Source organism: Salvelinus sp. IW2-2015, linkage group LG20 (assembly GCF_002910315.2).
Source record: "Salvelinus sp. IW2-2015 linkage group LG20, ASM291031v2, whole genome shotgun sequence".
Classification (NCBI taxonomy): Eukaryota; Metazoa; Chordata; class Actinopteri; order Salmoniformes; family Salmonidae; genus Salvelinus; species Salvelinus sp. IW2-2015.
In genome coordinates this window covers 37,959,953-38,104,131 of record NC_036860.1, presented here as the reverse complement: position 1 = coordinate 38,104,131, position 144,179 = coordinate 37,959,953, and the positions used below count along the sequence as shown (strand labels likewise).

General features: G+C 42.8%; 3 protein-coding genes and 1 pseudogene across 4 annotated transcripts; 2 read left to right on the top strand and 2 right to left on the bottom strand.

The window, feature by feature from the left end:
* Window positions 1–11,604: 11,604 nt before the first annotated feature.
* LOC111981395 (malate dehydrogenase, mitochondrial) lies at window positions 11,605–18,724 on the top strand. Its single transcript, XM_024012630.2, has 9 exons — window positions 11,605–11,757; window positions 13,055–13,223; window positions 13,344–13,427; window positions 13,536–13,645; window positions 14,019–14,144; window positions 14,387–14,464; window positions 16,537–16,636; window positions 17,487–17,638; window positions 18,224–18,724. The coding sequence occupies exons 1-9, from the start codon at window positions 11,692–11,694 to the stop codon at window positions 18,353–18,355; spliced, it is 1,017 nt and encodes a 338-aa protein (XP_023868398.1). The 5' UTR covers window positions 11,605–11,691; the 3' UTR covers window positions 18,356–18,724.
* Window positions 18,725–37,776: 19,052 nt separating this feature from the next.
* LOC139029533 (GAS2-like protein 2A) lies at window positions 37,777–39,277 on the top strand (annotated as a pseudogene).
* Window positions 39,278–43,428: 4,151 nt separating this feature from the next.
* LOC111981663 (ras-like protein family member 10B) lies at window positions 43,429–63,483 on the bottom strand. Its single transcript, XM_024013045.2, has 3 exons — window positions 63,100–63,483; window positions 57,389–57,513; window positions 43,429–49,099 (listed from the first exon to the last, which is right to left on the bottom strand). The coding sequence occupies exons 1-3, from the start codon at window positions 63,319–63,321 to the stop codon at window positions 48,829–48,831; spliced, it is 618 nt and encodes a 205-aa protein (XP_023868813.1). The 5' UTR covers window positions 63,322–63,483; the 3' UTR covers window positions 43,429–48,828.
* Window positions 63,484–75,573: 12,090 nt separating this feature from the next.
* On the bottom strand, window positions 75,574–142,742 carry LOC111980305 (AP-2 complex subunit beta). Of its 2 annotated transcripts, XM_024011026.2 has the most exons (22): window positions 142,587–142,742; window positions 141,970–142,021; window positions 141,583–141,688; window positions 140,936–141,071; window positions 140,407–140,652; window positions 138,393–138,583; window positions 129,290–129,511; window positions 126,425–126,545; window positions 125,214–125,309; window positions 124,909–125,024; window positions 124,567–124,732; window positions 123,887–123,985; window positions 123,438–123,697; window positions 122,566–122,761; window positions 111,735–111,776; window positions 111,048–111,194; window positions 110,125–110,270; window positions 107,227–107,356; window positions 98,254–98,338; window positions 97,990–98,076; window positions 90,211–90,365; window positions 75,574–77,576 (listed from the first exon to the last, which is right to left on the bottom strand). In XM_024011026.2, the coding sequence occupies exons 2-22, from the start codon at window positions 142,004–142,006 to the stop codon at window positions 77,502–77,504; spliced, it is 2,859 nt and encodes a 952-aa protein (XP_023866794.1). In that variant the 5' UTR covers window positions 142,007–142,021; window positions 142,587–142,742; the 3' UTR covers window positions 75,574–77,501. The 2 variants fall into 2 exon arrangements, with proteins under 2 accessions (XP_023866794.1, XP_023866795.1); XM_024011027.2 differs by lacking the exon at window positions 111,735–111,776.
* Between the last annotated feature and the right edge of the window lie 1,437 nt (window positions 142,743–144,179).

The window sequence follows — 144,179 nt, the reverse complement described above, 5'->3', positions numbered from 1 at the left end:
CGTTTGGTAAACTATAGCAAAAATATCCATTGTAGGAAAAACCGACATCATACAAAATAAAAACCAGACACATAAAACATCCCACTCCTTCAGTCATATTCCAATTCAAGTAACATCCCTACAGGCTCAGCGGCCTGTGAGGGCGAAACATCTTTTGACAGGATTTCTGGCAATGGCACGGCTGTAAACTCAGAATCCCAAAAAGCGTTCTGCTGCACTCACAATAATTTAATTGTTCTCTTATTTCTTCTTTCTTTGTGCTGTGCAGTTTATGACCATTGCAATAAATTCTACAACTGTAATATATCAGGATCACACATTTCTACAGGCCAAAAGGACCAACCGCACAGACAACCAGTAAAGTACGTTAAAATATAATTGTATCCAACGTTCTGGCTTGTAGAGGTCCTGAAAGGAAAATGTCCTGATTCAAACACTAATTTCTGCCTGACATAGAATTCAATGCAATTAAATGTTGGGTTTCCAAGCAAATCAGGATCCCTTGATTGCCGAGAAACATTCACTGGTGCAGTCTCAATTACCATTGCGTCTTCAACGCCACTTACTCCTTCCACTCTTCTCACCGCCTCCAGATAGGAGACATGTTGGACAGCCCTTATTCTCTCCACCTCTGTCTCCTTCAACCTAACAGGGAAATCCGGGGACTCAGGCGTATGTTCGCCACCACAGTTGCTGCATATAACCTCAGCTGGCATAGGATATTCTTCCTGTCTGCATACACTTGAGACATGCACAAATCTTTAGCATTTATAACACTGGAGTAGCTTGTCCACAAAAGCTCTTAGGGATGGATAGAAATTTCCAGATTGGGTACCTGGAGGAAAATGGTGGAGGGTCATGCTTTTTCAAATTCAGTCAAGGGGAGGGTTTGGTGGGTAGGTTTGGATGAGAGTAAGGGAAAGGGGGATACCTAGTCAGTTGTACAACTGAATGCATTCAACTGAAATGTGTCTTCTGGATTCAACCCAACCCCTCTGAATCAGAGAGGTGCAGGGGGCTGCCATAATCGACATCCACGTATTCGGCACCCGGGGAACAGTGCCTTATTTAGGGGCAGAATGACAGATTTTTACCTTGTCAGCTCAGGCATTCGTTTCAGCAACCTTTTTTGGATCAGGGATTCGTTCAAAGTCACGAGGAGTATCATGAAGGCGTCGGGTCAGGTGATGTTGGTCTTATTCTGCTTTTTTGTGTGTCCACCGAAAAGCGTGCACCTTGTGCTGGGGACAATAAAAGACCACTCTAAAATGTGCGGTTTTGTCACACAACACAATGCTTCAGATGTCTCAAGTTTTGAATGTTCATTTCTCTATCATAAGCCGCCTCCAACATAATTTTGAGAATACAGACAATGAACACAATTACATTTTATCGATGGCAATTTGAATCCACAGAGATATCATGAAATGATCCTGAGGCCTATTGTCATACCATTTCATCCGCCGCCATCACCTCATGTTTCAGCATGATAATGTCACAAGGATCTGTACATAATTCCTGGAAGCTGAACATGTCCCAGTTTTTCCATGGTCTGCATACTCACCAGACATGTCACACACGTCAGCATTATTGGGATGCTCTTGGTCGACGTGTTCCAGTTTCCAACAATCTCTAGCTAACCCCATCGCAGTTGCTGTCTCTGGCTCTGAATGCTCGGCTATGAAAAGCCAACTGACATTTACTCCTGAGGTGCTGACCGGTTGCACTCTCTACAATTACTGTGATTATTATTATTATTTGACCCTGTTGGTCATCTATGAACGTTTGAACATCTTGACCATGCACTGTTAAAATATAAACGCGGCACAGTCAGAAGAGGACTGGCCAGCCCTCAGAGCCTGGTTCCTCTCTAGGTTTCTTCCTAGGTTCCTGCCTTTCTAGGGAGTTTTTTCTAGCCACTGTGCATACACATCTGCATTGATTTCTGTTTGGGGTTTTAGGCTGGGTTTCTGTATAGCACTTTGTGACATCGGCTGATGTAAAAAGGGCTTTATAAATACATTTGATTGATTGATTGAAGAGGAGTGGGACAACATTCCACAATAAACAACCTGATCAACTCTATGCGAAGGAGATGTGTCACACTGCATGAGGCAAAGTCTTTGCTGATGACAAGCATACCCATAACATGATGCAGCCACTACCATGCTTGAAAAGAATGAAGAGTGGTACTTAGTGATGGATTTGCCCCAAACGTAACACTTTGTATTCAGGACACAGTTAATTTCTTTTCCACATTTTTTTGCAGTTTTACTTTAGTGCCTTATTGCAAACAGGATGCATGTTTTTGGAATAGTGTATTTTGCATGCTGTGGTATCTAGCAAAATACACTCAGGGGCCAGTTTATTAAGTACACCACCCCGTTCACGAAAATGGTTTGCTCCTACAGACAGTGAGTCACGTGGCCGTGGCTTGCTATATAAAGCAGGCATACAGGCATCAAAGCATTCAGTTACTGTTTGATTGAATGTTAAAATGGGCAGAACTTGTGACCTAAGTGACTTTGAGCGTGGTATCATTGTCAGTGACAGGTGCGCCGGTTCCAGTATCTTAGAAGCGGCTGGTCTCCTAGGCTTTTCAAGCACGACAGTGTCTAGGGTTTTCTGAAAATGGTGCAACAACCAAAGAACATCCAGTCAGCGGCAGTCCTGTGGGCGAAAACAGCTCGTTAATGAGAGGTCGAAAGAGAATGGCAAGAATCGTGCACGCTAACAGGCGGGCCACAAGCAGGCAAATAACAGCGCAGTACAACAGTGGTGTGCAGAATGGCATCTTGGAACGACGGTCCTTGTCACAGATGCACTATTGCAGCAGACGACCACACTGGGTTCCTCTCCTATCAGCTAAAAACAAGAAGAAGTGGCTCCAGTGGGCACACGATCACCAACATTGGACAATTTAGTAGTGGAAAAGCATTGCCTGGTCCAACGAATCCCAGTTTTTGAGTCAGAATTTGGTGTAAACAGCATGAGTCCATGGCCCCTTCCTGTCTGGTGTCAACGGTACAGGCTGGTGGCGGTGGTGTAATGCTGTGGGGAATGTTTTTATGGCACACGATAGGTCCCTTGATACCAACTGAGCAATGGCTCTTCTGGAGGCAAAGGGGGTTCCGACCCGGTACAAGATGGGTGTGCCTAATAAACTGGCTACTGAGTGTATATTCCAATATATATTTCATAAATACGTGTTGACATTTATTTTAATGAATGGAAGATTTAGCTATTTACCTAACATACAGTAGCTAGGCTACATTCACATGCAATGTATAAAACATCAAAGTGAAGCACTATTACACAATAGCATGCTGTAGTATACTTTGAAAAGTTATGAATTTGACAATTAAAGGAGTGCTTTAAATAATATTTAACTCTGCTCAAATAACTTGGTCCATTGTTGAATTGTGGCATAGGTTGCATCTGAAAACAAAACAGTGCACAAATTAACTCTGTGCACTTACATTTGAAGTCGCAAGTTTACATACACTTAGGTTGGAGTCATTAACTCGTTTTTCAACCACTCCACAAATTTATTGTTAACAAACTATACTTTTGGCAAGTCGGTTAGGACATCTACTTTGTGCATGACAGAAATAATTTTACCAACCCTTGTTTACAGACAGATTATTTATCCAGTGGGTCAGAAGTTTACATACACTAAGTTGACTGTGCCTTTAAACAGCTTGGAAAATTCCAGAAAATGATGTCATGGCTTTAGAAGCTTCTGATAGCATAATTGACATCATTTGAGTCAATTGGAGGTGTACCTGTGGATGTATTTCAAGGCCTACCTTCAAACTCAGTGCCTCTTTGCTTGACATCATGGGAAAATCAAAAGAAATCAGCCAAGACCTCAGAAAAACAAGTGTAGACCTCCACAAGTCTGCTTCATCATTGGGAGCAATTTCCAAATGCCTGAAGGTACCACGTTCATCTGTACAAACAATAGTATGCAAGTATTAACATCATGGGACCACGCAGCCATCATACTGCTCAGGAAGAAGACACGTTCTGTCTCCTAGAGATGAACGTACTTTGGTGTGAAAGTGCAAATCAATCCCAGAACAACAGCAAAGGATTTTGTGAAGATGCTGGAGGAAACAGGTACAAAAGTATCTATATCCACAGTAAAATGAGTCTTATATCGACAACCTGAAAGGCTGCTCAGCAAGGAAGAAGCCACTGCTCCAAAACCTTCATAAAAAAGCCAAACTATGGTTTGCAACTGCACATGGGGACAAAGATCATACCTTTTGGAGAAATGTCCTCTGGTCTGATGAAACAAAAATAGAATTGTTTGGCCATAATGACCATCATTATGTTTGGAGGAAAAAGGGGGAGGCTTGCAAGCCAAAGAACACCCTCCCAACCGTGAAGCACGGGGGTGGTAGCATCATGTTGTGGGGGTGCTTTGCTGCAGGAGGGACTGGTGCACTTCACAAAATAGATGGCATCATGAGGTAGGAAAATTATTTGGATATATTGAAGCAACATCTCAAGACATCAGTCAGGAAGTTAAAGCTTGGTCGCAAATGGGTCTTCCAAATGGACAATGACTCCAAACATACTTCCAAAATTGTGGCAAAATGGCATAAGGACAACAAAGTCAAGGTATTGGAGTGGCCATCACAAAGCCCTGACCTCAATCCTAAAGAAAATTTGTGGGCAGAACTGAAAAAGCATGTGCGAGCAAGGAGGCCTACAAAGCTGACTCAGTTACACCAGCTCTGTCAGGAGAAATGGGCCAAAATTCACCCAATTTATTGTGGGAAGCTTGTGGAAGGTGACCTGAAATGTTTGAAACAAGTTAAACAATTTAAAGGCAATGCTACCAAATACTAATTGAGTGTATGTAAACTTCTGACCCACTGGGAATGTGATGAAAGAAATAAAAGCTGAAAGAAATCATTCTCTCTACTATTATTCTGACATTTCACATTCTTAAAATAAAGTGGTGATCCTAACTGACATAAGAATGGGCATTTTTACTAGGATTAAATGTCAGGAATTGTGAAAAACGGAGTTTAAATGTATTTTGCTGAGGTGTATGTAAACTTTCAACTGTATCTGTATTTGAAAATAAGGTCTTTAAACATCAAATGGATACTTGCAATGCAGATTTGTTCACCTTGTCCAATTTCAGACTAAGTTGACAGTGGATAATGCAGAGACAGAGAGTCTGGGAACAAATTCCACACAAGATGAAGAATTAGGGATTGATGTTCATGAACACATTTTAATTTAATTGGGAACTAGATAGCTAAATGATACAAAATACAAACTTACATTGGCTGGGGTCTATCCATAGGAAGTTGAGGCTCCAAACTATAAGGATCCACTGCAGGGAAAAATAAAATAATTTTTTTGCTAGAAATAATCTAGCTAGCTATCTAGGCAGTTCTTGTTAGCTATATTGCTGTCAGAGAAACCACAGAACATGGACCTAGGGTAAGTGTTATTAATAATTTAACATATACAGTGCATTCGGAAAGTATTCAGACCCCTTGACTTTACACATTTTGTTATGTTACAGCTTTATTCTAAAATGTATTATAGTTTTTTCCCCCTCATCAATCTACACACAATATCCCATAATGACACTTAAAAAAAAACAGAAATATCACATTTACAAAAGTATTCAGACCCTTTACTCAGTACTTTCTTGAAGCACATTTGGCAGCCTCAAATCTTCTTGGGTATTGCGCGACAAGCTTTGCACACCTGTATTTGGGGAGTTTCTACCATTTTTCTCTGCAGATCCTCTCAAGCTCTGTCAGGTTGGATTCGGAGTGTCGCTGCACAGCTATTTTCAGGTCTCTCCATAGATGTTCGACCGGGTTCAAATCCGGGCTCTGGCTGGGCCACTCAAGGACATTCAGAGACTTGTTCCAAAGCCACTCCTGGATTGTCTTGGCTGTGTGCTTAGGGTCGTTGTCCTGTTGGAAGGTGAACCTTGGCCCCAGTCTGAGGTCCTGAGCGCTCTGGAGCAGGTTTTCATCAAGTCTCTCTGTACTTCACTCCGTTCATCTCTCCCTCGGTCCTGACTAGTCACAGAGGAAATCTGGAGCTCTGTCAGAGTGACAGGGAGTCACCTCCCTGACCAAGGCCCTTCTCCCTCGATTGCTCAGTTTGCCAGCTCTTGGAAGGGTCTTGGTGGTTCCAAACTTCTTCCATTTAAGAATGATGGAGGCCACTTTGTTCTAGGGAACCTTCAATGCTGCAGACATTTTTTGGTACCCTCCCTAAAGCTGTTCCTCTACATAATCCTGTCTCTGAGTTCTACGGGCAATTGCTTCAACCTCATCAAATCAAATTTTGTTTGTCGCATACACATGGTTAGCAAATGTTAATGCGAGTGTAGCGAAATGCTTGTGCTTCTAGTTCTGACAGTGCAATAATATCTAACAATTCCCCAACAACTACCTAATACACACAAATCTAAAGGGGTGAATGAGAATATGTACATGTAAGTATATGGATGAGCGATGTCCGAGCGGCATAGGCAAGGTGCAATAGATGGTATAAAATACAGTATATACATGTGATATGAGTAATGTAAGATATGTAAACATGATTAAAGTGGCATTATTTAGAGTCCATTGTATAAAGTGACTAGTGATCAATTTTTTAAAGTGGCCAGTGATTGGTTCTCAATGTAGGCAGCAGCCTCTCTGAGTTAGTGATTGCTGTTTAGCAGTCTGATGGCCTTGAGATAGAAGCTGTTTTTCTGTCTCTCTGTCCCAGCTCTGATGCACCTGTACTGACCTCGCCTTCTAGATGGTAGCGATGTGAACAGTCAGTGTCTCGGGTGGTTGATGTCCTTGATGATATTTTTGGCCTTCCTGTGACATCGGGTGCTGTAGGTGTCCTGGTGGGCAGGTAGTTTGCCCCCGGTGATGCGCTGTGCAGACCTCACTACCCTCTGGAGAGCCATACGGTTGTGGGCGGAGCAGTTGCCGTACCAGGCGGTGATACAGCCCGACAGGATGCTCTCGATTGTGCATCTGTAAAATTTTGTCAGGGTTTTGGGTGACAAGCCACATTTCTTCAGCCTCCTGAGGTTGAAGAGGCGCTGTTGCGCCTTCTTCACCACACTGGCTGTGTGAGTGGACCCTTTCAGTTTGTTTGTGATGTGTACGCCGTGGAGCTTGAAGCGTTTCACCTTCTGCACTGCTGTCCCTTCGATGTGGATAGGGGGGTGCTCCCTCTGCTGTTTCCTGAAGTCCCCGATCATCTCCTGTTTTGTTGAGGTTGAGTGAGGGTGTTTTCCTGACACCACACTCCAAGTGCCCTCACCTCCTCCCTGTAGGCTGTCTCGTTGTTGTTGGTAATCAAGCCCGCTACTGTTGTGTTGTCTGCAAACTTGATTGAGTTGGAGGCGTGCATGGCCATGCAGTCGTGGGTGAACAGGGAGTGCAGGAGGGGGCTGAGCACGCACCTTTGTGGGGCACCAGTGTTGAGGGTCAGCGAAGTGGAAATGTTGTTTCCTACCTTCACCACCTGGTCGAGGTTGAGACCCAGGGTCTCCAGCTTGATGATGAGCTTGGAGGGTATTATGGTGTTGAATGCTGAGCTGTAGTCAATGAACAGCATTCTTACATAGGGTATTCCTTCTGTCCAGATGGGAAAGGGCAGTGTGCAGTGGGATGGCGATTGCGTCGTCTGTGGACCTGGTGGGGCGGTATGCAAACTGAAGTGGGTCTAGAGTGGCCGGTAAGGGGGAGGTGATATGATCCTTGACTAGTCTCTCAAAGCACTTCATCATGACAGAAGTGAGTGCTACAGGGTGGTAGTCACTAAGTTCAGTTATCTTTGCCTTCTTGGGTACAGGAACAATGGTAGCCATCTTGAAGCATGTGGGGACAACATACTGGGACAGGGAGAGACTGAGTATGTCCGTAAACACCAGCTAGCTGGTCTGCGCATGCTTTGAGGATGCGGCTAGGGATGCCGTCTGGGCCAGCAGCCTTGTGAGGGTTAGCACGTTTAAAAGTTTTACTCACATCAGCCACGGAGAAGGAGAGGGGGAGTGCAGTCCTTGTTAGCGGGCTGCGATGGTGTCACTGTATTATCGTCTAAGCGTGCAAAGAAGGTGTTTAGTTTGTCTGGAAGCGTGACGTCGGTGTCCGTGACGTGGCTGGATTTATTTTTGTAGTCCGTGATTTCCTGTAGACCCTGCCACATACGTCTCGTGTCTGAGCCGTTGAATTGCGACTCCACCGTGTCCCTGTACTGGCATTGCACTTGTTTGATTGCCTTGCGGAAGGAATAGCTACACTGTTTATATTCAGACATATTCCCAGACCTTAAATGCGGTGGGTCGTACTTTCAGTTTTGCGCGAATTCCGCCATCCATCCATGGTTTCTGGTTAGGGGTAGGTTAATTGTCACAGTGGGTACAGCATCTCCAATGCACTTCTTTATAAACGCACTCATCAAGTCAGCGTATAGGTCGATGTTGTTCTCTGAGGCTGACCGGAACATATTCCAGTCCGCGTGATCAAAACAATCTTGAAGCGTGGCTTCCGGTTGGTCGGATCAGCATTGAATGGTTCTCGTCACTGGTACATCCTGTTTGAGTTTCTGCCTATCAGACGGAAGGAGCAAGATGGCGTTGTGGTTGGATTTGACTAAGGGAGGGTGTGGGAGGGCTTTGTATGCATCGCGGAAGTTAGAGTAGCAGTGGTCGAGGGTATTGCGCATGAACATAGCGCAATCAATATGCCGGTAGAATTTAGGTAGGCTTGTTCTCAAATTTGCTTTGTTAAAATCCCCAGCTACAATAAATGCAGCCTCAGGATGTATGGTTTCCAGTTTGCATAGAGTCCAGTGAAATTCCTTGATGGCCGTCTTGGTGTCTGCTTGAGGGGGAATGTACACAGCTGTGATTATAACTGACGAGAATTGTCTTGGTAGGTAAAATGGCCGGAACTTGATTGTAAGGATTTCTAGATCGGGTGAGCAGAAGGACTTGAGTTCCTGTATGTTGTTATGATTACACTATGAGTCGTTAATCATAAAGCATACACCCACGCCCTTCCTTTTCCCAGAGAGGTCAAATCTTCTCAAATCAAGTTGTATTGGTCACATACACATATTTATCAGAAGTTTTTTCAGGTGTAGCGAAATGCTTGTGTTTCTAGCTCCAACAGTGCAGTAGTATCTAACAATTCACAACAATACACACAAATCTAAAAGTAAAAGTAGGGAATTAACAAATATATAAATATTAGGACGAGCAATGTTGGAGTGGAATTGTCTAAAATACAGTAGAATACAATGCAGTATATACATACGAAATGAGTAAAGCAGTATGTAAACATTATTAGAGTGACTAGTGTACCATTACTAAAGTGACCAGTGAGGGATGCCGTCTGGGCCGGTAGCCTTGCGAGGGTTAACATGCTTAAATGTCTTACTCCCGTTGGCCACGGAGTACGAGAGCCCACAGTACTTGAGAGCGCGCTGCGTCGTTGGCACTGTGTTATCCTCAAAGCGGGTGAAGAAGGTGTTTAGCTTGTCCGGGAGCAAGATATCGGTGTCCGCGAGATGGCTGGTTTTCCCTTTGTAATCCATGATTGTCTGTGGACCCTGCCACATATGTCTTGTTTCTGAGTCGTTGAATTGCGACTCCACTTTGTCTCTGTACTGACGTTTTGCTTGTTTGGGAATAACCTTACGTGGGAATAACTACACTGTTTGTTTTCAACCATATTCCCAGTCACCTTGCCTGATCCAGTGTCATGGGATTACGCCCAGCCACCACCCACATCAACAAAACCCAAGCCTACTTGATGGAAATAGTGCTCACTGTTGCCCCCTAATGGCCTGTTTTGAAGGAATTTCCCGACGTCCTCCAGAAATGGATAGACATCCAATTTCAACATCAATCTTGAACGACATGGCTGTGGTAGGCATCCCCAGTTACTACTATCCTCCTGGCAGATCTAAACTTTGTGAGGCATGTCACTTTACCCATCTCTTTGCATAGCCCACCACATGCCCTGTTTTCTTAACCACAACTGGATGGATCCATAAAGAATTACAGTGTGAATAAATATCACTGAATTATGAAAATATTGGAACAAAGTAGGCTAATGAAATTGAAGGCATCACATTTTCATACTGAAAGTCATCCAATTGTTATAAATCATTTGAAGCAATAGCTTACGTGCTTGTGGTCAACTATTTCAGCGCCATTTCGTGCTGCTTTGAGACAAGTGTGGGGACTCGTCTTGATAAATCAATCAATTTCAGATTTTTCACTGAATCTCCATTTGGATATTGGTTAGGCTACAATTAGGGTATGGAAATGTTAGCTAAGCTCAGGTGAGGGCTGCTAATGATCATCTTGTCTAGTTGGCTCATTTATTAGCACTGATCAGAACATTTGACAGCATGTTATGTAGCTTAACATGTGGTTTATTTTGCTCTTCACTCGCAGTTGATTAGTAGCCTAGGCCTACTCCTGACCAAAAGCCTGTGACTGGTCTTAATCAATCAATGTGATTTTGTTTCACTGAATCTCCATCTGTATATTTGGTTAATTCTCTGGCTGGACAAATAAGTGGAGGTGGTATAGCTCATATATTCATTTGCAATCATCTATAACTGATCAGAAAATGTAGCATACAATAATGTAGCCTAAATCAAGTGTAGGCCTATTATTTTGCTCGATCGCGTACAGGCAACTCCAAAAGCCTGTGGAAGTTGTGAAAAATGAACATGATACTTACATGCTTTTGAAAATATAGATTGCTTTTATTTTCTATCTGTATCATGATGAAGATCTGAGACTCTACGCCTGCTCCCTAACAATGCGGAGTAAGGGTAGGAAAGAGATGAAACGTGGCTCAAAAAAGCATGGGTTTGCTTTGGGCTCTGTTTCAAAATTTAACTTTTTTATGACTGCGAATCCACAAGTTGCTGTGACGCAAGTTGTGTGGGTTATATTTCATTATATTCATAGCCTACTATAAAATATGTGTTTTGACTGTGATCAGGGTAGCCTACGTGTTTTTTCCGTTTTAATGAACAACCTAACTGTTGATTTCATGTGCATGGCAGCCATCCAGCCTATAGCCAGCACAGACCAGTAACATAATTAAACTCAAAATATGCCATTATATTCTTTTGAAAATAAATGTTATTAGTCTTATAATGTTTAGGACATGCCTAAAACAAATTAATAATGGATTTCTTTGTGATAAAAAAAAAATGACATCGGTTCACATCTACCACTCCTAACCTTTCTGGCATGTGCATGGGAGATATAAAACACTTATCTCGACAAGAATGTGGTAAAGATGGGACCGTATGAATTGGGTTCTAAAAAACATTGGCAGATTTTTTTTTTTACAGGCAACATACTCTGAAGTCTGTTTGCAAAGGGTTGAATATACACTCCAATAAATACAGCACTAAAGTGAAAGGACCACTTTTGACCTTCACGTTATGATGCATGATTGATATTGTTTTCGCCCAATCACAAATTGACATTTACATATCTTAACCAATCAAACTGCATATGGAGCAGGAAGTAGGCTGTCCCCGATAGTTACGGTAGGTAGCTCGCTTTTGAAAGCTTTCTGTCTCAACCCGGCACCGAGGTAGAGGACGTTGGAGTCACTGAGAGGATCAGCAAATTTTATTTTTGGTATAAAATTAGACAACATGTTTTCCCGCATTGCAAGACCCACACTTTGCATTGTTAACAGAAGCTTAACCACCTCCTCACAGGTAAATAATAAGATTAATATATATTTTAAAAATAAATATTTTTGTCAGCCAGAGAGATAGTAAACGTAACGTGACTAACGTTATCATTAGTTAGCATGGTTGCCATCTAGCTTGTCAGAATAGTTAGACAGCCAGCTAACTAGCTATGACTTGCAATGTCATAGATACACTTTGTACGAGTTGAGTCACCGCAGAATGGTTTATATTGTTTAAAACGAGTGATAGTTGCCGACCATATCGTATACGTTAGCTATAGCTTGCTGGCAAGGGTGTGTGTACACGGTTGAAAGCTGGTGCACTGTATAAGGTCAACAAAAGTTTCCTTCACTTTTAAGGTCCGCAAGGCATGTGCTTTGTCAGTTATCATCTCTAGTTGGTCCTTCATGTCATGATGGTAGTGAACCACCTCTGGTGGCCCATTTCAAGTTTTTATGAATGATATTAGGATTAGTTTGTTGGGCCTTTTTTTCATATCCAGGTTTCAGCTAATGTATCCATATTTAACACACATGAGGCACAACAGTAGCCTGGTATTTAAGTCATGGTTAGCCCAGGTGATTATAAACTAAAACTACTGATAATATGCAATACAATCGCATTAAAAATATTTCCATGTTTCCTTTCTACACACGTTTGAGCAAAACTGTGCAAGGTGTTTCATCAATCGTGTGTTTATTTTATCCTTGACACAATCTCAGTGTTAAATATGTTCCTTAAGGTTGGCATTGAAAAGGACACAATGGTATAATTCCAGAACCTTTTACATTGATCAAGAAGTAACCTTTTGAATATAATTCGTTACCATTATCTGTGAGCTTAAGTGTAAGGGTGGCTTACATTCTTTCTACAGCTTAATGAGCCTTGAATCGCCCACTCTGAAATACTGGCTTCTCAGGAAGTGGGTCTGAGTGGTTTATGGCCTACAAAATACAGATGTCATTTTCTGGTGAATGGTTCGTCTGTCCCCTCTTTGATATCAGCAAATGACAAGGATTTATTGTGCAAAGATACGTTGCAAAGTTCTACATGGAATTTGGACTATAACCCTTGATCTAATGGAACCCATCATACAAAACCAAGAATGAGTGTCTCTCATTTAATCTTATTGCTGGTAATAGATGCACATCTGTATTCTAAAATACAGTTTGTGCTGGAAATCTTCAAAAACACAGAAGATATGTTGGTTCTGTGTGATTTTATGTCAGAAATACAGTTAGTAGCCAGGATTTCTAAAATGTGCAGAACAGTATCATTAACATAGATAGACAGTCATTGAAATTGTCTCCTCTCCCCTCAGAACAATGCAAAGGTGGCAGTGCTGGGTGCGTCTGGCGGTATTGGCCAGCCTCTCTCACTGCTCCTAAAGAACAGTCCTCTGGTGGGCGAACTGTCTCTCTTTGACATTGCCCACACACCTGGAGTGGCAGCTGACCTCAGCCACATCGAGACCAGGGCCCACGTCACTGGTAAGACACCTTCCTGCTGGACATCAGCTAAGCTACTACAGTCTTGATGCTGTATAGTGAAATGAGTGTGAAAATGTCTGTTTGGTTGATGTCATTTAACTATCATGATTCCTTCACTAGGTTATATGGGTCCAGACCAGTTGAACGCTGCACTGAAAGGCTGTGATGTCGTTGTCATCCCCGCTGGTGTCCCAAGAAAACCTGGTGAGTTCACCCAAGTTGACAATGTGATTCATATTGAAGAACATCATGTAATGCTTTTCTTTCAATTGAGAAGTGCACACATTACATTTTAAAGTGAACTTCTTCCAGGCATGACCCGTGATGATCTGTTCAACACCAACGCCACCATCGTGGCCACACTGGCCGACGCCGTCGCCCGCAACTGCCCCGAGGCCATGATCTGCATCATCGCCAACCCTGTAAATACACCACTACCTCCTCTTCAGACACCTCACAGATTAACTCACCCTCCTGACGACTCACATTACTCTAGAGCAGCTCAGATGTCTAGAGTTAGAGGCCTTAGTGTTGGAGAAAAGCCATTTTGTGTTGTTGCCAAAGAGAATGTACTACTGACTTTCAGGAATAGAGGTCAAGGCTTTAATTTGGAAGGTAATTTATTTTCCATGCCAGCTATGTTTAGTTCAATGAATGTGTTTCGATGCTTCAGTCAATATGCCCTTTAATGATACAATATCTTGTTTGAATGCATTTTAAATGGTAAATTCTTAAGTATACCAGTGATTGTATAATGGTTGTGTACATAGGAACAGTTTTGTTTCCAATCCATAGGTCAACTCTACTATTCCCATCACATCAGAGGTCATGAAGAAGTATGGCGTCTACAACCCCAATAGAGTGTTTGGAGTCACAACATTGGACATCGTCAGAGCCAACGCTTTCGTTGCAGAGCTGAAAGTAATCCATCTTCAAGCTGCAGAGGATTGAGGACCTCACTCCTCATGCTCCCTATACACACACTCTATACCGTTGACACATCAGGAGTGATTTCAAAGTTCATAGGGATATCACCCTGAACGGAACAACGCTTGTTTTGTTTGTATCTTACAGATGTTTTTTGTTCAGAAGCAAATGCTTGTCACTCACTGTGGATGATTGGCAATGCTAGATGGCTGACTATTTGGTGTTTTGTGTTGTAGGGCCTTGACCCAGCACGTGTCAATGTACCAGTGATTGGAGGTCATGCAGGAAAGACTATTATTCCTCTCATCTCACAGGTAAGAATTAATGGCCTTTTCACAGAAATAAAAATCCAATACCTGAATGATTGTCTTGCAATGCCATCAGTAGGCCTACATCTTAATCTAATTACAAAGATGACACACTTTTGCAATTCTCTACTGTTTCATGTCATTTCATTCTGTTGGTATTTGAGCTATCAGATATGCCACCCCCCTTTTGGAGACAAATGTGTTTATGGCTCCCTCTAGTGTGTAACATTTTATAGTGTGGATCAAAGCGAATGAGGGTTGTTCTACAGTAGGAGGCCTTGATTAGGTATTAGTCAGTGGCTTTAAGAAATTCCTCATTCATGGTCATTTAAAAATTCAGTTGGAAAAGTAAAAGTGTAAGGTTCTCACTGAACAATGCTTTCCCTGTGAATAACTATACACATCACATTTTTTATTTATTTCACCTTTATTTAACCAGGTAGGCCAGTTGAGAACAAGTTCTCATTTACAACTGCGACCTGGCCAAGATAAAGCAAAGCAGTGCNTTTTATTTATTTCACCTTTATTTAACCAGGTAGGCCAGTTGAGAACAAGTTCTCATTTACAACTGCGACCTGGCCAAGATAAAGCAAAGCAGTGCAACACAAACAACAACAGAGTTACACATGGAATAAACAAACATACAGTCAATAATACAATAGAGAAAGTCTATATACAGTGTGTGCAAATGAGGTAGGATAAGGGGGGTGAGGCAATAAATAGGCCATAGTGGTGAAATTATTACAGTATGGCAAATTAAACACTGGGGTGATAGATGTGCAGAAGATGAGTGTGCAAGTAGCGATACTGGGGTGCAAAAGAGCAAAATAAATAACAATATGGTGATGAGGTAGTTGGATGGGCTATTTACAGATGAGCTATGTACAGGTGCAGTGATCTGTGAGCTGCCCTGACAGCTGGTGCTTAAGCTAGTGAGGGAGATATGAGTCTCCAGCTTCAGTGATTTTTGCAGTTCGTTCCAGTCATTGGCAGCAGAGAACTGGAAGGAAAGGTGGCCGAAGGAGGAATTGGCTTTGAGGGTGACCAGTGAAATATACCTGCTGGAGCACGTGCTGCGGGTGGGTGCTGCTATGGTGACCAGTGAGCTGAGATAAGGCGATGGCTTTACCTAGCAACGACGTATAGATGACCTGGAGCCAGTGGGTTTGGCGACGGATATGAAGTGAGGCCAGCCAATGAGAGCATACAGGTCGCAGTGGTATGGGGCTTTGGTGACAAAATGGATGGCACTGTGATAGATTGCATCCAATTTGCTGAGTTGAGTGTTGGAGGCTATTTTGTAAATGACATCGCCGAAGTCAAGGATCGGTAGGATAGTCAGTTTTACTAGGGTATGTTTGGCAGCATGAGTGAAGGATGCTTTTGTTGCAAAATAGGAAGCCGATTCTAGATTTAATTTTGGATTGGAGATGCTTAATGTGAGTCTGGAAGGAGAGTTTACAGTCTAACCAGACACCTAGGTATTTGTAGTTGTTCACATATTCTAAGTCAGAAACGTCCAGAGTAGTGATGCTGGATGTGTGGGCAGCGATCGGTTGAAGAGCATGCATTTAGTTTTGCTTGCATTTTTGCATTGAAGCTCGTCTGGAGGTTAGTTAACACAGTGTCCAAAGAAGGGACCGAAGTATACAGAATGGTGTCGTCTGCGTAGAGGTGGATCAGAGAATCACCAGCAGCAAGAGCTACATCATTGATGTATACAGAATTGAACCCTGTGGCACCCCCATAGAGACTGCCAGAGGTCCGGACAACAGGCCCTCCAATTTGACACACTGAACTCTGTATTGATTTGATTTGTCACATGTGCCGAATACAACAGGTGTAGACCTTACAGTGAAATGCTTACTTACAAGCCCTTAACCAACAATGCAGTTAAGAAAAATACCCCCAAAAATATGAAATATAAGTAACAATTAAAGAGCAGCAGCAAAATAACTAGCGAGGCTATATACAGGGGGTACCGGTACAGAGTCAATGTGCGGGGCCACCGGTAAGGTTATTGAGGTAATATGTACATGTAGGTAGAGTTATTATAACATCCACACGTCTCTCTGTAGGCAACACCCAAAGTGGAGTTCCCAGCCGACCAGCTGTCTGCTCTGACTGCTAGGATCCAGGATGCTGGCACTGAGGTTGTGAAGGCCAAGGCTGGAGCAGGTAGGCAGTGTTTATTACCCTGAGGACTGACCAATGACTGTCTATATAATATATATATAGAATGAATGAATCAACAAAGCCATCGATCATGTGACACCATTCATTCCTATTTGAAGACTCCATAGCGCATTGAAGTCGGTTAAGATGGCATCTCATGGAAACAACATGCGCAGTTTGAGCTACTCCAGGAAGTGACGTTGCAGGCTAGCTCAGAGCTGCCCCCTCATTGATTAAATGCCAATTTATTCTTGCTCCGGAAATGTGATCCAGAGGCTCCGTACGGAGGGTTTGACACCATTGCGGAGCTTCCGGAGGGCAAAATAAGCAATGTACCACATCGCCGTGCGCCTCCCAAATTTTGTAACAATGCGGAGGGCTCCGTATAGCTCTGCATTGACATGATTGGTTGGCGGTAGGTGGGGGCGGGAGGTCCTGTATAAACATACTCACTTCCTTGACAACTATCTTCACAACAGATCTGCTCTGCGAAGCGCAGGAAGTATGAATTCCCTGACTTCTGCAGAGGCATATCACAGTAAATGCTGTACAGCCACTGCAGATAATGGATTGACCATGCAGAGCCTTTAACTCAAGTTGAAGGTTGACCGGGCTACTTGTTGGCAACTAAATTATCTAAATTAACTTGTGTGATTCATAAAAATAAAATAAAAAAATCAGTTCAGGGACATATTAGAAGCAGTTATTGGTACCATAATTTGTTTAAAAAATAATAATTGCGAAGATTGAGCATACTTCATTTTTTAAATTCACTATAATGGGGGGGGGGGGGGGGATCCTGTGTTTGAACCACTCTGATTGAGCTCTAACTGGCTAACCTATTTGTGTTCAGGCTCTGCTACGTTGTCCATGGCCTACGCTGGGGCTAGGTTCACCTTCTCTGTCCTGGACGCCATGAACGGAAAGGAGGGAGTCGTAGAGTGCGCGTATGTAAGGTCAGAAGAGACCGAATGCAAATACTTCTCCACACCTCTCCTCCTTGGGGTAAGTCCTGCACCACCTTATTAACAGGTTTATAACTTGGAGACAGAAATTTAATATTTTGCTTATTAATGTATTAATGTTGTACTTAAAGCCCCATACTGTGTAATTTTATTTTAAATCAATGCCTAATCACTTTTATTTTGTGAAAATCATTTTTAAATATATTTTTAATGGTTTATATCCCTGAACCTCTTTTGGCCCTTAATGCTCAGTCTGATCGTGTGGGCGTTAGGAAACAAATTTGAAGATATTTACATACACTGCCCTGATTGGCTGTTAGATGGTCTAGACCCCACCCGCTTACCCAGATGAACAGACATTAGTCTATTATAATCAAATCACATTATGGCATCATGATGTGGGTCAAAAGTTCCATCCTACCTGAACCAGCAGAAATTCCTGGCATTTTCACAATTTCTGTGTTATTTTGACATCGTAGTGTGGAAATAAATATATTTGTTATCGGAACATCACGTTTAACTGCACTGCCCCTTTCAAGTTCCTATTTGAATGACGGACACTTCTTTCTTGAATACAGTTCATAATCTGAAGTTGTAACCAGTAGGAATATTTTTGTTCTTTTAGAAACACGGAATTGAGAAGAACCTTGGGCTGGGCAAGCTGTCAGCCTTTGAGGAGAATCTGGTGGCTGATGCCATTGGTGAGCTGAAGGGCTCCATCAAGAAGGGCGAGGATTTTGTTGCTAATATGAAGTGAACAGGGTTTGAAACTCTCAACCTGTGGTTATTTATATTGTCCAGTCACATAAATGGTGCCAGGCCTGTCCAAAATCAAAGTTTCATCATGCCTGACAAAGCAATAGTTTGTTACTGATCAGAAATATTTACTCAAACAAACAGTTGACCTCACCATCTTGAGCTGGATCAATGTAGGTTTGAGAGGGATCTCTGAGAGAATCATGACCGACAGTATATTTTGTATGGCACTTATGTTTGCAATTTGGAATGTCAAAGTAGGCTCCACGTAACTATGCATGGAATTATTTGTGTATTATTGTATTTTGTCTTAGCCCATCAACTCAACTATTGTGGCTTCTTTTAAATGTATAAAGAAATCTCAACCCCATTTGCGTTTTGTATTTTAATATTTTAGGGGAAGGGGTCCATGGAAATGTCAATCAGTATTCCAAATGTATTACCTTGAGTCTGTCAATGATATTCAGTTATACATTTTAATTTGGACATCAAATTGTGTAACAAGTGGCATCCAGCTGCAAAAAAAAATTCAAACGCCAAAGGACATTGAACATGTTTTAGAATTCATTTGCATCTTTTGAGCTATGGGGAAAGTGTGGTCGTGAAATGGAATATTTGGAATGAGCTCATTATTACCTTGTAACCAAGGAGTACCACAGCAAAATCACACTACAAAACAGACTCTTGCTAGCTAGAGCTAAAATATGCAGATATATTTCAGGTTAATTTTGACTAACCTTTGCATATCTATGGTTGGTTGCGGTAGCTGATTACCATCTGAGATCAATACCTTTTCAAGCATTTTACACAAAATTAAACTAGCTAACTACAGTTGAAGTCGGAAGTTTACATACACCTTAGCCAAATACATGTAAACCGTTTTTTACAATTCCTGACATTTTAATCCTAGTAAAAATTCCCTGTCTTAGGTCAGTTAGGATCACCACTTTATTTTAAGAATGTGAAATGTCAGAATAACAGTAGTGATTTATTTCAGCTTCTATTTCTTTCATCACATTCCAAGTGGGTCAGAAGTTTACATACTAATTGAGTGTATTTGGTAGCATTGCCTTTAAATAGTTTAACATGGGTCAAACGTTTTGTGTAGCTTCCCACAATAAGTTGGGTGAATTTTGGCACATTCCTCCTGACAGAGCTGGTGTAACTGAGTCAGGTTTGTAGGCCTTGCTCGCACACGCTTTTTCAGTTCTGCCCACAGATTTCTATAGGATTGAGGTCGGCTTTGTGATGGCCACTCCATTACCTTGACTTTGTTGTCCTTAAGCCATTTTGGCACAACTTTGGAAGTATGCTTTGGAACACCCATTTGCAACCAAGCTTTAACTTCCTGACTGATGTCTTGAGATGTTGCTTCAATATATCCACATAATTTTCCTGCCTCATGATGCCATCTATTTTGTGAAGTGCACCAGTCCCTACTGCAGCAAAGCACTCCCACAACATGACGCTGCCACCACGTGCTTCATAGTTGGGATGGTGTTCTTTGGCTTGCAAGCATCCCCCTTTTTCCTCCAAACATATTGATGGTCATTATAGCCAAACAGTTCTATTTTTGTTTCATCAGACCAGAGGACATTTCTCCAAGAAGTATGATCTTTGTCCTCATGTGCAGTTGCAAACCGTAGTCCGTGGCTTTTTTATGGCGGTTTTGGAGCAGTGGCTTCTTCCTTGCTGAGCGGCCTTTCAGGTTATGTCGATATAGGACTTGTTTTACTGTGGATATAGATACTTTTGTACCTGTTTCATCCAGCATCTTCACAAGGTCCTTTGCTGTTCTGGGATTGATTTGCACTTTTAGCACAAACGTTTGTTCATCTCTAGGAGACAGAATGCGTCTCCTTCCTGAGCAGTATGCCGGCTGCGTGGTCCCATGGTGTTTATACTTGCGTACTATTGTTTGTACAGATGATCGTGGTACCTTCAGGCGTTTGGAAATTGCTCCCAAGGATGAACCAGACTTGTCTACAATTTATTTGATTTTTTCTGAGGTCTTGGCTGATTTCTTTTGGATTTTCCCATGATGTCAGGCAAAGAGGCACTGAGTTAAAGGTAGGCCTTGAAATACATCCACAGGTACACCTCCAATTGACTCAAATGATGTAAATTAGCCTATCAGAAGTTTCTAAAGCCATGACATCATTCTCTGGAATTTTCCAAGCTGTTTAAAGGCACTGTCAACTTAGTGTATGTAAACTTCTGACCCACTAGAGTTGTGATACAGTGAATTATAAGTGAAATAATCTGTAAACAATTGTTGGAAAAATGACTTGTCATGCACAAAGTAGATGTCCTAACCGACTTCCCAAAACTATAGTTTGTTAACAAGAAATTTGTGGAGTGGTTGAAAAACAAGTTCTTATGACTCCAACCCAAGTGTATGTAAACTTCCAACTTCAACTGTATGTGTTCATTGCAGGTTCATTGTCATGATGTTACTTAAACAACATGAAATAAGTGGAACCAGGTGCAGGCTGAGGCAAAATATGGTATTTACTATAATACTTTCAAATGAATCTTTTACCTCATCATGACTACTCTGCTTGAAGTGTCCATTGTTATTGCTCAAAATAATGTCTACCTGGATTCATCATGCCAAGAATCAAAGCATCAAGCCCTTCAAGTCTAGCGAAGACGAGTACCTGTCAATAATTTATAAACTCAGCAAAAAAAGAAACGTCCTCGTACTGTCAACTGCCTTTATTTTCAGCAAACTTAACGTGTAAGTATTTGTATGAACATAAGATTCAACAACTGAGACATAAATTGAACAAGTTCCACAGACATGTGACTAACAGAAATGGAATAATGTGTGCCTGAACAAAGGGGAAGCTACAGAAATGCACTTATTAATGTCTACATTAGTTTTTGCCACGTTTATTATACACCTTAATGCATACTTTATATTATGTGAGCTAAACAAAGAAAACATATATACAAACATTTTCCTTCAAGTATAATTTTTTAGATTACTAATGTTACTGTCCTCACTCCTATGAAAAAATACTTAATGTAATTTTGAAACATTTAATGTAAATACTGGAGAATTCCATTCATTCCTATGGAGGACTGCTCCTACTAGGGAGTGCCAATAATGAAGACCTGCGGCTTCAAAGCCTTTCTATGGCCAATACATAGCATCAGCAATCCAGGGTTTATGTACAGCTTTGGTTTCTACCTGTGTGCGATGGAGGATTTAGCAGAATGGTTGAGAGACAATTTAGATTAGAAGGAATCCAAGAGAGTACATACATATTTAATGTATGTGTTATTTTATTTCGGTAGGATGGAGAAGAAATGGAATACCTGGAATATTACTCAAAGCTATTCTCAATATTGCTATACAGCATAGGGCATGCTGCACACTAGGCAGCAGTGCACACTTGTTATGTTTGGACAAATGAGCTGCTCATTGTGTATTACAGTGCATTGACAAAGTAGATGCATTAAAGTTGTCAAGAAAAAGAAGCATGGATAGATCATGCTGGTCCCCGTTGCTCTGCTGAGTCAGACTCTGTGACACAGCTTCTGTCACCTACGTCACTGCTCCATACTAGGTGCTGGTGTAATAAATGACTTATGCAACTGAATCATTGCTGGCCTGTCCTCTCCAAGGATGGCTTTTAACCAAAGGCATGTAACATCTCACTCTCCTGGCTCACCAGGTTTATACAATAAAGTCCCAAAGGGACAGAGTGGAAGTACAGGAAGAACGGTGGACTGTGGTTGTCGTTTTGTCATAGAATAGAGACACATATTTATATTGGGAGCAACCCCTAGCGTAACCTCTATGCTTTCTGCTGATGAGAGATGATCATTCATTCCCCAATGTTTTTATTTTTTTAAGTTGACTAAGAATATGAATTGTGACAGGCAATAACATGGCAAGCATAAACCTAATTGGTTTTTATTCATAAGATCTATCATAGATGTTAAATACTTCAGCTAAAAATGAAACACAGAAACCTTTTTTAAAAAGTATGGGGAGTGGTGTATCAGAAAACCAGTCAGTATCTGGTGTGACCACGATTTGCCTCATGCTGCACGACACATAGAGTTGATCAGGCTGTTGATTGTGGCCTGTGGAATGTTGTCCCAATCTTTTCAATGGTTGTGTGAAGTTGCTGGATATTGGCAAGAACTGGAACATGCAGTTGTACACGTTGATCTAGAGCATCCCAAACATCCTCAATGGGTGACATGTCTGGTGAGTATGCAGGCCATGGTAGAACTGGGACATTTTCAGCTTCCAGGAATTGTGCATAGATCCTTGCAACATGGGGCCATGCAACATGAAACATGAGGATCTCGTCACGGTATCTCTCTGCATTCAAATTGCCATCGATAAAATGCAATTGTGTTCGTTGTCTGTAGTTTATGCCTGCCAATAACATAACCCGACCGCCACCATGGGGCACTCTGTTCAGAGCGTTAACATCAGCAAACCGCTTGCTCATACAACACTATACATGCTGTCTGCCATCTACCCAGTACAGTTGAAACTGGGATTCATCTGTGAAGAGCACACTTCTCAGCATGCCAGTGGCCATCGAAGGTGAGCATTTTCCCACAAGTCGGTTACGACGCCGAATTGCAGCCAGGTCAAGACGCTGGTGAGTACGACGAGCATGCAGATGAGCTTTCCTGAGACAGTTTCTGACAGTGTGCAGAAATGATTTGGTTGTGCTAACCCACAGTTTCATCAGGTGTTTACACCTGGTCAGCGGTTGTGATGCTGATTGGACGTACTGCCAATGACAATGGGTGCAGCTTATGGTAGAGAAATTAACATACAATTCTCTGGCAACAGCTCTGGTGGACATTCCTGCAGTCAGCATGCCAATTGCATGCTCCCTCAAAACATCTATGGCATTGTGTTGTGTGACAAAACTGCACATTTTAGTGGCCTTTTATTTTGAAATATTTTTTTAACCTTTATTTAACTAGGCAAGTCAGTTAAGAACAAATTCTTATTTTCAATGACAGCCTAGGAACAGTGGGTTAACTGCCTTGTTCAGGGTCAGAACGGCAGATTTTTACCTTGTCAGCTCGGGGATTCGATCTTGCAACCTTTCAGTTACTAGTCCAACGCTCTAACCACTAGGTTACCTGCCGCCCCAGGACAAGGTGCACCTGTGTAATGATCATGCTGTTTAATCAGCTTCTTGATATGCCATACCTGGATGGATTATCTTGGCAAAGGAGAAATGCACACTAACAGGGATGTAAACAAATTTGTGCACAAAATTTGAGAGAAATAAACTTTCTGTGCATATGGAAGTTTTCTGGGATCTTTTATTTCAGCTCATGAAACATGCGACCAAAACTTTACATGTTGAGTTTTATATTTTTGTTCAGTTTATATAAATTGTGCTTCATTCCTATAGTTGAAACCAGGAGTAATCCGTGAAGGGCAGATTTCTCCAGCATGCCAGAGCCGTCGAAGGTGAGCATTTGCCCACTGAAGTCAGTTACGACGCCGAATTTCAGCCAGGTCAAGACCCTGGTGAGGACAACGAGCATGCAGATGAGCTTCCATGAGACGGTTTCTGACAGTTTGTGCAGAAATTCTTTGGTTGTGCAAACCCACAGTTTCATCAGCTGTCCAGGTGGCTGGTCTCAGACAATCACGCAGGTGAAGAACTGCACATTTTAGAGTGACCTATTTTTGTCCCCAGCACAAGGTGCACCTGTGTAATGATCATGCTGTTTAATCAGCTTCCTGATATGCCACACCTTTTAGGGGGATCAATTATTTTGGCAAAGGAGAAATGCTCACTAACAGCGATGTAAACAAATGTGTGCACAAAATTTGAGAGAAATTCGTTTTTTTGTGCATATGGGAGATTTCTGGGATTTTTTATTTCAGCTCATGAAACATGGGAGTAAAACTTTACATGTTGCATTTATGTTTTTGTTCAGTACATATAAATTGTGCTTAATTCCTATAAAGATCACCATAATGGAATTAAGTGCTTTATGTAACGATTAACATTTAAATGAGTGCTGCTGAATCCTGTCAATTGTACCTTACATTTTATTTTCACCTCGGTCAGATACTGGGATATTAACAGCTTTGCTGTAGCACTGGTGCCAGATGATGACCTTGTTTTCTTCTCGCGTTTTTAATCCCTCTCCCATCCATCCATCCATCCATTCTCAGCCCATAAGCTGGCCCAGTGCCTGGGCACGCCAGTCCACGAGATCAAAGACAGGTTGCCGGGGCGCCCAGGTGGCCAGGGTACAACCATGACCACCATGCTGCTCCTGAGTCGTCACGCCCAGACCCCCCTCCAGCCCGTCCTCTGGACCCTGTCCGCGGCCACCTCCACTTGCTCCCCCAGGGGCCTAAAGTCAGCCAGGACCAGGGTTTCCCTATCACTAGACCCAGGACTCAGAGCTTTTTTCTCCCCCAACCGCAGTATCAGATCCTCCCTCTCTCCTGATCCAGGCCCCCCGGGTCCTGAAGACTCCTTCTCCCAACAGGTAAGAGAATGATGGTGACGGTGTGATGAAGATTTTAGTAATATTGATGATGATGCTATTAAAGATGATGATACTATAAAAGACAAGATGTAAACAATAATCTTGAACGCTCTGCACAACACGTAACTTCCTGTTAAAAGCGGAACAAGGGAGAACTCGGTTTGTTGTTTTGGAACGTTTATTGTTTTGGAAAGTTTTGAAAGTCTATTGAAAAAGTTTGGTTACTAGCTAGATACCTTTTGAGTTTGGATCCCGCAACGCGGTTGGCATCAGTTGCTGGGACCGCTACTATCTGTCTAGTGATCCTGCCAACCAAGACCGGGTCTGAGGAGCTGCTTGGCATAGCAGCTAGCCTAGCTGCTAGCTAGCTGCCTATCAAGCTAGCAGGGTTTTCTTGAGGGCTTGAACACAGATGCAACGCAGTTAGCCATTGTGGCTGGGACCGGGGATTGTCCTGGGCTTGTGGCTGTCTAGATCCCTGCTGTTTGTTGTTGTTCTTTTCCAATCTTCCCTGTGACCTGCTCTGTCTGGAACTGTGAGGAGCAACAGCATAACCTGCGTTGCAACCATGACAAAGACCAAAGCTGGTGGGAGTACCGTTGAGGACAGTGCTGTCTCTCTATCACAGGTGAAGGGTCTTTTAAACTAACAAAAATAGTTCTACAAGCACTTGTTACAATAACCAGAAAATAGCTTCAAGTGTTGTGTCCAAATACTGGTGTAGTCAACTAATAAAAAAATGGACGACCTGACCAGAGAGATCCAAGACCTGAAGAACAGTTAGCAGTTCTCCCAGGGTCAGCTCGATGTGTTTAAACAGGAGAACGGCAAGCTGACAGCAATCTGTAAATCATTGAAAGAGGACATCAGTTGTGTATGTGAATCCATGATAACAATGACAGAGAAATCAGATTATCTCAAGGGACAATCAAGGCGGAACAACATGGTTGTGGACAGAATTGCAGAATCTCCACATGAGACCTGGACAGAGTCTGAGGACAAAGTGAGGGAAATGATCTTGGAGAAACTGAAAATGGACCACAGGAAGATTGAGGTGGAGCGCGCCCACAGGACTGGACATTGCTTACATCCGCTATGACAGGCTCTTTGTCCATCCTCCCTCCCAAAAGCCTGGAAGAGAAGAGAGAGTCAAGCCTATGGGTTTGTAACTTCAACCCCGCATCACACACACACACTTCCACAAACCAACTGATTAATGGACTGCTGAATGTATATATATATTTTTTTATATATATTTTTCTTGCTTTGTTTGCTCTTTTCCATATTATGTCTATCTCTGATAAACAACCCAGGAAAGGGCAGAAAATAGCCCATATTAATATATGTAGCCTTAGAAATAAGGTTAATGAAATCAAAAAATTGCTAACATCAGGTAACATTCATATATTAGCCATTTCTAATTAATTTGATGATACAGCAGTAGCAATATAAGGATATTACATCTATCAAAGGTACAGGAATGCTTATGGGGGAGGTGTTGCTGTATATATTCAGAGCCATATCCCTGTAATGCTTAGAGAATATCGTATGTCAAGTGTTATTGAAGTGTTGTGGTTGCATGTTCACCTAAAGCCTATTCTTTTGGTGTGTTGCTATAGGCCAACAAGTGCTAACAGTCAGTATCTAAATAATATGTGTGAAATGCTCGATAGTGTATGTGATATAAACAGCGAGGTCTACTTTTTTGGGGGCCTGAAAATTGACTGTTTTTTATCGGAAAAAAGATAGTGCAGACGTGCTTCTAGCTCCTAGGCAAATTTGCAGTATTTGTTTTGTGTGCTATTGTTTTTAACATTATTAGCCCAGTACATTTTTTTGTGTTAATACATAGTGCCGGGAAGAACTTTTGGATATCAGAGCGGCAGTAACTCACCAGCATTACGACCAGGAATACGACTTTCCTGAAGCGGATCCTTTGTTTGTTCATACCCCCCAGGGCAATTGAACTGATTCCAGAGACTGATCCAAAACACCGCTGGCGGAGAAGAGGTATTCGGAGTGGACTTCAAGTCCGACTCACACCCACCGCTTCTGAGTCTCTGGATAATGAAGTTGACGAGCTTAGGGCAAGGATTTCCTTCCAGAGACACATTAGGGAATGTAACATACTCTGTTTCACAGAAACATGGCTCTCTCTGGATATACTGTCTGAGTCCGTACAGCCAGTTGGGTTCTCAGTTCATCGTGCAGACAGGAATAAATATCTCTCCGGGAAGAAGAAGGGCAGGGGTGTATGTTTCATGATTAACTACTCATGGTGTGATTGTGATAACATACAGGAACTCAAGTCATTTTGTTCACCCAACCTAGAACACCTCACAATCAAATGCCGACTGTATTACCTCCCAAGATAGTTTTCTTTGGTTACAGTCACAGCCGTGTATATTCCCCCTCAAGCCAATACCACAATGGCCCTCAAAGAACTTCACTGGACTTTATGCAAACTGGAAACCACATATCCTGAGGCCGCATTTATTGTAGCTCGGGATTTTAACAAATTTGAGGAAAACGCCACCGAAGTTCTATCAACACATTGACTGTATTACTCCCTTCGCCAAATCTGATCATGACTCCATTTTGCTCCTCCCTTCCTATAGGCAGAAACTCAAACAGGAAGTACCCGTGCTAAGGACTATTCAACGCTGGTCTGACCAATCGGAATCCACGCTTCAAGATTGTTTTGATCACTCGGATTGGGAAATATGTTCTGGGTAGTCTCCGAGAATAACATTGATGAATACACTGATACGGTAACTGAGTTTATCCGGAAGTGTATAGGAGATGTTGTACCCACTGTAACTATTAATACCTACATTAAGCAGAAACTGTGAATAGATGGCAGCATTCGCGCAAAACTGAAAGCACGAACCACCGCATTTCACCATGGCAAGGTCACTGGGAATATGGCCAAATACAACCAGTGTAGTTATTCCCTCCGTAAGGCAATCAAACATGCAAAACGTTGATATAGAGACAAAGTGGAGTCACAATTCAACGGCTCAGACACAAGACGTATGTGGCAGGGTCTACAGACAATCACGGATTATAAAGGGAAAACCAGCCACGTCACAGACACCGGCGTCTTGCTTCCATCCTCAGAGCATGAGCAGACCAGCTGGCTGTAGTGTTTACAGACATATTCAATCTCTCCATATCCCAGTCTGCTGTCCCCACATGCTTCAAGATGTCCACCATTGTTCCTGTACCCAAGAAATCAAAGGTAACTGAACTAAATGAATATTGCCCCGTAGCACTCACTTCTGTCATCATAAAGTGCTTTGAGAGACTAGTCAAGGATCATATCACCTCTACCTTACCTGACACCCTAGACTCACTTCAGTGTGCTTACCACCCCAATAGATCCACAGACGATGGAAATGCCATCGCACTGCAGACTGCCCTATCCCATCTGGCCAAGAGGAATACCTATGTAAGAATGCTGTTCATAGCTCAGCATTAAACACCATAGTACCCTCTAAGCTCATCATTAAGCTCGAGGCCTTGGGTCTGAACCCCGACCCTGTGTAACTGGGTCCTGGATTTCCCGACGGGCCACCCACTGGTGGTGAAGGTAGGAAACAAAACCTCCACTTCGCTGATCCTCAACACTATGGCCCCACTAGGGTGTGTGCTTAGCCCCCTCCTGTACACCCTGTTGACGACACAACAGTAGTAGGCCGGATTACCAACAATGACGAGACAGCCTACAGGGAGGAGGAGAGGGCCCTGGGAGTGTGGTGCCAGGAAAATAATCTCTCTCAACACCAAAAAAACAAAGGAGTTGATCGCTTGGCACCTAAAACCCTCAAACTTTTACAGATGCACAATTGAGAGCATCCTGTCGGGCTGTATCACCGCCTGGTACGGCAACTGCACCGCCCGCAACCGCAAGGCTCTGCAGAGGGTGGTGCGGTCTGCCCAACACATCACTGGGGGCAAACTACTTGCCCTCCAGGACACCTACGGCACCCGATATCACAGGAAGGCCAAAAAGATAATCAAGGACAACCAACGCTGGGACTGAGAGACTGAAAAACAGCTTCTATCTCAAGGCCATCAGACTGTTAAATAGCCATCACTAGCACATTAGAGGCTGCTGCCCTATATACATAGACTTGAAATCACTGGCCACTTTAATAATGGAACATTAGTCACTTTAATGTTTACATATTTTGCAATACTCATCTCATATGTATATACTGTATTCTATTCTACTGTATCTTAGTCTATGCCGCTCTGACATTGCTCGTCTAAATATTTTAATATTCTTAATTCCATTCCTTTACTTTAGATTTGTGTGTATTGTTGTGAAATTGTTAGATATTACTTGTTAGATATTACTGCACTGTTGGCGCTAGAAACACAAGCATTTCGCTACACCCACAATAATATCTGCTAAACACGTCTATGTGACCAATACAATTTGATTCGATCAAGCTGTCCGCTCAAGAGAAAGCTTCTTACTGCATCCAGACACTGCACTTGATGAATTTATGAAATTGCTTATTGTAACGGCGTTCCTCCTCCTCTTCATCCGAAGAGGATTGAACCAAACTGCAGCGTTGTATTTAGACATAATGAATTTATTTAAGTGTAAACGAAAAACACGAACTTCACTTGAATACTTACAAAATAACAAAACGAATGTAGACAAACCTGAACCTACGAACTTACATATAACACGAAGAACGCACGAACAGGAAAAATGACTACATAAAACAATGAACGAACGAAACAGTCCCGTATGGTGCAAACAAACACAGACACGGAAGACAATCACCCACCAACAAACAATGTGACACCACCTACCTTAATATGATTCTCAATCAGAGGAGATGAAAACCACCTGCCTCTAATTGAGAACCATATTAGGTACCCATTAACCAACATAGAAACAGAAAACATAGACTGCCCACCCAAACTCACGTCCTGACCAACTAACACATACAAAAACTAACAGAAAACAGGTCAGGAACGTGACACTTATTCCAATTATTGATAAATATACGCCTGTTATGAAACTGACTGTTAGAACTGTTAAGGCGCCATGGATTGATGAGGAACTGAAAAAACGTATGGTTAAAAGAGATGGGGCAGAAGGAGTGGCTAATAAGTCTGGCTGCACATCTGACTTACTGCAAATTGAGAAATTATGTCACTAAACTCAACAAAACGAAGAAGAAACTGTATTATGAAGCCAAGATCAATGATATAAAGAATAATGGAAAAAAACTTTGGAGTACTTTAAATGAAATTATGGGCAGAAAGACAAATTCAGCTCCATCCTTCATTGAATCAGATGCCTTATTTTAATGATTACTTAATTGGCAAAGTGGGCAAACTTAGGCAGGAAATGCGAACAACGAACGGTGAGCCATCGTACTTATGCATAAAAAAACTAATAATGAAAGAACAGCATTGTAAGTTTTTAATTTTGTAAAGTTAGTGTGGGAGAGGTAGAATTGGTTTTGTTTTTTATAAATCAATAATGACAAACCTGGCATTGACAACTTAGATGGAAAGCTACTGAGGATGGAAGCTTACTCTATAGCCACTCCTATTTGTCAAATCTTTAATATGAGTCTAGTGGAAAGTCTTTGTCCTCAGGCCTGGAGGGAAGCCAGTCATTCCGCTACCCAAGTGGTAAAGCGGTCTTTACTGGTTCTAACAGCAGACTTATCAGCTTGCTGCCAGCTCTTAGAAAACTGTTGGAAAAAATTGTGTTTGATCAAATACAATGCTATTGCTCTGTAAACAAATTAACAACAGACTTTCAGCAGGCTTATAGAGAAGAGCATTGACACAAATGACCGATGCTTGGTTGAAAGAAATTGATAATAAAAAGATTGTGGGAGCTGTACTGTTAGATTTCAGTGGAGTTTTTGAAATTGTTATTATTTTTAAATGTAACCTTTATTTAACTATGCAAGTCAATTAATAACAAATTCTTATTTACAATTACGGCCTACAATGACGGCCTACATTATTGACCATAACTTGATGAGAAAACGTGTGTTATGGCTTTTCAACCTGTGCCATATCATGGATTCAGCTATCTAAGAGAACTCAGAGGGTTTTCTTTAGTGGAAGCTTCTCTAATGTCCAACATGTAGGGTGTGCTGTACTGCAGGGCAGCTCTCTAGGCCCTCTACTCTTTTCTATTTTTACCAATGACCTGCCACTGGCATTAAACAAAGCATGTGTGTCTATGTATGCTGATGATTCAACCATATACACATCAGCAACCACAGCTAATTAAGTCACTGAAACCCTTAACAAAGAGTTGCAGTCTGTTTTGGAATGGGTGGCCAGTAATAAACTGGTCCTGAACATCTCTAAAACTAAGAGCATTGTATTTGGTACAAATCATTCTCTATGTTCTAGACCTCAGCTGAATCTGGTAATGAATGGTGTGGCTTTGAACAAGTTGAGGAGACTAAATTACTTGGATTGGATTACTTGGATTACTTGGATCTAATTACCTTAGATTGTAAACTGTCATGGTCAAAACATATAGATTCAATGGTTGTAAAGATGGGGAGAGGTCTGTCCGTAATAAAGAAATGCTCCACAAAGCAAGTCCTGCAGGCTCTAGTTTTATCTAATCTTGATTATTGTCTAGTCATATAGTAAAGTGCTGCAAAGAAAGACCTAGTTAAGCTCTAGCTGGCCCAGAACAGAGCCGCGCATCTTGCTCATTGTAATCAGAGGGCTGATATTAATACTATGCATGCCACTCCTTCAGCCAAGAGTTGAGGAAAGACTGACTGCGTCACTACTTTAAAAAAATGTATTATGTATTTTACTCCCTTTTTCACACCAATTTCGTGATTGCGATCTTCTCTCATTGCTGCAACTCCCCAACGGGCTCGGGAGAGGCGAAGGTCGAGTCATGCGTCCTCCGAAACATGAACCGCCAAACCGCACTTCTTAACACCCGAATGCTTAACCCGGAAGCCAGCTGCACCAATGTATCAGAGGAAACACCATTCAACTGACGACCGAAGTCAGTCTGCAGGCGCCTGGCCTGCCACAAGGAGTCGCTAGAGCGCGATGAGCCAAGTAAAGCCCTCCTGGCCAAACCCTCCCCTAACGCGCACGACGCTGGGCCAATGTGCGCCGCCCTATGGAACTCCCGGTCACGGCCGGTTGTGAGACAGCCTGGGATCGAACCCGGCTCTGTAGTGACGCCTCAAGCCCACTCTGGAAATTTGACGTGTTTGAAGACTATATTGTTCCAAACAAAATGTTGAAAAAATAAGCTAAATCAAAAAGAGTAGTTTTGAGATGTTCATATAATTTTTTTTAATGTTGAGTACATTTATGTAGTAATGTGTATTTCAGAATCTAGACATACTCCAAATTTGAGAGCACACTATAACGAGTATAATGATACCAAGATGTTGTCTGTATCATGTACTGTTCACAGATCATAGGGTCTTACAGGAGGCATGTATAGGTATAAAAAGGGCCTAAAATGGCCACTTTCATCATGATTTTCTCAAAAATGTTTAGTGATTCAAATTTAAAAAGCTTGTTAGACATCCTTCCTGTCAATGAAGTTACTATGTGAGAATTGCCAGAAAAATCTGACATACCTCCCAAAAATTCTGCGATCCATATAGTATATTATCTACATTAACTATAACCACTATAGTATAATAAAGTTAGTAGATGTAGATTAATTCACTCTGATTTATTTTTAATTTAACCAGGCAAGTCAGTTAAGAACAAATTCTTATTTACAATGACGGCCTACACCGGCCAAACCTGGACGACGCTGTGCACCGTCCTATGGGACTCCCAATCACGGCCAGTTGTGATACAGCCTGGAATCAAACCAGAGTGTCTGTAGTGACGCCTCAAGCACTGAGATGCAGTGCCTTAGACCGCTGCGCCACTCAGGAACTCACTTGGGAGCCAACTCGGAAGCCCCGATGATCACTGCTATTGGCAGCATTGCCTTGGCTGGGTTGCTGGGTGAGCTTCTTCCTTTTGTTCCTCTTGGGAATCTAAAATATTGGAAAAAATGAACCATGATTTAAATCAAAGGTCCCCGGTGAGAAATCCTCCAAATTAAGCAACCATCGCAATTAAGAGAAAGTCCATGTACTGTATTTAGCTACTGACGATTGGCAAACCCATTAGTAATAACGTTATACTGCAAAATATCTAGTCTGTATTTGAAAGTCTTCTATACCATAATGCAGATCTTCAGGAAACTGATTTTTGGCTTAGGTGTGTCTCCAGTAGCTTTGCTGTTAGTTGGTGAAGTGGTGGGGGGCACTGTCAACTGGCCAATGCTAGAAACATCCTGCTTCTGAACCAGCTGAGTGACCATAACCAGAACAGGTTCACTGCATCACCTTTGTTGACAGGGGAGGAGCTCAGAGAGGGAAAATCAGTGACTGTATTTTGGTACTGGTCTGTCATCTGGTCCTTCAGAAAGCACTTCACTGCCTCTTACATATAGAAATACACCAGATCAGAGGCAAATTCACCAGACCTTTCTACACTATGTATTTTGCCTGCATCCAAACATTTGTAGAACTGAGTCAGAGGCAGCTCTGTCGGCTGGAGCTTTAAACTGGGAGTTGATGTCCATTCCCCGGTGGACGTTGTCTGTGAGCTCATATGCCAATGCTGTACGCTCCCTCCAGAGATGAGGTTCTATAATCTTATTTCAGCAGAGGTAACCTTGCCTCCCTCCTGCTGTGCTATTCCTCTTCTCACAATGGTGTCGTGTATGACAGAGATTACTTTTTTGACTTTGTTACCAGATTATTCCACAGCTACAGCATCACTCATATCTATCATGGAACATCTTACAATGGGGAGATGTTCAACAGGCAACTCTGTAGGAACAGTAGTGCCAGGCAGAGGTAGAGCTTCAGACAAATCTACATGACTGGCTTTTAATTATGTGGATTGAGTTCACACCAAGCCTGCAGATAGTGAGCAGGTTGTGGTGAGGCTAGAACATCTTGAAATGGGGAGCTGTTCAATGGGCAGCTCTGTAGAACCAGAAGTGCAGAGGTAGATGTCCAGCCAAATCTACATGACTGTCTTTTGATTTTGTGGATAGAGGGCGTACAGAGCTGCATGTGGGTTTGGTGAGCCTACTATAGGAACAGTATCCACTGATTCAACTGTCTTTATTTCAGCTGTGGATGTTGGTCTCATCATGACATGTGACTTCCGGTCACAACCTGTGGACTTGTTTACGTGATGCTGTGTGGTTTGTTGCTACTTTGCTACCTGCAAACTTTACGGTTTTTACTTTCTAAATTTTTAATAACCGTTTTTATATTTCTATTTTTCCCTCAAACAACTTTTTTCATTCAACTTTTTCACCTCGGACTCTTTATCTGGACATGGTTCTCAGTTCTCAGACCCAGTAGGTCCTATGATTGAGTGCAGTTTGGCCCAGGGGTGTGAAGGTGAACGGAAAGGCACTGGAGCAACAAAGCGCCCTTGCTGTCTCTGCCTGGCCGGTTCCCCTCTCTCCACCGGGATTCTCTGCCTCTAAACCTATTACGGGAGCTGAGTCACTAGCTTACTTGTACTCTTCCATCCCATCCCTAGGAGGGCTGCGTCACTTGAGTGGGTTGAGTCACTGACGTAGTCTTCCTGTCCAGGTTTGGCACGAACCCCCCCTCGGGTTCGTGCCATGGGGGAGATCTTCGTGGGCTTTACTCAGCCTTGTCTCAGGATAGTAAGTTGGTGGTTGAAGATATCCCTCTAGTGGTGTGGGGACCGTGCTTTGGCAAAGTGGGTGGGGTTATATCCTGCCTGGTTGGCCCTGTGGGGTTATATCCTGCCTGTATCGTCGGACGGGGCCACAGTGTCTCCTGACCCCTCCTGTCTCAGCCTCCAATATTTATGCTGCAATAGTTTGTGTCGGGAAGCTAGGGTCAGTCAGTTATGTCTGGAGTATTTCTACTGTCTTATCAGGTGTCCTGTGTGAATTTAAGTATGCTCCATCTAATTCTCTCTCTCCCTCTCCATCCCTTCCCGGAGGACCTGAGCTCTGGGACCATGCATTAGGACTACCTGGCCTGATGACTCCTTGCTGTCCCCAGTCCACCTGGGCGTGCTGCTGTTCCAGTTTCAAGTGTTCTGCCTGCGGCTATAGAACCCTGACCTGTTCACCGGACGTGCTACCTTGTCCTGGATCTGCTGTTTTCGACTCTCTCTCTACCGCACCTGCTGTCTCTAACTCTGAATGCTTGGCTATGAAAAGCCAACTGACATTTACTCCTGAGGTGCTGACCTGTTGCACCCTCTACAACAACTGTGATTATTATTATTTTCTGACCCTGCTGGTCATCTATGAACATTTGAACATCTTGGCCATGTACTCTTATAATCTCAACCCGGCACAGCCAGAAGAGGACTGGCCACCCCTCAGAGCCTGGTTCCTCTCTAGGTTTCTTCCTAGGTTCCTGCTTCCTAGGTTCCTGCCTTTCTAGGGAGTTTTTCTTAGCCATCGTGCTTCTACATCTGCATTGCTTGCTGTTTGTGGTTTTACGCTGGGTTTCTGTACAGCACTTTGTGACATTGGCTGATGTAAAAAGGGCTTTATAAATAACATTTGATTGACGTGTCAACAAGTTGCTAATTCCTAATGAAAAAATCCCAAACGTTTCCTCTCACCATTAGTCAGTCTCCTCAAGAGCAGATCAGGCCCAACCTGGGGATATCGCATGTGGCGGATGAATCAGAATTAGTTGGGTAACATAGATAAATAAGATGTTTTATTTATATAATATGCTTATGTGAGATACTTGTCATTAGAATGTATCCCTTTGCACTTTTCCCTTCTCAGCTAGGGCTCAGTCACTTGGGGCCCAGAGAGGGGAGAGGTCAGAATGGAACATTGTCTTCGTATGTGAATGTATCTGTTAAACCATGTGAAGGGATGGTGTAATTAAGGGGGAACCAATTATCTCTTGGCTCCACAATGTCTGTGCGCAAGTCACTCCCCTCAGAGAGCTTGTCCAGGAGTGTGGAGAAGAGGGGGTTTACTTGAGATAGGAGTATATAAGAGTTGACAATTGAGTTATGCCTTGGATGAGGTAATGTTTTGGCACTATGAAGTACCAGGAACGAGATTAGAACCTCGTTTTAGAGACCAAACTGAGCGATAATTTATAGCTAATGCTATCTGGCTATGGGATACTCCTTTCTCAAGTAAAAGGCCCTTTGTGAAGAGTTCCTAAAGATCTGTGGTTCGTCATGTAAGTTGGGAGGGGTGTATCTTTGCTATAAAAGATCTCAGTTGCCATTATGTTGGGACTCTCAACAATTCATTATAGATAGTGAATTGTTGAAAGTCACAGGGCTATGGTGAAGCTCATATTATTATTAAAGATGACATTTAAGTATAACTCTGACTGGTGTGTGGTTTGAAACTCTCCTCATTTGGTAATACAGGAAATTGCCACGACACGCATCATATTCAAAAACAAATCTCTTCACAATACACCCAGCTGCACACTCAGCGTACTGAGAGGACCTCCCCCCTGACTTTGCTGATAAATACATTTTTATACTTTTTTTACCCCTTTTTCCTGATATCCAATTTTTAGTTACAGTCTTGTCCCATCGCAACAACTTCCCTACGGACTCGGGAGAGGCGATGGTCGAGAGCCATGCGTCCTCCGAAACACGACCCTGCTAAGCCAAGCTTCTTGACACTCTGCTCGCTTAACCCGGAAGCCAACCGTCCAGCTGGCGACCGAAGTCAGCTTGTAGGCACCCGGCATGCCACAAGGAGTTGCTATAGCGCGATGGGACAAGGAAATCCCAGCCAGCCAAAACCTCCCCTAACCCAGACAACGCTGGGCTAATTGTGCGCCGCTTCATGGGTCTCCCGGTCACTATGATAGATATCACAATCATACAAGGGGCCCATAACTAAGATCTGTGATATTTTTTCTGTTGAGCGTTCATGTCCAATCTATTTCCTCTATATCTGTGCTGTATAGCTAGCAATGTATGATATCATGCATGACCTGTGTTCAATCTTCCATTGCCTGAAAAACACAATAACACCCAGTGAGCACCGTCCAACTCCAACGTCCATGGATCTTGAAATCTGGTCCGTCTGCCCTGACCTTAATTTCAATGTCCACAAAATCGTTTTCTGGTCCCCTCCGGACCACCTTATAGATGTCTGTTTGGTTCAAATGTGGTTTGGTTCGGACCAGCCTTGATATCAACATCCACAGACGTCTGTACCTGCCTCGATTTGGCCCAAAAATAGATGTTTATGATTGATTCAGATTTGATCCGGTCCGGACTGTCTGTCTATTCTCATATTTTCAGTGATATCATAGACATCTTATTTTCACTACTCCTATTTTTGTATTGCATGACATCACATCAACATGCAGACCCAAGGCATACATACATGAGTCCAAATGTCCACTTCACATTTCCATATCATAAAACTCATGTCATATACCAGGGTTCCCCGACTGGCGGTCCGCGGATGATTTTGTATATATTTTTTTGATTTAGTCCTATTCTTTAACTTTGATTATTTGTCCATATCACCATATGTTGACAAATTACATTGAAACAACATTGATTTAACCAGTTGGTGCATAGTGGGATGACTCCTTTCTATGCGCGCTCAAATTATGATCTGTTTCTCTGAATTGCCTAACACTAAGGTTGTTTTTTGTATCTTAACTACTAGTCATGTTGGCAATAGAACAAGCTTTCAAATTATGCCCACCCGACCCAGATTGCGATTTATAATGCTAGGAGAGCTCAAAAATGCACCTTAGAGATGAAGACTATTTGAGTCATAAAAGTGCATTGAATGAGGTGTGGCCACTTGGAGACACCAGTAAGTCCTTTCACTCAAATCCTTGTCATTTTTGTCTTATGTTTCACCTTCTTACTCCAACCTGGACCTAGTCTCAGTTTGCCTCTAAGCTCAGGTAGAGCTCCATATTGGGCGGCAACAGCACAGAACCCCTAACCAGTTCTGCCCCACAGATGCATGGAGAACCCAACACGGCAAGGTTCGCTACACCAGTCAGAGGCTACAGCCCGCCAGATGTACCCCTGTCGGCCCCAAACAACCCACCATCACTATCCAGCAGCCTGAAGAAAGTGATACTCCTCAAAAGAGCTCAGATATAAATTGCACGTTCTGTCCAGTCAAAACATGCTGTGAACAATCTTATGGGGAACCCAGTCAGGCCCTTCACACCCATTGGGGGAAACTTGAGGAGGGATCAAAATAAGAAACCCACCCCTTATGACATCACAACCAACCCTTCACAACAGCTCTATAAACAGCAACTCCAACCACAAGAGAATACAGAACCTGATGAGACCGAATGCATTTGGCTTTCCGGTCAAGGCTTCTCACAAAAGCACTGAGGCAAAACTTGAAGAGCCTGAGTATCCATAACTATGTGGCAAAATCTTTAGGGCAGGAGATGGAGCGATAGACAGTGTTTACCTCTTCACCCCTCCCCCATCAGCCCGGGAAGCCAGTCTGTACCAGTGTCTGGAGCACGAGATCCTGTCCAACCTCTAGCAGCTCAGCGTCGACTCAGAATACAGGCACAACCTCCCAGACGACAGCAAGGAAAACGGTCAATACGAACCTACTCAGAATGTCCCTGAGAGTGACCATGGTAGATTCGCTACTGTTCCAGCTGGGTCCAAACCATCTCCACATACCTCAGCCTCTAATGTCACACATCCAAGTGAGGCCAGCTTCGATGTAGTCATCGCTGAACTCTCCAAAGGGAAGAGGCTGCTGGAGAAGGTGTGTGTGGAGAGCTGGGTGAACACACTGTGGCAGCCCTAGAGCCAGTAGAGAGACATGCAGCAGCGCAGAGGTGGTGGACTCAAACTTAAACCTCAATGTGGCAAAAGCTTGTGTGACCAGCTCCTGGTCCTCTCTGGACTCCCGTGTAGAGTCCAAAGAGCTGCCCACTGATTCTACAACATCTCCTGACTCTGGGAATGGAGTTAGCATTAGCAGCAGGCGAAGGGTGACAGAAGCCACTTCACCTGCAAGGAACTCCAGAGCCACTATCGCAACAGGCTCAAATACCCTTTCTTGGTTTCAACAGGCTATTTCAGGCAGAAGAGGACCTTGAAGAAACCAGAGAGGGAGCCCTCCATCTACAAGCTGAAGCTTCGGCCCAGAGTCCATCCCAGGCACAACTACAGATTAGGCAGGAAGCCCACGTGGATCCCCACCCCAATCTCCTACAGAGGGTCCAGAAGGGACACACACATAGACAAGCAACACACACAACTCACCACTACAGGCAGACAGACAGGGCTCCACAGAAAGGTATCAGAGCTACAGGCGGCATGGCTACGAGGCCACGGTGAGGCTAAGGCAGTGCCAAACGCCTAAACAGGAGACAGCAGTGGACCCGGAGCAGGAGCCCTGGGTCTAACCCCTTACATTTCACTTCCATAGCCAATTGCAATACTCAAGGAAAATTACTCGTTTTGGATGGTAATGTACAGTCGTGGCCAAAAGTTTTGAGAATGGCACAAATATGAATTTTCACAAAGTCTGCTGCCTCTGTTTGTATGATGGCAGTTTGCATATACTCCAGAATGTTAATAAGAGTGATCAGATGAACTGCAATTAATTGCAAAGTCCCTCTTTGCCATGCAAATTAACTGAATCCCCAAAAAACATTTCCACTGCATTTCAGCCCTGCCACAAAAGGACCAGCTGACATCATGTCAGTGATTCTCTCGTTAACACAGGTGTGAGTGTTGACGAGGACAAGGCTGGAGATCACTCTGTCATGCTGATTGAGTTCGAATAACAGACTGGAAGCTTCAAAAGGAGGGTGGTGCTTGGAATCATTGTTCTTCCTCTGTCAGCCATGGTTCCCTGCAAGGAAACACGTGCCGTCATCATTGCTTCGCACAAAAAGGGCTTCACAGGCAAGGATATTGCTGCCAGTAAGATTGCACCTAAATCAACCATTTATCGGGTCATCAAGAACTTCAAGGAGAGCGGTTCAATTGTTGTGAAGAAGGCTTCAGGGCGCCCAAGAAAGTCCAGCAAGCGCCAGGACCGTCTCCTAAAGTTGATTCAGCTGCGGGATCGGGGCACCACTGCTCAGGAATGGCAGCAGGCAGGTGTGAGTGCATCTGCACGCACAGTGAGGCGAAGACGTTTGGAGGATGGCCTGGTGTCAAGAAGGGCAGCAAAGAAGCCACTTCTCTCCAGGAAAAACATCAGGGACAGACTGATATTCTGCAAAAGGTACAGGGATTGGACTGCTGAGGACTGGGGTAAAGTCATTTTCTCTGATGAATCCCCTTTCCGATTGTTTGGGGCATTCGGAAAAAAGCTTGTCCGGAGAAGACAAGGTGAGCGCTACCATCAGTCCTGTGTCATGCCAACAGTAAAGCATCCTGAGATCATTCATGTGTGGGGTTGCTTCTCAGCCAAGGGAGTGGGCGCACTCACAATTTTGCCTAAGAACACAGACATGAATAAAGAATGGTACCAACACATCCTCCGAGAGCAACTTCTCCCAACCATCCATGAACAGTTTGGTGACGAACAATGCCTTTTCCAGCATGATGAAGGCAAAAGTGATAACTAAGTTGCTCGGGGAACAAAATATTGATATTTTGGGTCCATGGCCAGGAAACTCCCCAGACCTTAATCCCATTGAGAACTTGTGGTCAATCCTCTAGAGCCGGGTGGACAAACAAAAACGCACAAATTATGACAAACTCCAAGCATTGATTATGCAAGAATGGGCTGCCATCAGTCAGGATGTGTCCCAGAAGTTAATTGACAGCATGCCAGGGTGGATTGCAGAGGTCTAGAAAAAGAAGGGTCAACACTGCAAATATTGATTCTTTGCATCAACTTCATGTTGTCAATAAAAGCCTTTGACACTTATGAAATGCTTGCAATTATACTTCAGTATTCCATAGTAACATCTGACAAAAATATCTAAAGACACTGAAGCAGCAAACTTTGTGGAAATTAATATTTGTGTCATTCTCAAAACTTTTGGCCACGACTGTACAGGTACTATAGTATACTACATCATTTTTGATGCATCAGACCACACAGAGTGGTGGTGAAAGATGATCAGCATTCAGTGGATCATTCACCTCAACAAATAGAAATGTTTTCAATTATAATACTCAGTTTCAGTTCAAAATGTTTCACTTATCCTGTGTGCACTGCACTCCATTGCGTGATAAAAATATTTTAACCCAAAACACAACACTATTTCTTCAATGCTCTGGTAATCATATTTGCCTTTATTCCAAAAGAAAATAGCAATTTTCCCCCACCATTCTCCTCTATTCTCCAAAAGCTGAATGTATTAAATTCCCTGTGATTTTATATGTAAGGGAAATTTGGAGGTCAGATTTCCACTTCAATGTTGACTCCCAGTAGCTCTCCGCTCACAAAGGAACACAAACAGAGGCAGCGGGCAGACAGTCAGGCGTCTCACAGCTGCTGCCCACATTACACCAGGATCCGTTCTATCAGAGCACAGAAGATAAGCAGAGAATCTCACCAAGACCCACAGACCCAGTATTGATACAAGGCTGAAAACACACATCCACACACATTCTCAAAAACACAGATAGACATTAACACCCTCGCACACAGTCACGCAGCATGAGATCGGACACCTTTGGTGGCTGAAGCCACAAACTCTTTTGCTAATGTATTTTTTATGTAAGATTTGAAAGTTTTAGATTCATGATGTATGTGTGTCTTAAGAGCTGAATCACAGATAATTAACTTTGAATAGATTTTTGAAAATGTAATTGTTTTTGATCAACGTTCAAGGCATTATTCTTTTAATTGACCTCTGCCTCCCAGGAGTGACCCTCTCATTAAACAGTTCTGCGGGTCGCTACTTTAGCATCCTCTGATTGCTCCACTTCACCTCAGATGCTGTCCTCGTCACCTTGTGTGTATTGAGTTTTGTGGCTGCAGACTTATAAATAACCCTCTGGCGAAATGCTGCTCGGAAGATCAAGTCTGGAGCTATTAATATCCCTGTCAAAGCTGAAGCCCGTAGCACTAAAGCAGCTGTGCTTGTTCCTCATCCGCTCGCTCTTGCGTCACGCTCCTCGCCTCTGAGTTGACTAGGAATACTCCTTCAATTACCGCCACTGTCTGTGGGGCCAGCCAGCGAAACACACACACACACCTCCCAGATGAACTGTACTAAGGAAGAACAATACATACTGGGACATACCAGGGATCAGCATCCAGTAGCCTTGAACTCAAATTCAGTCGTTTTTTCAGCAACTTCATTTCTCAAAACAGGCACGTGTTGAGTTTGTTGAACAATTGATTAGTTTGAATACAGCATTTAAACATCTTCTAATTCACAACTGCTGGTTATTTCCTTGTGACGCCCCCAGGTTCAATATACCCCTCCAGTAGATCACAATACTCCAGGGCTCCCTAGTGGCACAGCGTTCTAAGACACCGCATCTCAGTGATAGAGACATCACTACAGACCCTGGTTCGATTCCAGGTTGTACCACAACCGGCCATGATTAGGAGTCCCATAGGCCGTCATTGTAAATAAGAATTTACTTACCTAGTTAATTAAATAAAAGGTTAAATAAAAATACTGATATTTTAGACACCACTTCGCAATACCAGCATAATGGTTGTCATGGGAAGGGGCATTCATTGAGACCTTGGGAAATTCAACAGGTATCCTGAAAATAAATGATTTTATTGGAATGGTAAGATATGATACAGGCAGTGGAGGAGGGAAAAGTATCTAAGTCAATATGACCCGTGGGGTAAATTCAAGGCAGTGGTCTTTATGAGACTTATAGAGTCGGTTGAGTTTGTCTAGCATGTATTATAAACCAGACAGACCTACCTGTAGAGTATCAAATTATTAAGACGTAATCATGAAACAGACCAAAATCAAATCAAATCAAGTTTATTTTATATAGCCCTTCGTACATCAGCTAATATCTCGAAATGCTGTACAGAAACCCAGCCTAAAACCCCAAACAGCAAGCAATGCAGGTGTAGAAGCACGGTGGCTAGGAAAAACTCCCTAGAAAGGCCAAAACCTAGGAAGAAACCTAGAGAGCAACCAGGCTATGAGGGGTGGCCAGTCCTCTTCTGGCTGTGCCGGGTGGAGATTATAAACAGAACATGGCCAAGATGTTCAAATGTTCATAAATGACCAGCATGGTCAAATAATAATCAGGAGTAAATGTCAGTTGGCTTTTCATAGCCGATCATTAAGAGTATCTCTACCGCTCCTGCGGTCTCAGAGAGTTGAAAACAGCAGGTCTGGACAGGTAGCACGTCCGGTGGACAGGTCGAGTTCCATAGTCGCAGGCAGAACAGTTGAAACTGGAACAGCAGCAAGGCCAGGTGGACTGGGGACAGCAAGGAGTCATCATGCCCGGTAGTCCTGACGCATGGTCCTAGGGCCAGGTCCTCCGAGAGAGAGAAGAAAGAGAGGAGAGAATTAGAGAGAGCATACTTAATTCACACAGGACACACGGATAAGACAGGAGAAGTACTCCAGATATAACCAACTGACCCCAGCCCCCCGACACATAAACTACTGCAGCATAAATACTGGAGGCTGAGACAGGAGGGGTCAGGAGACACTGTGGCCCCATCCGATGATACCCCCAGACAGGGCCAAACAGGAAGGATATAACACCACCCACTTTGCCAAAGCACAGCCCCCGCACCACTAGAGGGATATCTTCAACCACCAACTTACAATCCTGAGACAAGCCCGAGTATAGCCCACAAAGATCTCCACCACAGCACAAACCAAGGGGGGGCGCCAACCCAGACAGGAAGATCACGTCAGTAACTCAACCCACTCAAGTGACGCACCCCTCCTAGGGACGGCATGAAAGAGCACCAGTAAGCCAGTGACTCAGCCCCTGTAATAGGGTTAGAGGCAGAGAATCCCAGTGGAGAGAGGGGAACCGGCCAGGCAGAGACAGCAAGGGCGGCGAATAGGATGTCTGTGCACTTCGTAATTATAGCTTCACATCAACACAGTGCTATCTCACATTCATCTTTGTAATCATACACAGTCAGGTAGCTCATCAGCATACAGTATATAAAGTTATTTTATATTTAGGAAGAGGATCGTTAAAATCACAGGACATGACAGTAGTTCAGTGCTGTTCTGATTTCGAGGGCTGTTACAGACATTTGAGGCTCTCCTTATGCAATGTGATTGCCCAGACACAGATCAAATACTTATGCCACCTGGCAGTTTGGCAGTTTGTCAATATCATGAAGCAATCTTCTTATAGTATTACACAAATCTTGTTCCACTCAAACGCTCTCTGTCTTACACACAAGTGGTTCTAGTCAGGTAGGCTAGTATCTGCATTGTATTCTTCATAATAGTATTCTCCTTTCATTGAATGCAACCTTCTAGGAACAAGTGTATCCTATATTTCCCCCTTATTCCAAAACAAATTCTAGCTTACTTTTTTATCAAAGGTTGCCAGGATTCAAGCAGGGAATGTGTATTTATTGCTGTATTTAGCAGTTTAGAGAACCTGAACAGGCCGATATGTTGGCAACAACTGTCTAAAGTATTTAATTACATTTTGTCACGCCCTGACCTTAGTTATCTTTGTTTTCTTTATTATTTTGGTTAGGTCAGGGTGTGACGAGGGTGGTATGTGTGTTTTTGTCTTGTCTAGGGTTTTGGGTATGTCTAGGTGTGTGTGTGTGTAGTCTAGGCATTATGTAGGTCTATGGTGGCCTAGATTGGTTCCCAATCAGAGGCAGCTGTTTATCGTTGTCTCTGATTGGGGATCCTATTTAGGTTGCCATTTCCAGTTTGTTTTGTGGGTGATTGTCTATGTGATGTTGCATGTTTGCGCTCAGTGTTATAGCGGTCATTTTGTATTGTTTGTTAAGTGTTCTTCATTATTAAAAAGAAGATGTATTCACATCACGCTGTGCTTTGGTCTCCTCACTATGACGTTCGTGACAGATTTAGACCTCTTTTTACAATATCTCATTATTAACAGGCTGGTATCAGGGGTTTGGTTTGACTTGTGTTTGTAGGTACAAAGTGCCTTGCAAAAGTATTCAGACTGCATTCCTTCACATTTTATTGTGTTACAAAGTGGCATTAAAATGTATTTATAAAAATGTAATAACTAAAATATAGTCGTTGCATAAGTATTCAACTCCCTAATTCATTACATGTTAGAAACACCTTTGGCATTGATTACAGCTGTGAGGCTCCTTGGGTAATTCTATAAGAACTTTGCACACCTGGATTGTGCAATATTTGCCCATTATTCTTTTCAAAATTCTGTCTAGACTGCAATTTTCAAGTCTTGCCATAGATTTTCAAGCCGATTCAGGGCTCTATTCAATCAGATCCGCTTTAGCCGACATCCACATAGCGGTTGTTTTGACGGTGTTGGCGGTGGAACTGCGTTAGAGATGTCAGATCCACAAGTGGCTCTGCATTATACCTAAAGCGGACATTGCCATTGGCTGCATGGAGTGGTATTAACAGAAATCCCATGCAGCCTTGTTGTTACGGATACAAGTATTCTGTGTGTATCCTGTGTATTCTTTTCTCTCCTTCTCCCCTACTCACAGGTGACCATCATCATTCCCCAATCAGTCATCAATCAGTCGCTAATCAGAAGACACCTGCTCCTTTTCTCCTACCCAATCACAGTCCCTTTCCCTTGGTTTAAAAACCCTGTCAGTTGTGTTCTTTAGAGCTCAATCTCTCTGTAAATGCCATATGTTTGTAGATCTCTTGTGTGGTTTAGGATACATGTCACTTTGTCCCCACCTGTGAGTATTGTTTTTGGTTATGGTGTTTGTTTGATGGTGGGAAAAGGGGGTAACCAGACAGGTCGCCCATGGGCATACGCTACCCGTAGGTAAACTTTGTTAAATACACTAGTTAGAACTGGGCGGACCACCCACTTTTTGGTTAGTTAGCTGTTGTTGAAATAGGCTAGTCTAGCTTAGCGGTGTTTTTGGATGCTTATTGTTTCATTCCCTGGGTCCAGCTCAGCCCCTTTTTCCTGCTCGCCCCATTACCGTGTGTTTGTAAATAAACCCTGAGTGTTTGACGGTAGATATTAGTTGTCGTGGTTATTTTGTTCTCACTCTTACTTTGTCACTACTATAATTTGCATGAGTTATGTTACGGGTCCCATTACCATCCCCCCCCTAGATTGTCGGGCCAAAGGGATTCGTAACACTTGTTTACAAGTTGGAACACTGGTATGTGAGATGTAATCTACACCTCAATTAGGATAATAGAAATCCTCATTATTTTGTTTAATAATTTTTCAATTTGAGCATAACATTTTCTATATAGCCTACACTTTCTCGGAGGATATATCTTCAGTGACAATGATTGCAAGAGCAGCTACTCAGATTTGAATGCTCCAAAGTAGTTCCACCTCTGACATCGCCAAAACATCTGCTATGCAGGTGTCTGCTATCACCGGTTAACGCTTGATCTGATTGAATCTAGGCCCTAAATTAAAACTGAAACTTGGCCACTCAGGAATATTCACTGTCTTCTTGGTAAGCAACTCCAGTGTAGATTTGGCCCTGTGTTGTAGGTTATTGTCCCACTGGAAGGGGAATTCCTCTCCTAATGTCTGGTGTAAAGCAGACTGAAGCAGGTAGAATTTTTTTATCTATTTTTAGTTTTTGTAATTTTTACTACCTTTTCTCCCCACTTTTGTGATTACGATCTTATCTCAATACGTCAACTCCCCAACGGGCTCGGAGGAGGCGAAGGTCGAGTCATGCGTCCTCCGGAACATGATCCGCCAAGCTGCACTTCTTTGCACCCGTTCGCTTAACCCGGAAGCCAGCTGCACCAATGTGTCGGAGGAAACACTGTTCAACTGACGACCAAAGTCAGCCTGCAGCTGCCAGGCCTGCCAACAAGGAGTCGCTAGAGCATGATGAACGATGAATAAAGCCCCCCTAGCCAAACCCTCCCCTAACCCGGACGACACTAGGCCAATTGTGAGCCGCCCTATTGGACTCCCAGTCACGGCCGGTTGTGACAGCCTGGGATCGAACCCCAGGCTGTAGTGACGCCGCAACATTCCAATGCAGTGCCTTAGACCGCTGCGCCACTTGTGAGGCCCCGAAGCAGGTTTTTGTCTAGGATTTTGCCTGTCCAAACACACTCCATCCCGTTTATTTTTATCCTGAAAAACTCCCCAGTATTTGCCGATGTTAAGCATACCCATACAATGTTGCAGCCACCACCATGCTTGAAAATAAGGAGGGAGTTACTTAGTGATGTGTTGTGATGGATTTGACCCAAACGTAAAGCTTTGCATTTAGGGAAAAAAGTGTATTCCTTTCCTGTTTGTTCCAGTATTGCTTTAGTGCATTGTTGCATGTTTTGGAATATTTTTATTCTGTATATTTGAATTCTTCTTTTCACTGTCATTTAGGTCATGTTGTTGAGCCATCCTCAGTGTTCTCCCATGACAGCCATTGATCTCTGTAGCGGTTTTAAAATCCCCAATGGCCTCATGGTGACATCCCTGAGCAGTTTCATTCCTGTCCTGTGGCCCAGTTCAGAAGGATAACTGTGTCTTTGATGAGTCTGGGTGGTTTAATACATAATCCACAGCATAATTATTAACTTGACCATGCTTAAAGAGATATTCAATGTCTGATTTGTTATTGTTACCCATTTGACTGAGGGACCTTACAGATGTTGTATATATGGAGGACAGACGAAGGGTTAGTCATTAAAAATTCTTATGTGATTTGTTAAGCCAAATGTTACTCCTGAACTAATTTAGGCTTGCCTAAACAAAGGGGCTGAACACTTATGCAATGACTATTTTAGTCATACATTTTTATTTATCTTCTTCCACTTTGACAATAGAGTATGTTGTGTTGAGAACAATTAATACCACTTTATATACAATACATCCAGTGCCTTACAAAAGTATTTTGTCACATTATATTGTGTTAAACACCCTTATGTGCATCTACAATTGTAGATTTACGATGTACAAGGTTGTGTTTGCGGTTGGAGCGTAAAAGTTTAATTGGATTTGGTGATATTACTCGAAATAACATATCACCATCCTCTTTGAAATTCACTAGGCTTGTTTATACCTTCGCCAAGGACTAGAAACCCTGAGGTAAAAAGTGATGTGTCCTCAGTAAATGAAACAGACAGTTCTCTGGTAAGGACGGTCAGTGTTTAGTAAGCTATTAGAAGATTAAACACTGTGGGACACTGTGTCCCTATGGTTGTTTGTTTTGGTTTCCGAAGGCGTGAAGGAGAGGGTCTTTTGCGATTGGCTTAAATTGAATGACAGTTGGGTTCTTTGTTTGTGCTTGTTTTGTTTGAGTGGTTGGGTATGGAATTCGTAATGCTACCTTTAAGGACTTTACATTCAGTGTGCACCTTCAAGACATTTCAGTGCAGAGAAAGAGAATGCACTGAGCCCCAGGAACGGAAGGATCCGTCTGCCTGCCCCCGCATCAGCAGATGCCAGCCTCAGTCCCACTCCAAAGGGGGCTTTGACATTAGCAATGTCATACATTGATCAACGCCCAGGTTAGTCAAACAACAGATGCTGGAAAGTTTCTTTAGTGCACTTGGATGGGTTCAAAATTGTACAGCCACGGGTTTATGTTGGTTTAACTGCCTCCAATTCAAGAAAAGATCAAAGACACTTTACAAAGATGGATAGGGTAGTACTCTCCATCTGATCAAGTATGTCATATATCAGCAGCAAAACAGAGGGGTGTTTAATACTGTAGTTTCACATTGGGCAGAAATGTGGTCAGTCATGGTAGTCAGTCACAGTGATCATCAATAGTTCTCAGCTGTTCCTAAGGAGGTTTATTGTACCAATGGCCCTCAATGCCACTCCGGTGCCCATCCACCATCACTGAGTAAATCACATGAGGGTGCAGCGTTCGTTCCTCAGTGCCCGTTGAAAGCGAATGGTGGCATGGACGTGTTTGCAGTGGGCACAGACCACACTGCGCATAGCCTCCCCAAACAGCAGCAGCACGTGCCAGTTGTACTTAGCTGAACACTCCACGTAGCCGCACTTCCAGTTCTTCCTAACCAGGTCGGACACGTTATGGCGGGGGATGACACGCCCCCACTGCAGGTCCCGTTTGTTTCCCACAATCAGGATGGGCGTGTCGCCTGTGCCCACCACCCTGGAGAAATGAAAAGAGAGACAAAAACAGTGAGAATGAGAGGTTAAACACCTGTGGTCAGCTAAAGACAGGCACACACACTGGGTCCTTTTCTGTAGACATTTAAACAAAAAAACAGCATAACATAAAAGCAAGGCTTAGCTATGACTGACACAGGTTTGTACCCCAAGATTTTAACCTTCACACCCAGTCAAGATAAATCGGAGAAAAATATCCTGAGGGGTTTTTATGATGTTATAGTTGATGCTATTAAAGCAGAGTTATCAAATCCCCTGCCCTGTTAACCCTGGCCAAAATTGACTCTTCGTAAGGAGAGGATAAAGGGCTGTTTCTGTTTGGACATATTCATGACTAAAAACCCAGAAATTTTCAACAAGGGCTTTTCTTAATTCTGCAAATTTACTAATGAAAGTACACCTTGACAGAAACCTTGAGTTATAGTCGAGGGAAGGTTTAAAATCCCACAGATCCCCATCTTGTCAAAGTAATATGCTGGTAGCTCCTACAGAGGAAGTTTGAAACCTTGGGTTTCTGAGGTGAGTGTTCATTGTGTGTGTTTTTCTCTATTCTCTGTTGTGGCTGACTGTAATTCCCCGTCTCTCCTTCACTGCTCCACTGGGCTTGGTTAATGCATTTGTTCTGTCTACAGCGCCTGGCTTTGTCTGGAATCTTACTGACAAGCTGTCACCGGGCTCTCCCTGCTATCCCAGGGTGTCACTCCTCTCCCCATCCCCAAGACTCTGCATTCAGCTTTTCTCTTCCATATGATGATAGTTCCCTCTTTTCTAGGAAATAAATACCTTTTCCTAAGCTGTCAGTTCCTTAAAAGCAAAAGGTGCAATTTTAACAGTATGAACAACATGATGGTGTGGGACAACAATATGTGCAAAGGACAATGGAGGGAGATTGTCCACTCTGCTTCTCGTATTGATTTCAAAAGAATGTAGCCTACTGCTCCAAACGTTGATTTTACAAGCATGCACTGCTAAACCTTTAGCAAATCAAATGATTTGTGCATAATAATAATAACTGGGTGACCCCACGTCATAAATGGATGACTGGGAGATGAATGGCTGTGACAGGAGCTGTCACTGACACCATTAGCCTCTGTGTAGCCTTGGCAACGTGGCGCTGTCAGAGTGGGCGCTAACTGAAGGCCTCATGCTCACACACCATGTGACAGCAGGCAACAAGGCTGATGGGACAACTACACCTCATATCCATCACTGCTGCCAATGACAGGTAACCGTCACCCTGACCCTACGGTCACCTCTGGAACAGCTGTGACGTCCACTTTGACATCCCAGTGCCACGAAGGTGATACGATTTGCAAATTCAAAAGGAAGCGTTATTGACTTTCCAATAACTGAGGCCGAGAGGATTGGTTAGGCCAAATCTACAATAACTCATATTCCTTGATACATTTTCACCATGGTGTGTTATGAAGAATTACAACTAATTTATACTACGTTAGATATTACAAGGTCTTTATTACAATAGCAGTTTGAATTCCAAGATGGCGTAGCAGTCAGGCGTCTTTGTTTTCATCTTGTCATGTCCCGTGTATATATCTTTATATATCTGTTTTCTTCGCATACATTTTTTATATTTTTCTTAACCCCAACTTCAACATACTCTCCTGCAACCCGCCTCACCCAATGTGGTATGGTTTTGCTATTTTCTTTACTTTATAACCGGAACCCCCAACAGCAGCTAGCCAGCTTACTAGCTAGTAGTCAGCTAGCCACTGCTAGCGATCATCAGCTAACCTTTAGCCCGGACAACTCCTGCCAGTCTGCACAGCACGATTCAACCCAGAGCTTATCGGACTTCTTTTTCTCCAGATTCCTACCGCAAGCTCTGAACCTCTTCACCTGGATCATTGCACCTAGCTAGCTGCTATCCGATTGGCTTCTCCTGGCTAACATCTCTGTCCCGAAGCAAGCACCAATTAGCCTGGAGCTAGCCTATGCTAGGCCCATCTCCCGGCTAGCTGAAGAGGTCCATCAGCCACTCCTTGGGCTACAAAACTTATTTTGCCAATTGGCCTTGACCCCTTTTATTGCCGATACGGAGCCTCGCCGATCCATCACGACTGGACTACCGACGTAATCCGCCCGAGGTTTTTTTTCAACAGGCTCCTCCGTCGCGACGTCCCCTGAATGCCCATCTGCTAGCCTGCTAGCCGCGGCCCGCTAGCTGTCTAAAGCATCCCGGACTGTTAGCTGAAGAGGTCCATCAGCAAATTTCTTGGCTACTATACCTATTTTTCCAATTGGACTGGACCCTTTTTACTACACGGACCCCTGCTGATCCATCACGACTGGTCTGCCGACGTAACCGCACGAGGGGGCTACAACAGACTTCTTCTGTCGCGACGTCCCTCTAAAGCCCTTCTGCTATACCTCTCTCATCGTTACTCAATGCCTAGGTTTACCTCCACTGTATTTACATCCTACCATACCTTTGTCTGTACATTATGCATTGAATCTATTCTACGGCGCCCAGAAACCTGCTCCTTTTACTCTCTGTTCCGAACATACTAGACGACCAGTTCTTATAGCGTTTAGCCGTACCCTTATCCTACTCCTCCTCTGGTGATGTGGAGGTTAATCCAGGCCCTGTAGTGCCTAGCTCCACTCCCATTCCCCAGGCGCTCTCATTTGTTGACTTCTGTAACCGTAAAAGCCTTGGTTTCATGCATGTTAACATTAAAAGCCTCCCCCCTAAGTTTGTTTTATTCACTGCTTTAGCACACTCTGCCAACCCTGGTGTCCTAGCCATGTCTGAATCCTGGCTTAGGAAGGACACCAAAAACCCTGAAATTTCCATCTCTAACTATAACATTTTCCGACAAGATAGAACTTTTAAAAATCCACCTTTCCAGAAACAAGTCTCTCACCGTTGCCGTTTGCTATAGACCACCTTCTGCCCCCAGCTGTGCCCTCGACACCATATGTGACTTGATTGCCGCCCATCTACCTTCAAAGTTTGTGCTGTTAGGTGACCTAAACTGGGACATGCTTAACACCCTGGCCATCCTACAATCTAAGCTTGATGTCCTCGATCTCACACAAATGATCAATGAACCTACCAGGTACAACCCCAAATCCATAAACACAGGCAACCTCATAGATATCATCCTAACCAACCTGCCCTACAAATACACCTCTGCTGTCTTCAACCAGGATCTCAGCGATCACTGCCTCATTGCTTGCGTCCGTAATGTGTCTGCGGTCAAATGACCACCCCTCATCACTGTCAAACGCTCCCTAAAACACTTCAGCGAGCAGGCCTTTCTAATCGACCTGGCCCGGGTAACCTGGAAGGATATTGACCTCATTCCGTCAGAAGATGCCTGGTTATTCTATAAAAAGTGCTTTCCTCACAATCTTAAATAAGCATGCCCCATTCAAAAAATGTAGATCCAGGAACAAATATAGCCCGTGGTTCACTCCAGACCTGACTGCCCTTGACCAGCACAAAACATCCTGTGGCTTACTGCATTAGCATCGAATAGCCCCCGCGATATGCAACTTTTCATGGAAGTTAGGAACCAATATACACAGGCAGTTAGGAAAGCAAAGGCTAGCTTTTTCAAACAGAAATTTGCATCCCGCAGCACAAACTCCAAAAGGTTCTGGGACACTGTAAAGTCCATGGAGAATAAGAGCACCTCCTCCCAGCTGCCCACTGCACTGAGGCTAGGAAACACTGTCACCACCGATAAATCCACGATAATTGAGAATGTCAATAAGTATTTATCTACGGCTGGCCATGCTTCCCACCTGGCCACCCCTACCCTGGTCAACAGCCCTGCACCCCCCCACAGCAACTTGCCCAAGCCTCCACCATTTCTCCTTCACCCAAATCCAAATAGCTGATGTTCTGAAAGAGCTGCAAAATCTGGACCCCTACAAATCCGCAGGGCTAGACAATCTGGACCCTTTCTTTCTAAAATTATCAGCCGAAATTGTTGCAACCCCTATTACTAGCCTATTCAACGTCTCTTTCGTATCGTCTGAGATCCCCAAAGATTGGAAAGCTGCCACGGTCATCCCCCTCTTCAAAGGGGGAGACACTCTAGACCCAAACTGCTACAGACCTATATCTATCCTACCCTGCCTTTCTAAGGTCTTCGAAAGCCAAGTTAACAAACAGATCACCAACCATTTCGAATCCCACCGTACCTTCTCTGCTACGCAATCTGGTTTCCGAGCTGGTCATGGGTGCACCTCAGCCACGCTCAAGGTCCTAAACGATATCATAACCTCCATCGATAAGAGACAATACTGTGCAGCTGTATTCATAGACCGGGCCAAGGCTTTCGACTCTGTCAATCACCACATTCTTATCGGCAGACTCAACAGCCTTGGTTTCTCAATTGACTGCCTCACCTGGTTCACCAACTACTTCTCTGATAGAGTTCCGTGTGTCAAATCGGACGGCCTGTTGTCCGGTCCTCTGGCAGTCTCTATGGGGGTGCCACAAGGTTCAATTCTCGCGCCGACTCTTTTCTCTGTATACATCAATGATGTCGCTCTTGCTGCTGGTGATTCTCTGATCCACCTCTACGCAGACGAAACCATTCTGTATACTTCTGGCCCTTCTTTGGCCACTGTGTTAACTAACCTTCAGGCGAGCTTCAATGCCATACAACTCCTTCCGTGGCCTCCAACTGCTCTTAAATGCAAGTAAAACTAAATGCATGCTCTTCAACCGATCGCTACCAGCACCTGCCCGCCAATCCAGCATCACTACTCTGGATGGTTCTGAATATGTGGACATCAAATCAAATTTTATTGGTCACATACACATGGTTAGCAGATGTTAATGCGAGTGTAGCGAAATGCATGTGATTCTAGTTCCGACCATGCAGTAATAACTAACAAGTATTCTAACAATTTCACAACTACCTTAAACACAAGTGTAAAGGATTGAATAAGAATATGTACATATAAATATATGGATGAGCGATGGCCGAACTGCGTAGGCAAGATGCAGTAGATGGTATAGAGTACAGTATATACATATGAGATGAGTAATGTAGGGTATGTAAACATAATAGAAAGTGGCATTGTTTAAATTGACTAGTGATACATTTATTACATCCAATTTTTAATTATTAAAGTGGCTAGAGATTTGAGTCAGTATGTTGGCAGCAGCCACTCAATGTTAGTGATGGCTGTTTAACAGTCTGATGGCCTTGAGATAGAAGCTGATTTTCAGTCTCTTGGTCCCAGCTTTGATGCACCTTTACTGACGTCGCCTTTTGGATGAGGGGTGAACAGGCAGTGGCTCGGGTGGTTGTTGTCCTTGATGATCTTTTTGGCCTTCCTGTGACATCGGGTGGTGTAGGTGTCCTGGAGGGCAGGTAATTTGCCCCCGATGATGCGTTGTGCAGACCTCACTACCCTCTGGAGAGCCTTGCGGTTGTAGGCGGAGCAGTTGCCGTACCAGGCGGTGATACAGCCCAACAGGATACTCTCGATTGTGCATCTGTAAATGTTTGTGTGTTTTTGGTGACAAGCCAAATTTCTTCAGCTTCCTGAGGTTGAAGAGGCGCTGTTGCGCCTTCTTCACCACGCTGTCTGTGTGGGTGGACCATTTCAGTTTGTCCGTGATGTGTACGCCGAGGAACTTTCCACCTACTCCACTACTGTCCCGTCGATGTGGATGGGGGGTGCTCCCTCTGCTGTTTCCTGAAGTCCACGATCATCTCCTTTGTTTTGTTGACGTTGAGTGTGAGGTTATTTTCCTGACACCACACTCCGAGGGCCCTCACCCTTGTTGGACCTCAGTGTTGAGGATCAGAGGGTGGAGATGTTGTTTCCTACCCTCACCACCTGGGGGGCGGCCCGTCAGAAAATCCAGGACCCAGTTGCACAGGACGGGGTCGAGACACAGGGTCTCGAGCTTAATGACGAGTTTGGAGGGTACTATGGTGTTAAATGCTGAGCTGTAGTCAATGAACAGCATTATTATATAGGTATTCCTCTTGTCCAGATGGGTTAGGGCAGTGTGCAATGTGATTGCGATTGCGTCGTCTGTTGACCTATTGGGGCGGTACGCAAATTGAAGTGGGTCTAGGGTGTCAGGTAGGGTGGAGGTGATATGATCCTTGACTAGTCTCTCAAAGCACTTCATGATGACGGAAGTGAGTGCTACGGGGCGATAGTCGTTTAGCTCAGTTACCTTAGCTTTCTTGGGAACAGGAACAATGGTGGCCCTCTTGAAGCATGTGGGAACAGCAGACTGGGATAGGGATTGATTGAATATGTCCGTAAACACACCAGCCAGCTTGTCTGCGCATGCTCTGAGGACGCGGCTAGGGATGCCATCTGGGCCGGCAGCCTTGCGAGGGTTAACACGTTTAAATGTTTTACTCACGTTGGCTGCGGTGAAGGAGAGTCCGCAGGTTTTGGTAGCGGCCCGTGTCGGTGGCACTGTATTGTCCTCAAAGTGAGCAAAGAAGTTGTTTAGTTTGTCTGGGAGCAAGACATCGGGGTCCGCAACAAGGCTGGTTTTCTTTTTGTAGTCCGTGATTGACTGTAGACCCTGCCACATACCTCTCGTGTCTGAGCCGTTAAATTGCGACTCTACTTTGTCTCTATACTGACACGCGGAGGGAATAGCTACACTGTTTGTATTCGGTCACGTTTCCGGTCGCCTTGCCCTGATTAAAAGCAGTGGTTCGCGCTTTCAGTTTTGCACGAATGCTGCCATCAATCCACAGTTTCTGGTTGGGGAAGGTTTTAATTGTCGCTGTGGGTACAACATCACCGATGCACTTGCTAATAAACTCGCTCACCGAATCAGCGTATACATCAATGTTGTTGTTCGACGCTATCCGGAACTACTACAAATACCTAGGGGTCTGGTTAGACTAAACTCTCCTTCCAGACTCACATTAGGCATCTCCAATCGAAAATTAAATCTAGAATCGGCTTCCTATTTCGCAGCAAAGCATCCTTCACTCATGCTGCCAAACATACCCTCATAAAACGGACTATCCTACTGATCCTTGACTTCGGCGATGTCATTTACAAAATAGCCTCCAACACTCTACTCAGCAAATTGGATGCAGTCTATCACAGTGCCATCCGTTTTGTCACCAAAGCCTCATATACTACCCACCACTGCGACCTGTATGCTCTCGTTGGCTGGCTCTCGCTTCATATTCATCGCCAAACCCACTGGCTCCAGGTCATCTATAAGTCGTTGCTAGGTAAAGCCCCGCCTTATCTCAGCTCACTGGTCACCATAGCAGCACCCACCCGTAGCACGCGCTCCAGCAGGTATATGTCACTGGTCACCCCCAAAGCCAATTCCTACTTTGGCCACATTTCCTTCCAGTTCTCTGCTGCCAATGACTGGAACGAACTGCAAAAATCTCTGAAGCTGGAGACTCATATCTCCCTCACTAACTTTAAGCACCAGCTGTCAGGGCAGCTCACAGATCACTGCACCTGTACATAGCCCATCTGTAAATAGTCCATCCAACTACCTCATCCCCATAGTGTTATTTATTTGATTTATTTTGCTCCTTTGCACACCAGTATCTCTACTTGCACACTCATCTTCTGCACATCTATCACTCCAGTGTTTAATTGCTATATTGTAATTATTTCGCCACTTTGGCCTATTTATTGCCTTACCTTCCTTATCCTACCTCATTTGCGCACACTGTATATAGACTTTTTCTATTGTATTATTGACTGTATGTTTATTTATTCCATGAGTAACTCTGTTGTCTGTGTTGCACTGCTTTGCTTTAGGTCGCAGTTGTATATGAGAACTTGTTCTCAACTAACCTACCTCGTTAAATAAAGGTGAAATAAAATGGTTCTTTCAGACTGTGACTCAACTTATTTTATTATGGTAAGATAACCACTGTGAAAGACTATTGTTGTAACAAGTGAGTGAATGTCTGCTGAGTGTCTAGTGTATATTGTGAGTGTCTGTATAGTGGGTGTTGTTAAAACTGTTTTCATCACACCACTCCACACTGCCATTCGCTTCCAGCAACATCCATAGGATACCGAATTCAAAAGAACACGCAAAAAGACAATAGAGGAATTGTGAAGAGAAGCCAAAGTGATTATGAAGACACTTGACCATGGCAGTCTGAGCCACTCATGTTGATTTCAGTCCAAATGTTAAACAAATGTTCTCTGTGCGTGTGGCGGTGGGGGCTCCTGATTGCATAGCGAGCCGTAATTACGTCTGTTCAAAGAACCGGTGCCAGCTGGAGCTGGTCCCTATTTGTCATGCAGGCCGTGTCCTCACCTGGTCTCTAGGATCTGCTGGCGCATAGTCTTGACGTATTCGAAGCTATCGAAGCAGCAGATGTCATAGACCAGGATGTAGACGTGAGCGCTGCGGATTCCTCTGCAGCAGGTGTCTGTCCACTCCTGGAGGAGGGAGGGAAGAAAATAGAAAAGTGAAGAAAGGAGAAAAATTGCTAAAATAACATTTTAGCAAGAATAGAAAGGGGAGGAGAGAAGACATAGGGAGATCTCTCATTACGAAGCAACACAAATTAACCTTCCTTTTGTCTAGTAAAAGTCTGATAGCACTGTTTTATAAATGTTTAATTTGGCTGAGAATTTTATTTTAAATAGATGCATGGAGACCAATAGTTTTCACCTATTCTGTACACACTCATGCACGCACACACACACACAGCTTTTGAGAATGATATTAGTCTAGTTCATTTGTTTAAATGACTTGCAACATAGCTTACTGTCTGATCAATATGACCAGAACACAATCTGCTCTCTTATTGAATTCAAACTTTTTGTAATTTAATTTCTGCTTTATTATTGGCTCCTCGCTGTGAGAAATATTGTTTGCAAGCTAGGGCTTGCCTTGGATAGCTTTTCAAAAACACATCAAGCACCTCCACAGTGCAAATGAAACACTGATTACTATATAAATCAACCTGGTCTCAGAGCATTTCATATTATTCTGTACGTAAATCCGGGTCACTCCATTTCGTATGATATGTTTACGAATTACAATTCATATTATATGTTACGAAATTGCAAAACATACAATAAGTTACACATTTTCAAAATGTGTTATAAGTTACGAATTTGGCGAATTTGCGAAGCATACAATCTGTAACAAATGTGCTAAACGTATGATATGTTACAAATTATAGCTATGTAACTAATGTTAGCTAGCTTGCTAATGTTAGCTGTATGTGCGTGTTGATCAGGCTGTTGATTGTGGCCTGTGGAATGTTGTCCCACTCCTCAATGGCTGTGCAAAGTTGCTGGATATTGGAACACGCCATCATACATGTCAATCCAGAGCATCCCATAAATGCTCAATTGGTGACATGTCTAATGAGTATGCAGGCCAAGGAAGAACTGAGATATTTTCCGCTTTCAGGAATTGTGTACAGATCATTGTGACATGGGGCCGTGCATTATCATGCTGAAATATGAGGTGGTGGTGGTGGATGAATGGCACGACAGTGGGCCTCAGGATCTCATCACGGTTTATCTGGGCATTCAAATTGCCATCGATAAAATGCAATTGTGTTCATTGTCCGTAGCTTATGTCTGCCCACACCATAACCCCACCGCCAACAAGGGGCACTCTGTTTGCTCGCCCACACGACTCCGTACACGCTGTCTGCCATCTGCCCGGTACAGTTGAAACCGGGATTCATCGGTGAAGAGCACACTTCGCCAGCATATCAGTGGCCATCCAAGGTGAGTATTTGCCCGCTGAAGTCGGTTACGACGCCAAACTGCAGTCAGTTTGTGCAGAGATTCTTTGGTCGTGCAAATCCACAGTTTCATCATCTGTCTGGGTGGCTAGTCTCAGACGATCCCGCAGGTGAAGAAGCCGGACGTGGAGGACCTGGCTGGCGTGGTTACACGTGGTCTGCGCTTGTGAGGCTTGTTGGATGTACTATGTTTATATTTTTGTTCGCTGTAAATGGAGTGTATCGGATTTACGTACAGAATAATGCGAAATGCTCCGAGACGAGGTTGTATAAATTAGCAGTAGAGTGTAAAATGTGAAGTGATTGAAGTTTTACCCCAAACAGCAGTTCTCTTTGAATTATTTGTTTCAATATCTCACAGTGGGATTCACCAGAAACTCTAAGTAGCGCGAAGAACCAATCATACACATCTGTCTGACCCAGACAGGTCGAGTGGCGAATGAGGTAGCTCCTCCCCTAATACTAAAGAGCCACTCGCCCGCCCTCTGATCATTCTCTTTTCACGGAAGAGTTATACTCTAGCTTGCTCTCCTCTTCTGTGTTGGGTGACTTTACAGAAAGGAAAGTTTTCACTTCGGGTAACAATTAGCTTTGTTGATTTTTCTTCCTTTGTCTCCTTAGGTAGCTACTGCAGCATCACACAGCTAGTTGCTGAGACTTGGCTAACTTAGCTGCATGGCTTAGCTAACCTGGATAGCTAGCCTACCGACTAGCTTTTTTACCTGTAAGGGTAGACTTACTAGCTCGCTCTCTGCTTACCGAATGAGAGCCACGCTTTTGTTCGTCTCAAGATCAACATAGAGCTAGCTTTCTTTGGCTAACACGAGGCGAAAGCTAGCTACGTTCACATTGTAAAAGGAATACTTTGTGATTTTGGCAATGATTTTATCTACTTCCACAGAGTCAGATGAACTCGTGGATCAAAAAATTTATGTCTGTGTGCAGTTTAAAGCAAGTTGCTAACTATCATTAGCGCAATAACTGGAAGCTTGTGGGAATGCTAGCTGTTCCTGTAGACTTCCAATCATTACGCTAACGCTAGTTGGCATTGGCATGTGAAACTATCGCTAACTTCCTTTATACTGGATGCAGAGACATAAACATGGAATCCACAAGTTCATCTTAGTCTGGGGAAGTAGATCAAGGGCTTTAGTGATAAAATCCTGAAGTATCCCTTTAAAGAATTAAATTATCTGGTTAGCACTATGGTAATTAGCTATGCTACTAGCCCAAGTGGCGAACGTGAGTGACGTTTCCCTTTGTTCTACGTTTCCCTTTGATAGACGTTTTTTGGAGCCATGGAGCCTGCTAGCTCAGCCCAATGGGTACCGAGCAAGACCCCGGCCCCTGCCCCAGCACAACCGTGCCCATACGGAGCAACCATAGCTGGCAAGGACACTCACCCCTGTGTGTCGTCTGCCTAGGTCTCGAACACGCAGAAGCAGTGTTCAATAATCCCCAGTCATGCATCCATTGTGTTTTTTTCTGCCGGAGAGTGTGCTGAGCAGCACTATGTGGCTCATCTCACACACTGCCTTCGAGTAGGGAGACTACTTCACAGACCCATGGCGATGGCGAGGGTATGACCAACCTCCTCCAAACAGCAGAGGAAGAAGAGCACGAAGAGGTGCAAGCTGTTACCTCTAGTCCCTATTTCATCCTTAGCGGAGCATCGATGGCGGATGATAGATATTCGCTCCTTGATGTCTGCAAACGGGCAGTGACCAGACTCAGTATTGAGTGGCCCAAACCCATGGGGAGTGGCAGCGCAGAGATGGACTGGTACGATGGACGGAAACTCCCCTCTCGCATCGACCCAAGCAACTAACTCCTACCAGCTATCCCAGCTTGAATAGCGGAAGCCAAATGCAATTGGGACAAACCCTCGACCGACAAGGTCCAAACCAGACTTTTTGCCAGCATGAATGTAAAGGACATGGAGGAGCTGGGCCTCGGCAAGCCACCGGTGGTCGAGCCATCACTGGCCAACCACCTCAAACACAGTTCCTCGTCACTAACAGGCACTTCTCTCCCTGGTAAGACGGAACACTTCTTCATGTCCATCTACCGAAAGGTTTACATGTCTGCAGCACGTCCTATATGGGAGTTGAATGTTACAACCATACTGCTGGTTTATCAGACCGATTTGATGCTAGAGATGCATAATCTCCCAGCTATCAGCAAGCCTAACCCAGACAAATTCGCTGGTACCAGTGCTTTCCGCAGGAGGCTTCCAGCGACACAGCATGCACCAACCCCACAGTTCGGATTCCCAAACAGGCACCGCCAATGGGGAAAACTGTCCTTTTCTGCAGCCGCATCTAGGTCCCACCCATTTGATTCCCCTGCAGGGAAGAAGGGGTGCCCGACCTAGGGGTACGCACCCTGATGCAGAGAAGGGCAGCCAACAGTTCACTCCAAGTTCTGGCCTGCCACCTCTCGGGTGGAGCACAGACTCTTGGGTAGAACCTTTCACTTTGTGCCGCGACCCATTCTAATGTGTTCACTCTCAAGGAAGACGGAGGGAATCTACTCTACCCCCGAGTGCCCGCCATGCCACGGCTCTCCCCCCGGCTCAAGTTCAAGCCGAATATTGGACTCGGGCACACATACTAAAGCAGAAAATCTCCTCTTGATTATGCAAAGAAACGATCGGCTATACAAGTGGAAGAGAGCCACCCTGGCTTCTACACCCGGTACTTCCTTGTTCATAAAAAAAGGGGAGTGGTTCGCCCCTGTTCTGGGGCGATGGGTACTAAACAGCTATCTGACAAAGTTGCGTATGCTTACATTCAACATGCTGTCTCTGTCTTTTCATCGAGGTGACTGGTTCACCTCAGTCGACCTGCAGGACAGGAGGTTTTTAAGGTTTTCTTTTGAAGGCACAGTCTATGAATACCATTTGGGCTTGCGCCAGCTCCCTGAACGTTCAGAAAGTGTGTAGAGGCAACATTCACACCACTGAGAATCAAGCCGGCTGAGGTGTCCTATACAGATGATTACCTGCTTTGCAAGTGGTGCCAAACACGACGTATATGGTTCAAGATCAATCAGAAAAGGAGCTATTTGGTGCCAACTCAGATAGTACCAAGGCGTAATGCTGGATTGTCTCTCGGACACCCTCGGAGGACTGCATCATGCCGTTCTGAGAGTGCCTCTCCTTGTTCAACAGGAGGCGCTCGGTCACGTTCAAGACATGCCTCCGAGTGCTGGGGTTGATGGCATCCACTATCTCAGCAGTACCTCTTGGCCTACTGAGGATGAGAAACTTCCAGGGCTGGGTTTTTGCCCAACCTCTGTGTACAGGGTGTCACCAAACTACCAGATTCATCCGTGGGACTGCCAGATGGTGAAGCGTGATTCATCACTCCAGAGAACGCGTGTCCACTGCTCTAGAATCCAATGGCGGCAAGCTTTATACCACTCCAGCCGATGCTTGGCATTGTGTATGGTGATCTTAGGCTTATGTAAGGCTGTTTGGCCATGGAAACTAATTTCATGAAGCTCCCAACGAACAGTTATTGTGCTGACGTTGCTTCCAGAGGCAGTTTGGAACTCGGTAATGAGTGTTGCAACCAAGGACAGACGATTTTTATGCGCTTCGCTCTTCAGCGCTTGGCCGTCCCATTCTGTGAGTTTGTGTGGCCTACCACTTCGCGGCCGTTGTTGCTCCTAGACATTTCCACTTCCCAATAACAGCACTTACAGTTGACCGGGGCAGCTCTAGCAGGGCAGAAATTTGACGAACTGACTTGTTGGAAAGGTGGCATCCTATTAAAGTGCCATGTTGAAAGTCACTGAGCTCTTCAGTAAGGCCATTCTACTGCCAATGTTTGTCTATGGAGATTGCATGGCTGTGTGCTTGATTTTATACACATGTCAGCAACGGGTGTGGCTGAAATAGCTGAATCCACTCATTTAAAGAGGTGTCCACATACTGTTGTATATATAGTGTATTTGAACTTGAGGAGAAATGACATTCCAGGTGAATACAGAGAGCATGTTGTCCTCTTATCTACCCCTGTCAGATCTATGTGTGTGTGTGTATGTTATGCCAATGTAGATACATTTAGATAGCAGGGCACAGATAGCATCAAAGCAGAAGGAAACCACTCTATTAAGATGAACCCACTGACAGTGGCTTCCTCTCCTCGTCTCCTCATGTCCTGACATTAAACTGGACCTTTCACCTTGCTACAATGTCTAACCTGCCACACACATCAGTTCCCATCACTATTGTGCTTCAGTGGGACAGTACCTGCAGTGAGCTGCAGGGGAAGCTGGTGATTGCAGGATAGTCGGTGATCTGCAAGTTGTGCACGTGGCCATTGAGCACGGCAGCCGACAGGTGGACCTGGCGGGCACGGCTGGTTGCCGGGACAGGCGCCTCGCTGTAGTCATCGTGGAGGAAGCGCTGCACGATGGCAGTCTTGCCCACGCCCTGCGCCCCCAGCACAGCGATGCGGAAGGGAGGGGGCATGCTGCGCCCCCCTTGACCCCCTGCCGACGTTCCACCCCCTTCCCTGTTCTCGCAAACCACTGGCTAGTGCATTCAGGGTTGTGCAACGCATAGTCCCCACGGGTGCAGAGGCAGCTGTGGTGGTGGGGGGCACGCTCAGCCCCATTCATAGGCCACCAACACCCCCTATCACACTAGAGGATTGGGAGAGGAGAGAAGGTAGAAAAGGGAATTGGGGAGTGAGAGGTAAAGAGAGCGAGGGGGAGGGAGCGGGATTGAAGAGATTGGAAGAGCGAGATTGGAGAGAGAGAGTAGGAGGAAGACAGAAAAGGGGAACACACCAAACAGGTATGGGTTATTTAGTTCAGTTGGAGCTTAAAGATGCACTATGCAGAAATCGCTCCACCATTTCCTGGATCACTCTGTACTTGTACATGAAAGTAGAGGTTCTTTTGGAAAGTGCATTATTTTTACCACTGCATGCCTTTCATTCATCTACAAAAGGAAACAAAAGCACTATGCTGCTAAGCAACCAACTAAAAATAGAAATCCTATACACAAGGACACTCTGGGTAGATTAAATAAAATATTCTGTGAAAACCAAAGACGTCACTGTGCAGTCTAAATGAGATTGACAAAAATTGTAAGCTCGAATGAAATGTGACAAAATATTTATTTAGTCACTTAAATCACTGTATTGTTTTCCAGATGGTTTATTGGAGATGCTACAACTCTCCCTTGCAGTTTTGGAGCCAGTAGAGCGTTAAGAGACTAGACTAAGATTTATTTTAGAACAGCTACATGTACTGATCCCATTAATGACAGATGCAGTATTAATAAAGCATCACATCATTACCACTTGAAAAAACGTTGAATGATTAATCTACGAAATGAGCACAACTACAATAATCTCTCTATGCTTCATAAAATTACCACCAATACTATATCTGAAGCTGCACCATCATCATTAACTTAATTTTTTAGAAGACAACAATCACCATCCAAACAAGTTGCCATTCCAACAAATTAAATGGAGAATCTACATTTGCTACATCCATTCTTAGATTTTTTTATTAATGATATATAACCATTGATTCTTGAAGAATTACACTTAGTGTACTCTATGCCTCGCGAGTTTAGTTCAACTGTCTTACACCATCAGAACCCAAATATATAGGCCTACCCGAATTAGTAGAATAATATCTAATAACACTATCATTCAAAAACTACACGGAACCGACATGAGTAACTGCGCAAAGACATACTCACCAACGTAGAAACTAAATGCACAAAATTAATAAATATTGGGTGAAAGAATTCCAGTAGCCTAGTATGCTATTTGATCAGGCAAAATAGCACAATCACATAATAAAAAACAAAAACATGTTGACACCATCTTTTGATAGGCTTTATGGTTAGCTAACAGGTTTTCATGAAATGCAAAATTAAACTTAGGCATCAGAATTACATCCCAACTTTGTGAGAATAAAAGCAGGTATATCTGTAAAAATTAAGGATAAAATTTATCTAAATAGACCACCTTAGCTGCATCTCTAAACTAAATTATTAGAAATAATAGGCTACTACAATCTTACCGTGCGCACAACTATGGTGCCGATGCGGAGAAATGTGTAGATTCCAAAGTGCTGCTGCGGATACACCTGCGGTGATGCTGATGTGTGTATAACCTCATTCGTTGGCTTCCCACTGAAAGATAAGTGGCTCAGGTGGATACAGTGAAGAGTCCTAAAGATAAAACCTCCTCTCTCGATAGTGGAGAGGCGGCACGCGGTCGAAACGCCTGTCAGATATTGCAGGCAGCAAAAAGGGGTGAGACCTTAAAGTGTGTAGGCTAATGTAGGCTATCACATCACGTCTGCTGTAGCTTAATTGTCAGATGAGGTGTTAACAACCAACAGCCGATATGTAGTGAATAATCAAGCCTTTTAGGGAAAGGTCGGTCCGCACGAGAATGAAAAGGGTTGCCACTGCCAGAGATGTGTCAGATAATAACTCAAGTGTGTTGAGAAACATGTGAACCCGATGGGCAGTAAGTAGGCTGTTTCTTAGCAACAGTGTCAAAATATACTGTTGCTAAGTAACCACGTGCCACATACCTGTCTGGCCCAAGTCACCTTTCACAATCTTTTACTTAGTGGTGCACAACTCCTGGATTTTGGAGTCGAAAAAAGTAGACTCTTGCTCGACTCAGACTCCTGTGGTTGGAGTCATATGAGTCGACTCTTGCTCGATTCCTAAAACAGATGCGCACACACATACACACCACCTGATTATTGCAGTCCTACTAGGAAGACTACATTTACATTCTAGAGGGCTGACATGCGCATGATGCTGCCCATTTGTCTATAAAATGTCTACTTTGTTTGAATATAGAAGGTGATGTGTAGGTACTATAATATTTCAGGGATATTTCTGCTGTGTGCAGCCTTGACGGATTCCATGGGATGATGCCGCGCACTCTACGCTGATAACCGTATTCTTTGCCATGTTTTAGCCCTATTCGGACGGGTATTAGGGTTTTGTAGCCTAACTATTATCAAGCATGTTCATTATTCCAGAGGACGATTCAAACAAGATTCGTTTTTCCAAACTGCCCCCTGTAATTATTTTTTAAAATGTTTTATTAAATGTACTCTTATTACGGAAGCCTGGAGGTTTTTGTAGGCCTGAAGATATTTCAACGTAACGTCTAGATGATATTTTTTTTATTTCACCTTTATTTAACCAGGTAGGCTAGTTGAGAACAAGTTCTCATTTGCAACTGCGACCTGGGCAAGATAAAGCAAAGCAGTTTGACACATACAACACAGAGTTACACATGGAATAAGCAAACATACAATCAATAATACAGTAGAAAAATCTAAATACAGCATGTGCAAATGAGGTAGGATAAGAGAGGTAAGGCAATAAATAGGCCATGGTGGCGAAGAAATTACAATATAGCAATTAAACACTGGAATGGTAGGATGTGCAGAAGATGAGTGTGCAAGTAGAGATACTGGGGTGCAAAGAAGCAAGATAAATAAATACAGTATGGGGATGAGGTAGATTGGATGGGCTATTTACAGATGAGCTATGTACAGGTGCAGTGATCTGTGAGCTGCTCTGACAGCTGGTGCTTAAAGCTAGTGAAGGAGGTAAGAGTCTCCAGCTTCAGAGATTTTTGCAGTTCGTTCCAGTCATTGGCAGCAGAGAACTGGAAGGAGAGGCGGCCAAAGGAAGAATTGGCTTTGGGGGTGACCAGTGAAATATACCTGCTGGAGCGCGTGCTACGGGTGGGTGCTGCTATGGTGACCAGTGAGCTGAGATAAGGCGGGGCTTTACCTAGCAAAGACTTATAGATGACCTGGAGCCAGTGGGTTTGGCGACGAATATGAAGCGAGGGCCAGCCAACGAGAGCATACAGGTCGCAGTGGTGGGTAGTATATGGGGCTTTGGTGACAAAACDGATGGCACTRTGATAGACTGCATCCAATTTGYTGAGTAGAGTGTTGGAGGCTATTTTGTAAATGACATCGCCGAAGTCGAGGATCGGTAGGATGGTCAGTTTTACGAGGGTATGTTTGGCAGCATGAGTGAAGGATGTTTTGTTGCGAAATAGGAAGCCGATTTATAGATTTAATTTTGGATTGGAGATGTTTAATGTGAGTCTGGAAGGAGAGTTTACAGTCTAACCAGACACCTAGGTATTTGTAGTTGTCCACATATTCTAAGTCAGAACCGTACAGAGTAGTGATGCTGGACGGGCGGACAGGTGTGGGCAGCGATCGGTTGAAGAGCATGCATTTAGTTTTACTTGCGTTTTAGAGCAATTGGAGGCTACGGAAGGAGAGTTGTATGGCATTGAAGCTCGTCTGGAGGTTAGTTAACACAGTGTCCAAAGAAGGGCCAGAGGTATACAGAATAATAGGCTACACTGATAACTTGTGCTTGGCTGCCAAATGCTTAGGTCTCCCCATAATAGTTAAATGGATCATTATTTTAGCGATCCATCCATGTTAGACGTCACTCCTAATAACAATGCCCCTCATCCTGCTGATTTGAGCTGCTGAACTTGACTGTGTTTATGGATGAGAAAGTGAATTAGCCATTTCCAAAAAATGTAGTGGGGATTATCTATTGCCTAGGACAGGGCTCTCCAACCCTGTTCGCGGAGATTAACCATCATGTAGGTTTTGACTCCAATCCTAATCTAGTGTATCTGATTCAACAATTAGCTGGTTGATAAACTGAATCAGGTTAGTTACAACTGGGGTTGGAGAGAGAACCTACAGGAAGGTAGCTCTCCAGGAACAGGGTAGGAGAGTTCTGACCTAGGACATCAACAGCCACCCATTAAATAAGCTTTAGGCAATACTTTGTAAATGCACATTTAGGCCTAATTAAACAGATGCATTTTGCGATGTTCAACTTCAATTCACTGGCACTATGAAGAATAGCTTAGTCATACTCATTGATAACCTAATATATACTTTAATATACTTTTGGTGAATGTACGAGGCATTGCTAGATACAGATGACCAATATATAGCCTATGCGCACGGTTGACTGTCTCTCTGCCTGCCCCGATCCTCTCTTTCTCTTCGCTATGAAAAACGCTTGTGTGTGTTTGGTCTTCTGTCTGTTGTGTTGAATAGCTCCGCCTACTCACTGATAGCCCCTACTTTAGTGAACTGGCGCTAGACATTGCAAGCCAATAAATTGCGATAGCCTATAGCCTATATATTTTGATGACCGATGCACAGTTCTGAGTGCCTGTCTGGTGGCCGACATGCCTTGCTGTGCCCCTCCCATCTTTCTCTCTCTCTCCCTCGCTAGCTCGCTCTTTCTTTACTGTGAAAGATGCGACAGTTTGTGTTCTCCAAGTTGACTACGGAAAATAGTTTCATCAGTTGCAGAAATACTGAACCGTAGGACTCGATTCCCTTGACACCCAGAAATGGGAGTCCACGGGTAAGGACTCAAGGAATCGATTATTTTGGAGTCGACTCCCCACCACACTACGCAGTGAGCACGCAGGTGCAATTTCATGCGATATAGCCAGACAGTTAATATGAACCAAAGATCGTCTATTATATTGACAAGATGGTCAAGTGACCGCTCTAACAATTGAATGACATGTCCTCAAAGATGGAAAGCAGGCTGAAGGAGGCGAGATCAAGTGGAACATTCTAGCTAATGAGAGGGGAGATATGCTTGTAAACAACAGGCCATGGGTAGGCCCTAACGGATAATCAACAAGGGGCTATGCGTTCATATGGAAAATAATGAACGATGTGGAAGGTGTGTTCCACGATGCGCTAATAAACATTTATGTTGATAAAATTCGACTCACTAACCACGTTTCCATCCACAGTTTTTATGCGAGTAAAGTCATACCTTATTAAAATAAATCATGACAGCTGTGATGGAAACAGGTAGTTTCAGTAAACTTTTATAAATGCAGACATATCATTTGTTTGTTCGACATGGTGGGATATTTGTGTCAGTAAAATGAATTATGCAAGAAATGGTGGTGGAAATGCCTTAATGCGCAAATATTGATATAATAACCATCAAATCGAAGTAAACTTGGAGTCACACAATGATATGGTCTGGTCCTCATACTTTTATGAGGTTCTACTGACTAGATGTCACTGCACCTTCATTAGCACATACTGTCCTCAGTGTTGGGGAATCTGAGAATTGATATGTGGGACTGCCTGGCTTCGGAGAGCATGTGGGAGTTGGCCATATCCCACTGTGAGATATCAAACTAATAATTGAAAGAGAACTTAAGGTTACATGCGTAACCCCGGTTCTCTGATATTATGAGTGAGATATCTTACATCATTCCCCTACTCGCAAGAGTATGAGGAAGTTCGGCATGCTCGAGAAAGATCAGAGGGTGGGAGAGTGGCTCTTTAGTATGAGGGGAAGGGCTCCCTCATTCGCCACTATTATTGGTTCTTCGAGTTACTGAGAGATTCTGGATGAATACCATAGTGAGATATCTCACTGATAATATTAGAGAACCGGGGTTACGCAAGAAACCTTAAATTAATCTGTTGACTTCAAAACAATATTACATTTCTGTAAACGAGTAAGTCAAACTAGTAATACATTTTTTTTAAAGTCTCAGCTCCATTGAACAGTTTCAGTTTATGTGACCATAAAATCGTGCCGAGATGTGATGAGAAATCTCTGGTGCATTGAAAGGTCAATTTTCACTCGACTTGATATGGTGTGTGTGTCACGTCTTCCACCGAAGTCGGCTCCTCTCCTTGTTCGGGCGGCGTTCGGCGATTGACGTCACCTGCTTTCTGCCATCGCCGCTCCATTTCTCATATATCCATTTGTTTTATCTTGTTCCATTACACACCTGGTTTTCATTCCATAATTACTGTATGTATTTAGTCCTCTGTTCCCCACCATGTCTTTGTGTGTAATTGTTTATTGTTATGTGGATTTTGTCAGGCGCTATACTTTTGCTATGTTCCGTGTTTTTGGCACGTTATTGTTCTTATGTGCTGTCATTTTTGGTGCGCCTGTTTATTACACTCTGCTCTCCTGCATCTGACTTCGCCTCCCGTACACACCCCTGACAGTGTGGTCCTCCCACTATGACTCTTCAAACCATGCAGTTTATTAGGCTACAGATTAAATCAATTATGATGAACTTCACAGTAAATATCAAGGGTCTTATTCTGGTGGCATGATGATCGATGCTTGACTGCCGTTTGACAAAACAAATACTCTCGCTTATCCATAATAGTCTCATAATGTAAACTAGCCTACAAGCACAGCCTACCAGGACCGAGTTTGGGAAACCCTCGGCTAGAGCGCATGTGCCAAGACCAGAGTAGGCACATTTGTTATTCAACGCAACAGTTTTTGTGACAAAACTATAGGTAGAGTTGAACTTTAGATTTTAATTCAGAACATGAAAACGTATGTGAAAAAGTACATTTTGTGTGCTTTTCATCATGCACTGATTTTTATCTGCAGCAAGTCCATTGGATGGAAACACACCACTGGTGGGAAAATTAATATATTATCTTTATGCAGATTTTTGTATATTCACATGAAAATCTGTCACCAATTGGATGGAAACCTAGCTATTAACCAGGTTTCCATACAAACTTTTTATGCAAGTGTATTTAACCTTTATTTAACTAGGAAAGTCAGTTAAAACCTTTACTTAATACCCATCCCGGATCCGGGAGCATCCTCATCAAAAAAGCTGATTTGCATAGCCTAGCCTAACGGGACAGGGATATCATATAATATAATTTTCATGAAATCACAAGTCCAATACAGCAAATGAAAGATAAACATCTTGTGAATCCAGCCATCATTTCCAATTTTTAAAATGTTTTACAGCGAAAACACAATATGTATTTATATTAGCTAACCACAATAGCCAAACACACAACGGCATATTTTCACCATGTTTCCACCGCATAGGTAGCCTTCACAAAACCCACAAATAGAGATAAAATTAATCACTAACCTAGAACAACTTCATCAGATGACAGTCTTATAACATCATGTTATACAATACATTTATGTTTTGTTCGAAAATGTGCATATTTATAGCTACAAATCCTGGTTTTACATTGCAGCCACCATCACAAATAGCACCAAAGCAGCCAGAATAATTACAGAGAGCAACGTGAAATACATAAATACTCATCATAAAACATTTATGAAAAATACATGGTGTACAGCAAATGAAAGATAAACATCAGCCAATATTTCCGATTTTTTAAGTGTTTTACAGCGAAAACACAATATATATTTCTATTAGCTCACTACAATAGCCAAACACACAATGCCATTTACTCCCCGCCAAAATAGCTTTCACAAAACTGACAAAATAGAGATAAAATTAATCACTAACCTTGAACAACTTCATCAGATGACAGTCTTATAACATCATGTCATACAATACATTTATGTTTTGTTCGAAAATGTGCATATTTAGAGCTGCAAATCGTGGTTATACATTGAATACGTAGCAACAATTCACCAAAATCTCCGGAGATATTTTGGACAGTCACCTAATCTAATCAAAGAACTCATCATAAACTTTACTAAAAAATACATGTTGTACAGCAAATGAAAGATACACTGGTTCTTAATGCAACCGCTGTGTTAGATTTAAAAAAAATAACTTTACTACAACATACAAAATGCATTATTGTGAGACAGCGCTCACCTATTCTCCGCCGAGTTGGAGTCAACATATTACACAGAAATACGAAATAACATCATAAATTGTGTCTTACTTTTGCTGAGCTTCCATCAGAATGTTGTSCAAGGAGTCCTATTTCCAGAATAAATCGTTGTTTGGTTTTAGAATGTCCATTTCTTCTGTCGAATTAGCAACYTTGGCTAGCMWTGTGGTGCGAACATGCCCATCATCTCTTGGCGCAAAGAACGGAAAATTCCAAAAGTCCCAATAAACGTTGAATAAACTGATCAAACTCGGTTGAAAAATCCTACTTTATGATGTTTTTCTCATATGTATCAAATAAAATCAGAGCCGGAGCAATTCGCCGTGTATACCTAACGCTTTTCAGAAGACAATGTCGAGGTCCCCAGCGCGCCGTCGAAAACAAACAAAATTCCGGACCTGCCACTCCAAAAGCTCTTATTCGGCCTCAGATCAAGCTAGACACCCCATTCAACCTTCTACTGCCTGTTGACATCTAGTGGAAGGCGTATGAAGTGCATACATATCGATAAATAAAAGCCAGTTGAATAGGCAGGCCCTGGAACAGAGCCTCGTTTTCAGATTTTTCACTTCCTGTATGGAAGTTTGCTGCCAAATGAGTTCTGTTTTACTCACAGATATAATTCAAACAGTTTTAGAAACTTCTGATTGTTTTCTATCCAATAGTAATAATAATATGCATATTGTATGATCTAGAACAGAGTACGAGGCCGTTTAATTTGGGCACGATTTTTTCCAAAGTGAAAACAGCGCCCACCTATTCACAAGAGGTTTTTAACAAACTCTTATTTACAATGATGGCCTACCCCGGCCAAACCCTAATCCGGACGACGCTGGGCCAATTGTGCGCCGCCCTATGGGATTCCCAATCACGGCCGGTTGTGATACAGCTTGGAATCGAACCAGGGTCTGTAGTGACATCTCTCGCACTGAGATGCAGTGCCTTAGACCGCTGCGCCACTCGGGAGACCCGAGTGCCTGCTAAAAAGGTTTTCGCCTGTGTTGCAGACGGCTATATCGGTCTGCTAATATAGGACTATTAAAGGCCCAGTGCACTACTTTTGTTTAAAAAATGTATTTACATTTTTTAAAATATAAATATATACAGTACCATTCAAAAGTTTGGACACATCGTGAAGACATCAAAACTATGAAATAACACATATGGAATCATGTAGTAATCAAAAAAAGGTTAAACAAATTGAAAGATATTTTAGATTTTAGATTCTTCAAAGTAGCCACCTTTTGCCTTGATGACAGCTTTGCACACTCTTGGCATTCTCTCAACCAGCTTCATGAGGAATGTTTTTCCGGCAGTCTTGAAGGAGTTCCCACATATGCTGAGCACTTGTTGGCTGCTTTTCCTTCATTCTGCGGTCCAACTCATCCCAAACCATCTCAATTGGGTTGAGGTTGGGTGATTGTGGAGGCCAGGTCATCTGATGCAGCACTCCTTCACTCTCCTTCTTGGTCAAATAGCCCTTACACAGCCTGGAGGTGTGTTTTGGGTCATTGTCCTGTTGAAAAACAAATAGTAGTCCCAGTAAGCGCAAACCAGATGGGATATCACTGCAGAATGCTGTGGTAGCCATGCTGGTTAAGTGTGCCTTGAATTCTAAATAAAGCACAGACAGTGTCACCAGCAAAGCACCATCACACCTCCTCCTCCATGCTTCACGTTGGGAACCACACATGCGGAGGTCATCCGTTCACCTACTCTGCGTCTCACAAAGACACGGTGGTTGGAACCAAAAATCTCAAATTTTGACTCATCAGACTTCCACATGTCTAATGTCCATTGCTTGTGTTTCTTGGCCCAAGCAAGTCTCTTCTTCTTCTGGTGTCCTTTAGTTATGGTTTCTTTGCAGCAATTCGACCATGAAGGCCTGATTCATGCAGTCTCTTCTGAACAGTTGATGGTGAGATGTGTCTGTTACTTAAACTCTGTGAAGCATTTATTTGGGCTGCAATCTGAGGTGCAGTAATCTCTGCAGCAGAGGTAACTTTGGGTCTTCCTTTCCTGTGGCGGTCCTCATGAGAGCCAGTTTCATCATAGTGCTTGATGGTTTTTGCGACTTGATTTGTTTAACACTTTTTTGGTTACTACATGATTCTGTATGTGTTATATACTTTTTTTGGTGTCTTCACATTATTCTACAATGTAGAAAATAGTAAAATAAAGAAAAAAACCTTGAATGAGTAGGTGTGTCCAAACCTTTGACTGGTACTGTATATTAATACTTTTTTAAAATATTTTTTTTTCTGTGGGTGCTAGCACCCTTACTTCCCGCGGCTATGGCTATATTCACACTGTATCTGTAAGCTGTTGGCTAAGGCGCATATGCCAGTATCAGAGTGGGCAGATTCGCTATATAATGTAGATTTTTTGGGACAAAACCATCAGCAGGGTTGAAAATGCGATGGAAACCCATTTAACTTGTATTGTTTTATCCTGTACATGGGAATTTACTGCAATTTGTTTGTTGGTGTGCACTACCTCATCACGCACAGCCATTTATCCGCAACAAGTACATTTGATGGAAACAAATCTCTGGTGGGAAAGTGTACATATTGTTTTTATGAGGATTTTAGAATATTCACATTAAAATCTGTCGCCAATTGGATAGAAACCTAGCAACTGACCTCCATACAAAAATTCCTCACTTCGTGTGCTTATTTTCCTGGACAGATTTTGGGCAGAGTTAAACCTTTCGCTTCACCTCTTCCTCTAATAAAATCAAATGTTATTTGTCACATGCTTTGTAAACAACAGGAGTAGACTAACAGTGAAATGCTTATGTACCCGCCCTTCCCAACAATGCAGAGAGAAAGAAAAGATAAATAATCTAAAAGTAAAACAAGTAACAAAAGTAATAAATAAATACACAATGCGTAACGATAACTTGACACAGCTCAGACACCGATGCACGCATACCCCACAAGACATGCCACCAGAGGTCTATTAATTAATTATTAACAGTCCCCAAGTCCAGAACAGACTATGAGAGGCCCAAAGTACTACATAGAGCCAAGCCTACATGGAACTCTATTCCACATCAAGTAACTCACACAAGCAGTAAAATTTGTTTTAAAAAACAGATACAAATACACCTTATGGAACAGCGAGGACTGTCTTGATTTTTGCTGGACCCCAGGAAGAGTAGTTGCTGCCTTTGCAGCATCTAATGGGGATCGATAATAAATACAATACAGTACAATGTGATAAGTCAAAAAAGTTAAATAGTCAACCAAATAGCTACCCGGGCTAACTATGTAGCAGTCTTATGGCTTGGGGTAGAAGCTGTTCAGGGTCCTGTTGTTCCTGACTTGGTGCAGCAGGACTGCTTGCCATGTCAACAGAGAGAACTAGAACTTGGSGGGGGGGGGGGGGGGGRGGGTCTCTGTATGAACTCACCAACCTCAAACACCATTGTTGATCTTATTTTGTGTTCCAGTTTGGCCTTGCAACGAGGGTACAGTTTTTTCCCAATGAGTTTACAACAATATAAACCTTGACACTCAATGTGGATGTGGACTGAGTTTTATTGTCTATTTTGAATATAAATAGAGCAACTAATTACCAGAGCCATATTCTGTAGGCCTATAGCTCTGCTAATTTCTTTAGTTCAAATCAGACTTCTTCCCAATACCCACAATGCAGATGATGTAAAGAGTTGGCAGTCCAGTGTGAAACACTTTTTCCAACACTGATATCGCTGGTCTCTAGACTGTGTAACTTCCATTGTGCTTGCATTTCTCCCAGACACACAACTGTAACAAAATCAACATGCTGATTCAGACTGTCATTTTCAGTGTGAAAATGCCTACCCTCCAAAGAAAAAAAAGGACACCTAAAAAATCAGTAGCATCTCAAGGGAAATAAGCTTTGATTCTGAGCGAGTCACTCTGTATTCTGAGCATCTGTGGACTACACACTGCTGTGGCTGGCCTTTGGCTGTGCGTCACACACTGGTCATATTACCTCTGGTCTGATTATGGATTGTGAACAAATGAGTGAAACATCAGGCACCGCATACGTTTATACCGGACATTTTATTGAAATAATAGATACAGTGCCACCTTGACGACGAGGAGTGATGCAGTATCAATAGGTTAGCTTGAGGAGAAGCAAAAAAAAATTGACATTTCAGTTTTCATATTACTTCTTACTACAGCCGTTCTGTAGGCCTATTCCTGGTTGCTGGGCTTATAAGTACATTAAATATTTTTTCTCAAACAAGTTCTGGATGGGAAAGCTACACCCAAATACACCTGTATAACATCTTGCTTGGGATACATGCAGTCAAATTCTGGGCAAAGATAAGTCCATCCCCTGTAGCCGAGTGTTGTTTTGAGAATGAGGAAAACAGACAGCAAAGATTTTTTGGGGAGCAATGGACACCGCTTCCATGCAGGTTTACAGGCACATCAGCATGTGGCAACAATACAATTAGAAAGCTGAAGTCACAAACACAATTGGTACCCTTCAGACTGCACTTTACATTGGCTTCAATAAAATAATTAATAAAATGATCAACAATGTTTGAGCTCAACTACCAGAGGTCTAGCAAGCATGGTTAGTCATAGATATGGCATATTAAAATCACATCAGTTTGTATACATTTATTAATACAACTTCCACAAGGACTTGGTACATAACTGGAATATAGCGCCAACGTTTTTCTGTTATGGAATACAAGCACACTAATTCTGGGTTACAAGGTAGTAATATAATAACCATCTTTCATTAGTCGTACAGAACTTTAGGTCTACAAACTACACCACGTCACTGCACAGTATAATCATAGAGGGGGGACCCTGGTCATTAGGTGGCCTGCAAGCACTACATAGCCTCCATGTTTAGGATAAAGCAATGCCAGGGAGGTGATTTTAACTGCAGAACACCACAAACACGTACACTAGGCATGTCATTGATGACAGTATGGGGTTGTTATCTACTATGAAAATAGCAACTGATATTGACCCTGGCTTTGGGTTTGACCCAAGGTTTAGGGTTTAGTTTTGTTTGGAGGAACAGCTGCAAATGGAATATCAATAACAATCTTACATATAAAGAATAACGCATAATATCTCATTGGAATCAACATAAGATGATTACAGTATAACAGAATGGACAACTCATGCCACACTCACAATTGGCATAATAATTAATACTGCAACACAAAATCAGCAAAGGGGCATGGATTATTGGAAATCTAGGAATGACTATAACTGTGTTTGATGGCTGATGCAGGTCGAGCAATCAGAAAAGCGTTGAGAAGCTTGAAATTATCAGCTACCTGCAAGTATCAATTAAAAAAGAACAATGGCACAGACTGGAGCAAACAAGTAATAATAGCCATCATAAATAGTGGTCAGCATAGTGGTTACTAAAATGAGTAGAGAATGACATCCACTAATGCATTAAAATCATGGCAGCCTGACAATTTCATGTTCCCTGTTCCTGCTCTTGCCTCTCACTACTGCCATCTTGGCCCAGAATGGTACTTGTTGAATCATGGAGACATACTGTAGCAACTGGTTCAACTGGAAACGTCAGCCCCAGTAAGGCCTGGAAGATGGCACCAAATCGAGTATCTCTTGTGGAACGGTTGGGAAAGTAGGAAAAGTACCACGGAAGCAGAACAAGCATAAAAAATAGACACAAAACATATATGATATTACACTTTCCAATATTGGCAATACAGTACAAAGAGGTGGGACCGATGGCTTAGTGAATATGAAAGATTTCTTCTTCTTTTTGGAGAGCTTCACCATCAACCACGTTTTACGACATTAAGACATTTAGTTTAGGATGGACTGGGGATGACATATTCTCCCATGGAGGTAAATATGGTGGAGAGGAATGAGGGGAAGGAATAATACATGACTAAAACGCTAACAGCTGCTGTTTGTTCTTGGGGCGAGATGTGGAGTGGAGGGTGGTGAGTGGACGGAAGGTTCAGTTCTTCAGGACTGAGTCGTACACCTGGTAGACATACTGGGTCACCTCAGGAGCCCGGCACTTCAAGGACAGCTGGAAGAGAGGATAGGAAAAACTATTGATTCAGGTTACATTTCAGCTCAATAAGTCTGAGAACATTTCACCTTCTCTACTGCACAACAGTTGAATTTCTTTTCGCCACTTTTCATTCTAACAATTATTGTGAACACCATAATATATGATAGCGTTATTGAGTATCCCTACAAAGCATATTATATTCAATTCATCCATCTCAGTATTATACATTTTCCTTATACATTTAACAACAGCATTGATCAGTTTCTATTCACAGTGGGGTCGTTCCATTTGATTTCAATCACTTTTTGACCCACCCCTTTTGATTTGAACAAACCATTCTATACATACACTATACAGTGGCGTGCGAAAGTATTCACCACCCTTGGCATTTTTCCTATTTTGTTGCCTCACAACCTGGAATTAAAATAGATTTTTGGGGGGTTTGTATCATTTGATTTACACAACATAAGACGATGCAAAATAAGAAATAAGACAAAAAAACTGAACTTGAGCGTGCATAACTATTCACCCCACCAAAGTCAATACTTTGTAGAGCCACCTTTTGCAGCAATTACAAGTCTCTTGGGGTATGTCTCTATAAGCTTGGCACATCTAGCCACTGGGATTTTTGCCCATGCTTCAAGACAAAACTGCTCCAGCGCCTTCAAGTTGGATGGGTTCTGCTGGTGTACAGCAATCTTTAAGTCATAACACAGGTTCTAAATTGGATTGAGGTCTGGGCTTTGACTAGGCCATTCCAAGACATTTAAATGTTTCCCCTTAAACCACTCGAGTGTTGCTTTAACAGTATGCTTAGGGTCATTGTCCTGCTGGAAGGTGAACCTGCGTTCACAGGTTTCCCTCAAGAATTTCCCTGTATTTAGCGCCATCCATCATTCCTTAAAATTCTGACCAGTTTCCCAGTCCCTGCCGATGAAAAACATCCCTACAGCATGATGCTGTTACCACCATGCTTCACTGTGGGGATGGTGTTCTCAGGGTGATGAGAGGTGTTGGGTTTGCGCCAGACATAGCGTTTTCCTTGATGGCTAAAAAGCTCAATTTTAGTCTCATCTGACCAGAGTACCTTCTTCCATATGTTTGGGGAGTCTCCCACATGCCTTTTGGCGAACACCAAACATGTTTGCTTATTTTTTCTTTAAGCAATGGCTTTTTTCTGGCCACTCTTCTGTAAAGCCCAGCTCTGTGGAATATATGGCTTAAAGTGTCCTATGGACAAATACTCCAATCTCCGCTGTGGAGCTTTGCAGCTCCTTTAGGGTTATCTATGGTCTCTTTTTGACTCTCTGATTAATGCCCTCCTTGCCTGGCCTGTGAGTTTTGGTGGGCGGCCCTCTTTTGGCAGGTTTGTTGTGGTGCCATATTCTTTCCATGTTTTAATAATAGATTTAATGGTGCTCCGTGGGATGTTCAAAGTTTCGGATATTGTTTTATAACCCAACCCTGATCTGTACTTCTCCACAACTTTGTCCCTGACCTGTTTGTAGAGCTCCTTGGTCTTCATGATGCCGCTTACTCAGTGGTTCCCCTTGCTAAGTGGTGTTGCAGATTCTGGGGCCTTTAAGAACAGGTGTACAATATACTAAGAACATGTGACAGATCATGTAACACTTAAATAAAGTCCACCTGTGTGCAATCTAACTAATTATGTGACTTCTGAAGGTAATTGGTTGCACCAGATCTTATTTAGGGGCTTCATTGCAAAGGGGGTGAATACATATGCACGCACCACTTTTCAGTTTTTAATTTTTTTGATTGTTTTTTAAAACATTTTTATTTTATTTATTTCACTTCACCAATTTGGACTATTTTGTGTATGTCCATTACATAAAATCAATTTAAATTACAGGTTGTATTGCAACAAAATAGGAAAAACAGCAAGTGGGATGAATACACAAGGCACTGTATATACAAAATTATGTGGACAGTGCTTCAAAATAGTGGATTCGGGTATTTCATCAAATTGAGCACACAGCCATGCAAGTTCCATAGACAAACATTGGCAGTAGAATGGCCCGTACTGAAAAGCTCAGGGACTTTCAACGTGGCACCGTCATAGGATGCCCCCTTTCCAACGAGTCAGTGCGCCATATTTCTGCCCTGCTAGAGCTGCTTTGGTCAACTGTAAGTGCTGTTATTGTGAAGTGGAAAAGTCTAGTAGCAACAACGGCTCAGCCATGAAGTGGTAGGCCACACAAGCTCACAGAATGGGACTGCTGAAGCGCGTAGCGTGTAAAAATCGTCTGCAACACTCACTACCAAAATCCAAAACTGCCTCTGGAAGCAACAGCACAAGAACTGTTCGTCGGGAGATGTTCCTAATGTTTGGTACACTGTGTGCATTCCCATTTAATTGTACATGTGCCCCTCCCCGCACAAAAACTATATTGAGATAATCACATCAAAGACAGTACAGTATGAAGATGGGCAGAAACTTGCTTCTCCAATAGAAATCCCTGATCATGCTTGTAGGCGATGTTATGGTGCTCATACGCCGAAAAGCGTCATCGGGTTTAACGGTCGTCTCGCGCCAAACGGAGCTTGTGCAGGCTGTAAAATCAAAAGGCACTCCTTCGAAATAAAGTTGTTTTTGACAAAAAATGAAAACATGTCAGTTTGTCACTTTCACGAGGTTGGAGTAATAACACGTTCAACTACTTAAGACACTGACTCGAATCTAGGTCGTGTCTTTAGATTTAGAGAAAACTAACAACTAAGGAAGAATTTGGCACTTCTCAAACCCCAGCCTGGTCTGCTTGGTCAGTTTCCGGAAGTCTCGCGATGTTGCACCTCTGGGTTAAGAAACTCTGTGGTCATCTGGTATGTTTGTTTACAAAGAGCACATGGATCAAACCTGATATGACGATCCACTCTTGAGCAGCACAAGAGAGGTGATCAAGGTACACTTGAAATGTACTACTAATGTTAACTAGTTAACATATTAGATACTTAGCTGGCAATCTAAGATGTGCCAAAAACATTTTCTCCAGCTCAGGGCTCCAGGTATGCATTTGGCTTGGTAACTATAGTGTTAGGTGGCTAGTTTGCAATTTCAAGCTTCTTGGTTACAGCAGAGACAACCAATCCCCTTCTGGATCAAGTGTGAGTAGCCTTTTGAGATTTGTAGAAGTTGTATAACTTTATTAGCTGGGATATCTGCCCTTGCATTTAGTTTATGTTCGCTTGTGCTTTTAGCATTTAGTTAGCGTCTGCTATGGGAATTCCCTAGTACTTTGTTAGCATGTCTTGTTTAAAAATAAAAATACAGTTAGGAAATGAATAGAAATAGCGCCCCTTGTGTGCACTGCCAGTAATAGCATATACTGGTATTGTACAGGAACGGTATGAAGGTATGGAAATGTTAGGGTGGGACGGTATCCACATGTAAAATAAGGCCTGAGCTATTACATACTGTATTCAAAAATGTCCCCAAAAAATCTGAGTTTATGCATTTTTAGATAATTGACATTGTTAAATGTTAAGAATGTTTTTTTATATTTTTTTACGAGAAATTATCAAATCAATTGACAACCCTGTTTGTAAGCTTTTACAATTATATCAAATTCAACTGTTTAGGGTGGTAGGGTGGGGTTTGCAAAATCGGTCAACTGTGAGCACCTGTATCTTCTAAATGTTTTGTCATTCAGGTCCAAAAAGTAATTTTCTGACCACGTCTAGCATGGGCAAATATGTATGGTAAGTTTCTTTCAAATCAAAATGGTATTGGTCAAAAAGTGATTGAAATCAAATGGAATGACCCAGTGGCCTAATTAGGTCTCAGACTAATAAAAAAATCTCAACACCACTACTCACTTCTCCTTTTTTTGTCTTCCACAGTCTCACTTTCTATCAAATCACATTTCAGCTCTTAACCAACAATGCAGTTCAAGAAAAAGCATTAAGAAAATATTTACTAAATAAGTAAAAAATAAAATAAAAACAATAACAATAATGAGGCTATATACCGGTACCGAGTCAATGTGCGGGGGTACATCCATACGACCGCTTTAAAAACACTACAACATTAATGCATACTAGCATGTAGACGTACACTCAGTGACCAGTTTATTAGATATCAAATCAAATGTATTTATATAGCCCTTCTTACATCAGCTGATATATCAAAGTGCTGTACAGAAACCCAGCCTAAACCAGCCCACCCCAAACAGCAAGCAATGCAGGTGTAGAAGCACGGTGGCTAGGAAAAAAATCCCTAGAAAGGCCAAAACCTGGGAAGAAACCTAGAGAGGAACCAGGCTATGACGGGTGGCCAGTCCTCTTCTGGCTGTGCCGGGTGGAGATTATAACAGAACATGGCCAAGATGTTCAAATGTTCATAAATSACCAGCATGGTCAAATAATAATAATCACAGTAGTTGTCGAGGGTGCAACAAGTCAGCACCTCAGGAGTAAATGTCAATTGGCTTTTCTTGGCCAATCATTGGGAGTATCTCTACCGCTACTGCTGTCTCTAGAGAGTTGAAAACAGCAGGTCTGGGACAGGTAGCACGTCCGGTGAACGGGTCAGGGTTCCATAGCCGCAGGCAGAACAGTTGAAACTGGAGCAGCAGCACGGCCAGGTGGACAGGGGACAGCAAGGAGTCATCATGCCAGGCAGTCCTGAGGCATGGTCCTAGGGCTCAGGTCCTCTTTAGAGACTTTTTCACGAAAAGGGTTCACGCCTACGGACAGTGGTCATGTGGACGTGGCTTGCTATATAAAGCAGGCAGACAGGCATCGAGGCATTCAGTTACTGTTCGATTGAACGTTAGGAATGGGCAAAACGAGTGACCTAAGCGAATTTGAGCGTAGTATGATCGTCAGTGCCAGGCGCAGAAACAGCCGGCCTCCTGGGCTTTTCATGCACAACACTTTTCATGCGACAAACAAAAAACATGCAGTAGGGGGCAGTCCTGTGGGTGAAATTAGTTTGTTGATGAGAGATCGAAGGAGAATGACATTAATCATGTGAGCTATCAGGTGGGCCAAAAATAGCCAATAACGGAGCAGTACAACATTGGTGTGCAGAACAGCATCTCGGAATGCACATCTTGTTGGTTCTTGTCATGGATGGGATATTGCAGCAGACGACCACACCGAGTTCCACTCCTATTAGCTAAAAACAACAAGAAGTGGTTCCAGTGGGCACGCAATCACCAACATTGGACAATTGAGGAGTGGAAAAACATTGCCCCGTCCGACGAATCCCTGTTCCTGTAGCGTCAGGATTTGGCGTAAGCAGCATGAAACCATGGCCCCTTCCTGCCTGGTGTCAACAGTACAGGCTGGTGGAGGTGGTGTAATGGTGTGGGGAATGTTGTCTTGACACATGTTATGTCCCTTGATACCAACTGAGCAACGTTTCCATGCCCCAATGAATTCAGGCTGTTCTGGAGGCAAAGGGGGTTCCAACCAGGTAATAGATGGGTGTACCTAATAAACTGGCCACTGTGTACACTCTCCTGTTATTATGGCCTGGTCCATATGTTCTACCTGTTCCATGACAGGCCATGATGTTGCCCAAAAGGTATTTGTCTGAGATGCTTCTGCCAATAAATGGGCCCCTACACAGCTGCCCTTGACCATTTTGAAAGGTTGATATGAACTGTTACCTGAACTCTACTACCTTGGACAGCTTTATTGTGCAAGGGTCAAATGAAATAACCCCTGGGCATTATCTATGTATGGGGAGCACAAAAAAAACAATAGCCATGGCCATCACCATAGCTCACTTGATATTATCAGTCTTCCACTGCTCCTGATGTCATAGGATAAGTGTTTGTTCTCAACTGCTTTGATGGGCTAACACAATCCATTATTTATTTTAGACGGGTCTAAAGAAGCATGATATGAAGAAAATGTAGTCTATTTCCGAAGAACAGAATAGCATACTGAGTTGTCCTTATGTTAGGTCCTGATCTGGCTATGGCTGTGGGCTACACTAGTTCATTCAGCAGACAAGATTTGCTTAGAATTCCATGGCATTATTTTATAGTATGAAGTATCAGCTGTTCCGGACGACTATTTGATCATGTTCTCCGTAGCCGACGAGAGTAAGACCTTTAAACAGATCAACATACACAAGGCTGCGGGGCCAGACGGATTACCAGGGCGTGTGCTCCGGGCATGTGCTAACCAACTGGTAGGTGTCTTCACTGACATTTTCAACATGTCCCTGATTGAGTCTGTAATACCAACATGTTTCAAGCAGACCACCATAGTCCCTGTGCCCAAGAACACAAAGGCAACCTGCTTATGACTACAGACCCGTAGCACTCACGTCCGTAGCCATGAAGTGCTTTGAAAGGCTTGTAATGGCTCACATCAACACCATTATCCCAGAAACCCTAGACCCACTCCAATTTGCATACCGCCCAAACAGATCCACAGATGATGCAATCTCTATTGCACTCCACACTGCCCTTTCCCACCTGGACAAAAGGAACACTTATGTGAGAATGCTATTCATTGACTACAGCTCAGCGTTCACCACCATAGTACCCTCAAAGCTCATCACTAAGCTAAGGATCCTGGGACGAAACACCTCCCTCTGCAACTGGATCCTGGACTTCCTGACGGGCCGCCCCCAGGTGGTGAGGGTAGGTAGCAACACATCTGCCACGCTGAATCCTCAACACTGGAGCCCCTCAGGGGTGCGTGCTCAGTACCCTCCTGTACTCCTTGTTCACCCACGACTGCATGGCCAGGCACGACTCCAACACCATAATTAAGTTTGCAGACGACACAACAGTGGTAGGCCTGATCACCAACAACGACGAGACAGCCGATAGGGAGGAGGTCAGAGACCTGGCCGGGTGGCGCCAGAATAACAACCTATCTCTCAACGTAACCAAGACTAAGGAGATGATTGTGGACTACAGGAAAAGGAGGACCGAACATGCCCCCATTATCATCGATGGGGCTGTAGTGGAGTAGGTTGAGAGCTTCAAGTTCCTTGGTGTCCACATCACCAACAAATTAGAATGGTCAAAACACACCAAGACAGTCGTGAAGAGAGCACGACAAAGCCTATTCCCCCTCAGGAAACTAAAAGAGTTGGCATGGGTCCTGAGATCCTCAAAAGGATCTACAGCTGCAACATCGAGAGCATCCTGACTGGTTGCATCACTGACTGGTACGGCAATTGCTCGGCCTCCGACCGCAAGGCACTTCAGAGGGTAGTGCGTACGGCCCAGTTCATCACTGGGGCTAAGCTGCCTGCCATCCAGGACCTCTACACCAGGCGGTGTCAGAGGAAGGCCCTAAAAATTGTCAAAGACTCCAGCCACCCCAGTCATAGACTGTTCTCTCTACTACCGCACAGCAAGCGGTACCGGAGTGCCAAGTCTAGGACAAAAAGGCTTCTCAACAGTTTTTACCCCCAAGCCATAAGATTCCTGAACAGGTAATCAAATGGCTACCAGGACTATTTGCATTGTGTTTATCATATATGCATAGTCACTCTAACTATACATTCATGTACATACTACCTCAATTGGTCCGACCAACCAGTGCACCCGCACATTGGTTAACCGGGCTATCTGCATTGTTTCCCGCCACCCGCCAACCCCTCTTTTACGCTACTGCTACTCTCTGTCATATATACATAGCCACTTTAACCATATCTACATGTACATACTACCTCAATCAGCCTGACTAACCTGTGTCTGTATGTATCCTCGCTACTTTTATAGCCTCGCTACTGTTATTTTTCACTGTTTTTTTACTGTTGTTTTTATTTCTTTACTTACCTATCGTTCACCTAATACCTTTATTGCACTATTGATTAGAGCCTGTAAGTAAGCATTTCACTGTATCACCTGTTGTATTCAGCACACGTGACAAATAAACCTTGATTTGATTAATACAAATGAACAAAGCTGAATAAAATTGAAATTATATTTTCTCTAAACGATTTGAGGGAGTGCGCACATGCGGCTATTCTGTGTTGAGCGGTTAACAAAGAAATAGGTATTCCTATATGCTTAATTTAGAGTTAATAATATAACTTTAGTTGTTCTACAAACGTTGGGCTATATGTTTTGATTTTTAATACATTATAAGGCTGCATGATGCCGATTTGAATTTTTTTTTTTTTTTTGCGCAGGCTGTACACGCTACATCAGTAACTCATTCACAATTTGACAAGCACTTGATCATGCCAAGAATTTCACGCCGGAATCCCTTTGTGTGGCCATAATGCACCCTAAAAAAAGCCTTTTGCCTTTTGCGTGGCCGTTGTGCCCTTATGCCTGAGCGCTGTGCGCTCCATCACGTGAGAGGGGTCTTTCTCACAGGCTACAAGTGAAGATAGACACATTGGGGACGCAACTTCGTGCATCCATACCCAACTCCAAGGTGCATATTGAAGATATTGGAAGAAATGTTCACATTTGCTTTTCGTCAGCCAACAAGATGAGTAGGCCTAACAAACAGCAAAAGCACTAGCCTATGTCAATCTACTATCCCCCATAATACAAAGCTTGACCTATTCTATGTTGTGCGAGAAATAAATATACCAAACATAGTCTGGAACATATAAAATAAACAGAAGTAAAAAAAAATACATAAATAAAAAAGACAACTAATAAATAAATAAAAATAAAAACGAATAGAAAAATAACAAATAATTAAGGAGCAACAATAAAATAACAGTAGCGAGGCTATATACAGGGGGTACCGGTACAGAGTCAATGTGAGGGGGCACCGGTTAGTCGAGGTAATATGTACATGTAGGTAGAGGTAAAGTGATTAGGCATGGATAATAAACAGAGTAGCAGCAGCTTAAAAATGGGGGTGGGGGGGGGAAATGCAAATAGTCTGGGTAGCCATTTGATCAGCTGTTCAGGAGTGTTATGGCTTGGGGGAAGAAGCTGTTAAGAAGTCTTTTTGACCTAGACTTGCCGCTTATTTTTAGAGCCTTCCTCTGACACTGCCTGGTATAGAGGTCCTGGATGGCAGGAAGTTGGTCCCAGTGATGTACTGGGCCATACGCACTACCCTCTGTAATGCCTTGCGGTCGGAGGCCGAGCAGTTGCCATACCAGGCAGTGATGCAACCAGTCAGGATGCGCTCGATGGTGCAGCTGTCAAAATTTTGGAGGATCTGAGGACCCATGCCCAATCTTTTCAGTCTCCTGAGGGGGAATAGGCATGGTCGTGCCCTGTTCACAACTGTCTTGGTGTTTTTGAACCATGATAGTTTGATGGTGATGTGGACACCAAAGGAACAATTATACGCACAGCAATGCGCACATGGTAGTAGGCTATCAGTGCAAATGCTCCAATAGTGGAAAACACCATTATCAAAAGTGACCGCAAATTCAATTATGCATGTAATGCTTTTATTATAAAGGTGCATTTTTATGGGGAAAGTTATCTTCCCCAAACTTGAAACTCAGGCGCTGCTTATGTATGCCAGTTAGTATGCCAGCTCTACACCCCTTGTAAAGCTGATTCATGTGCTTAATTTTAAGCACTTTAGTTGTGATACAAACCTTACTGAAACATATAGGCCTATGGGCTAGGCTATATGAGGTGTATGACTTAGAGGTTGACCGATTAATCGGAATGGCCGATTTTAAGTTTTCATAATCGGTAATCTGCATTTTTGGACACCGATCATGGCCGACTACATTGCACTCCACGAGGAGCCTGCGTGGCAGGCTTGACTACCTGTTATGCGAGTGCAGCAAGGAGCCAAGGTAAGGTGCTAGCTAGCATTACACATATCTTATAAAAAACAATCAATCTTAACATAATCACTAGTTAACTACACATGGTTGATGATATTACAAGTTTATCTAGCTTGTCCTCGATGCGGTGCCTGTTAATTTATCATTGAATCATAGCCTACTTTGCCAAACGAGTGATTTAACAAGCGGATTCGCGAAAAAAGCACTGTCGTTGCACCAATGTGTACCTAACCATAAACATCAACGCCTTTCTTAAAATCAATACACAAGTATATATTTTTAAACCTGCATATTTAGTTAATATTGCCTGCTAACATTAATTTCTTTAAACTAGGGAAATTGTGTCACTTCTCTTGCGTTCTGTGCAACAGAGTCAGGGTATACGCAGCAGTTTGGGCCGCCTGGCTTGTTGCGAACTGTGAAGACAATTTCTTCCTAACAAAGACAGCCAACTTCGCCAAACGGGGGATGATTTAACAAAAGCGCATTTGTGAAAAAAGCATAATCGTTGCACGAATGTACCTAACCATAAACATCAATGCCTTTCTTAAAATCAATACACTGAAGTATATATTTTGAAACCTGCATATTTAGTTAAAAGAAATTAATGTTAGCAGGCAATATTAAACTAGGGAAATTGTGTCATTGCGTTCATTGCACGCAGAGTCAGGGTATATGCAACATTTTGGGCCGCCTGGCTCGTTGCAAACTAATTTGGCAGAATTTTACGTAATTATGACATAACATTGAAGGTTATGCAATGTAACAGGAATATTTAGACTTATGGATGCCACCAGTTAGATAAAATACGGAACGGTTCCGTATTTCACTGAAACAATAAACCTTTTGTTTTCGAAATGATAGTTTCCGGATTTGACCATATTAATGACCTAAGGCTCGTATTTCTGTGTGTTAATATGTTATAATTAAGTCTATGATTTGATATTTCATAGAGCAGTCTGACTGAGCGGTGGAAGGCAGCAGCAGGCTCGTAAGCATTCATTCAAACAGCACTTTCGTGTGTTTGCCAGCTGCTCTTAGCAATGCTTCAAGCATTGCGCTGTTTATGACTTCAAGCCTATCAACTCCCGAGATTAGGCTGGTGTAACCGATGTGAAATGGCTAGCTAGTTAGCGGGGTGCGCGTTAATAGCGTTTCAAACGTCACTCGCTCTGAGACTTGGAGTAGTTGTTCCCCTTGCTCTGCAAGGGCCGCGGCTTTTGTGGAGCGATGGGTAACGATGCTTCGAGGGTGGCTGTTGTCGATGTGTTCCTGGTTCAAGCCCAGGTAGGGGCGAGGAGAGGGACGGAAGCTATACTGTTACACTGGCAATACTAAAGTGCCTATAAGAACATCCAATAGTCAAAGGTATATGAAATACAAATGGTATAGAGAGAAATAGTCCTATAATTCCAATAATAACCTCAACGCAAAACTTCTTACCTGGGAATATTGAAGACTCATGTTAAAAGGAACCACCAGCTTTCATATGTTCTCATGTTCTGAGCAAAGAACTTAAACGTTAGCTTTTTTTACATGGCACATATTGCACTTTTACTTTCTTCTCCAACACTTTGTTTTTGCATTATTTAAACCAAATTGAACATGTTTCAATATTTATTTGAGGCTAAATTGATTTTATTGATGTATTATATTAAGTTAAAATAAAAGTGTTCATTCAGTATTGTTGTAATTGTCATTATTACAAATAAATAAATAAATATTTTTAAATATAAAAAATATATACAAAAACGTCCGATTAATCGGTATCGGCTTTTTTTGTCCTCCAATAATCGGTATCGGCGTTGAAAAATCATAATCGGTCGACCTCTAGTACGACTATGACTCGAAAAAGTCGCACAAAAAAATCTTTTTTTCTTATGCTGGGCATCATTCACAAGTGATAATATATAATTCACAAGTCATAGGCTAATATTGTCACCCATCAGACTATTCCTGCTTTAATCTTGTCTTTACATATCCTAAATAGCATGTGTGAAATTTGTTTTGATTTCGAATGGACCATTATCATGCACCTGTATCGAAACAGGGTCAGCGGGAAAAAATGTCATCTATGCACTTAAATAGCGAATGGAGGATGCTTTTCCCCGTGGTTTATTTTCATGCCAGCCAGGTAGGCTATATTCTCTTGTTGTAAATATAAACAATGTGCTTAATATTAGGAAAGTTGAGAAATAAATATAGTAGGCCTAGCCAATAGAAAGCTGGTCCTCCTATTTTTAGTAGAGGTCATCACCGTCACCATTTACCGTGACTAAATGGTGACCTGGAATTTTACTGCCTTCATGACTCGTGACCGCCAGTGTGGCGGTAATACGGTCAACACAACAGCCCTAGACCTGACCTTGCCTGTATTTAGGAGCTATTTTGCAGTGCTATATGGGTCTTTTGACCTTGTTCATAGCCAATCTAGAGGAGCAAAAGTTAAGCAAGCAGCACGTCTGCTGCCAAGGTCACCCATTACTCTGCCAGAGGACATGTCATTCCCAATGAGTCCTCAATGATGAACAGGTTCCTTCAAACGTATGATAAGGGAACAGGATATAGCTGGGTGTGTGTAAAACAAAGAAGGTTGATAACTTGTATTACTTCCATAAACCATCTCTAGGTACCACTTCCTGGATGTAACATGCACTTCATTATAGGGGAGTGTAGTGAAGGTGCTGTCTCAGTGAGAAGAGCTATCAATTATTTCCTGGGTTCAAACATTCCATTAAAGACTAAGTCTACTCATGAAGGTCACGCAATGACTACAGCGTTTACAAAACACAAAAAAGTGTTAATTTGCCTGGTACTCTAGTGAGTGGAAATATAAAGAGCCTTCTGCTTGGCACTTCAGACTTCTACTGACAAAAACAATGAGTGACTTCTGAGTTCAGAATTAGGAGAGTTGAGGTTAGGCGGTTGTTTTACCGTGTAGTTGGGGTTGCCGGGTTGGATGCGGAGCTCAGCCAGGATCCAGATGCCATTGGTGAGCTTCAGTGACTGGTAGAGCATGTCCTGGCCCTCCACGTTCCTCTTGGCGATGGTGTAAATGTTGTCGTTCTGCAGCTTCCCCGACACAGTGTCTGCAAGGTCACATTACATATGAGTCAGGTATATACTAGAAGTGTGGATATAAATTCTCAGTTTTTTCAGGATTTCTGGAGTCATGAGGGAATAGGCTGCGAGGGAATACTTAAAATGGGAATTTTGGGAAGATTTCAGGAATTTTCCAACCCTACATTATGGGGAGATCAGCGCTACACAGGCAAAGCTCAGCCTCATGGGCTGTAGGCTATTCTACGGTCGACTACTGATAAGTGCACATTGGATAAGTGCATTCTCCATTGTAGTGCAGTTCAGCAGTTGCAATAAAAAAAGTACTCATTCGGACATACACATCTGAGAAGGGAGTTATCTATAGACTAAGGCATTGTATTGTACAGTAGTAGCTTCATTTTTGGGAACTGCATTCTCTAGTCTAGGAACATGAGGTTTTTGCTTTATTACTAGGTATTGGGCTATATGCAGTGGTTTCTACAGTTTCCATTGTTGGTTTGCAGCGTCATCTAAAAAAAGGACTGAGGGACTCAATTCAACAAGAGAGAAGGAGATTGATTTCATGTAAGACGAAATTCATAATAATAACAGTATGTGAAAAACCAACAACTAGGCCATTAGCTGCTTTCTGAGTCATATTAGACTACACACATTGCCTGACAAATCATTCCATTTCCATGACCTACGTCAGCTGCCTATTTCTCTGTCCCAGTCAATCTGTACCCTTAAGGCAACTCTAATGGTTTCTCTGTGAGCCTGGCTAACTACTGGCAGTGGGGAGCAGCTCAGCTAATATATCTACATTAGCTTCTTGAAACAACTGCTGGAGCTTAGTCCCTCCTTTGTGCCTCTAAGTGAAAAAAAATGTGTCCTGATCCAAGTCAAACTTTGAGTAAGGGGAACAGAGCTAGGGTAACTTCTACCAGTGCTGTGAACGTTGAAGCAATACATTGAACGTCATGGATGTAACCTAGCCTGTAAGCTGCACTCTTATGTGGACTGTAACTACAGGGAGTAGCTACTACAACTTCCAGATCTCACATCTAGAGGCGGGGATGTCACTATAGACACTATGTCTAATGGGCTTAAAACCATAGGTCAATGGACAATCTACCACTACCATAAAGTCTGACCCTGAGGCCCATGTCCCATTGCAGGTCCTGTCCTGAGCACTCGTCAGTGCCACTGCTCTCAGCCCTCAGTCACTCTGTTGTCTGGGGCAACCAGGCATGGTGTGGGTTATCATTAAAGAGCTTGTGTGAAGTCTCCTTCAGGGAAAGAGGGGGGAGGCGAAATGCCTTGAAAGGAGTCCTGAGAGGTAGGTGGTGGATGGAGAGAAGGAGAAAGAGAAGTGTCAAAAAAGAAAGAAGCAGGACAATTGACAGTGGGGGAATGAATTTCATCTCTCCTACAGCGCAGTGGAACAGCTTCCTGTATGACTAGTCTCTATTATGTTACAGGCTGCAGGGAAGCTTCTAGTGGTCAAGGCTCCCAACTCCATACTGCTCTAACCATTTACCTTTGAGCAACACTTGTCAGTCATAGATGGCAAATGGCTGCTTTTTGTTACCCTACTTTGTTTGAATGTGAGACGCAACTTAAGTGGTGTTTGTATTTTTGTGTGGCCAATCAGTGCCTTGTAATTTTCAGGGCAAAATGTGAATTGTCGTTTTGTCTTTTTCAGGGCAGAAAGGATGTCAGTTGTGTTTTAATAACAGCCTTTGAAACCATCCAACCACTTTATCACAATGACATTCTATATCTTCAGATGAACAAGGGAAACAAACATTGATTACTGGGAAAATGTTATATCCATTAAAATGAAAAGTATGATTCAAGACCATTTAATGTGTTGAAATATTACTTTAATTAGCTAGCTAGTATGTTGCCTACTTGGTGGCAAACATTTTGTATTTGCTATGCTATTATTCTCGCTTGCATGACTCATGGCTCTACTGTGGCTGTGGAAAGAGCCTTGTTTTAAATTAGGCTACTGGAGTACTGCTTGTCACGCTACAAAGAAAGCATCTAAAAACAGAGGTGGTAACATAATAAGAATCTCCATATTTGACTGAGGGAAAATGTAGGCAGCAAAAGAAAATACATTTTCATTACCATAAACACACATCTTCCAGAGATATCATCTTCCAAAAATGTACACTACCGTTCAAAAGATTGGGGTCACTTAGAAATGTCCTTGTTTTTGAAAGAAAAGCATATTTTTTGTCCATTAAAATAACATCAAAATGATTAGAAATACAGTGTAGACGTTGTGGTCCCGTGTGGCTCAGTTGGTAGAGCATGGCGCTTGCAACGCCAGGGTTGTGGGTTCATTCCCCACGGGGGGACCAGGATGAATATGTATGAACTTTCCAATTTGTAAGTCGCTCTGGATAAGAGCGTCTGCTAAATGACTTAAATGTAAAATGTAAATGTTGTCAATGTTGTAAATGACTATTGTAGCTGGAAACTGCTGATTTTTAATGGAATATCTACATAGGCGTACAGAGGCCCATTATCAGCAACCATCACTCCTGTGTTCCAATGGCATGTTGTGTTTGTTATTCAAGTTTATAATTTGGAAAGGCTAATTGAGCATTAGAAAACCCTTTTGCAACTATGTTAGCACAGCTGAAAACGGTTGTGCTGATTAAAGAAGCAATAAAACTGGCCTTCTTTAGACTAGTTGAGTATCTGGAGCATCAGCATTTGTCGGTTCGATTACAGGCTCAAAATGGCCAGAAACAAAGAACTTTCTTCTGAAACTCATCAGTCTATTCTTGTTCTGAAAAATGAAGGCTATTCCATGTGAGAAATTGCCAAGAACCTGAAGATATCGTACAACGCTGTGTACTTCTCCCTTCTCAGAACAGCACAAACTGGCTCTAACCTGAATAGAAAGAGGAGTGGGAGGCCCCGGTGCACAACTGAGCAAGAGGACAAGTACATTAGTGTCTAGTTTGAGAAACAGACGCCTCACAAGTCCTCAACTGGCAGCTTCATTAAATAGTACCCGCAAAACACCAGTCTCAACGTTAACAGTGAAGAGGCGACTCCGGGATGCTGGCCTTCTAGGCAGAGTTTCAAAGAAAAAGCCATATCTCAGACTGGCCAATAAAAAGAAAAGATTAAGATAGACAAAAGAGGAAAATAGCCTAATAAATGAAAAAAGCATCTAAAATCAACAATGTCATAATTTTCAATTAAAAGTAGACTCAGCGAAATGACGTTGCCTTGAGCAGCACCGCAGATATTGCGATGAGCGAGATGCAAGTCTTCACTCCCACACAGTATCTGCTTCACGCTGCTTGAGCCCAAAACAGTGTGGTAGTCTGGCCGCGAGCTTCATAGGGATGGGCATGAGTAATTGAGTACACGAACAGACGTCAAACGTCAATCTTTAACCAGACTCCCACACTGTTTTGGGCTCTAGCAGCGTGAATGTTTGGACACCTACTCATTCAGGGGTGTTTCTTATTTTAATTTTTTCTACATTGTAGAATAATAGTGAAGACATCAAAACTATGAAATCACACATATGGAATCATGTAGTAAGCAAAAAAGTGTTAAACAAATCAAGAAATATTTAATATTTGAGATTCTTCAAAGTAGCCACCATTTGCCTTGAAAACAGCTTTGCACACTCTTGGCATTCTCTCAACCAGCTTCATGAGATAGTCACCTGGAATGCATTTCAATTAACAGGTGTGCCTTCATAAAGGTTAATTTGTGGAATTTCTTTCCTTCTTAATGCGTTTGAGCCAATCAGTTGTGCTGTGACAAGGTAGGGGAGGTATACAAAAGATAGCCCTATTTGGGAAAATACCAAGTCCATATTATGGCAAGAACAGCTCAAATAAGCAAAGAGAAACAACAGTCCATCATTACTTCAAGATCTTTGAAAGTTACTTCAAGTGCAGTCGCAAAAACCATTAAGCACTATGATGAAACTGGCTCTCATGAGGCCGCCACAGGAAAGGAAGACCCAGAGTTAACTCTGCTGCAGAGGATACGTTCATTAGAGTTTACTGCACCTCAGATTGCAGCCCAAATAAATGCTTCACTGAGTTCAAGTAAAAGACACATCTCAACATCAACTGTTCAGAGAAGACTGCGTGAATCAGGCCTTCATGGGAGAATTGCTGCAAAGAACCCACTACTAAAGGATACCAATAAGAAGAAGAGACTTGCTTGGGACAAGAAACACGAGCAATGGACATTAGATCAGTGGAAATCTGTCTGGTCTGGCGAGTCCAGATTTGAGATTTTTGATTCCAACCATCGTGCCTTTGTGAGACGCAGAGTAGGTGAACGGATTATCTCTGCATGTGTGGTTCCCACCGTGAAGCATGGAGGAGGTGGTGTGATGGTGCTTTGCTGGTGACACTGTCAGTGATTTATTTCGAATTCAAGGCACACTTAAACAGCATAGCTACCACAGCATTCTGCAGCAATACGCCATCCCATCTGGTTTGCGCTTAGTGGAACTATCATTTGTTTTTCAACAGGACAATGACCCAACACACCTCCAGGCTGTGTAAGGGCTATTTGACCAAGAAGAAGAGTGATGGGGTGCTGCATCAGATGACCTGGCCTCCACAATCACCCAACCTCAACCCAATTGAGATGGTTTTGGGATGAGTAGGACTGCAGATTGAAGGAAAAGCAGCCAACATATGTGCTCAGCATATGTTGGAACTCCTTCAAGACTGTTGGAAAAGCAGAAGCTGGTTGAGAGAAGCCCAAGAGTGTGCAACGCTGTCATCAAGGCAAAGGGTGGCTACTTTGAAGAATCTAAAATATATTTTGATTTGTTTAACACTTTTTTGGTTACTATGATTCCATATGTGTTATTTTACAATGTAGAAAATAAAGAAAAACCCTTGAATGAGTAGGTACAGTTGAAGTCACAAGTTTACATACACCTAGGTTGGAGTCATTAAAACTTGTTTTTCAACCACTCCACAAATGTCTTGTTACCAAACTATAGTTTTGGAAAGTCGGTTAGGACTTCTATTTTGTGCATGACACAAGTAATTTTTCCAACAAATGTTTACAGACAGATTATTTATTTATTTTATTTCACATCTATCACTCCAATGTTAATTTGCTAAACTGTAATTACTTCGCTACTATGGCCTATTTATTGCCTTACTCCATTTGCACACACTGTATATATACTTTTCTATAGTGTTATTGACTGTACTTTTGTTTATCCCATGTGTAACTCTATGTTGTTTTTTGTCACACTGCTTTGCTTTATCTTGGCCAGGTCGCAGTTGTAAATGAGAACTTGTTCTCAACTGGCCTACCTGGTTAAATAAAAATGAAATAAATAATAAATAAATAAAATAGATTAATTCACTGTATCACAATTGCAGTGGGTCAGATGTTTACATGCACTAAATTGACTGTGCCTTTAAACAATTTAAAGGCAATTCTACCAAATACTAATTGAGTGTATGTAAACATCTGACCAACTGGGAATGTGAAAGAAATAAAATATGAAATAAATCCTTCTCTCTACTATTATTCTGACATCTCACATTCTTAAAATAAAATGGTGATCCTAACTGACCTAAGACAGGGCATTTTTACTAGGATTAAATATCAGGAATTATGAAAAACTGAGTTTAAATGTATTTGGCTAAGAAGTATGTAAACTTCCGACGTCAACTGTATGTCCAAACTTTTGACTGGTACTGTACATTTGCAGCAGCACTATCACAACTCAGCGACAATGGTAGGGATTTTGTGAATCACTGATAAATCATTGTCTCAACACAACCTCGAAATGCGTGGACATGGATCAGGAGCAAAGAAGATCTGGATGGACTCCGTCAATCCTGTAGAGCATCTTCTGTTTCCAAAATGTGTAAAAGTTATATATAAAATGTATGCCAACAGAGCTACAGTAGTCTTCTAGCCAGGTGTGTAATGCTAGTAGCCTGATGAATTTTCACAGCCGTGGCCCAGCGATGGTACCGGGCCTGAAATAATTGGCCGATTTTTGGAATCTTCCAGAGCTAAAATCAGTTCTTTAAAATCTCATTTTCAGCAGTTCCCGAGCTAGCCCTCCTAATGTCCTTTGACCTCACATGGACTATGACAGCGTCGTGTGTATGCATCTGTACTGTGTATGTGCATGTGTGTTCCTGTAGGTGTGTGTGGGAAGACATCTGCACATGAATTGCAGGCAGGTGTGTAAAGCTGGAACCTAAATCTGTGATGTTGTGGTCACTGCAACAAAGCCAGAGGGTTAGAGGAAAAGGCCAATTCCACCATTTAAATGTTACCACTTTAAACCCCTAGTCATCTTATCTAGTCCTCCAGTCAATCTGTAGCATCTCTTTTAAACCAATGCCCTCAGCTTCCAGTGCTTAACTGGCTTCAGTCTGGTGAACACAAGTTAGGAAAGGATTTGATGACGTTGTGGTTTGATGGTTTCAGAAGGTTACTGTCCAGGTTGGTAAATCAAACCCTGCATATAGACTAAACAATAACTAAAGCTACTTCCCTCCAATATAACTTTCCCAAAACAAGGACGGCCCTCTATCTGCCCTGTAGTTGGCTCAACGTGTTAGATCTATGAAAGGAGAGGATAGTAGTAGTAAGTGTGATTCAGACATGAGCTCCGTGAGGACAATAGGCCTGATATATTACCAAATAATATTTTAGGATGACAAAAACATCAACAAGTCACCGAACACAAGCACACCCAAAGATGTCATATCTTTCCAAAACTGACTGAGCATATCATGAGCAAAAGGTTTTTCTATTGGCCTCATAGGTTAATGGATGTCATTTGTCCATTTTACATGCGTCAAAAGTTGAAATAAATTGAACTTTTGACAGCTAGACAGATGCATAGAGCACTCTTCATGCATTTCATCCTTCTCTGCATGCTTTCTCCTCATCAAATTACATCTCCTTCCACTGAATCACCAGCACTCAATCGATAGGAAACACTCGAAGTGACACTGTCCTTCACTTGTGCTCGAAGCAGTTAAAAAAAAGGACAAAGATCTTATACCATTGTACACTTGGTAACTTAAACACAATGAAGTGTTCAAAACCACACTAAGCTGCAATTTCAACATCACCTAACAAATGTCCTCTGACATAAAAAAGATAGAGGAATACAGGAAGCTAGATTGGTGATGAGACTTAATTGTCTTTTTATAATTTGTGTTTGTGCCTGATTACTGTAAATGACTATGGGGTGTGTATTTCATCCACAAATATTAGCAGCATTGTGGATCGACTCTCAGGTCCTCACACTTTAAGACTGAATCACGCAAGGTTACATTTTTAAAGCATAGCGTGAACAGCTCCGATGATGGACATTTGAGCCGTACTGCTTGAAAGCCTTGTGTTTCTCGATAGGCTGGGTTTCAGTACAGTCAGGGTTAGGAGGGTGAAAGATGACCCTCTCCAACACAAACATAGTATACATTTTCATTCTAGATCTGTATTAGTGTTTTTATACCATTGAGCAGTAGGAGGAAAACCCACAGATAAAAAAAGTGACAGCCCTTAGAGTACATATCATGGTCAGAAATGTTTTTTTTTTGTTCATATGGTGCATAAAACATAAGTTAGTGTTCAAAGGTACATATAGCTTTCATCCATAGAAGTAAAGAAGCATACCTGCGTTTAAGTGGCACTCCTTGATCTGGTACTGCAGCTCGTTCTCATTGGGGATGTCTTTCCAGGTTGCCAGGAACACCTGTCGCTCTGAGGCAGATGAAGATGGGGGGGAAATAAGAATGAAACCTGAACCTAGCGGGGATCTACAAAGGTCCTTGTGTTGGTATAAAATAAACTCTTCAAACTCTTTGGTGATAATGACTATGGTTATGGTAATGAGCTGAATATTGAGTGTTTGAGAGTGTAGCTTCCAGACACACGTACCCATTTTACCGTCCTCCACAAAGAAAATGTTGAGTGGGATAAGCCCGCTGAAGTAGAAAACATCAATGTTGTTCTTCACAGCCACCTGTGGACAAAAGACAACGTCAACACAACGTTAATATGACATCAGTCAGTGCCATGCACTAGAGGTGGCTGATTTGGACATATAGAATTCCAATAAGTCCTCAAACACTTCTGAGCACTTAGGAGCATGAGAAAGAGGAGGCAGACAACTGTAAATATAGAATTGCTCTAAATAAGAAAAAGTACTCTTGAAATGTCCATGCAGTGTCTGTCATGGATAGACAGAAGTGAGACTGGAGAGGTGTCTATTTGTGAATGTGGGTGGCGAGGGCTTAAAGCTGAGTGTGTGGTCTGTTGGACTCTGCAACTAATGCAGTATACAGCCCTCAAGGGCACTCTGAGCTCTCTCTGAACTTGATTAATATTTCTGGCTTCATGGAGTGACCCTCCGGCAGGGAGTCCTGTCCTTATTCTGTTCACGAATAGACATTATCAGATGTACTTGACAGGAACACTGTGTGAAAGTTGCGCAATGCTAAGCACCGAGGACACACACACAGAGAGAGAGACATAAATACAAAACACACAAACCTCATCTAGTATCACGGAGTTGTCGATTCCGTGAAAAAACTTTCCCCCATTAGCTCACAACGCAACTCGCATCGTTACACAACATGGAATTAGAGCTCCGTCAGAAAATCTATTAATCCACAAAAGGACAATCTTCTCCACCTACACATCTGAACCAAACTGACGTCCTGTCTGGGCTTCAAAAAATCCCCATGATAAAACACCCAAGCTCATTAGAGGCCTTTTGATTTGTTTAGTGTCACATGATCGGAGTCATAGACATACTAATAAAGTATATCAAAACACAAGACGCATCACAATGGGGAGTGTGGGAGAGGTGTCGGAATCACATGGTAAATATCCCTAGGCTGTGTTGTGATTAAGTACCAAAGCTGCCAATAACTATTATCTTTGTTAGTACTTAGAAGTCTTCATTACAACTTAGGGTCTCTGAGGTAATTATTAGAATGAACACTGAGGTGAATCAGGGTCAGTAGTGTCCCTTCCAGCAGCTAGGAATAGAAGCTGCTGAATGGTGGGATTGGTAGATATTTATAGTCATTATTATCAATTACTCAATCTGCTGTTTTCTTATAGAATGGCCTAAGGACAAATGTGATTGACAAAATGTGTCACTACAGGCGCCAAACATTTTATTTATTTAACTAGGCAAGTCAGTTAAGAACAAATTCTTATTTTCAATGACGGCCTACCGGCCAAACCCTAACGACGCTGTGCCAATTGTGCACCGCCTTTATGGGACTCCCAATCACGGCCGGTTGTGATACAGCCTGGAAGCGAATCAGGGTCTGTAGTGACGCCTCTAGCACTGAGATGCTGCGCCACTCGGGAGCCCCATGAGCAAGTCTTCTGAAAAAAAGGACACACGAGGTTGAATATTCACTATTGAATGTCATTCTGCATTTATGAGTAAGTAGATACTATATGAGCAGTGTTCATTTGAGCAGTGAGTGGATCCAACCCAGATGAACAGCTGTGGTGTGGTGAGCTCAAACACTCTAACGGTGGTCTGCTTACCACCGGGCCTTTAGAGACAGATATTTTCCCGCGGACACACACACACACACACAATACCCATGCCGGGAAGGCAAGAGCAGAAAAGGAGGAATCATTATAGGATGGAGGCTAGCCTGGGATATAGGCACAAAGAAAGTAGCTGTCTCAGCTGGAGAGCCCTGTAAAGTAGTGTTATTTTGGCTGAATGGTTTCCAGTGCATCTCTCTCAGCCACTGAACAGTGAAAATGAGATGACTGGAACTAATAAAGTCTGCTGATGGATGGGCTGCTTTCCAGGATAGCTGAGTAGCTGTTATATATTGCCATTATATAGGCCTACGTGCTCTTATGCATATTACCAAAGAATATACAGAGCTTTAAAAAAGGGCTATGTATTCAATTTCTGAGAATGGATTTACAGAAAGCTATTCCAGTGAATTGCCTTACCTCCATAAAAATGTGAGCTCATGAAATGAGAGTTTGACGCAAGACAGAAGCACCCAATTCTGTAGATTATAGTTTGATAAACAGCATTTAGAATCATGCTTTCTCTGGGGACTTAATACCTAGTTTTACATACGCTTCAACGAGGCTGTAAAAAAGACAGGCTCAAAAGCATATAAACAAGTGCCATACATTGAGGATATCTTGAAGTTTGAAATTAATTTCTATTATAAAATGCATATAGCTTGTTTTTTTGTTTTCCATTGTAATAGGTCTCAGGCTTGAAAGAGGAGTTTGCACACCGTACGTTGTTCCAGGAGGGAAAAAACTACAGTACCACTCATTCAAGACTTTCTTTATTTTTACTATTTTATACATTGTAGAATAGTGAAAACATCAAAACTATAAATAAAAATACACATATGGAATCATGTAGTAACCAAAAAAGTGATAAACAAAACAAAATATATTTTACATTTTAGATTCTAGATTCTTCAAAGTAGACACCATTTGCCTTGACAGCTTTGCACACTCTTGGCATTCTCTCAACCAGCTTTACCTGGAATGCTTTTCCAACAGTCTTGACGGAGTTCCCATATATGCTGAACACTTGTTGGCTGCTTTTCCTTCACTCTGCGGTCCAACTCATCCCAAACCATCTCAATTGGGTTGACTTCGGGTGATTGTGGAGGCCAGGTCATTTGATGCAGCACACCATCACTCTCTTTCTTGGTCAAATAGCTCTTACACAGCCTGGAGGTGTGTTGGTTCATTGTCCTGTTGAAAGACAAATGATAGTCCCACTAAGCGCAAACCAGATGGGATGGCGTATCGCTGCAGAATGCTGTGGTAGCTATGCTGGTTAAGTGTGCCTTGAATTCTAAATAAATCACAGACAGTGTCACCAAAAAAGCAGACCCACACAATCACGCCTCCTCCATTCTTCACGTTGGGAACCACACATGTGGAGATCATCTGTTCACCTACTCTGCGTCTTACAAAGACACGGTGGTTGGAACCAAATATCTCAAATTTGGACTCATCAGACCAAATGACAGATTTCCACCGGACTAATGTCCATTGCTCGTGTTTCTTAGCCCAACCAAGTCTCTTATTTTTATTGGTGTCCTTTAGTAGTGGTTTATTTGCAGCAATTCGACCATGAAGGCCTGAATCACGCAGTCTCCTCAGAACAGTTGATGTTGAGATGTGTCTGTTACTTGAACTCTGTGAAGCATTTATTTGGGCAGCAATTTCTGAGGCTGGTAACTCTAATGAAGTAACTCTGGGTCTTCCTTTCCTCTCGCGGTCCCTCAAGAGAGCCAGTTTCATCATAACGATTGATGGTTTTTGCGACTGCACTTGAAGAAACTTTCAAAGTTCTTGAAATTTTCCGAATTGACTGACCTTCATGACTTAAAGTAATGATGAACTGCATTTCCCTTTGCTTATTTGAGCGGTTCTTGCCATAATATGGACTTGGTCCTTTACCAAATAGGGATATATTCTGTATACCACCCCTACCTTATCACAATACAACTGAACAAACTCATAAAGGAAAGAAATTCCACAAATTAACAAGACACACCTGTTAAATGACATGTATTCCAGTTGACTACCTCATGAAGCTGGTTGAGAGAATGCCAAGAGTATCCAAACCTGCCATCAAGGCAAAGGGTGGCTACTTTGAAGAATCTCAAATGTAAAATATATTTTGATTTGTTTAACACTTTTTTGGTTACTGCATGATTCCATGTGTGTGGTTTCATAGTTTGATGTCTTCACTACGATTCTACAATGTAGAAAATAGTAAAATAAAGAAAAACCCTTGAATGAGTAGGTGTGTCCAAACTTTTGACTGGTACAGTATATTTGAAAAAGAAACTCAGGCACACTGGCATTGCTGGAGTTTCTTCTTTAAACAAGCTTCAGGCAAAAAGTAGGGTGCTTAACCTGACAGGCTTTGATTACTGCGTCAACAGGAACATTAAAATACAAGAGAAAGACCAAAGATCATGGGCCTCATTTCCCAGAACCTTCGTAGCGTTAAGATCATCGTTAGAACCTTTTTACAATCTATCTTTAGTAGCCAAGGTGTTTTCCAGAACCTTCGTTAGTAACGTGGTAGGAAAGATGCATTGTTAAAAACATTCATAAGCCTAAATTCCATCGTTATCGGGAAATCGAGCCCGGAAGGTGCCGGAAGAAATGGCAGCAGTTTTACGGACGCCCAACCAATTGTGCTATTATGTGGGTTTTTTTCGCGTTATTTGTAACTTATTTGTAACTTGTTTCTACAACTGTATCTTACGGCAGAAAAGAGCTTCTGGATATCAGGACAGCGATCACTCACCTCGGATTAGACAAAGAGTTTTTCAACAACAAGCAAGACTCGCATGATATTCTCCAAATACCCGGCAGGGCCGACATCCCAGTTATTCGCAAAAGGAAGCGACGCAGGTACAGAGGACGAGAGCCGGATGCCTCTACACCAGGCGGTGTCAGAGGAAGGCCCTAAAAATTGTCAAAGACCCCAGCCACCCCAGTCATAGACTGTTCTCTCTACTACCGCATGGCAAGCGGTACCGGAGTGGCCAATATCTATGGACAAAAAGGCTCCTCAACAGTTTTTACCCCCAAGCCATAAGACTCCTGAACAGGTAACCAAATGGTTACCCGGACTATTTGCATTATGTGCCACCCCCAACCCCTCTTTTACGCTGCTACTCTCTGTTTATCATATATGCATAGTCACTTTAAACTATACATTCATGTACATACTACCTCAATTGGTCTGACCAACCAGTGCTCCGCACATTGGCTAACCGGGCTATCTGCATTGTGTCCCACCACCCGCCAACGCCTCTTTTTACGCTACTGCTACTCTCTCTGTTCATCATACATGCATAGTCACTTTAACCATACCTACATGTACATACTACCTCAATAAGCCTGACTAACCGGTGCCTGTATATAGCCTTGCTACTGTTTTAAATGTCTTTTTACTGTTGTTTTATTTCTTTACTTACCCCCCCCCCCCACAAACACACCACACAACACACACACACACACCACCATTTTTCCGCACTATTGGTTAGAGCTGTAAGTAAGCATTTCACTGTAAGGTCTACACCCGTTGTATTCGGCGCACGTGACAAATTTGATTTGGGCTGCCTATATGCCTTACACTTATCTTCTGTATTGAAAGCTGCCTTCAAAAAGGCCTTGCAGCAAAACTTAACAATAAAAAGTATTTTGGATCCTTTTCTTTTGTCCAAGCCTTCTTCTTTCTCTCTTTTATCTCTTCTTCTTTCTCTCTTTTTTTTATGAGAAGCTAAGCATTCAGGTGAGACTCTGGGTTTATTTCGGGATCAAAAGGGGGCTTAAGTGGGGGGGGGGCGGGGGGGGGGGCGTGAGCAATGAGCGCAGGCAACATTTTCAGGCCCAGCTTGGCAGTGTATAGACTTCTTTGCATTTTAAGCCAATTACCTGCAATTTTACGCATTTTGACACACAGCCGAGAGAAAACTTTGCAGCTTTATACACATTTTGTGCAATTCTACATATTCTGCAATGGAGTGGAGAGAAAACTTAGTAGTTTTAAAGCTAGATTAGTTTCCTGAAATTCTATGCATTTTGCCATGGCTAATACGGTGTTCTTGTGTTCAAACATAATAACAAAATGAATACTGCTAAATTCATTGTTTTTGGAATTTTCAATTCTCCCTGACTGTCAGTGGTGTGTCCAGAACATTTTGAATGGGGTGGCCAAGGTGGGGCACAGACCCAATTTAGGGGGAGAATAACATTGTGAACCTTAATCGATGCAGAGTGGATTTTTTTCAATATAATTATGATGGTTCAATGCATTAAATGCTTCAGCTTAGGTTTGATACATTTCCCTGTTCAAATAAAACATAAATCAATTCCAAAAGTCTTGTTAGTGTTTGCATTCAAGGTCAGGATTTTATATAAGGGTATTAGCATACAGCAGTAAATTCATTTGAAAGTGCCATCCCGAGTGATAATTATACAGTGACACTCGGGGGTGTCTATTTTTTTAACCGCACCTTTTATGTGTGCATGTGCTTTTTATGGGCTTTAGAGTAAAGACATGTCATTTAACTGTAAAAATGTATTACCTTTAAATGTGTCTTGAACACAACCAGTCATGATGTTTTCATCTGATTGTCAGATACCTGCGCACATTCGTCTATTAAAAAAATAAGTCCAGCATCCGAACAGTACACTGTGCACCCGCCATTTGAATGGAAAGGGGCATCTACACTGAAATCTAATTTCAACATGTAAAGTGTTGTCCATGAGCTGAAATAAAAGATCCCAGAAATGTTCCATATGCAGAAGAAGCTTATTTTGTGCACACATTTTTCTACATCTCTGTTAGTGAGCATTTCTCCTTTGCCCAGATAATCCATCCACCTGACACAGTGTGGCATATCAAGAAGCTGATCAAAAAGCATGATCATTACACAGGTGCACCTTGTGCTGGGGACAATAAAAGGCCACTCTAAAATGTGCAGTTTTGTCACACAACCCATGTTGCAAGGATCTGAACACAATTTGTGGGAGCTGAAAATGTCAAAGTTCTTCCATGGCCTGCATACACACCAGACATGTCACCCATTGAGCATGTTTGGAATTCTCTGGATCAACGTGTATAACAGCGTTTTCCAGTTCCCGCCAATATCCTACATTTACAATTTACCTCGACTAAACTGTACCCCCCGCATATTGATTCGGTACCGGTACCCCCTGTATATAGCCTTATTATTGTTCATTTATTCTGTTACTTTAAAAAAAAATCGACTTTTTACTTTAGTTTATTTAGTAAATACTTTCATAAAACTGCATTGTTGGTTAAGGGCTTGTAAGTAAGCATTTCACGGTAAGGTGTTGTATTCGGCGCATGTGACAAATACAATTTGATATCCAGCAACTTTGCACAGCCATCGAAGAGGAGTAGGACGACAATCAACAGCTTGATTTACTCTATGTGAAGGAGATGTGTTGTGCCGCATGAGGCAAATGGTGGGCACAACAGATACTGACTGGTTTTCTGATCCAAGCCCCTTCCGTTTTTTTAAGGTATCTGTGACCAACAGCTACATATCTGTATTCCCAGTCAAGTGAAATCCATAGATTAGGGACTAATACATTTATTTCAATTGACTGATTTCCTTATATGAAATGTAACTCAGTAAAATCTTTGAAATTGTTACCTGTTGCATTTATATTTTTGTTCAGTGTATTACAAACACCATAAGTGTAATGACATTCAACCTACAAAGTGGTGTGTATTCATGGATGCCAAGGGAAACCAGGATTCCCTCCAAAATGTTAATGAAACTAAAATAAACGTATAAAATGATTTCTCATACGTGTCAATCAGTGTTTCTTAATTTTCCTTAAAATTGCAAGAGGCTGAATATATTTCACCAGAGAAAGCATCCGAATGAGGTAAACAGCGCCCCTCTGTCTTAGTATCTATAGCCCATGTATCTGATGCTGTCTGGCCAAAAATAATATGACATGCAGGAGGGGGCAGTGACCCAATTTGGATTCATTTTTTAACACCTTTAACTGCCATGTCCTGCAATTTAGATCAATAAATACTCAATTATGGTGTGGTGCTTGGCCTAAAATGATAAGAAATAAAGTTTCACAAATATATATATATTTAAAGCGCGCCCTTACTTTCTTTGGGGAGAACCGTGCACATGGGCCACAGATACAATATAGAGTGGCTCCATTTCACATGGTGAAGATATTAATTACACTTAGGATATTGTTCAATACACCCAGTCACTACAAAGATACAGGTGTCCTTGCTAACTCAGTTGCAGGAGAGGTAAAAACCGCTCAGGGATTTTACCTTGAGGCCAATGGTGACTTTAAAACAGTTAGAGTCTGTGATAGGAGAAAACTGAGGATGGATCAACTCCATAATACTAACCTAATTGACAGAGTGAAAAGAAGGAAGCCTGTACAGAAAAAATATTCCAAAACATCCTGCTTGCAACAAGGCACTAATATAATACTGCAAGAAAATGTGGCAAAGCAATTCACTTTTTGTCCTGAGTACAAAGTGTTATGTTTGGCCAAATCCAACAACACATTATGGAGTACCACTCTCCATATTTTCAAGCTTAGTGGTGGCTGCATCATGTTTTGGGTATGCTTGTAATCGTTAAGGACTGGGGAGTTTTTCAGGATAAAAAAAATTTACCGAATAAAGCTAAGCACAGGCAAAATCCTAGAGGAAAATTTGGTTCAGTCTGCTTTCCACCAGACACTGGGAGATGAATTCACCTTTCAACAGGACAATAACCTAAAACTCTGGAGTTGCTTACAAAGAAAACAGTGAATGTTCCTGAGTGGCAGAGTTACAGTTTTAACTTTAATCTACTTGAAAATATATGGAAAGACTTGAAAATGGTTGTCTAGCAATTATCAACAACCAACTTGACAGAGCTTAAATCATTTTGAAAAGAATAATGGGCAAATGTTGCACAATCCAGGTGTGGAAATCTCTTAGAGACTTACACAGAAAGAATCACAGCTGGTATCGCTGCCAAGGGTACTTCTACAAAGTATTGACTCGGGTGTAAATCCTTATATAAATACATTTGCTAAAAAATTGTGTATTGTGTGTAGATGGGTGAAAAAAAAAAGTCATCCATTTTGAATTCAGGCTGTAACACAACAAAATGTGGAATAAGTCAAGGGGAATGACTACTTTCTGAAATAAATGTAAATGTAATCCGAAAAAACGCTTTGGCGGCGCACTCAAGGATTAAAATGGCAGAAAAATAATAATCATGATATCTTTTGTAGACCAGGTAGGCTGCTCTTGCCTAGCATGCATTACGTAACCAGAAAATACATGTAGGAGTTTACCTGTAGGTTGTTCAGTGGGTCCATCTTCATGACTGGCCCAATGGTGTTGAGAGGCAGGGAAACTTCGATACTCTGGCTGGGCATCAGTGGAGTGTGGATGGGCAGAGGGGTGGTGGGGATCACTCCGAAACTAGACAACATAAATTGCATAACAGGGTCTTAAGTGCTTCAGGTGACTGGAGCTAAATACACTACATGAGAAAAAGTATGGACACCTGCTGGTCGAACATCTCATTCAAAAATCATGGGCATTAATATGGAGTTGGTATATGGAGTTTGCTGCTATAACAGCCTCCATTCTTCTGGGATTGCTTTCCACTAGATGCTAGAATATTGCTGCAAGGTCTTGCTTCCATTCAGCCACAAAAGCATTAGTGAGGTCGGCACTGATGTTGGGCGATTAGGCCTGCAGTCGGCGTTAAGATTCTTCCCAAAGGTGTTCGATGGGGTTGAGGTCAGGGCACTGTGCAGGCCAGTCAAGTTCCTCCATACCGATCTTAACAAATCATTTCTGTATGGACCTCACTTTGTGAACAGGAGTATTGTCATGTTGAAACAGGAAAGGGCCTTCCCCAAATGGTTGCCACAAAGTTGGAAGCACAGAATGGTCTAGAATGTCATTGTATGCTGTAGAATTAAGATTTCCCTTCACTGGAACTAAGGGGCCTAGCACGAACCATGAAAAACAGCCCCAGACCATTATTCCTCCTGCACCAAACTTTACAGTTGGCACTATGCATTGGGGCAGGTAGCGTTCTCCTTGCATCAGCCAAACCCAGATTCATCCGTGGGACTGCCAGATGGTGAAGCGTGATTCATCACTCCAGAGAACGCGTTTCCACTGCTCTAGAGTCCAAAGGCGGCGAGCTTTACACAACTCCAGCCGACGCTTTGCATTGTGATCCATGGCTGCTCGGCCATGGAAACCCATTTCATCTTGCTCCCGACGAACAGTTCCTTGTGCTGATGTTGCTTCCAGAGGAAGTTTGGAACTCGGTAGTGAGTGTTGCAACAGAGGACAGACGATTTACAATGTGCTAAGTGCTTCAGCGGTCCCATTCTGTGAGCTTGTGTGGCCTACCACTTTCAGTTTTCGATTTCACAATAACAGCACTTACACTTGACCGGAGCAGCGCTAGCAGGGCAGAAATTTGACGAACTGACTTGTTGGAATGGTAGCATTCTATGACGGTGCCACATTGAAAGTTTGAGCTCTTCAGAAAGGCCATTCTACTGCCAACGTTTGTCTATGGAGATTGCATGGCCTTGTCAACAATGGTTGTGGCTGAAATAGCTGAAGTGGGAAGTTTACATACACCTAGCCAAATACATTTAAACTCAGGTTTTCACAATTCCTGACATTTAATCCTAGTAAGAATTCCCTGTTTTAGGTCAGTTAGGGTCACCACTTTATTTTAAGAATGTGAAATGTCAGAATAATAGTAGAGAGAGCTTTCATTTCTTTCATCACATTCCCAGTGGGTCAGAAGTTTACATACACTCAATTAGTATTTGGTAGCATTGCCTTTAAATTGTTTAACGTCGGTCAAACGGTTCGGGTAGCCTTCCACAAGCTTCCCACAATAAGCTGGGTGAATTTTGGCCCATTCCTCCTGACAGAGCTGGTGTAACTGAGTCAGCTTTGTAGGCCTCCTTGCTCGCACACGCTTTTTCAGTTCTGCCCACACATTTTCTATGGGATTGATGTCAGGGCTTTGTAATGGCCACTCCAATACCTTGACTTTGTAGTCCTTAAGCCATTTTGCCACAACTTTGGAAGTATGCTTGGGGGCTTTAACTTCCTGACTGATGTCTTGAGATGTTGCTTCAATATATCCACATAATTTTCCTTCCTCAAAGAGCAATCTATTTTGTGAAATGCACGAGTCCCTTCTGCAGCAAAGCACCCCCACAACATGATGCTGCCACTCCCGTGCTTCACGGTTGGGATGGTGTTCTTCGGCTTACAAGCCTCCCCCTTTATCCTCCAAACATAACGATCGTCATTATGGCCAAACAGTTCTATTTTTGTTTCATCAGACCAGAGGATATTTCTCCAAAAAGTGCGATCTTTGTCCTCATGTGCAGTTGCAAACTGTAGTCTGGCTTTTTTATGGCGGTTTTGGAGCAGTGGCTTCTTCCTTGCTGAGCGGCCTTTCAGGTTATGTCGATATAGGACTCGTTTTACTGTGGATATAGATACTTTTGTACCTGTTTCCTCCAGCATCTTCACAATGTCCTTTGCTGTTGTCCTGGGATTGATTTGCACTTTACGCACCAAAGTATGTTCATCTCTAGGAGACAGAACGCGTCTCCTTCCTGAGCGGTATGACGGCTGCATGGTCCCATGGTGTTTGTACTTGCGCAGTATTGTTTGTACAGATGAACGTGGTACCTTCAGGCATTTGGAAATTGCTCCCAAGGATGAACTAGACTTGTGGAGGCCTACAATTTTTTTTTTGAGGTCTTGGCTGATTTCTTTTGATTTTCCCATGATGTCAAGCAAAGTTTGAAGGTAGGCACAGGTACACCTCCAATTGACTCCAATGATGTCAATTAGCCTATCAGAAGCTTCTAAATCTATGACATCATTTCTGGAATTTTCCAAGCTGTTTAAAGGCACAGTCAATTTAGTGTATGTAAACTTCTGACCCACTGGAATTGTGATACAGTGAATTATAAGTGAAATAATCTGTCTGTAAACAATTGTTGGAAAAATGACTTGTGTCATGCACAAAGTAGATGTCCTAACCGACTTGCCAAAACTGTAGTTTGTTAACAAGACATTTGTGGAGTGGTTGAAAAACGAGTTTGAATGACTCCAGACCGCACTGTGACTAAGGGCACAATAGCAAGAGATGGCATATAGGATTTGATACCAGTCGCACCCTCTCTCACCTGTTCTTGTTGAACTGGATAGCAAAGTCGGTCATGTGCTGCAGGGCCTTGTTGGTGAAGGTCATGTCCATATACATTTGGCCCTGTCGGCGGGAGAATGTGCCTGAGATCTCTAGCCCTTTAGCTTTCACTGCAGGCAGCCATATCTGGGGGAAGAGATAGACAGGAAATAAAGAAATATGAACATGCAAACTGCTTCACCAATACCTGGGAGCAGAGAGAGCACACAGGTAATTTGAAAATGGCAACCCGAGTCATACAGGATTTGCACAACAAGTGCTGAACTACGTGTCTGTGCTGTGTAGCCCACTCATTGTATTGAGTCAGACACAAAGGGAGATGGAGAATGGAACCTGTAAATTAAGTGGATACCTTGGACAGGATGCTATGTCCTGCTGCTACATAGCAACACGTACCAATCAACAGCACACATAACACAGCGAGGACTTTGTGAGCCTCTTCTGCATGACTCAACTGTATGATATATCTAAATTAACCATTTTGAACAGGAATCTAGGGTGGAGCCTGTTGATGCCAACATGGACTTAACACACCCCTCCTTCCGCCCCTGCCAAACAACGTCATAACTATATTTATGCACTGTCCTACATGAAGAGTGACTTTGAGGCAGGACTCAAGGTTCTGATTCAGAGGGGTTGGGTTAAATGTGGAAGACACATTTCAGTTGAAGGCATTCAGTCGTACAACTGACTAGGTATCCCCCTTTCTGCATGCATTTCTCAGCTTGCTAGGTCCTAATGAGTTAGCATTCTGATCAGCTTTATCTGAGCTTTATTCTCTGCCCTTGCTGGTGTGCTAGCTCAGCAATGAAAATCTACTTTATCCCAACATAGTGCTAACATTAAGCTCTGGATAGCATTAGCATTGAACATCAACATAAGCATCGAGCTGTGGGTACTCACAGACTTTGGGGTGACATAGCCTCCTGTGGTGATGGCCATGCCTGTGGAGAGCTCAAACAGGTCGTTGAGGCCACTGCTGAGCACTGCAGGAGTGGGCGATGGGGCGAATGTGTTGGGAACTGAGGAGGGGATAAAGTTCTGTCCCACCTGAGTCACACACACATGCACACACAAAAAAAACATACAGGACATCAGCACAACTATGAATCCAGAATGTACCTCATCGACGGTTCTCTAGCAACCTTCGATGAAGAGACAGGTTCCAAACTCATTTTTGTTGTCAAGTGCTCAGAGTGGGTTTCAAATAACAAATGGTGGCACCATCTAATTATTTATTTTTAAAGACAATGTCATGATCGACAAATGTGATTTCGTACATTCACTAAAGCTGAAATCCTGACACGAGAAATACATTCTCCAATGCTCTGATTTGCAGAGGTCGAAACTAGTTTGTATATCTTCAGTCAGAATTTCGGCCTATGATTTCGCAATTTGAGCAATCCTCCACTGGAATACATGATTTCCCCCACCCCATCAGTGGCAAGCAAGGTCAAAAGGTGAGGCGTGAGTGTGCAGGGAAAAAAATGTTTGTCCAGCTTTGAACTGTGTGGCAGTGAAGTTTTGACCCCAGCTAGAACCTCTAAGAGCATGCAGCATGCAGATGGAGAAACGGAAGGGCTCACTTACTGCTGGACTTCCCCCAACACCTCCTCCCAGGTCTCCCCCCAACTACAGGTGAGAGAAGAGAGGACCCATATCCAGCACCCGCATCCAAACAACAGATAGACAGAGAGAGAGAGTTAGAGAGATAGAGATACTTAGCAATAGCAACCCATCCCCAACCCCCCCAAAAGCAAAATAACCCATATACCGCCTAGAAAATGGCAAAGGTTATTATGAAGATAGTCAATTTGACACAGTGAAATGGTTACCAGGAAGAAGCGTCAGTCAGTCAGGAGACCAGAAAACCTTGCCAAAACATGAACATTGAGATGGAAGAATAGCTCATTGCGAAATTCATTCGATACACGTATTTGAGAATTCACAAAAAAATTATAGTATAATAGCTTTAAATGTATTGGGCTCCTTTCATCTCTCCAGTTGAATTTTTACAGGGGTGTAAGGGGAAGGGGATAAAGTAATTACAGAAATCAAGTCTAGGTCTACACAAAAGATTCAAAGACACATCCTCATTAGAATCTCTAAAAGCATTTTGTATTTGAGATGCAAAATATCCATCTCAGAGGCTGGATGACAAAATGTCATTATGTATGTAACAATAACCATTGTGATATTCAGGACAAAACTTCCTTTGAGACCTGGCACTTTTAGTTAAATGCATTTTGACTGTGAGAAGTGTGAAGTCACCTTGACAGCCACATAGCGAGACTGGAATACCATTAAAAAAATTATAGCCGAAGACCCAGCAAGGCACAAATCACATGCTCGTATTTGGCTGTTAAAAGGCAGATAGAAAAGCATTGGCGCAAGCAACGTGAGAAGCAATGTTCAAGACATCTTGAGGATATTTGACCTTGGGGAATATAAATGTATGAAATTATTTTACTTTCAAACATACAGTGCCTTCAGAAAGTATTCATACCCTTATTCCACATTGTGTTACTGCCTGAATTCAAAATGAATTACATTTTTTTTCTCTCAACCATCTACACACAATACCCCACAATAACAAAGTGAAAACATGTTTTTTGAATTTTTTGCTAATCTATTGAAAATTTAAAACAGATATCTAATTTACGTAAGTATTCACACCCCTGAGTAAATACATATTTGGCAGCGATTACAGCTGTGAGTCTTTCTGGGTAAGTCTATAAGAGCTTTGCACACTTGGATTGTACAATATTTGCCAATTATTCTTTTTTAAATTCTTCAAGTTCTGTCAAGTTGGTTGTTGATCATTACGAGAGAGTCATTTTCAAATCTTGCCATAGATTTTCAAGCCGATTTAAGTCAAAACTGTAACTAGGCCCCTCAGAAACTGTCAATGTCGTCTTGGTATGCAAATCCAGTGTATATTTGGCCTTGTGTTTTAGGTTATTGCCCTGCTGAAAGGTGAATGTATCGCACAGGGTAGAGAGATAAGGTACTCATTCAAAAATAATGTTACATTATTATACGCTATTATTGTACACAGAGTCCATGCAACTTATTATGTGACTTGTTAAACACATTTTTACTCCTGAACTTATTTAGGCTTGTCATAACAAAGGGGTTGAATACTTACTGACTCAAGACATTTCAGCCTTTCATTTGAAATTAATTTGTAATAAAAAATTGAAAACATAATACAACTGACATTATGGGCTATTGTGTGTAGGACGGTGACAAAAAATATATATAAATTTAATACATTTTTTATTCACAATCTAAAACAACAAAATGTGGAAAGAGTCAAGAGGTTTGAATACTTTCTGAAGGCACTGTATATCCATCATTGTAATGAAGTGTAATCAATTAGCTGTCTTTTAATGTTAGAACCCAACATTTCTTTTTTTATTTTACCTTTATTTAAAACTAGGCAAGTCATTTAAGAAGAAATTCTTATTTACAATGACGGCCTCCCCCGGCCAAACCCGGACGATGCTGGGCCAATTGTGCGCCGCCCTTTGGGACTCCCAATCACGGCCGGATGCGATTCAGCCTGGATTCGAACAAGGGACTGTAGTGACGCCTCTTGCAGAAGCAGTGCCTTAGACCGCTGTGCCACTCGTGTACCACAGGTCGATAATGCTTAGGTTTGACAAACTTTGATAGAACTTTTTGATAGAACTTTTTGATAGTGTTTACCACAAGATATACCTAGTTTTGCGAGCTTGCACAAAAGTGCATTGTATTCAGCCCTCCCTTGACGAAGTGGTGTATTTTGAAGGTGAATCACTCAGAACAAAATGGCTGAATGCTGTGGCCTTTTCAGAGTGTTTTGTTAAGAGACTGCTGGGAGTCTGTCAACTATGCCGAATTAACCCTTACTTCCTCACATGCGAAGGGGAACTGGCAGACTAGTCAATATTTTCTCACTTCACCCTCACACTGAATTATTTCTTCTTCTAGCATATGAATATTCTTGATATTTACACAGGGTTGAAGTACCAGCTTTTGACCAGCGGCAAGAGATGCAAGTCACAAAGTTGGAGAAGTCTTAAAGTGTGAAGGAAGTGTCTGGAAATACTGCCAAGTTTTATACTGACGATACAAGGGCCATTTAGGAATGCATACAGAATATAAACAGGACAGCTCATTTACATACTGCTGGAGAGGGAAGTTTCAGGCTCATCAATAATAAAATCTTAATGGGGCAGTTAACGGTCACATTATATTTCTATTGGGAGACAGACGTAGAGTCCTTTGCAACTTCAGCGGGTGTTCAAAATTCCATCCATATAGATGAGTGAATGAGAGTCTTCCATGAAAAGCCTGACCCAATATGTCATTCAGTTTTAGAGGGGTCTGCTATTGGCAGGTTTAAGAGAAGAACCCAGTCTATTTGCATTGAAAAATGGCTAGCACACGGAGCTAGCCTGACAGCTTGTCAGGTTAACTTGGCTCGGCCTCCTCATCTAGAAGGTCAGCTTTAATATTCAGTTTTGGGGCGCTGACTCGGCCCTTTCTATTGCATTAATCATTCCCAGATTTTGCCCTTCTGATGACAGCAGGTCATTGTCTATCTGGTCTGGCGATGCTGCCTCAAACCTCTAGCAACACTGTCTCTCTGCAGGGTGTCTGGGAGCATGTTCCAAGGTATGGAACATTGATTCTAGTTCTATGCGATTCTATTTCTATGGGCATTGGGCAAGTAGACTTAAAAGGCAGGGTGCTTTACCTGGCATAATCCCAACCCTTGCTTGGATGGAGTTGAGAAGTTTACACTGTTAAGACAGTGGACAAAGGCAATGTCCTGTGAAGTGGCTTATATGTTAAATCAACTGGCTGAGCTCCTTTTACAGTGGCCCAGAAAGCTGTAATACGGAATGACATGAGGATGAACAGGCTAGTTATCTGGTGCATTACACTGAAAATTGTACACCATCTCTTTAAAAATTTGAAGTTTATGATGATGACGTGCAAGCGAGCTGTCATTAATTCATTGCTATGCTATGATCATTGATCTCCCGAAGAAGCTTTTACTTTCTTTATTTGCCCTCAAAGGTTTGGATATACTGGTAAAGTTAGCTAGCTAGCCAATGAGGTAACATGACCGAACAAATGTAAACAAATGGTTAATGACGCGCAAGCAGTTTCTGTGGTGGAAAGAGTACCCAATTGTCATACTTGAGTAAAGTAAAGATACCTTAAAAGAAAATGACTCAAGTAAAAGTCACTCAGTAAAATACTACTTGAGTAAAAGTCCAAAGTATTTGGTTTTAAATGTACTTAAGTATCAAAAGTAAATGTAATCACTAAAATATACTTAAGTATCAAAAGTAAAAGTATAAATAATTTAAAATTCCTTATATTAAGCAAACCAGATGGCACAATTTTCTAGATTTTTAAATTAACGGATAGCCAGGGGCACACTTCAACACTCAGACGTCAATTACAAACGAAGCATTTGTGTTTAGTGAGTCTGCCAGATCAGAGGCATTAGGGAAGACCGGGGATGTTCTCTTGATAAGTGTGTGAATTAGACAGCTAAGCATTCAAAATGTAAGTAGTACTTTTGGGTGTCAGGGAAAATGTAAGGAGTAAAAAGTACATTATTTTGTTTAGGAATGTAGTGGAGTATAAGTAAAAGTTGCAAAAAAAATATAAAGTACAGATACCCCACAAAACGACTTAAGTAGTACTTTCAAGTACTTTTACTTAAGTACTTTACACCACTGAGCAGTTTTAAAACTGCCCACGACATGATTTATGAATGTAAAATGCGGTCCGGTGATCCCCTATAGGAAGATACAAATGTTGCGCCGGTAATATGGGTCAGATCTTTTGACTTGGTTGCGCTAGAAGCAAGCCGTTTTCGCTGTAGTAATGGTGCAACCATGACGCTGTTGACTCACCTTTTTCTCTAGGGCAATCAGAAGCCTTTTCATTAGAACAATTATCTTCTCCCAAAATAAAACTCCTGGTCGCACTTTAGAGCCCTTCTCAAGGGTCCAAGTAGAAATATCTAAAGCCATGATGACTCTCGAGTCTCTCACTAACGAAGTCCTCCTGGGTTCAGGTGTGAACAGGAGCCTAGGCAGTTCCCTGATACCATTCTACTTCCCCAACGAGGGCAGCCTGCCATTCCCCAGAAGTGCCCAAAAGTGGGATCCTAAATCCAATTACTTCAGAATATCGGAATCTTACTCACTCTCCCAGTTTCTGAAGGTGGATGACAACCGGGTAGTAAATACACAGAGGAAACGATTAGAGTCGAAATGAAAGACTAAAAAGTAGCTTCCTCATCAATCTACACACAATACCCCATAATGACAAAGCGGAAATAGGTTTTTTATGTTTGCAAATGCTTTAAAAAATAAATAAAACAGAAATATCTTATTTACACAAGTATTCAGACCCTATGCTATGAGACTCAATTGAGCTCAGGTGCATCCTGTTTCCATTGATCATCGTTGAGATGTTTCTACAACTTGATTGGAGTCCACCTGTGGTAAATTGAATTGAATGGACATGATTTGGAAAGGCACACACCTGTCTATATAAGGTCCTACTGCTGACAGTGCATGTCAGAGCAAAAACCAAGGCATGAGGTCTAAGGAATTGTCCGTAGAGCTCCGAGACAGGATTGTGTCGAGGCACAGATCTGGGGAAGGATACCAAAAAATGTCTGCAGCATTGAAGGTCCCCAAGAACACAGTGGCCTCCATCATTCTTAAATGGAAGAAGTTTGGAACTACCCAGACTCTTCCTAGAGCTGGCCGCCCGGCCAAACTGAACAAATCGGGGGAGAAGGGCCTTGGTCAGGGAGGTGATCAAGAACCCGATGGTCACTGACCGAGCTCTAGAGTTCCTCTGTGAAGATGTGAGAACGTTCCAAGACAACCATCTCTACAACACACAACTAATCAGGCCTTTATGGTAGAGTGACCAGACGGAAGCCACTCCTCAGTAAAAGGCACATGACAGCCCGCTTGGAGTTTGCCAAAAGGCACTTAAAGGAATTTCAGACCATGAGAAACAAGATTGGTGTGATGAAACCGAGTCAAAATGAAAGACTACTAATTTTACATTGCAATACAATTTCTGGAGGAGTATTTCCACATAATCTCTTGCTGGTGATTTAAAAATGGTATATTTTGAGGAACAAGCCCAGAGGAGAATTCAGTGCAGACTGTAAACAGACTGCACTCAAATGTCATATTCAATTATCATCAAAGGCTATAACAACGTTAAATCTTGATCGCCCAACATTAAGCTTAGGCCTGCTTTTTATTTTACTAATATATAGCAAATAAAACTAGCATTGCTCTCTGTGTTCAATCTGGAGGAGCCACAATATCAGTAGTATTTGAACCCAGACTGCGAGAAGGTCAGGGTCCCCTTAGAATTTATCAGTGCTAAACTGTAACTACCGACTGAGGGCTGTTTCAGTTCACAGCTCTTTGCCTTCCATTAAAACCCATATCGATTCCATTAATTGGTCGAATGTGCTTAGAGTAAGTAGGCCTGCAGAATGCCTGGTCATAATTGGTAAGAAAGTAGCTTTCACTCCCCACTGTAATTACTCAGCAGATCTGTTTAAACATTCTGTGTAGCAGCACAACGGTAAGATGTCCTCGATTGGACTCTCTGACTTGGATTGGAGTCACTGTAGTATTAATGACCGCCCAATTAGTCCATGCAAAAACCAAGCCATGAGGTTTAAGGAATTGTCCGTAGAGCTCCGAGACAGGATTGTGTCGAGGCACAGATCTGGGGAAGGGTACCAAAAAATGTCTGCATCATTGAAAGTCCCCAAGAACACAGTGGCCTCCATCATTTTTAAATGGAAGAAGTTTGGAACTACCGAGACTCTTCCTAGAGCTGGCCGCCCGGCCAAACTGAGCAATAGGGGGAGAAGGGCCTTGGTCAGGGAGGTGACCAAGAACCCGATGGTCACTGACAGAGCTCTAGAGTTCCTCTGTGAAGATGTGAGAACGTTCCAAGACAACCATCTCTACAACACACAACTAATCAGGCCTTTATGGTAGAGTGGCCAGACGGAAGCCACTCCTCAGTAAAAGGCACATGACAGCCCGCTTGGAGTTTGCCAAAAGACACTGCTGTGGGGATGTTTTTCAACAGCAGGGACTGGGAGACTAGTCAGGATTGAGAGAATGACAAACGGTGCAAAGTACAGAGAGATCCTTGATGAAAACCTGCTCCAGAGCGCTCAGGACCTCAGACTGGGGCGAAGGTTCACCTTCCAACAGGACAACAACCCTATGCACACAGCCAAGACAACTCAGGAGCGGCTTCGGGACAAGTATCTGAATGTCCTTGAGTGGCACAGCCAGGGCCCGGACCTGATAGAAAATCTCTGGAAAGACCTGAAAATAGCTGTGCAGACACTCTCCCCATCCAACCTGACAGAGCTTAAATTATCTGCAGAGAAGAATGGGAGAAACTTCCCAAATACAGGTGTGCCAAGCTTGTAGCGTCATACCCAAGAAGACTCGAGGCTGTAATCGCTGCCAAAGTTACTTCAACAAAGTACTAAGGGTCTGCATACTTATGGAAATGTGATGTTTCCATTTTTCATTTTAAGAAATTAGCAAAAATGTCAAAAAAACTATTTTTGCTTTGTCATTACTGGGTATTGTGTGCAGATTAAGGGGGGGGGAAATGATTTAATCCATTTTAGAATAGGGCTGTAATGTAACAAAATGTGGAAAAAGTCAAGGGGTTTGAATACTTTCCAAATGCACTGTATCATTAAAAAGTTATTATTATTGTCTGTCGAGAAAGCCTCCCTAAAACATAAGATAAATAAATAGAGCTTCCCAAAAAGCTGCTGCTCATTTCACGTGCTAAGCACGGACTATAATGGTTATCCAGATGAGCAGCCACAAAACAACAAGACCTATGAGCAAATGAGACTTCATTATCACATTGTTACACTAGAGATTCAAATGTGCTGTGTATAGCTAGCTAACTAGGACGTTTTAGATGCAACACTGAAATGTTCATTAGTATGCACCATCTTGTCAAACAAAACAACTCATCTGCATGAAGACCAAAACAATCTTGACAGTGCAATAATATTAGCAGCATACAACCTGATAAGACGCTATCACTATCCACCGTCCACCATTAGGACCAAACTTTGGGGTCCTGTGTGTGTGCCAGAGCCACCATGGCGTGCCAAGCCTCCGCCTTGTGTCTCTTCTGTATTGAGATGTTAGAGTGAAGCCACATCGTGACATCCCTGGCCTGCATGCCTCTCTGTACTAGTGTCTGGCAGATCAATCAGGGACAGGGAGGCAGGCTTCTCACAGACAGAGTGTCTCTCTGTTGCCGCAGCCCAGCATACATCACCCTTGATGTGTCAGCCAGAATGTGCGTACACTATTTGAACTGTTGATGCATACAGTATTATAAGAGCTGAATCGATAAGCCAATATGTTTAATGTGGATATGATGATAACATAGCTATCCTGATAATGTAATAAACTTAACTTCCAAATTTAGCAGATACTTCATCAAAAAGCTAATCAGAGTTCCCTTGCACCATACATGAAGATACTAAATCAGTCATACAGTGCTGTGAAAAAATATTTACCCTCGTTCTAATTTCTTCTACTTTTGCATATTTTTTTATACTGAATGTTATCAGATCTTCCACTAAAACCTAATATTAGATAAAGGGAACCTGAGTGAACATACAGTTGAAGTCGGAAGTTTACATACACTTAGGTTGGAGTCATTAAACAAATTTTTCAACCACTCCACAAATTCCTTGTGAACAAACTATAGTTTTGGCAAGTCGGTTAGGACATCTACTTTATGCATGACAAGTCATTTTTCCAACAATTGTTTACAGACAGATTATTTCACTTATAATTCACTATCACAATTCCAGTGGGTCAGAAGTTTACATACACTAAGTTGACTGTGCCTTTAAACAGCTTGGAAAATTCCAGAAAATGCTTTAAAGCTTCTGATAGGCTAATTGACATAATTTGAGTCAATTGGAGGTGTACCTGTGGATGTATTTCAAGGCCTACCTTCAAACTCAGTGCCTCTTTGCTTCACATCATGGGAAAATCAAAAGAAGTCAGCCAAGACCTCAGAAACATTTTTGTAGACCTCCACAAGTCTGGTTCATCCTTGGGAGCAATTTCCAAACGCCTGAAGGTACCACGGTCATCTGTACAAACAATAGTACGCAAGTATAAATACCATGGGACCACGGAGCCGTCATACCGCTCAGGAATGAGACGCGTCCTGTCTCCTAGAGATGAACGTACTTTGGTGCGAAAAGTGCAAATCAATCCCAGAACAACAGCAAAGGAGGTTGTGAAGATGCTGGAGGAAACAGGTACAAAAGTATCTATAGCCACAGTAAAACTAGTCCTATATCGACATAACCTGAAAGGCCACTCAGCAAGGAAGAAGCCACTGCTCCAAAACCACCAAATAAAAGCCAGACTACGGTTTGCAACTGCACATGGGGACAAAGATCGTACATTTTGGAGAAATGTCCTCTGGGCTGATGAAACAAAAATAGAATTGTTTGGCCATAATGACCATCGTTATGTTTGGAGAAAAAAGGGGGAGGCTTGCAAACCGAAGAACACCATCCCAACCGTGAAGCACGGGGGTGACAGCATCATGTTGTGGGGGTGCTTTGCTGCAGGAGGGACTGGTGCACTTCACAAAAGAGATGGCATCATGAAGCAGGAAATTTATGTGGATATATTGAAGCAACATCAAGACATCAGTCAGGAAGTTAAAGCTTGGTCGCAAATGGGTCTTCCAAATGGACAATGACCCCAAGCTAAATGGCTTAAGGACAACAAAGTCAAGGTATTGGTGTGGCCATCACAAAGCCCTGACCTCAACCCTATAGAACATTTGAGGGCAGAACTGAAAAAGCTTGTGCGAGAAAGGAGGCCTACAAAACTGACTCAGTTACACGAGCTCTGTCAGGAGGAATGGGCCAAAATTCACCCAACTAATTGTGGGAAGGTTGTGGAAGGCTACCCGAAACATTTGACCCAAGTTAAACAATTTAAAGGCTATGCTACCAAATACTAATTGAGTGTATGTAAACTTCTGACCCACTGGGAATGTGATGAAATAAATAAAAGCTGAAATAAATAATTCTCTCCACTATTATTCTGACATTTCACATTCTTAAAATAAAGTGGTGATCCTAACTGACAGGGAATTTGTGAAAAACTGAGTTTAAATGTATTTGGCTAAGGTGTATGTAAACTTCCGACTTCAACTGTAACACAACAATTACATACATATTTCATAAACAAAGTTATGCAACACCCAATGCCCCTGTGTGAAAAGGTCCACCCCCTTACACTTCTGTAGAATTCTACAGGACAATGTCAGGGCATCCGTCTGTGAGCTGAAGCGCAGCTGGGTCATGCAGCAAGACAATGATCCAAAACACACAATCAAGTTTACATATACATTTGAAGTTTTGGAATGGCCTAGTCAAAGTCCAGACCTAATCCCAATTGAGATGTTGTGGCAGGATGTGAAACGAGCAGTTCATGCTTGAAAACCCACAAATGTCGCTGAGTTGAAGCAGTTCTGCATGCAAGAGTGGGCCAAAATTACTCCACAGTGATGTGAGAGACTGATCAACAACTACAGGAAGCGTTTGGTTGCAGTCATTGCAGCAAAAGGTGGCACAACCAGTTATTGAGCGTAAGGGGGCAATTACTTTTTCACACAGGGGAATTAGGTGTTGCATAACATTGTCAATTAAATAAAATAAGTATAAATGTTGTTGTTATTTGTAAACTCAGGTTCCCTTAATCTAATATTAGGTTTTGGTTGAAGATCTGATAACATTCAGTTTATAAAATATGCAAAATAGAGAAAATCAAAAAGGGGAGAAACACTTTTTCACGACACTGTACATCGATGACTTTGATGTCGCCAAGGAGACTTCCAACAGCCTAAAATGAGCATTTACATCTGACAACATTGCCCCGCCACAGCAAACAAACTATGCCTTTTCACTCCACAGGAAAGCTTAGGCCTACAACTTCATAATATTTGACAGGAACACCATGTACCATTGTCACTGATGCATTCCAAAACCTGCAGTTATCCTAGTAATACGCAGATGCAATTAAAATGCCCTCTAGAATTCCTCTGCCTCCCTACAACATCTCAGGTGAAAAGCCTACCCTGCTTAGGAAACCATCAATGAGACCACAATCTCCACACGACACCATACTAGGTTTTATTGTTCATGGCACAATGAAACAATCTGGAGAGTGCGGTCCTATTGATCCCTCATGGACTTCATTGACAATCCCCACCATTCCAACCCAAATAAATAAACTCAGTTGTTTGCAATTGTGTGTGAGTGTCCGTCACTCACCAGGCTGTCGAGGCCTCCGCCCAGCAGGTCGACGGCGCCCATCTGCATGGAGGACTGCTGGGGCACGTTGACAGGGGGACCCAGGTCCAGGTTGAGCAGGTCTCCCAGCAGGTCACCCTGGGAGGGGATGACTGACTGGGTCTGTTCAATGGGAGCCGCTGGCCCTGCGCTCACCGGGCTCTCGCCTGTATCAATGCTGAGAGATGGGAAAAGAGGAGGACACAGAGATGCTAGTATGTCAGTGTTTCCCCTATATTCATTTAGCAACACTTCTAAATAGTTGCCGCCATTCCCAGAAATATGATAAACCCCCCACCCCCCCGGGGAACGACTCAAACCAGATATAAAGTATAGGAGAAAATATACTGGAGATATACATGCTTTAATTAATAAGATTATTTTTAGAACTAACAATCACCAAAATAAAACTAGACATTCAGGGAGAATCTAAAATGTAAAAAATGTCATGGCATGGGGCCCCCATTGATTTTGTTATAATGTTTGAGTCACTCAGATAGCATAAGAGGGCATAAATGTTCTCTCTGCCCTACGTCGAAATGTGTAGAATTGCAGGAAACTAGCTTTACAACTAATCTTCTCTTTGCCCCATGGCAAAACGTGTAGAATTGCAGGAAATTGGCTTTAAAACAGCAACATTATGTATCTGCATCCAAGAGGGCCTCTAAATTTAGGTCGGACACAGCGCTATTGCCACGCCCACTATGGGAGAACAGATGTTGGTATTTGTGTGTAAGCAATGATAGCCTTTGTGTTGTGCTAGAGGGGGAGGGAAGCTTTATTTGGGGGTTAGGTGAGTGTCTGTCTTCCTGGGACTTAGGTAACTGAGTAACTTTCTCATAACTGTGTCTCACCTGCCGTGCTGGATGGGCAGGTGCTTGCGGTGGATGCCGTGGCTACCCTCCACGAAGGCGTTGGGGGGCTTGTGGTAGACGGAGGCCAGGGAGCCAATGTGGCAGATGAGTTCATCCAGCAGGGTGGGCTCAATCAGGTCCGTCTCCTCCGAGATCAGGGGCTTCTCGGACAAGACCACCTCCTTGGCAGTCACCGGGTCGGTGGACAGCAGGCGCCAGTAGATGTAACCCCTGTCACGTAGGTCAGGGTTGTCGGAATCCTAGGAGGACACAAGGGGAAGGAATCACAGTGGTGAATAGACAGTGTTGAGTTGAAGTTTGAGACAGTTTGAAGCAAAAGAGGGAGATATATTGGTGTGTGTCTCTGTGTGTGTGTGTGTGTGTGTGTGTGTGTGTGTGTGTGTGTGTGTGTGTGTGTGTATGTGTATGTATATATATATATATGTCACCTGTGTGGCCAGACTAAGGACCTGCTGCACCAGCTCCTGAGTCTCAGAGGGTTTCTTGAGGAATAGTTTGACAATGGCCGTCAGAAGAGTGAGCTGGACCTGAAACACAACACACCCCCAAGACTGTGAATGGTCTGACCCCACAACCCAGATAATAAAGGTAATTATTGTTAGGGTGGGGCCAAATCAACTCCTAGCCACAAGGCACGTGTAGATCTGAAAGGATGGCTTTAATGAAAGCAATATAGCAGAAATTACAGACAAGGGCAAAGTGGAGCTATAACCATATTCAATCCAGTCTTTGCCCTAGATTAATTTCCAAGCAGGGTCTAATAGTCCCAAAGGCAACAAAGAGGCCATCTGGCATTAAGATTGTCAAATGAAACCAACAAGGTAAAACATTGATCCAAACTTTTCAGATTTATATTAATGGTCTTGCGGGGTAGAATTAGATTATAAATTGCAGACGTCAACTGACCTGGGTGCTCTGCTCTGGGACAACTGACCTGGGTGCTCTGCTCTGGGACAACTGACCTGGGTGCTCTGCTCTGGGACAACTGACCTGGGTGCTCTGCTCCTTTTTTAGGACAACTTGACTGGGTGCTCTGCTCTGGGACAACTGACCTGGGTGCTCTGCTCTGGGACAACTGACCTGGGTGCTCTGCTCTGGGACAACTGACCTGGGTGCTCTCGTCGTGGAAGCCCTCCAGGAAGCTCTCCAGCAACTCGTCGGCGTTGTCGATCCTCTCAGCGTACTCGCCCACGATCCAGATCATGGCGGCGCGAGCATCCGGCTCGTCCAGAGAGTCCAGGTTCTCACACAGCGTGGCGATGATGCTCTCATACCTGAAGAGATAGAGAGAGAACACAAAGGGTCAGGGTATATACTAGTGTCTGTCTGGGCCTTGGGATATACACAGCTATTGTATATACACAGACAGGGGCGGTATAGGTCCTATTGAGGAAAATAAATCTCCATCTTCATTGATAATTATCGGGGATGGAGGGAAAAGGACACCTACTTGTTGGGGTATTTGCGGAAGATGTCCCTGATGACCACGATGGCCTCCTGCACCACATAGTTGACTTTGGTCTGGATGAGGTCCAGCAGGGTGCTCACACAGCGCTCGGCAGATTGCTAACAGAGAGACAACAGGAACAAAGTCAACACCGACCAAACACAGATTTATTTGTTTAAATCAGTGGCTAAAGTACCTTGTTTAAACTCCTTCAAACAACTTCATAGATGGCACTTTTATGGAACAGCTATAAAATCTGATCAGAGACCCACTCTGCGTCCATCTATGATGGGGTCTCAGATTCCTACCTCTACTTTGATGGCACAGCGTCCGATGGCTCTCACTGCCTTACGCACAAAGTCAACATCCACCTCGGTGGCGTACTCCTTCAGCTCAGCCAACACCTGGGGAGAGAGCAGGGCATATGAGTGAAAAACATGACACACACACATTTACACACACAGTCACAGTGGGAGGACAAGCAAGCGTATTGACATTGTAAGAGAATGATTTGAGAAGACATGGTTAAGGTTGGTGAATTATGTATGTATCCAAAGGTAAACTACGCAAGCCAAGGCTTGTCTTTTTACAGCAAAGGAAGCAAGCACATCCACTGTCCAAAACATGTGTTCATTAAGGCATCATCTGACAGCATGCCTGTCAGAGTACCATTAGGAGTGACGCATTGGGATGTGAACATGTCTGTCGAAATAAGTCTTCAATATAAACTAAATATACAAAACGTTAAGAACACCTTCTCTATCCATGACATAGACTAACCAGGTGAATCGAGGTGAAAGCTATGATCCCTTATTGATGTCACTTGTTAAATTCACTTCAGTGTAAATGGAGGAGACAGGTTAAAGAAGGATTTTTAAGCCTTGAGACATGGACTGTATATGTGTGCCATTCAGAGGGTGAAAGGGCAAGACAACAACATGTAAGTGCCTTTAAACAGGGTATGGTAGCAGGTGCCAGGCGCACCGGTTTGTGTCAACAACTGCAGCTCTGCTGGGTTTTACACGCTTAACGGTTTCCTGGGTGTATCAAGAATTGTCCACCACCCACAAGACATCCAGCCAACTTGACACAACTGTGGGAAGCATTGGAGTCAACATGGTCCAGCATCCCTGTGGAACGCTTTCGACACCTTGTAGAGTCCATGCCCCAACAGAGGGGGAACTCAATATTAGGAAGGTGTACCTAACGTTTGGTATACTCAGTGTTTTGGTGCAGCTGAACAGATGAATGCAAATCTGGGCTAGCTCCTGTTGTTTTCTAAGGGCCATGTTCTTATGTTAACAAAACTGTATATTTTTGTGGGCCAATAACATTATTCTAAGTCAAACAGATACAGTATGAAAAACAAACAAAACATATATAGTATGGAGCCATCTTCCCCAAAGATGGTTTTCTGTGTAGAGTGACTAAGTATAAAATGATGTACAGCAAATCATGAGAAATGAACACCCTAATATAGACTTCCATTCAGTAAGGTATGGAGTTCCATAAGCAGTACCTGGGCTATGTTGGCCTGGGAGGCCAGGCGAATCATGATATCCAGTTTCTCCAATTTGACGTAGATGGGGTCGTTGTACTTGACAAAGAACACCTTGATCTCCTGCTTCAGGATCTCAGGCCTAAATAGTAGAGATTACATTTATAAATGGGAACAGAACAACTATATATGTCTATCTATGTGGTCCTGATCTGAACCCACAGAGCTGAGAGATGGGAAAGGTACATAGGAAGAGAAATGCTGTCATCTAGTGGCTAGGATGTGAGGAGGACACAAAACAAAAACATGGTGCCAAGACATAAAATGGTCCAATGCAGCCGCTTTTATCTCAACATCAAATCATTTCTCTGTAAAAATGAAGTAACTTACTGTGACTGCCTTAAATAAAATGGTAAAATTTTTGCTAGGACTGTCTGGGAGTGGTCTGAGTGGGAGGAGAAAACCAAAAACCAAAAACTAGCTGTTATTGGCAGAGAAGTTTGGAACTAACTTGGTTATTGGTCTATTACGTCAAAGTCGCAGGTCCATTATGATGTTCTGAGAGAGCAACTTAGCATATATAACAAGGCAGTTAGAAATGCCAGACGGACTCATTTTTCTAAATTGATCACTAATAATCAGAATAATTCAAAAGTGCTCTTCTCGACCATTGATGGTCTGATAAATCTTACCCCCGCAAACCTATGTGAACTTTCCAAACGTGATGAGTTTGGCTAGGTATCAGTCAAGCAAGACCTGCTGAGAAGTTTTATGATATGTGCCTTAGCCTACCACGCAAAGGCACTATGGATTTAATTTTCCATGGTTGACACCGACATGCTCAGGAAAGTGATAACACAAGCCTTCTAGATTCTATCTCCACCACCTTCTTCAAAACTGTTTTTAATTGCATATATGAAGAAGGGAAAGCTATTGTTCACAGGCACTTTCCCCACTGCACTAAAAACTGCTATGGTGAAACCCCTTCTGAAGAAAATAAATCTAGTTTCTTCAGCTCTTAGAAATGTTCAACCAATCTCCAACCTTACATTCTTAAGCAAAATTCTGTAGAAATAGGTTTTCAAACAGCAAAATAATTTTTTAAGTGCAAACTGTATTTTGGAAAAATTCCAGTCTGGTTTTCGTGCCCACCACAGCACAGAGACCGTTTTAGTTAAAGTGGTAAATTATCTTTGTGCCAACACAGATGCCAAACAGCTCTCTGTCCTTGTACTCTTGGATTTAAGTGCAGCATTTGACACTGGTGACCATGATGTCCTTCTGGACAGACTGGAGAGGTGGGTTGGCCTCTCCGGTCCTGTTCAAATTTGGTTTAACACCTATTTGGTCCCGTGTGGCTCAGTTGGTAGAGCATGGCGCTTGCAACGCCAGGGTTGTGGGTTCATTCCCCACGGGGGGACCAGGATGAATATGTATGAACTTTCCAATTTGTAAGTCGCTCTGGATAAGAGCGTCTGCTAAATGACTTAAATGTAAATGTAAATTTAACTGCTGGAGAGTTTGTCACCCTTGGTAAAATTAACTCAAGAGAAAATACATATCACGTGGCGTTCCACAAGGTTAGATTTTAGGTCCGGAACAGTTCAGTTTATATACAGTATGTTACCCCTTAGCAGCGTTTTTCAGAAAGCACAGTATTGATTTTCACTCCTAGTAGGATGATACACAACTTTACATTTCTGTGTCACCAGAGGATTTTAGCTCCACTGATAAATTATTAGACTGTACTGCTAACTTAAATACTTGGATGGCTCACAAATTTCTCCAGCTAAATCAATACAAGACCAAGGTACTTACTGTTGGAGCCAAAGCACAGAGAGGATCTGGTCACACATTTTAATTCACTGGCAATAAAGATAAAACACCAGGTAAAACACCTGGGTGTCATTTTAGATTCTGAATTCAACTTCGAATCATACATTAGGAATGTGACCAAAATAGCTTTTTACCAGCTGAGGAACATTGCCAAGCAATTTCTGATCGTATGCTGATACTGTAATACTCTCCTGGCTGGTCTACCCAAGAAAAGCCATTGGTCAACTGCAAAACATACAGAATGCTGCAGCACGGGTACTGTCCAAGACCAGACGGAAAGCACACATTTACACCGGTTTTAAGGTCTCTGCAATGGCTGCCTGTGAGTTTTATAATTAATTTTTAAAAAGTACTTTATTGGTTTTTAAATCAATCTACGATTGTGCACCCCAATACATGTCAGGCGTGCTTTTAAGTTATGCACCCAGTAGGTCTCTCCGGTCCTCTGGCACTGGGCTTTTAACTTTCCCAAAGTCTAGGACCAAGAGGCATGGAGAGGCAGCATTTAGTTATTATGCCCCCAGCCTCTGGAATAGCCTGCCAGAGAACCTGAGGGGGGACAGAAACTGTGGACATACAGTACCAGTCAAAAGTTTAGACACACCTACTCATTCCAGGGGTTTTCCTTGAATTTTTACTATTTTCTACATTGTAGAATAATAGTGAAGACATCAAAACTATGAAATAACACATATGGAATCATGTAGTAACCAAAACAAACGTTTGACTGGTACTGTATTTAAAAGAGATCTTAAAAACACACCTTTTAAGCTTTGCTTTTCCTTAGGGTGCTTTTTAGTCTTTCAATTTTTATTGTTCTTATGTTTTTTTTTTATCCTCATGTTTGTTGTGTAGTGTATATATATATATAATCTTTTTTTTTTTTTTACTTCACTGGCCTTATCCAACACCAAATATTCCACATCACTGAGGATTAATTTAGAAAGTGATAAACTAAACACATTTTGATGGATTGCGCTGTTCCAGCCCTGATCCCTTGGAGGCTAGCAATAACTTATCATTAATGTTGAGTGTAAATTTCCCACTGACCTTTTCTGGACGATGAGGTTGATGTTCCTGAGGGCCACATACTGGACCTCTGGCTCCCCAGAGAGCAGGGTGACCAGCGGTGGGGACAGCTTCTTCAGCAGGGTGTTGTAGTAGTCCGACTCCTTGGGCAGAAGCTCCAGGAACTTCATCAGCACCTTAACGGCCGACAGCACCACCGCTGAGTTGGCATGGGAGAGACGGGGAGTGACACGCTCGCAGATGCTGGAAAATAAAGAGGACAGGTGGGTTTATTAGTGCAATCTATATTACAAAGGATTTAAAAGTTGACAACACCATAAGTGATTTTAGTGCACAAAACGCAGCAGTTTACTTTAGATGCAATAAACATCTGGTAGAGATTTAGTACACAGGACTTATTGTGGAGATTTATCACAACTCCCTTTACAGGACATAACTAATTGGTACATAACAAATAGCTCAGATATTGTGTGTGCATGTGTGTGTCACCAGATCTCAACCCAATTGAACACTTATGGGAGATTCTGGAGCGGAGCCTGAGACAGTGTTTTCTACCACCATCAACAAAACACAAAATTATGGAATTCCACATGGAAGAATGGTGTCGCAACCCTTCAATAGAGTTCCAGACACTTGTAGAATCTATGCCAAGGCACATTGAAGCTGTGGTGGCCCAATGCCCTATAAAGACACTTTATGTTGGTGTTTCCTTTATTTTGGCAGTTACCTGTATCGATCTCAATGCAACACTGAATTCCATGGTTGCCTTGGTAGTTCACTCCTGCAAACGTATCCTTAATTATTTGTTTTAGGTGTTTATGTGCATTGTTTTTCTCAACTTATTTTTTATATAGCTAATCAAGTAGTGTATTTTTTCCCCCTCAACAGCATTAAATTAGTTAACATATTTTACTACTTCTCCAACCAAATAGCTAATTGTTTGGATTCAAATACCAGCTCAGATCCTCCGAGATCCTCATCTCTTCTTATCTCATCTCCCATTTATTGGATCAAAGGCTGGACCAGAAGATACAGAAATGGCAGCAACTATAACTCGCTACACCCAAAGATTCCTCAGAAGTTTTTGACATGTTAAAACAACCCTGTGCAGGGAGATGAAGAACAGCCTTATGCAATACAGAATCCTGTGGTGGAAATTACAACATGATGTTATTCACATGACTTTATATTAGAATGTATTCTTGTATTAGTACTTTCAACACTTTGTCTGTTCTTCTGAGAGAAGCCTCTGAGGCTTAACGCTGACAGCTGATTTACAATGCCTTGGTGATAAAACCTAAAGACTGCATTCCATTTCATGATTAGTGTTGTGAAATGCTGGCCTGTCTGCCAGTGCCAGGCAAACCCTCCTTCCAGTTTATTTCTCCCACATTGCAGATGAACACTGGACTTCATCATTTGAGGGAAGGACCTAGTGTCCTATGTTGCATTAGTATTTCTGTATAAACAAGTAGTAAAAGACCTAGAGATTGACATTTGGCACCATGTAAATCTTGCTGTCTGTTGCTTGATATCACAATGTACCTTTGAATAATTCTACACATCTGTTGTTTGTCATGAACATTCAGGAGGATGTACTTTGCTATAAAGAGCTGTAACCCAAATATTTTTCGTTGGGCTCTCAGGAATCACTTAAGGGTGGTCGTTGACCACTCCGTTATTGCAATAATTAATAATAAAGTAAATATTCCACGACAATCCTCAAGAAAAAAATGCTGAAAAAACACATTGTGTGCAGTCACACTGCAAGCAGTATATCACACACACCGAAGGTGGATAATAAAGGACACTGACCTGTTCTGCAGGCTGCCCCTTAGGCAACTTCCAAAGTTATTCAACTGGGCCTTTTAAATGCAAGATCCATAAACAACAAAGGGTTACTACTGAATGACACTGATAGAGGTCTAGACTTTCTCTGCCTCAGTAAAACTTGGCATCAGCCCAATGAGTACATATCCCTCAAACAATGCACTCCATCTGGCGACACCTACCTGGACTGTTCTCGCACATCTGGACATGGTGGTGGATTGGATGTAATCTGCAGGACTGACGGCACTGTGAAGTCTACACCAGTACCAGCAATCTCATGTTTTGAATGCATGGCTTTCAAGAGCACTGGCTCTGTATCAGTACTGGCTGTGCTGATTTATCGACCTCCGAAGCTCAACTCTGACTTTCTTGCGGAACTATCTGAGCTACTAACACTCCTGAGCCCTTTGTGCCCTGCTATGCTAGTGCTTGGTCATTTCAACATACATGTCGACTGCAGTCTCTCTACCGGCCTGGCTGATGTCCTGGACATCTTTGGACTCCAACAGCACGTGGACTTTGCCAGCCACAACAAAGGCCATACACTAGACCTGGTCTGTACTACAGGTGTGGAATTCGCCAAATTGGAAGGAAACGTGTCAGCGATGTACGACCATAAACTCATCACCTTCACCCTAGCTATTCCTCTACCCAGTCGGCCAAAGAAAGGCTCCATTCAGTTTAGTAGTCTGAAAACAAACACTGGCCAGCTTACTGAATCCATCTCCTACCTGCAAGTTACTGACTCGTGGCTCAACACAACACTGCATTGGCCTCCATACTGGATAAAGTTGCTCCTTTGGAAACCCGAATGGTGTCTTTCTACAAATCTTCTCCCTGGTACACTGAGGAGCAGAGCAACGCTCTCTGAAAGCAAATGGCCGTCGTCTAGAACAACAGTATAAGAAAACGGGGTCTAACTGTATATGCGCAGATGTATGAGCAACATCAGCAAGAATACAAACAAGCCTTAAATGCACATCGGACATCCTACTGTTCCTAACTGATCAGCAACGGCATTGGTAACTCCCTGTTTTCTACTGTGAGCAAGCTCCTCCAACCTATAGTCAATTCTGCTACCTCAGCCCCCCCAAGGTACAATCAATACTCGTGCTTCTTCCAAAGCAAAATTGAAAAAAATCAATAACACCATCCTGTCCTCTCCAGCCCCGGTAGTTGAGCTACCCAGTCATACACTCCGCTCCCTGAGTCAAGGTTCTCCACCTTCACCACAGTCACTGCAGCTGATGTAACCAAGCTAGTTAGGACAATGAGGCCCACCACTTGCTCCCCACCTCCCTATGACATGCTTACCTGCTCTGGAGCCTTTCTTCACAGAAATGATCAACAAGTACCTCATCACTGGATGTGTCCCTCCTCAGCTCAAACTGGCCACAGTCAGACCAGTACCTGAAAAACCTGGATCTGACCCTGACAACCTCAAGAACTACAGGACTATTTCCAAGCTCCTCGAACGTACTGTTTCTAACTCCAAAACCATCCGGCCACTCACAACCTACTTGAGCCCTTCCAGCCAGGTTTGAGAGCTAGACACAGTGCCAACACTGCCCTGATAAGAGTCACCAATAACAACCTCATGAATGTTGACTCTGGGCCTGCCAGCATCCTCATTCTGCTGGACCTCAGTGCAGCATTACACGGTCAGCCATGCCATCCTACTGGACCGCATGGAGAAGCTCTTGGGCCTGTCAGACACTGTCCGGGACTATCTCACTGATCGCTACCAGTTTGTGGCCATCTGTCCTAGTAGGTCAGACACAGTTGTGGTCTGACAGGGGGTCCCTCAAGACTCGGTCCTGGGACCACTACTGATTTGTATCTGCATGCTGCCACTGGGAAACATCTTGAGGAAACACGGACTGGGGTTTCACTTTTATGCTGACGCCACTCAGCTGTTCGTTTCCACAAACACTGACAATGCCACTGCACTCTTGGTCAGCTGCCTGCAGGACATCAAAGTGTGGATGCAGTGAAGTTTCCCTCACTTAAACTGCAAAAACACAGAGGACGTACTGATTGGCACTGGCACAATTATAAACAACATCAGCAGCTACAGCCTCAATATTGTTGGTGTCAAAGTCACCCCTTACAGTGAGGTTCACAACCTGGGTGTGATATTTGACAGTCACCCCTCGTTTGAGGCCCACATCAACAGTATGACCAAAGTCACATTTTTCCATCAACAGAACATTGGCTGGTTACGACCCATGCCATCACAAACTGGAGCTCCTTTATTTCATCCCGTCTGGACTATTGTAATGCCCTTTTTGTTGGCCCATATGCCAAGTGCCTAATCAGACTACAATATCTCCAGAACTGTGATGCACATGTCCTCACCCACACCACCTCCGACAAGCACCTCACTCCAGTGCTGTTCAACCTCCACTGGCTCCGAATATGCCCACGTATCGACTACAAAATCCTGGTTCAATCCTACCAAGCTATCCACAACTCTGGACCCAAGTACATGTCTGACCTCATTTTACTCTCCTGCCCCACACGCACCCTTCGCTCCTCCAGGTTCGTATCCCTTCGGCAGCCCCGCAGCAGACTAAAAACTATCGGTGACAGGGCTTTCAGTTGCGCGGCTCCGGAACGCACTTCCAGACACTGTTAGGGCTGCAAAGTCTCTGTCCACCTTTTAGTCACAACTCAAGACCACACTGTTCAGAAAAGCAGGACCTTTGCTAATTCTGTTCTCATGTCCTCCGGATCTGCGACACCTGTATATAGCTTTGATTGTTGTTTGTGTTCTATGTCTTGGATTGTGTTGTTGTAGTTGTAGTAGAAGTAGTACACTATATATACACAAAGGTATGTGGACACCCATTCAAATGAGTGGATTTGTCTATTTCAGCCACATCCGTTGCTGACAGGTGTATTAAATCGAGCACACAGCCATGCAATCTCCATAGACAAACATTAGCAGTAGAATGGCCTTACTGAACAGCTCAGTGACTATCAATGCGGCCCCATCATAGGATGCTACCTTTCCAACAAGTCAGTTCATCAAATTTCTGCCCTGTTAGAGCTACCCCGGTCAACTGTAAGCTCTGTTATTATGAAGTGGAAAAGTCTAGTAGCAACAACAGCTCAGCTGAGAAGTGGTAGGCCACAAAAGAATGCTGTTCATCGACTACTGCTCAGCATTTAACACCATAGTACCCTCCAAACTCGTCATTAAGCTCAATACCCTGGGTCTCGACCCCGCCCTGTGCAACTGGGTCCTGGACTTTGATGGGACGCCCCCAGGTGGTGAGGGTAGGAAAAAACATCTCCACCCGCTGATCCTCAACACTGGGGCCCCACAAGGGTGCGTTCTCAGCCCTCTCCTGTACTCCCTGTTCACCCATGACTGCGTGGCCATGCACGCCTCCAACTCAATCATCAAGTTTGCAGATGACACTATAGTGGTAGGCTTGATTACCAACACCGATGAGACAGCCTACAGGGAGGAGGTGAGGGCCCTCGGAGTGTGGTGTCAGGAAAATAACCTCACACTCAACGTCAACAAAACGAGATGATCGTGGACTTCAGGAAACAGCAGAGGGAGCACCCCCCTATCCACATCGACGGGACAGTAGTGGAGAAGGTGGAAAGTTTTAAGTTCCTCGGCGTACACATCACGGACAAACTGAAATGGTCCACCCACACAGACAGCGTGGTGAAGAAGGCGCAATACCGCCTCTTCAACCTCAGGAGGCTGAAGAAATTTGGCTTGTCACCAAAAACACTCAAACATTTACAGATGCACAATCGAGAGCATCCTGTCGGGCTGCATCACTGCCTGGTACGGCAACTGCTCCGCCCACAACCGTAAGGCTCTCCAGAGAGGCAAACTACCTTCCCTCCAGGACACCTACAGCACAGGAGAGCCAAAAAGATCATCAAGGACAACAACCACCCGAGCCACTGCCTGTTCACCCCGCTATCATACAGAAGGCGAGGTCAGTACAGATGCATCAAAGCTGGGACCGAGAGACTGAAAAACAGCTTCTATCTCAAGGCCATCAGACTGTTAAACAGCCATCACTAACATTGAGTGGCTGCTGCCAACATACTGACTCAAATCTCTAGCCACTTTAATAATAAAAAATTGGATGTAATAAATGTATCACTAGTCACTTTAAACAATGCCACTTTCTATAATGTTTACATACCCTACATTACTCATCTCATATGTAGATACCGTACTCTATACCATCTACTGCATCTTGCCTATGCCGTTCAGCCATCGCTCCTCCATACATTTATATGTACATATTCATTCCTTTACACTTGTGTGTATAAGGTAGTTGTTGTGAGACTATTTGTTAGATATTACTGCATGGTCAGAACTAGAAGAACAAGCATTTCGCTACACTCGCATTAACATTTGCTAACCATGTGTATGTGACCAATAAAATTTGATAAGCTCACAGAACGGGACCGTCAAGAGCTGAAGCGTGTAAAAATCATCTGTCCGTGGTTGCAACACTTACTACCGAGTTCCAAACTGCCTCTGGAAGCAACGTCAGCACAAGAACTGTTCGTCGGGAGCTTCATGAAATGGGTTTCCATGGCCGAGCAGCCCCACACAAGCCTAAGATCACTGTGCGCAATGCCAAGTGTCGGCTGGAGTGGTGTCAAGCTCGATGCCATTGGACTCTAGAGCAGTGGAAATACGTTCTCTGGAGTGATAAATCACTCCTCACCATCTGGCAGTCCGACGGACGAATCTGGGTTTGGCGGATGCCAAGAAAACGCTACCTGCCCGAACGCATAGTGCCAACTGTAAAGTTTGGTGGAGGAGGAATAATGGTCTGGGTCTGTTTCTCATGGTTCAGGCTAAGACCCTTAGTTCCAGTGAAGGGAAATCTTAATGCTACAGCATACAGTGACATTCTAGAAGATTCTGTGCTTCCAAATCTGTGCCAACAGTTTGGGGAAGGCCCTTTCCTGTTTCAGCATGACAATACACCTGTGCGCAAAGTGAGGTGCATACAGACATGGTTTGTCGAGATCGGTGTGGAAGAACTTGACTGGCCTGCACAGAGCATTGACCTCAAACCCATCGAACACCTTTGGGATGAATTGAACGCCAACTGCGAGCCTGGCCTAATCGCCCAACATCACTAATGCGCGTTGCTGAATGGAAGCAAGTCCCCGCAGTAATGTCCAACATCTAGTGGGAAGCATTCCCAGAAGAGTGGAGGCTTTTATTACAGCAAAGGCAGGACCAACTCCAAATTAATGCCCATGATTTTGGAATGAGATGTTCGACGAGCAGGTGTCCACATACAGTGCCTTGCAAAAGTATTCATCCCCCTTGGCGTTTTCCCTTGTTTGTTGCATTACAACCTGTAATTTAAATGGATTTGGATTTCATGTAATGGACATACACAAAATAGTCCAAATTGGAGAAGGGAAATTAGAAGAAATTCTTTTTCCAAAAAATTCAAAAAAAACTCAACAAATATGAAAAGTGGTGCATGCATATGTATTCACCCCCTTTGCTATGAAGCCCCTAAATAAGATCTGGTGCAACCAATTACCTTCAGAAGTCACATAATTAGTTCAATAAAGTCCACCTGTGTACAATCTCAGTGTCACATGATTTGTCACAAGATCTTAGTGTATATATATATATATATATATATATATATATATATATATAAAAATACACACACACACACCTGTTCTGAAAGGCCCCAGAGTGCGCAACAACACTAAGCAAGGGGCACCACCAAGCAAGCAGAACCATGAATACCAAGGAGCTCTCCAAACAGGTCAGGGACAAAGCTGTGGAGAAGTACAGATCAGGGTTGGGTTAAAAAAAAATATCAGAAACTTTGAACATCCCACGGAGCACCATTAAATCCATTATTTTTAAAAATGGAAAGAATATGGCACCACAATAAACCTGCCAAAAGAGGGCCGCCCACCAAAACTCACGGACCAGGCAAGGAGAGCTGCAAAGCTCCACAGCGGAGATTGGTGCATTTGTCAATAGGACCACTTTAAGCCATACACTCCACAGAGCTGGGCTTTACGGAAGAGTCCCCAGAAAAAATCTATTTCTTAAAGAAAAAAATAAGCCATCAAGGAAAACGCTATGTCTGGCGCAAACCCAACACCTGGTGGCTGCATCATGCTGTGGGGATATTTTTCCATCGGCAGGGAGTTTGAAACGGGTCAGAACTTAAGGAATGATGGATGGCGCTAAATACAGGGACATTCTTGAGGGAAACCTGTTTGTCTTCCAGAGATTTGAGACTGGGACGGAGGTTCACCTTCCAGCAGGACAATGACCCTAAGCATACTGCTAAAGCAACACTTGAGTGGTTTAAGGTGAAACATTTAAATGTCTTTGAATGGCCTAGTCAATACCCAGACCTCAATCCAATTGAGAATCTGCGGTATGACTTGAAGATTGCTGTACACCAGCAGAACACATCCAACTTGAAGGAGCTGGAGCAGATTTGCCTTGAAGAATGGGCAAAAATGTCCAGATGTGCCAAGCTTATAGAGACATACCCCAAAAGACTTGCAGTTGTAATTGCTGCAAAAAGTGGCTCTACAACATGTTGACATTGTTGGGGTGAATAGTTATGCACGCTCATGTTCTGTTTTTTTTGTCTTATTTCATGTTTGTTTCACAATAAAAAATATTTAGCATCTTCAAAGTGGTAGGCATGTTGTGTAAATCAAATGATACAAACCCCCCAAAAATGTATTTTAATCCCAGGTTGTAAGGCAACAAAATAGGAAAAATGCCACGGGGGTGAATACTTTCGCAAGCCACTGTACATTTGGTCATTAGTGTATGTATGCGTATAAACATATCGGGATGAATATATGAAATTTGGTGCATTTCTATAACCTATTTGGAATGATTGACGTGATACTCTGTAACCACATGTAAATACACTGCGAGGGTAAATAAACAGTGGAGCACAGCAATGTCTGTTTGTTTCCCTTGTATGTATGTGTCACTTGTGTGTCCAAGACGGGACATTTCTTGGCTGGCAAGCATAAAGTAGAAGAAAATATACATTTCACAAGACAGCTTTTTGGGCAGCATAGTACCATGCAGCAGGATTTAGAAGTTGCAAACTAACATACAAAAGCTGGCCCACAAGAAAAAACTTGGATGAGTATTATATGTTACTCTGACAACTAAATCAGGTTTTAGTTCAGTTTCTATATAAACCTGGGAAAAAAGTTTTCAGAATGATAACATAACTCAATGAATCCACTTTGTTTGAGGTGACAACAAAAGATGTGTGCGTACCTCTGGGCCTCGCGCTCGTCTTTGGGGTTGTAGTTGGACAGGCAGTCCAAGATGAAGATCTGGCCCCACTCAGTGCACTCATTGAGGGCCGTCAGAAGCTTGTTGATGTTCTGGGGGTTGAGGTCCAGCAGGTTGCTGTTGGGGTGGGACTCACTGATCTCAGACAGAGCTGCCACTGCGTTGGCCACCACCTGGAGGTTCAGATACAGTGATCAGTGGTCTGTCTTGTCTGCCAATGGACTTTCATCGGTGAAATAGGGTCAATCAAGAGAAACTGTTAAAACAGGTCCTCGAACAACACCCTTACAGGCTGTTATTAAATTACCCCAGGCCCCCGAAGTAGACAAGAAAAGTAAACAAGTCTGAGAATTTCGCCTGACATCTACACTACCGGTAAAAAGTTATAGAACACCTACTCATTCAAGGGTTTTTCTTTATGTTTTACTATTTTCTACATTGTAGAATAATAGTGAATACATCAAAACTATGAAATAACACATATGGAATCATGTAGTAACCAAAGTGTTAAACAAATCAAAATATATTTTATATTTGAGATCCTTCAAATAGCCACCATTTGCCTTGAAAACAGCTTTGCACACTCATGGCATTCTCTCAGCCAGCTTCGTGAGGTAGTCACCTGGAATGCATTTTAATTAACAGGTGTGCCTTCATAAAAGTTCATTTGTGGATTTTTTCCCTTCTTAATGTGTTTCAGCCAATCAGTTGTGCTGTGACAAGGTAGGGGGAGTATGATAGCCCTATTTGGTAAAAGACCAAGTCCATATTATGACAAGAACAGCTCAAATAAGCAAACAGAACCGACAGTCCATCATTACCTTAAGACATGAAGGTCAGTCAATAATGAACATTTCAAGAACTTTAAACGTTTCTTCAAGTGCAGTCACAAAAACCATCAAGCGCTATGATGAAACTGGCTCTCATGAGGACCACCACAGGAATGGAAGACCCAGAGTTACATCTGCTGCAGAGAGATAAGTTCACTGGAGTTACCAGCCTCAGAAATTGCAGCCCAAATAAATGCTTCACAGAGTTCAAGTAACAGACACTTCTCAACATCAACTGTTCAGAGGAGACTGCGTGAATCAGGCCTTCATGGTCAAATTGTGACAAACAAAACACTACTAAAAAAGACACAAATAAGAAAAGACTTGCTTGGGCCAAGAAACACAAGCAATGGACATCAGACCGGTGGAAATTTGTCCTTTGGTCTGAAATCCAAATCGGAGATGTTTGGTTCCAACCGCCGTCCCTTTGTAAAATGCGGTGTGGGTGAACGGATGATCTCCGCAATTGTATTTCCCACCGTAAAGCATGGAGGAGGTGGTGTTATGGTGTGGGGGTGCTTTGCTGGTGACACTGTGTGATTTATTTAGAATTCAAGGCACACTTAACCAGCATGGCTACCACAGCATTCTGCAGCGATACGCAATCCCATCTGGTTTGGGCTTAGTGGGACTATCATTTGTTTTTCAACAGGACAATGACCCAACACACCGCCAGGCTGTGTAAGGGCTATTTTACCAAGAAGGAGAGTGATGGAGTTCTGCATCAGATGACCTGGCCTCCACAATCCCCCGACCTCAACCAAATTGAGATGGTTTGGGATGAGCCGGACTGCAGAGTGAAGGAAAAGCAGCTAAGTGCTCAGCATATGTTGGAACTACTTCAAGACTGTTGGAAAAGCATTCCAGGTGAAGCTGGTTGAGAGAATGCCAAGAGTGTGCAAAGCTGTCATCAAGGCAAAGGGTGGCTATTTGAAGAATCTCAAATATAAAATATATTTTGATTTTGATTTGTTTAACACTTTTTTGGTTACTACATGATTCCATATGTGTGATTTCATAGTTTTGATGTCTTCATTATTATTCTACAATGTAGAAAATAGCAAAAATAAAGAAAAACCCTTGAATGAGTAGGTGTTCTCAAACTTTTGACCAGTAGTGTACATAGTCTGGGCTGTGCCTAGGGGCCTACTGCCAGACTATCCTACCATGGGGTTGGAGTCGGCGATGAGGTCCCTGAGAGAATCCAGGAAGCCCTGGTCCTCCACCATCTGGGCGTTGATGTCATGGAGCTTTGCCACACACACCGCTGCCGTCTTCCTCACGTATGGGTCCTCGTCCTTTAGACACTTCCTCAGCGGCTCACACAGGTACTCTGTGATCTTGTCCACGCGGATGCAGCCCATGGTGCGCACGGCCAGGGCCCGGATCAGGGGGTTAGGGTCCTCACAGTCCTGAGGGAGAGAAAGGTGAGATATCTATGGACGGGGAAGTGCAGTATTGCAATGGCTAGGCTGTGTAATATGTTAACAGCCAAAGTAAATGGAAAACCATGTAAATGTGTATTTTTATGTCAAATAAAAGGACATGCCTCTCGGCTGGTCGGTAGGTAATGCTGCATCCTCTGGCACACATGCCTAGTGCCGGCGTAGGTTTGAATCCAACCTACTGCCCTTTGATATCTCTCTCTCTCATAAAATACCTTTAAAAACATATTTAAAAAAGAAAAGGCCTTGCCTTGACAAAGCTGTTGACAGCCATGATGGCCATGTCAGGCTGGCTCTTAGCATAGTTCATCAGGTACAGGTAGACCAGCTTTTTCAGCTCCAGGTTGTCTGTCTGCATGCAGTTCACCACGTCTGGGAAGAGGGAGCTAAAGGACAGACAATTTTAGGTCCTAACTGTGCATGTGCACGGGTTCACTTCACGCTGTTACAATGTGGTAGCAACGGGACCAAAACAGAGGAGAAGTTTAGCTTTGCGCTTCAACGCTTCACTTATTGCGGAAATTGACCCACAATGCTGTTTACATTGTGCATTAAGGCCATATCAGGGAGTATACCATTAATAATAGAGATTATAATACATCATTTGCTAATTATAGACAAGTAGGCAATCACTTTTTCATTTAAGTAAAAATAATTGCTGAGAAGTGTTTGGAGAGCAGAAGCTGCAGGCAGGTCAAATCAAATCAAATCGTATTGGTCACATACAGATGGTTAGCAGATGTTATTGCGAGTGAAGCGAAATGTTTGTGCTTCTAGTTCCAACAGTGCAGCAATATCTAACAAGTAATCTAACAATTCCAAGGTCATTAGATAATGTCAGAGGGATGAATGGTCAACACACAGAAGTGTCACAGGAAGCAATCAGCTGTATAGTACCTGACATCCTTGCCCACAGTCATAGCCGCAATGACCTTCTTCACCGCCTCCTTCCTCTTCTCTTTCTTCTCATTGTTAAGCTCTGCCTTCAGCTCAAATATCTCCCCTGTAACAGGATACAGATGCAGCATTAGCAAGAGTCCAGTGTGACAACAGAATGATGCTCTCATTCAGCAACCCTGGTTGAACAGTCAGCTCAGTTGTCAGCTTTGGCATAAACAGTTCAGCCTTTAGTGGTAATTTCATGCATCCTATTTCTGTGAGGAGAGTAGGAGCCAATCTATTTCCATTAATTTATGTTGCACTTTCCTAATTGTAGGCATGCACTCATGATCAAGGGGACAATGTGTCATTGAAGACAATACCAATAACCGTTTTAAGACTCACCTTTTTTATTTGTTGTAAAATATTTTGAGTCAGTCATTGTTGTTCTTCTAATCTGTTACAGGGAAACATCCAGCATTAGAGGATAGAAAGGACACATCATTGGCCTATGATACAAAATATTATAGCTATATCTTTACTCTTGGCTTCTAAATATGTTTTATATAGTTGAATGCAAGGGAACAAGCAAAGCAGAACTATAACAGCATCCCATGCCACTACGAGACCTCAGTTGTACGTCACAACAGCAGCACTTTCACTGGCTAATGTCGGTAGTTAACGTTAGCTAGTTTGGTAGTCTGTAAGGCAGTTTACTTCCCTTTATAATAACATTACATATGGAAAACATGTTTGTAAACAGACTAGTTATTATTATATATGTAGTTAGCTAGCTAAAAGCTCACAACAGAGCCAAGTGTTTCCAATTACAAGGCAATTATTGTCTTGGGTGTGACCCCAGGCCCGTGGAGTAGGGAAAATATATGTCCTACTAAGCTAGCTAACGTTAGCTGGCTAGGGATGCTGGTAAGGCCTCTGTACTTCCAGCTAACTCGCGCTAGCTAGATACCATTAACGTTAAAACCACAACAAATCATCATTACAAATTGAAAGGTACAAACTTGTTTTGAGAGGTAATTTCAATAAGAAACTGCGTCGCTAGGGTGAGTGAAGCTATTCCAGATCTGGAAAGATGTTTTTGCTCCTTGATTGCCGCAGAGCGATAGCTAGCCGTGGAAAGATGGAGCACTCCCGGAAAAACAAAATGAGTGAAGGGTATCGGAGCCAGAAAGGCGTAACACCGGAAAACAGTTCATTTCGACCGGAAATAGCCGGACTATGTTTACAGAGGGACACGGAGTAGGTCACAAAGACGTTTTAATTAAATAATTGGCGATAGCTAGCTATGCATGTGTAGTTTCGGTGGATAAAGTTGTGTGTGTCAACTGTAGGGATGTCCATGTTGCTGGGGACCGGAACTGTCCAGTGCGAGAGAGGCAGGTTGAAGTGGCCAGAGTAGCGCAGGTGTCGTATGCTGAGGCAGTGAAGAAAGTAGAGGAGGATGGGTCAAGGGTGAGGGATCCCAATGAGCAGTAGATTTGTGCCAGCACAGAGGGATAGGCCACGAGTGATATACTCAGTAAGGTTGGCTTCTTAGCGTCCATAGCAATGGTTATCAACTGTACCGCAGAAATGGAACGTAAATCACAGAAAATACATGTGGTGGCCGCTGCAGAGAAGTTTTTGGGTATACGAGATTTGTATGTTTTAACGAGTGTAGGAGGCAGCTGCAGAGAAGTACCTCTGTGTACGAGATTTTACTGCAGAAGAGTTACAATATGTTTTGAGGTTTTTAATTTTGATGAAATAGTGGCATGGAAAGTATTCAGACCCCTTGACTTTTTCCACATTTTGTTACTTTACAGCCTTATTCTAAAATGGATTAAATAAACATTAATTATTAGCAATCTACACACAATACCACAAAATGACAAAGCAAAAACAGTTTATATTTTTGCAAATTTATTTATAAAAAAATATAATAAATAAAAATACCTTATTTACACAAGTATTGAGACCCTTTGCTATGAGACTCAAAATTGAGCTCAGGTGTATCCTGTTTCCATTGATCATCGTTGAGATGTTTCTACAACTTGATTGGAGTCCAACAGTGGTAAATTCAATTGATTGGACATGATTTGGAAAGGCACACACCTGTCTATATAAGGTCCCACAGTCGACAGTGCATGTCAGAGCAAAAACCAATCCATGAGGTCAAAGGAATTGTCCGTAGAACTCCAAGAAAGGATTGTGTCGAGGCACAGATCTGGGGAAGGGTACCAAAACATTTCTGCAGCATTGAAGGTCCACAAGATGACAGTGTCCTCCATCATTCTTAAATGGAAGAAGTTTGGAACCACCAAGATTCTTCCTCGAGCTGTCGGGGGAGAAGTGCCTTGGTCAAGGAGGTGACCAAGTACCCGATGGTCACTCTGACAGAGCTCTAGAGTTCCTCTGTGGAGATGGGAGAACCTTCCAGAAGGACAACCATCTCTGCAGCACTCCACCAATCAGTCCTTTATGGTAGAGTGGCAAGACGGATGCCATTCCTCAGTAAAAGGCACATAACAGGCCACTTGGAGTTTGCCAAAAGGCACCTAAAGACTCTCAGACAATGAGAAACAAGATTCTCTGGTGTAATGAAACCAAGATTC

Excerpts from the sequence above, each read along its gene's own strand:
- LOC111980305 (XM_024011026.2), bottom strand. The coding sequence starts at position 142,006 with ATGACTGACTCAAAATATTTTACAACAAATAAAAAAG. Across the intron at positions 129,512-138,392 it reads GACGAGCGCGAGGCCCAGAG|CATCTGCGAGCGTGTCACTC; the intron begins GTACGCACACAT and ends TTTATTTTCCAG. Across the intron at positions 123,698-123,886 it reads TCCTTAGTCTGGCCACACAG|GATTCCGACAACCCTGACCT; the intron begins GTGACATATATA and ends GTGTCCTCCTAG.
- LOC111981395 (XM_024012630.2), top strand. The coding sequence starts at position 11,692 with ATGTTTTCCCGCATTGCAAGACCCACACTTTGCATTGTTAACAGAAGC. Across the intron at positions 13,428-13,535 it reads TGGTGTCCCAAGAAAACCTG|GCATGACCCGTGATGATCTG; the intron begins GTGAGTTCACCC and ends AACTTCTTCCAG. Across the intron at positions 17,639-18,223 it reads CCACACCTCTCCTCCTTGGG|AAACACGGAATTGAGAAGAA; the intron begins GTAAGTCCTGCA and ends TTGTTCTTTTAG.
- LOC111981663 (XM_024013045.2), bottom strand. The coding sequence starts at position 63,321 with ATGCCCCCTCCCTTCCGCATCGCTGTGCTGGGGGCGCAGGGCGTGGGC. Across the intron at positions 57,514-63,099 it reads TCCCCTGCAGCTCACTGCAG|GAGTGGACAGACACCTGCTG; the intron begins GTACTGTCCCAC and ends TCCCTCCTCCAG. Across the intron at positions 49,100-57,388 it reads CAGCAGATCCTAGAGACCAG|GGTGGTGGGCACAGGCGACA; the intron begins GTGAGGACACGG and ends TCATTTCTCCAG.